Here is a 123797-nt window from a genome sequence, read left to right as displayed (position 1 = left end):
GAGAGGGGCATCTCCAACCAGCCAATGGCGAATTAGCAGGGCGGAGGGAACGAACCCTTGGGCATCGAGTCGCCCACCTGAATGGCAAGTGACGGGGCTGCTCTCCGTGGTGCTGAAAGAGAGAATCAGCGGCGGGGGCTGGAAGCGGTGGACCCCGGGGAGTGGGCGGGGGGGGGGGGACGACGGTGGGGCAGGATAAAATGGATTCGATGTCTCTCCCTCCTCCCCCACTTCTTCTTTCCTTTACAGGTGTGAGCTCACTGGTGAAGACAGGAAGCTTGCAACTCAATGGGACAACCCGCCTTGCTATTTCGATACCTGTAAGCCAGTCCTTGGTTGACTTCCCCGTGGAAGTCTTGAGTTCAAGAGCTCAACGATGACTGCAGTTGCTGAGCTTAGTAAGTAAGCTTTTGGGTGGCCCCCACTAGATGAAGGGAAGCCAGTTAGCTTATAAGTTCATTGGATTGTATGAGCCCCTACGAATGGATCCATCCAATAACCAACTGAAGCCTGTGATGCAAAGCTCACCACACCTGTTTGCAGGTGTGAAGGGCCACAATGGGCAAATGTTGCAGTTAGGACAAAGGTATCATTTAGGGACGCGGCGGCTCAGTGGCTAAGACGCTGAAGCTTGTTGATCAGAAAGGCCAGCAGTTCCATGGTTCGAATCCCTAGTGCTGCATAATGGAGTGAGCTCCCGTGACTTGTCCCAGCTTCTGCCAACCTAGCAGTTCGAAAGCACATAAAAATGCAAGTAGAAAAATAGGAACCACCTTTGGGAAGGTAACAGCATTCCGTGCACCTTCAGCATTGAGTCATGCCGGCCACATGACCATGGAGATGTCTTCGGACAGCACTGGCTCTTTGGCTTTGAATCGGAGATGAGCACTGCCCCCTAGAGTTGGGAATGAGTAGCACATATGTGCGAGGGGAACTTTTACCTTTATTTTAGATTTAGATTTGGATTTTATTGAGGATTTATATGCCGCCCTTTTCCCTGAGGGGACTCAGGGCGGCTTACAACAATGAGGGGAAGGGAGTGCAAGACAAGACTTAAAAAAAAAAAGAATCGTGAATAAAAGAAAATTATCCATAAAAACACAACATTCACTCAACATTCGGGCGGGGTGAGAGTAATCCTATCCCCAGGCCTGACGGGATAGCCAGGTCTTGAGGGCTGTGCGGAAGGCCTGGACTGTGGTGAGGGTACGGATCTCCACGGGGAGGTTGTTCCATAATGTCGGAGCTGCAACTGAGAAGGCTCTCCTCCGCGTAGTCGCCAGTCGGCACTGACTGGCGGATGGAATTCGGAGGAGGCCTACTCTGTGCGATCTGATGGGACGCAGGGAGGTAATTGGCAGGAGGCGGTCTCTCAAATAGTCAGATCCACTACCATGGAGCGCTTTATAGGTGGTAAGTAAGACCATTTATCATTTAGGATGATGGACTACTCACCCTGAAAAACCTGTCCAGGGACAATTCAACACCCCTTTGTCTATAATCATTTGGCTCAGCCATAAACAATTAGAAGGAGGGGATATCATAGGATATATTGAGACACAAGAAAACAGGTTGCAAGTATTGCTCAGTGTGAATCATTTTGCAGAGAACAAACAGCACACTTGATGTGGGGTTGGCAAGTTGGCATCCCAAAGATGTTTTAGGACCAGCTTTCATTCCAATGGGTGAAATTCCAGAATTGCATATCCAGCACATGTGGAGGGTACTAGGAAAGTTTCTCAAGAAGCTACCCCAAATTTTATTTAAAAACCTCAAAGCTGCTTTTTAAAAAATTATTATTCCAAAAAGCCTGGTTTATAGTTATCACTTTCGAGTTGGCCCTAAAAATGAGATTTTAAAACACCAAACAAACAAGCCCGTGTAACTTTTTCCTATGAGGATGGTCCACCAAAATAATACAGTACTTTCTTTCAAATTTATTTTAATCCACCCTAATATTGAATTGACACGGTGGCTCAGTGGCTAAGATGCTGAGCTTGTTGATCAGAAAGGTCGGCAATTTGGTGGTTCGGATCCCTAGTGCTGCGTAACAGAGTGAGCTCTGATTACTTGTCCCAGCTTCTGCCAACCTAGCAGTTCGAAAGCATTTAGAAATGCAAGTAGAAAAATAGGGACCACCTTTGGTGGGAAGGAAACAGTGTTCTGTGCTCCTTCAGCATTTAGTCATGCCGGCCACATGACCATGAAGATGGCTTCGGGCAATGCTGGCTCTTTGGCTTTGAAACAGAGATGAGCACCGTCTCCTAGAGTTGGGAACAAGTAGCACATGTGTGTGAGAGGAAACTTTACCTTTAATATTGAATTGGACAAATGCATAGTCAATTATAGGACAAGCACTGATATCTGAAGATGCCCATTGATTTCACTGGGTCAACATTAAACATGGCTGATCCACAATCTTGCTGTGATTTTACTTACCATTCACTCCTTTAAAATCTTATGATTCATCCTTTCTTATTTTCTCTCTTCATGCTCTCTCTCTCTCCCCCTCCCCCTCCCTCCCTCTCCTTTCTTCTTGTTTCTCTGGGTTTTTTATGCCCTTCTAATCTGTAATACTCATTTCCCCAGAGTCAATTTGCTAAAATTAGGATGATACTCCACATCACAGCCGTGATAATTTCAGCTCGCATCTTGGAAAATTGCTCTAATTATTGATGTTAAATTCAGGGAAATTAAAAGAAGGCACTTCTCCTTCATCTCCCAATTTTAAGCTCTAATTTGTCAAAATCGAGTTGTCATCACAATTCCAGTCAGGGGCTGTTAATAGTCAAAACGTTTTAATAGAGCCAGAATTCTCGCAACCCATGCTATTAGATAATTAGGAGAGATGTTAGAAAGACAAGTGGTAATCCTTGGGCACATGGACAGCAGCTCCATCTAATCCAGCAGGTAGAACAAATTAATTACCAGAATCAATTAGGATGAAATGTGCAGTTCTCCAGGAACTGTAAACCATGCCTTCCATATGCATGAGCTGGTAAATGGTAAATAAATGGCAAAACCCTGGAAATAATAGAAACGGCAATCATGATAGTTTAATGAACAGGAACTTGGAGAGCATGAGTTAATGTTACTCTAACTCCCTCATGCTCGTCTGTGGGATAATGGAAAAGGCTGCAGCCTGCTCACTGCAATCTTCCAGGCATCGCTTCATTGTTCTGCCTTATTGGATTATTAAAGCAGCTCATTGTCGTGAAACTATTGTTTAAACAAAACAGAACCAGACCATGAGCTTAGTGGAACTTACAGATGAGAGTCCTTTTGTGATAGCAGCCTGTGGTTCCTTTTGCAAAACTGATATTGGTTTAATTATCTCCTGGGTGCCCAACCTCTGGGGATGGCCATGAGCTGGTGAGGCCATCTTTCCATCATGGTGGCATTTGCACTGGAGTAAGTCTGATGATTGATGCATGGACCATGTTTGGTGGCGCAGTGGTTAGGGTGCAGTACTGCAGGCCACTTCAGCTGACTGTTATCTGCAGTTCAGCGGTTCTAATCTCACCGGCTCAAGGTTGACTCAGCCTTCCATCCTTCCGAGGTGGGTGAAATGAGGACCCAGACTGTGGGGACGATATGCAGACTCTGTAAACCGCTTAGAGAGGGCTGAAAGCCCTATGAAGCGGTATATAAGTCTAACTGCTATTGCTATTGTTTATGGTTTGTTTCTCTTAACAAACCAGTTAAGAGCCGAGGTAGTGCAGTGGTTAGAGTGCAGTAGTGCAGGCTATCTCAGATTATTTTTAGCTGCACTTCAGCAGTTCAAATATCACTGGCTCAAGGTTGACTCAGCTTCCTTCCTTCCTTCCTTCCTTCCTTCCTTCCTTCCTCCCTCCCTCCCTCCCTCCCTTCCCTCCCTCCCTCCCTCCCTCCCTTCACAGTGCTTAGAGTGCAGTACGGCAGGCTACTTCAGCTGACTGTTAGCTGCAGTTAAGCAGTTCAAATCTCACTAGCTCAAGGTTGACACATCCATCCATCCTTCCTTCTGCTGAACTTGGGTCTAACTGGAATCCATACCAGGAGGCAACAGCTGGTGGACCTTGACTGGGGTAAGAAAGGTTAAATTTGGCTAGGACTGGATTGGGAGACCTCTGGAGAACAGAGCCGAGGTGGCGCAGTGGTTAAATGCAGCACTGCAGGCTACTTCAGCTGACTGCTAGCTGCAGTTCGGCGGTTCAAATCTCACCGGCTCAGGGTTGTCTCAGCCTTCCATCCTTCCGAGGTGGGTAAAATGAGGACCCGGATTGTTGTTAGGGGCAATATGCTGACTTTGTAAAGCGCTTAGAGAGGGCTGAAAGCCCTATGAAGCGGTATATAAGTCTAACTGCTATTGCTATTGCTAACTTCAATGCTATGGCCTTAATGGATTTGTCTTCTAAGGAAGAGGAAGTAGAGGCAGGAGTTTCTAGGGATGATCATCCTGGAAGGGTTGGTGCCAACAGTGTTGAACCCATTCTCTTCAGTCTGCCTGAGGAAGATCCAGCAAGCACACAGAACTTCCTGCTGTGCCAGTTGAAATCTGTTAGGCTCTGAAGTTCACCCACCCACTACAACATTTGAGGGCTCAGCTCTACAGGTCAGATAGAAGCAGGCTGGTGAGAAAGTAGACTCCCACGAGTCACGTGCCTCAGTTGTGCATTTGGATGGAAGCTCAGATGGCTTCTTTCTTGGCTTCCCAACCCAACAGAAAATGGAGAGGACAACTTTGCAGACCACGGCTGGGTTGAGTTGACCACGCTTTGAACTCTGGAGGGCCACCTCACTGGGCCTCTTCCTTTCTTCCATGGCTTTGCCATTCGGTTATTGGATTCCTGGTCTTGACCCATTGCCAAGCCATGACCCCATTAGAGTCTCCATTATCTATGGATTAAAAAAAAGGACTCTGTTGCTAAAGATTCTGGCTGAATTTGCATATTTCTAGATTATGTATGGCAGGCATCCGGCTCACTATCTTGCCAGCTAAGACAATCCAGGTTTGTAGACTGGGAAGTGGAACAAAAATCCTAGAAGAAGACAATGTCGTTCAACTTCCGAAAACTCTGTGGCTACAGTCAGAACTAAGTCCTGATTGATTTGATGGTGTCTTTGGCTTCAGTTGAGCCGAGGTGACGCAATAGTTAAATGCAGCACTGCAGGCTACTTCAGCTGACTGCAGTTCTGCAGTTCGGATGTTCAAATCTCACCGGCTCAGGGTTGACTCAGCCTTCCATCCTTCCGAGGTGGGTAAAATGAGGAGCTGGATTGTTGTTGGGGGCAATATGCTGACTCTGTAAACCGCTTAGAGAGGGCTGAAAGCCCTATGAAGCGGTATATAAGTCTAACTGCTATTGCTATTGCTATTCAGTTACACTTTGAGAACTACATGATCCTGCTTACATCTCAATTCCTTGTATCCCTCTCTGGCTAGTTCCTTAGTTTTCCAGTGCTGAGTATCTAGCCAACATTGCTGTCCAATGAATTGGATTACAGATTAACAGAGTTGGAAGCAGTGGTAGGATTCAGCCAGTTCGCACCTATTCGGGAGAACCGGTTCTTAACTTTCTAAGAGGTTCAGAGAACCGATTGTTGGAAGAAATCTTCATTTGGTTTTTTTCCACTTTACAGGACTAATCCTGTAAGGAAGGCAGGAAGGAAACATTCTGGTGTTGTTTCTAGCTTAATCTTTATTGCCCTGCTTACAGAAACTGCCTTTCTGCTTAACCCTTATCACATTGTAACAGCTAAGGCAAAGTGCCCATCGACCTGAGTAATGCTGAGTTAGCCACGTCCACATGGTCACATGACCACCATGCCCTGCCTACCCACCTGGTCATTAGGATAGGGAACCGGTTGGTAAATTATTTGAATCCCATCACTGGTTGGAAGGGACCTTTTAGGTCATCTAGTCCAGGAGACCGGGTCCCTATACCATTTCGGACAGATGGCAGTCCAGTCCAGTGGTGAGATTCAAAAAATGTTACTACTGGTTCTGTGGATGTGGCAGGGGAAGGATACTGTAAAATCTCCATTTCCTCCCCACTCCAGGGGAAGGTTACTACAAAATAGCAATAGCAATAGCAGTTAGACATATACAGCTTGATAGGGCTTTCAGCCCTCTCTAAGCGGTTTACAGAGTCAGCATATCGCCCCCAACAACAATCCGGGTCCTCATTTTACCCACCTCGGAAGGATGGAATGCTGAGTCAACCCTAAGCCGGTGAGATTTGAACAGCCGAACTGCTGAACTGCAGTCAGCTGAAGTAGCCTGCAGTGCTGCACTCTAACCACTGCGCCACCTCGGCACCTCGGAAATCCCCATTTCCTTCCGATCAGCTGGGACTCGGGAGGCAGAGAATAGATGGGGGTGGAGCCAGTCAGAGGTGGTATTTACCGGTTCTCCGAACTACTCAAAATTTCCACTACTGGTTCTCCAGAACTGGTCAGAACCTGCTGAATACCACCTGTGGTCCAGTCTTTTCTTGAAAGCTTCCAGAAGTGAAGCTCCCATGACTTCCAAAGGCAACTTCTTTTCCATGGGTTGATTGTTCTCACTGTCAGAAAATTTCTCCTTATTTCTAGGTTGAATCTCTCCTTGGTCAGTTTCCATCCATTGTTCCTTGTCTGGCCTTTGGGTGCTTTGGAAAATAGCTTGACCCCCTAACTCCTCTCTGTGGCAGCCCCTCAAATATTGGAAGACTGCTATCATGTCTCCTCTGGTCCTTCTCTTCTCTAGACTAGCCATGCCCAGTTCCTGCAACCTCTAACCTAGTTTAGGTCATAAGGCATGCTTTTTTGTAGAACATGCATACTAAAGGAGAATATACACCATGCTGTTGAGATGTCAAAGCTTTCTCAGCATGGAATTTTTGGCTGCAATTAGCAAGCCATCGTCCATGATATGTGAGCCCTAAAACATATAATTTAGAAAATGTAGCTATAACAGGATGTCATTATCACTAATGGCTAGGCATCACGACTCATTCACCCCTCTTCTTATCTGCCTCTTTATCTGCCCCTGCTTTTATTCTATCATTCTTCCTCTGGTTTAGTAGTTGTTAGTTACACTAAATGATACGTAAGCATTTGAAGAGGAGAACAGCATTTTTCAAACCACAAGTGTAAAATAAATAAATGCATGGACTTCTTCCTTGCAAAGGTTTTCTTCAGGTCCTTACGTGCAAAAAAGGATTTAGACAGATATCTGGGGGAAAAAATATTTATTTATTCATAACTAGCTGATAATCCGGCATTGCCCAGGAATCTATTTACAAGAGGTAAATGTACGAACCAAATGTAATTTCTAATGTTGGATTTTCCCTCTTATCAGAGGGAGCCCCCTTGTGGAGTACTGTGAAGCCATTACCATGACAACTCCACCGCACTGTATAGTAGAAGCCATTTTACTGCAGTACAGCAGAAGCCATTTAAAGCACAACAAGCTGTATCTTAACAGAACACATACCCCAACACATATTAGAGGTGTCTTACCCCCAACAGTATTTTTTTTCAGAGAGTAAGTTATCTGTGTATCAAGTTTGGGTGAAATTGCTCCAGGTGTTCCAGAGTTATGCTGGTGTGCACACACGCATACACACACACACACACACACACACACACACACAGAGCCATTTAGATAGATAGATAGATATAAATAGATAGATAGAGATAGAGATAGATAGATAGATAGATAGATAGATAGATATAATAGATAGATAGATAGATAGATAGATAGATAGATAGATAGATAGATAGATAGATAGATAGATAGATAGATAGATAGATAGATAGATATAGAGATGATAGAGATAGAGATAGAGATAGAGATAGAGATAGAGATAGAGATAGAGATAGATTGTTCTTCTTTTCGTTTAGGCTTGTGACTCGATGCTTCAAAAAAGCCGAGGGGCTGAAAAGTTTTCTCCTTAAAGCAAATGGATTAATTGCGAGGAAACCTGCTTAAAAAAAACCCCACTTATTAATGCTGCTGGTTTAGGGAGTGAGCCGGAGAGCTAAGTGGATCACTTTACCATTGTATATCTCATGCAATTGTATATCTTTGGGCAGAAGGCAGCTTCTCTTTAGCCATCGGTGAGATTAAAGAAAAGGGACTTTAAGAAACCCTAGTGTGAGGAGGAGGAGTAGAGAGAGAGAGAGACTAAGAGAATGGGGGAGAGAGAAAGGGAGGGAGGGAGGGAGGGAAGGAGGGACAGAGAGAGGAAGAGAGAGAGAGAGACAGAAAGACACAGCAAAAACAGGATTAATGTTAAAAGAAGCAAGGAAAAAAGAGGAGGAGGAGGAAGAGAGAGGGTGGGAAGGAGAGAAAGAGATGGGGAGAGAAAGAGAGACAGAGCAAAAACAGGATGAATGTTAAAAGAAGCAAAAAAAATGAATGTTAAAAGAAGAGAGGGCAGGAAGGAGAGAAAGAGATGGGGAGAGAAAGAGAGACAGAGCAAAAACAGGATCAATGTTAAAAGAAGCAAAAAAAGAGGAGGAGAGAGAGAGAGAGAGGAAGAGAGGGTGGGATGGAGAGAAAGAGATGGGGAGAGAAAGAGAGACAGAGCAAAAACAGGATCAATGTTAAAAGAAGCAAAAAAAGAGGAGGAGAAAGAAGAGAGAGAGAGAGAGAGGAAGAGAGGGCAGGAAGGAGAGAAAGAGTTGGGGAGAGAAAGAGAGACAGAGCAAAAACAGGATCAATGTTAAAAGAAGCAAAAAAAGAGGAGGAGAAAGAAGGGAGAGAGAGAGAGGAAGAGAGGGCAGGAAGGAGAGAAAGAGATGGGGAGAGAAAGAGAGACAGAGCAAAAACAGGATCAATGTTAAAAGAAGCAAAAAAAGAGGAGGAGAAAGAAGAGAGAGAGAGGAAGAGAGGGCAGGAAGGAGAGAAAGAGATGGGGAGAGAAAGAGAGACAGAGCAAAAACAGGATGAATGTTAAAAGAAGCAAGGGAAAAGGCAGAAAGCTCACTTGTACCCCGAAAAAGGGAAGGGTAGAAAGGGAGGAAGGAAAAGGCTAAGCCTAGTGTTGAAGGAGAGCATAGCAATAGCACTTATACATCACTTCACAGTGATTTTACAGTCCTCTCAAATCAGTTTACAGAGTCAGCCTCTTGCCCCCAACAATTTCGGTCCTCCTTTCACCCACCTCGGAAGGATGGGAGGCTGAGTCAACCTTGAGCCTGGTGGGATTTGAACTGCCAAATTGCAGGCAGCCGGCAGTCAGCAGAAGTAGCCTGCAGTACTGCACTCTAACCCCTGCGCCATTGCAGCTCACCGCTTATCAACCCATCTGGAGGACATCACGTTGAGGACGGGTGTCTTGGCTCATATAAACCTTTCTTCTGTTAAACATGTGGATTCCTAGCTGATCTACCAACCTAAATACATGCCAGTTCCTAAGTGCCCAAAATTTTGATTGTGTGAATTTGGGAATATGCTGCAATGGTCATAGGTATGAGGACCGGTCATAAATCACTTTTTTCAGTGCTGTTGTAACTTCAAACAATAACAAAAGGACTTAGACTTATATAGCACTTCATAGTGCTTTCCAACCTGTCTAAGTGGTTTATAGAGTCAGCGTATTGCCCCCAACAATCTGGGTCCTTATTTTACTTCAGAAGGATAGAAGGTTGAGTCAACCTTGAGTTGATCAAGATCGAACTCCTGGCTGTGGACAGAGTTAGCCTGAAATACTTGATTCTAACCATTGTGTCATCATGGCCCTTCCTTCCTTCCTTCCTTCCTTCCTTCCTTCCTCCTTCCCTCCCTCCCTCCCTCCCTCCCTCCTCCCCCCCTCCATTCCTTCTTTAGCACCTAGCAATAGCACTTGGACTTATATACCACTTCATAATGCTTTCCAGCCCCCTCTAAGTGGTATACAGACTCAGCATATTTGCCCCCAACAATCTGGGTCATTTTACTCATCTTCAGAAGGATGGAAGTCAACCTTGAGTTGGTCAGGATCGAACTTCCTGGCTGTGGACAGAGTTAGCCTGCAATACTTGATTCTAACCATTGTGTCATCACAGCCCTTCCTTTCTTCCTTCTTCCCTCCCTCCCTCCCTCCCTCCCTCCCTCCCTTCGTAGTTAACAATAGCACTTAGACTTATATACCACTTCATAATTTATTTATTTATTTATTAGACTTATATACCGCTTCATAATTTATTTATTTATTTATTAGACTTATATACTGCTTCATAGGGCTTTCAACCTCTCTAAGTGGTTTACAGAGTCAGCCTCTTGCCCCCAACAATCTGCGTCCTCATTTTACCCACCTCGGAAAGATGGGTCAACCTTGAGCCGGTCAGGATCGAACTTCCTGGCAGCGAGCAGTGAGTTCAGCCTGCAATACCGCATTCTAACCACTGCGCCACCCCAGCCGTCACTAAACAAAAGGTTGTAAGTCGAGGGCGACTGTAACGTGGGAAGAATTTTGGAATTACCTTTAGGGTGTATTTAAGGATTCAGGTCCTCCCTCATTTCTGCATTTTCCTTCGGAGACGTTTGCACTTTAAGTATATGAAAACATCAAATGGCCTCCACAAAGAGGGAGCTGCAATAAATCAATGCACTCAAGATCTTCAAATGCTTTTTAAACGAGAGGGAGAAATTGAATTATCCTCCTTTCTCGCATGATGAAGGAAGTGTACGCACAGCGAGAGTTCAAGTGGTTTGACCGACTTCTCTGTTTGGCTTGTTGGTCAGCTCAAGTTTCAAGTGCCTGGTTATAACTCAGAGACGGGCCAATATTTCCTCTACCAAAAAGAGACCCCAATACTTTTTTAAACACACAGCCAGCTTCATAGGTCCCACGTGAATTCAGATTTGGAACCCGTGCCCAGGGTTGGCTTTTCCAGAATCCTAGCCAAAGGTCAAGTCTTCACATGTGGTGTAATGCACACATGAGAAATCCGGTATCCTTGTTGCTTTGCATGCACACTGAGAGCTTCTGCAATGGAGACAAATTCCTGGGGTGTCTAACCACACTTTGCACAATAGAATATTTCTTTTCTATCCTATTCTATTCTCTGTTTTTCATTCCAATAATTGTTCTGTTCTGTTCCGTTCCGTTCCGCTCCATTCTTCTACCCTACCCTACTCTATTCTACCCTACTCCACTCCTCTCCACTCTACTCTACTCTTCTACCATAACCTACCCTACCTACTCTATTCTACTCTATTACCTCCCATTTCCTCCCCACTCCAGGGGAAGGATACTGCAAAGTCTCCATTCCCTTCCCACTTCAGGGGAAGGATACTGCAAAATATCCATTCCCACCTCACTCCTGGGGGAAGGATACTGCAAAGTCTCCATTCCCTTCCCACTCCAGGGGAAGGATACTGCAAAATCTCCATTCCCTCCTCACTCCAGGGGAAGGATACTGCAAAATATCCATTCCCACCTCACTCCTGGGGGAAGGATACTGCAAAGTCTCCATTCCCTTCCCACTCCAGGGGAAGGATACTGCAAAATCTCCATTCCCTCCCCACTCCAGGGGAAGGATACTGCAAAATCCCCATTCCCTCCCCACTCCAGGAGAAGGATACTGCAAAATCCCCATTCCCTCCCCACTCCAGGGGAAGGATACTGCAAAATCCCCATTCCCTCCCCACTCCAGGGGAAGGATACTGCAAAATCCCCATTCCCTCCCCACTCCAGGAGAAGGATACTGCAAAATCCCCATTCCCTCCCCACTCCAGGGGAAGGATACTGCAAAATCCTCATTCCCTCCGCACTCCAGGGGAAGGATACTGCAAAATCTCCATTCCCATCCCACTCCAGGGGAAGGATACTGCAAAATCCCCATTCCCTCCCCACTCCAGGAGAAGGATACTGCAAAATCCCCATTCCCTCCCCACTCCAGGGGAAGGATAATGCAAAATCCCCATTCCCTCCCCACTCCAGGGGAAGGATACTGCAAAATCCCCATTCCCTCCCCACTCCAGGAGAAGGATACTGCAAAATCCCCATTACCTCCCCACTCCAGGAGAAGGATACTGCAAAATATCCATTCCCACCTCACTCCAGGGGAAGGATACTGCAAAATCCTCATTCCCTCCGCACTCCAGGGGAAGGATACTGCAAAATCTCCATTCCCATCCCACTCCAGGGGAAGGATACTGCAAAATCCCCATTCCTTCCCCACTCCAGGAGAAGGATACTGCAAAATCTCCATTTCCTCCCCACTCTAAGAGAAGGATACTGCAAAATCCCCATTCCCTCATCACTCCAGGAGAAGGATACTACAAAATCTCCATTCCCACCTCACTCTAGGGGAAGAATACTGCAAAATCCCCATTCCCTCCGCACTCCAGAGGAAGGATACTGCAAAATCCACATTTCTTCCCCACTTTGGGGCCAGCCGGAGCTGGTATTTTGCCGGTTCTCTGAACTACTCAAAATGTCCACTCCCGGTTCTCCACAACTGGTCAGAACCTGATGAATACCACCTCTGGATTCTAGATTAATGGCTTAATTAACTCTGCAAAATTAGTCGTAGAGTCACCCAATAATCTCAATCCAATGTCTGCCTGCTTTGATGTCAGTTAGCAATAGCAGTTAGACTTATATACCGCTTCATAGGGCTTTCAGTCCTCTCTAAGTGGTTTACAGAGTCAGCATATCGCCCCCAACAATCCGGGTCCTCGTTTCACCCACCTCGGAAGGATGGAAGGCTGAGTCAACCTTGAGCCGGTGAGATTAGAACCAGTCAGAGATCAGTTGATCCTTGCAGTGCTACAACTAAGCATCAAAATTCATCACTTGTCTTATGTCGTTTTCCCAAAATGCAATTAAGCTTTCTTCGAGGATAAAAAGGGAAAAAGTTTTTTTTTTAATCCTCTGAACTTTCGTATCCCTTGGGGATTCAGCGAGAAGGATGGGGCACGTTTTAGAAAGATCCGAGTAGCACACTTTTTTTTTTACACCCTGTATTTTTTTTATTAACTTTCAAATAAAGATAATAATAAAAAAATGTTTGTGGCTGTTCCCTTTAGATGGCTTCTTCACCGTTTCAGCTTGCTCCTATGTGGGCACTCAGTTCTAAGGCCTCCAGAAGTGGATGATATGTTTTAGAGGCAGGAAGAAGTATTTCCACATCAGGACAAAGGAAACCCAGCGACTGCTTTTAAACTGGAGATTACATTTGGCAAATGCTGCTTTTGTCCATTTCTCAAAAAAAAAGGGGGGGGGGCTTCACAGATGGAGGCTTATTTTCCTTGACATTTGAAAAGAAACGTCCTGTGATCTTCACTGACAGTGCTTCAAAATACTCCAGAAGTTAAATTGATATGTTGCTCGCTCAACAAATAATATGATTGCTGTATTATTCGGAGCCTTCCTTGTAATAGGGATGCTGTAGAAATTTCGGCTTTTCCTGAGATGTTTGTAAGGTGATGGGCAAGATAAATAGAATACCAGAAACCTGGAATAAAAGCTCTGGAACGGAGACGCTGTCAGAGTTTGTGGCATAAATTCAAATAGCAATAGCAATAGCAATAGCAGTTAGACTTATATACTGCTTCATAGGGCTTTCAGCCCTCTCTAAGCGGTTTACAGAGTCAGCATATTGCCCCCAACAATCCGGGTCCTCATTTTACCCACCTTGGAAGGATGGAAGGCTGAGTCAACCTTGAGCCAGTGAGATTTGAACAGCCGAACTGCAGTCAGCTGAAGTAGCCTGCAGTGCTGCACTCTAACCACTGCGCCACCTCGGCTCAAAGCACACACAGATAAGAGATGCAGCAGGATTCATTAACTTCCTCAAATGCATAAGAACAGATGAATAAATGTACAATACCAACAGGTGGTTCTTCCAAGTAAACACAAGGCAGGAGAGTTACAGGCAAACACAAGCAGTTGCCATATTTTTCAGAGGATAAGATGCACCTTTTTCACCCCCAAAAGAGGGTGAAAATCTGGGTGTTTCTTATATACTGAATACAGCATTTTTAGCCTCCCGAAATCCCGCCCTGCGAATCCTTCTTTTTGCACAAATGGCTGTCCAGAGGGTTTGGGATGCCTCTAGAGTGCTCCTGGGGGATGGGGAGGGCAAAAATGAGTGAAAACGGGCAGGGTTTTTTGCCCTCCCAAACCACCAGGAGCACACTACAGGCCTCCCAAACCCTCTGTATGCCCCGTTTTTGCAAAAATAAGGGCCTGTTTTTTGCCTCCCAAACACCCCACGCCCCATTTTTGCCCTCCCTGGCCCCCAGGAGCACTCTGCAGGCCTTCCAAACTCTCTGCATGCCCCATTTTTCACAAAAAATAGGGTATGCATAGAGTTAGGAAGGCCTGCAGAATGCTTATAGTCTGAAAAATACTATAAGTATTTTTCTAGGTAGTTTCATTTTCAGCAGACAAAATGCTTGTTTACTTCTCAGAGCAGGTTTCTTTCTTCTTAGGTTTCTGTTTCAGTTCTCTGCACAAACACAGATCTGTTTAAGCTCCCATTGGTTGACTTAGTTGCTATGCCTATTCCTTGGCTGACCTTATCCCCATGTCTCTCCCAGTCATGAATATTTTAACAGACACCACCAGCAAATTAAATCTGGAAATGTTAGCTCACATAATTTCTCCCATTTCCCACTCTAGGTTTCTTCTGCTGTTTGTTTTGGGGTCTTTTTTCAATTGATTTCTGTTTCAAACTTCTTGAACAGAATAAAAGCCATATCTATTTAAAGAAAAGAGAAAGAAAAAGAAGAGAAGAGGAGTGAATGAGAAAGGAAACAAAAAGAAAAGAAAAAGAAAATAGGATTCCAAACTTCTTTACAGCACTTGTACATTCATTTTGTCTCCCTCTCCCTCCCTCTCTCTCAGATTACATCATGGTTCCCTTCATTCCATAAGCCACTCTTTTTAATCATCAAATCATAAATCACAAGTTTATTTATTTTTTCCTTTTTAGCAAAAATTCCATAAAGGGTTTTCAGCCAATTTGCCTCTTAGGTTGACAGTGACAGTTAAAATATCAGTAGAAGTCAAGACGATTTAAACTCTTTTTAACATTAAACCCATAAATCACATTTATTTTTTTTCTTTTTAGCAAAAAGTGTATAAAAGGTTTCCAGACAATTTGTCTTGTTGGGTTGACAGTAATGGTTAAAACACCAATAGAAGTCAAGACAGTTTAAACTCTTTTTAATCATTAAAACCCATACGTCACAAGTTAATTTCCCCCCCCCCTCCTTTTTAGCAAAAAGTCCATAAACGGTTTCCAGCCAATCTGCCTCTTGGGTTGACAGTGATGGTTAAAGTATCCACAGAAGTCAAGATGGTTTAAACCAGCATGACTGGCTGAGGATTTCTGGGAATCGAAGTCCACACATCTTAAGAGTTACCAAGTTTGATAGTTACTAGTTTTAATTTGTGTAAAAAAAAAGTGAGCTTTTTCTGCCAAACAACAGGATTAAAGTACACTTTGAATACATTTTTAAATTTTTCACAATCTAAGGTAGGCTGGCATAACAGAGGTGGTATTCAGCCAGTTCTGACAGGTTCTGTGGAACCAGTAGCAGAAATTTTGAGTAATTCGGAGAACCGGCAAATAGGCTGGCCACGCCCCTGCTGCCTCCCAGCCGATCTTCTTTTGTTGCCCCGCACAGGACTGGAACAGAACTGGAAAGCAGGTTAGTGGGGTGGGGGTGGGGAATGGGGATTTTGCAGTATCCTTCCCATGCCACGCCCACAAAGCCACAGCACGCCCACAAAGCCACACCCACAGAACCGATCGTTAAAAATTTTGAATCCCACCACTGCGGCATAACCTTTGAGCTGCAGGCGAAATCAAGCCACCCTTGTTGTAAAATTACATCATCTTTTCTCAGTCTAATGATAATCACTTCTCTAAATAACTGTTTGGATTACAAACAAGGACCAAATATGTATACGGTCTTCATCCCTATCTTTTCAAATAATTGTTTATCCCGGCCAACGGCACACTGCATTTGTTTAGCCTGCCGTACATTAACAAACATTATTCCCCACTATAATGAGTTTGTTTTTTTTTTCTTTTTTGAAAGCGTTTTGCTGGACGGCATTCACAAAAGAATATTAAATGCTACAGAGGCTGGCCATCCCCATTTACTCTTAATCCAAGCACAACCGAGAAAGCGAGAGGCAAAACAACCTCGGCGAAGGGCCTAATTTTGGGCAACCACACAACATTAAGAATAAAAACCCTTCCACTTAAATACTTGAGCGCAAACATCGAGACACTAATTTATCATTTGCAACCTCATGATTTAAGTAGGCGCGTATTTAATTTCCTGCCCATTCTGTTCATATTGCATGGCAGCCCACATTAGATTTTCCTGCGGTTCCAATCACTTAAAGGCTGCTTCCATTTTCTTGCTGATGAAATAATTGAAATTCTTCTCACTGTACTGCACTTTCGGGCGGGCGCGCAAATTTTTGTGCAAGGGACAAAATGCCGTCTTCCACTCCCGACGCGCACGATGCACGCTTTCCACCACCCCCCTCCCCTCTTTCCATTTCCACCAAGTCCCCCCACTTTGGATAGGAGGTTTCTGTGGGGCTTAATCTTAAAAGCAGCTAAGCTTTCATTTATCGGTGGCCTATCAAACAGTTCCCTTCGCCACCCGCCTATTTGCTGGATAATATAGCGCTCATTAAGTGATTGTTTGGAGGAATTAAGAAAACCCGCCTCGCCTAATTTAGCCACCAGGATGGAGAAGTGGGTGGGTGGGTAGGTGGGTGGGTGGGGGCCGTGGCTATCTCCAGCTGTAGAAAAGGCAGAGAGAGAAAGAGAATGAGAGAGAGAGAGAGCAAATGTTTGGCTTATGTGCTGTTTGCTTCCACCTAATCTATCCATTAAGCCTTGATTGTTTTTATTTGTTTTGTATTTCAATATTTCTTCCAATTAGGTTAACAACTTTCTAATAACGCTTCCCGGGGACTGACTCCGGGCGAAACGCACAAATGCTTCAGAAGTCATTGAAAACCGAGCGTCAATATTAACTCCCTGCCCGTAATGGACAAACCACAAGGTTCGAGTGCATCTTTTGATGGCGTTTTTAATACGGCCTTTGGCATCTTCCCCCCAAGTTGTTTCTTCGGTTCACCTGCCCTCTCTTTCTCTTCTCTCTCTCCTCCCCATCTTCCCCTTTTTTATTTATTCATTCATTTTTATTTATTTACATCCAATTTGGGGCACTTTAGGATATGTTGTTTTTCTACCCTGCTGAACTGGATGGCTTTTGAACAATGGAAGAAGATGGAGATCTGAGGCAGCGGCCATCTTGGTGTCACAGGGTGACCCTTGGTGACTTGTGTTGAAGACTGTCTGTCCTTCAAGGTTGGACAGGGTGTAGCCTCCTCAGAAATTACTGGAACTCTGTTGAGATGGGCTATGTGAATTCCTCCCTCCCTCCCTCCCTTCTTTCTTCCCTTCACTCCCCTTCCTTCCTTCCCCTTCCTCCCTCCTTTCCTTCTTCCCTCCCTCCCTTCTTTTATTTATTTATTTGTCAACAAGTACAAGGAAACAAGTATCAGTATAGACATGGACACATGAAAAAGTGGCACAAATAAGTGGATATAAATAAGCGAAATATAGCCACAAACCAGAGGTGGGTTCCTACCAGTTCGCAAAGGTTCCACCAGTGGACCCAGAAAGCAGGCCACACCTACAGAAGAGGTTCCAAAAAATTTTGAAACCCACTACTGACAGACAGACAGACAGACAGACACACACAGAGACTCACACAGAGAGAGAAAGAGAAAGAGAAAGAAAGGAAGAACGGAAGAAAGAAAAAAAGAAAAAAAGAAAGAAGAAGTGAAAGATGAAAGAAAAAAAGGAAAAAGGCACAGAGAGACAAAAGGAAGGAAAGAGAGAGAGAGAGAAAGAAAGAAAGAAAGAAACACATGGCCAGCAAGCCACTCCCACAAAGGAGGCCACACCCACAGAGTAGGTTCGAAAAATTTTTGAAACCCACCACTGCCACAAACACATAAAAAGAGTACATATCAATGGGGACAGTAGGAGAGGGACGGTAGGCACGCTGGTGCGCTTATGCACGCCCCCTTTACGGACCTCTTAAGAAACACGTAAGGTCCACGGTAGACAGCTTAAGGTCAAAGGTATGGGGGTTAGAGGAACTAACAAGAGGATCGGGTAGCGTCTTCCACACATTTACTACTCTCTTGCTGACATAGTTTTTCCTGCACTCAAGATTAGAATGTATTTGTATCTGCTGATAGCCCTTGTGTTCTTGCAGTTGAAGTCAAAGTAGCCATTAACAGGGAGGATGTTATGGCAGATTATCTTGTGCAGCTAAGCTCAGGTCGGAAAGTAGATGGTGTAGTTCAAGGTTTTCCAGGCCTAAAATTTCAAGCCTGGTGGTATAAGGAATTTTGTTACAAGCAGAGTAATTGAGTCCTCTTTTTGTAAAATACCTCTGGGCCCTCTCTAAGGTTTGAATGTCCGAAATGCAGTGAGGGTTCCAGGCAGGTGAGCAGTATTCAAGGATAGGTCTGGCAAAGGTTTTGTAAGCCCTAGTTAGCAGCATAGCATTATCAGAGAAAAAACTACGTAAAATAAGTAGTTCAGAGAACCGCAAATACCAGCTCTGGCTGGCCCCAAAGTGGGGAAGAAATGGGGATTTTGCAGTATCCTTCTCCTGGAGTGGGGAGGGAATAGAGATTTTGCAGTATCCTTTCCCTGGAGTGGGGAGGGAATGGGGATTTTGCAGTATCCTTCCCCAGGAGTGGGGAGGGAATGGGGATTTTGCAGTATCCTTTCCCTGGGGAGGGAGGGAATGGGGATTTTGCAGTATCCTTTCCCTGGAGTGGGGAGGGAATAGGGATTTTGCAGTATCCTTCTCTTGGGGTGGGGAGGGAATGGGGATTTTGCAGTATCCTTTCCCTGGAGTGGGGAGGGAATCAGTGGTGGGTTCCTAACCAGTTTGCTACCAGTTTGCTTGTGCTTGCACGTGATGCTTTTGCGCATGGGCAGAAGTGTCCGAGCGGTTGGGCGGAGCCTCCCATCACTGCCAGGCTCATCACTGCTAGGCTCAGTGGTCATGTGATTGGGTGGGCGTGGCCAACTCAACGTCACTCAGGTCAATGGATGCTTCACTTTAGCTGTTACAATGTAACAAAGGCTAACCGGAGAGGCAGTTTCTGTAAGCAGGGCAATAAAGATGAGGCTAGAAACAACATCAGAATGTTTCCTTCCTGCCTTCCTAACAGGATTAGCCCTGTAAAGTGGAAAAAAACAAAATATTTCTTCCAACAACCGGTTTTCCAAACTCTCTCTCTCTCTCTCTCTCTCTCTCTCTCTCTCTCCCTCTCTCTCTCTCTCTCTCTCCCTCCCTCCCTCCCTCTCTCTATATATCTATCATCTATCTATCTATCTATCTATCTATCTATCTATCTATCTATCTATCTATCTATCATCTATCTATCTATCATCCATCTCTATCTATCTATCTATCTATCTATCTATCTATCTATCTATCTATCTATCTATCTATCTATCATCTATCTATCTATCTATCTATCTATCTATCATCTCTATCTATCTATCTATCTATCTATCTATCTATCTATCTATCTATCTATATCTATATCTATATCTATATCTATATCTATATCTATATCTATATCTATATCTATATCTATATCTATATCTATATCTATATCTATATCTATATCTATATATATATATATATATATATATATATATATATATATATATATAATCTATCTATCACCAAAGTCGCTCATGTTGAATTTACTTTCACCGGTCGCTCATAGTTCAGTGGAGGTTTGCAAGCATAATCAAAAGAGACCCGTCAAATCTTTTAAAAGCTTTCCTTCCCCCGCCCTTCTTTCCTTTCCACCCCTCCAGCCCCTCGAAAAATATCCATTGCTGACAGATTGCAAGCTATCAATAAGAAATTTTAAAAACTCAGTATGAAAAGGGGCAAGGGTAAGAGGTCTTGATCAACATCACAAATAGGATTTTACCCAGCAGGTAACTCCTAGTTTATATTGGTAATTGTAAAGGGCATTTTACATGGGAATCAATTAAATGAAAATCTTTTAAACCCTTTTTAAAAAGGGACTTTTTAAAGTTAACAGGTGATTTTAATTGGAACCAGAGGCGATGCATCCTTCTTTTTCTCTGTTCTTTCTGAAGCATTCAGAAGGGGAACAAAAATCAATACATTTCCATCAAGGGTTGATCTCCTAGTGTTTTTGTAAGCCAAATACTGAAACTTAACAAATACAATGTAGTTTGGTGTGTGTGTGTGTGTTAAATTACCCTCTTTGAGTGATAGACTGAGAACATACAGATAAGAGCTGTAGATTTTAGAAATGTTCATTAAGCAGTTTGAAAAAGAGAGAAGGAAGAATAAAGAAAAAATATATAAGTCAGCGCTAAGGAAAAATGTACCAACATTCTGGTTTAAACCATTTACTTCTGAAGCTATTGTTGTTATTTTTTATTCCTGCTACAAAGAGAGGGGTTTTTTCCCCTAATTGGTACTCCAGCTTTACTCCTACTTATTTTCCAGCCTAATGCAACAGATGTGAACATGTAAGTATGCAGTGGATAGTTACTGCCAGAAAGAAAATACTATTGAAAAAAAAGCACCTTTTAAGGCTTGGATTAAAGAATGATGGCAAAAGAAATGTATTTGGTATATCTAAATCGGCTTCTTCAAATAAGGAAGGGTTGAGAAACATTACATATGCACCAGTTCTTTTAAGAAGATACAATCGCATTTAAGTTGGGACTGACTGCATGGATAGTCATGCAAATTTCTTAGGAAAAAACATGACTGGTTTTCCCCTCTCTTTTTCCAATATATATCTGTCTTTGTCTCTGTCTCTACGTCTATCTCAAGGATATATACTGGTATATCCTTGTCTAGCTTACACCCTGTGTATATATGTAAGTCTGTCTGTCTGTCTGTCTGTCCGTCTGTCTATGTCTCTCTGTCTCTGTCTCTGTCTCTGTCTCTGTCTCTCTCTGTCTCTCTCTCTCTCTCTCTCTCTCTCTCTCTGTCTCTCTCTCTCTCTGTCTCTCTCTCTCTGTCTCTCTCTCTCTCTCTCTCTCTCTCTCTCTCTCTCTCTCTATATATATATATATATATATATATATATATATATATATATATGTCGGTAGGTAGGTAGATCGGTTGATAGACAGACAGACAGACAAACAGACAGAGACATCTGAGGAAGAAAGGGAAGAAGGAAGGAAAAAAGATAAGAAAGAGGTGATAAAAAGAGATGATAGATGTTAGAAATTTTTTTTTGTGTGTATACTTTTACCACATATACATATAAATCCGTGTGTGTATGTGTATGTATATATGTATAATCACACAATTTTTATCTATCTTATCTATCTATCCATCCATCCATCCATCCATCCATCCATCCATCCATCCATCCATCCTATCTAGTCTGTCTCTCTGTCCGTCCGTCCGTCCGTCCATCCATCCATCCATCCATCCATCCACATCCATTTATCCTATCCTATCCTATCCTATCTATTCTATCTATCCATCCATCCATTTATCTATCTATCATCTTTTTCAGAATTTATTTATTTATTTATTTATTAGACTTATATACCGCTTCATAGGGCTTTCAGCCCTCTCTAAGCGGTTTACAGAGTCAGCATATCGCCCCCACAGTCTGGGTCCTCATTTCACTCACCTCGGAAGGATGGAAGGCTGAGTCGACCTTGAGCCGGTGAGATTTGAACCGCTGAACTGCAGATAACAGTCAGCTGAAGTGGCCTGCAGTACTGCACCCTAACCACTGCGCCACCTCGGCTCAGCCGAGGTCAATCTCGTCCTCCTTCCCATCTAGAATTGATTCTATCCTTGCACTTGGTTAGCTTATAACTTACACTCAGCTTCCCACCCAAGTTCTCTTCTTGAATTGAGACTCATCTGTAGATAAGCAAACATGAGTGAATATTCAGATCTGCCAATGGCTGAGAAGGATGGGTGTTGTAGTCCGAAGTGCCTGCAAGGTGTGGGACTGTCCCAAAGTCACCAGCCGGCTTTCATGCTTAAGGCAGGACTAGAACTCACAGTCTCCCACTTTCTAGCCTGGTGCCTTAACCACTAGAGCAAGGGTCACCAACCTTTCGGAGCTCAGGGACCACTAAATTCATAATTTTAAATCTTGCGGAACACTAATATGATCTGCCTAATGACTGGCTGGGTGGGCGTGGCTCAGTGGTCATGTGACTGGGTGGATGTGGCCAACTTGATGTCACTTATGTCAAGGGGTGCCTCGTTGGCCCCTTCTTGCCCCAGCCACTCCTTGTCTGCCCGCCGGGGCTCCTTAGAGCCCCAACAGTTGCTGGAGCTAAGCAGCCACCATGAGAAAGAGCCGACAAAACAGTTCAGATTGGATGTGGCTGAGAAGGAGGCTCAGCAGAAGCACCTCAATGAGGACTAGGAGCATAGGCTTTCCAAGCAGAGGGAAGACCTGTGGGAGTGCAAGGCCAGGCGCCGGCACCTGGAGACTCAACGGGCTGAGATGGCCAGCCAGTTCCAGGCCGTGATGCCGTCCCACAAAAACGAGGCCTTCCAGCTCTTCGCCACCAGCGGTGCTTCCCTCCAGCCTTCGCCCAAAGCCCCCCACCAGGAGGCTGAAGCAGACCCCAAATCGGAATATCTGCCCCGCTCCGACCTGCAGAAAAAGACCCCGAAGGGGGAGACTCTCTGCAGCAACACAAACCTCCATTGCACGTATCCAGCCAAGGGGGCATAATTTGAGAACCTCTGATTTAGTGCAACATAAAAAAATGCAAATAATTTTCCTGCGGCCCACCAAAGTTTTCTCACGGACCACCAGCTGGTGACCGCTGATCTTCACCAAGCAGGCCTATAAGGCTTGAACCAGAGGTGGGTTCCTACCAGTTCGCACCTATTCGGTAGAACCGGTTCGTCAAATCTACTGAACCGGTTAGAAGAGGTTCCACCAGTGGACCCAGAAAGCGGGCCACACCTACAGAAGAGGTTCCAGAAATTTTTTGAAATCCACCACTGGCAAGGATGTTGTAACTTGACATCTTTAAGACTTGCATGCTTCAATGCCAGAGTTTCTGAATAGCTACTTGGACTGACTTAAGTACTAATTCATAATTTCATATCCGGTCACATGGGCAGCAAGCCACTCCCATCTGGCCACATGGGTGGCAAGCCACTCCCACAAAGGAGGCCACACCCACAGAGTAGGTTCCAACAATTTTTGAAACCCACCACTGATCTTCATATCCGGTCACATGGGCGGCAAGCCACTCCCATCCAGTCACATGGGCAGCAAGCCACTCCTACAAAGGAGACCACACCCACAGAGTAAGTTCCAACAATTTTTGAAACCTGTGCTTTTGATTCTTACATTTCCCACTCTTCTGGATCGATGCGAACTAAAAGTACGAGCCACTTTGATCCCATTGCACGGGAGGGGAAACTGAGGCAACGATTGCCTTCCTCTCCTCATTGCCTTATAGCGGGGAAAGCTACAGTGGGCCGCACCTAAGACAAAATGATAAGGACTTTTTTTGCCCATAAAAGTACGACGAGTAAAGCATTTGGCTTTTTGTTTACTTATTTATTCTGTTTTTTTCTCCTCCTCCTCCTCCTTTCCCGCCTCCTCACCTTCGTTCCGACAAATCCGAGAAAACCAGGCTTTTAAATTAGGAAGTGATTTGGCATGTAAGTGAGTGCATTTAAGCTGATAAGAGAGGGAATGGATCTTAATGGCTGAAATTTTTGTCGCCTCACAAATAAACGGGAGGGTATCGGGACCTGCTAATACAGCTAATTTTGACCAACTCCTTCCAGCTCAAGGCGGAGAAATGAGGTCAGCACAGGTTGAGGCGACAGAAAATGAGCGTCTGTCGGAAGACGGGCAGGAATACTGATAACAAAGTCTATTCGGCTGCATGAAGGCCCCGAAGACGAACAACGGACGGGGAAAAACCAGCGTGCTCAAATGAAAGCGATGCCTTTCCCAAGTGTCCAGGGTTTTTAAAAACATCAAGGTGAAAATGAAGCCGTTGGCTCTCAAGCAGAACCTGAATACAAATGCCTTTTCTATTTTATTTTGCTGCCATGGGGTGGGGTTGGGGGGAGGAAACAAGTAAGCCAGTGGCTCCATGAGGCCAAGAACTGGACAACAATTTGGCTGAGAAGAGGCCACCTCAAAGATCTGCAGAACAAGAGGTGGGGGAAGAAGCCTTCCCAACTGTTAGTGCAGGGTTTGCAACAGAGGTGGCACTCGGCAGGTTCTGGCCGGTTCTGGAGAACCGGTAGCGGAAATTTTGAGTAGTTCAGAGAACTGGTAAATGCCACCTCTGGCTGGCCCCGCCCCCATCTATTCTCTGCCTCCCGAGTCCCAGCTGATAGGGAGGGAATGGGGATTTTGCAGTATCCTTCCCCTCCCATGCCCACCAAGCCACAGAACCGGTAGTAAAAAAAATTGGATCCCACCACTGGTTTGCAGAGATGGTAGGCTGGGGAGGGGCGGGGGGGAGGCATTCGTTGCTTGATAATGTCGTGTCTTATGATTTATGATGAATGTATCTTTATGAGGACCCTCACTGATGGCACGCGAGTCATCGCCCAGTTCAGCGCCGATGCCTCCCGTGGGCCAGTTGACCTTCGGGACTCTGCTGTGTGGATAGGGTGGGGGCGCATAGTATGGGGGGGGGGTTCACACGTGCATGCACCAGAGACAGGGTGCATGCAAAGGGGTCGTGCGCATATGCGAGAGGATTGCATGCGCATGCATGGGGGAGGAACGTGCAGCACATGTGCATGCATGCGCAAGGATGGATAAAGACCCGAGGTGGCGCAGTGGTTAGAGTGCAGTACTGCAGCCACTTCAGCTGACTGCTAGTTCTGCAGTTCGGCGGTTCAAATCTCACCGGCTCAGGGTTGACTCAGCCTTCCATCCTTCCGAAGTGGGTAAAATGAGGATCCAGATTGTTGGGGGAAAATATGCCGACTCTGTAAACCGCTTAGAGAGGGCTGAAAGCCCTATGAAGCGGAATATAAGTCTAACTGCTATTGCTATTGCTATTGCACACATTCCATTTTGGGGGTTTGGCCATGCACACAGGCATTTGCACGCGTACACCTTTTGGGCACTCAGCCCGGAAAAGGTTAGCCATCCCTGATCTAAAGATACGTGCTCATCAACTCGCAGAATACCCCAGAATTGGTGGTTGGGGTATTCTGGGAGCTGTAGTCCACCCAGCTTCCCCCCCAAAAAAGACAACTCAGGTTGGGATCCACCATCCAGCAAAGCTCCAGTCTGCAGTGGTTCCCCCAACTTCAGCTGATTAGATGTCCTCAACAGAGCAATCCAAGGGCTCATATTTGATAACCATTAAGCAGGCTTAATGAAATAATTATAAGCCAGGCGCCCGAGTCCCAAGCAATCAATAGCCATGAGCTCGGAACCGGCCAGGCACTCCGGGTTTTGCCGTTTGCACTGCGGGCTACAAGGCCAGGCCCTCGGCCTCCAAATGCAATTGATGCTAAAGTTGCATTAAAACACTCCCATTGAGGGCCAGAGTAATTAATGGCGAGCAGGACACCAGAGTTTGCCAGTCGATATTCTTTATTGGCTCCATCAATCCTTCCTGGGCTGTCTCCCTCCCTCCCTCCCTCTTCCTTCCTTCCTTCCAGCTCCCTTCTCTCCTTTTGCACACTATTAGCACAAGTCAATTTACTGTCAATGGGCAACCCGAGTCAAAGTGACATTAATGCACGCTCACAAAAGGCGGGCACATGATCTGCTCACTTCACTCGCTTTCAAAATTACACGCCGCGGCCAACTCCGGAAGCTTTGTGACTTGTTAGCCCAAGCTGCGATTTTTTCCCCCCTCCCGAGCTTCATATTTCATGTTTAAAGATTTCATCGGATGGCTGATGACAGAAATAAACTGCCCGCCCGTAGGGAAATCACTCCGAATAATAGAATTAGCAATTGTTGGGAAATCAATCCAAAGCAAGTTGACACCAGAAAAACACGGAGTGGTTTTTTTAAAAAAAAATTATTATTATTTTCTCCCCATCCCCTTCGCAGGGCCTCTCTTTATGGGCGAATTAAAGGGCTGCTTTTTAATAAATCAAAGTAAATGGCAGGAATTAGAAATCACCTTTTTTTTGCTGCGATCTGAATAGAATAGAATAAGAATGAATAGAATAGAATAAGAATGAATGGAATAGAATAGAATAGGAATGAATAGAATAGAATAAGAATGAATAGAATAGAATAAGAATGAATAGAATAGAATAAGAATGAATGGAATGGGATAGGATAGGATAGAAATTGGAATATAAAATAGAATAGAATAGAAATTGGAATGTAGAAGAGAACAGAAGAGAATAGGATAGGATAGAAATTGGAATATAGAATAGAATAGAAATTGGAATGTAGAATAGGATAGGATAGGATAGGATAGAAATTGGAATGTAGAACAGAACAGAAGAGGATAGGATAGGATAGAAATTGGAACATAAAATAGAATAGAATAGAAATTGGAATGTAGAATAGGATAGGATAGAATAGAAATTGGAATGTAGAACAGAATAGGATAGGATAGGATAGAAATTGGAATATAAAATAGAATAGAATAGAAATTGGAATGTAGAACAGAACAGAAGAGGATAGGATAGAAATTGGAATATAAAATAGAATAGAATAGACATTAGAATGTAGAATAGGATAGGATAGGATAGGATAGAAATTGGAATGTAGAACAGAACAGAATAGGATAGGATAGGATAGACATTGGAATGTAGAATAGAATAGAATAGAAATTGGAATGTAGAACAGAACAGAAGAGAATAGGATAGGATAGACATTGGAATGTAGAATAGAATAGGATAGGATATTGGAATAGAGAATACAATAGAATAGGATAGGATAGGATAGGATAGAATTGGTTAGGTTAGGATAGGACAGGACAGGACAGAAATTGGAATGTAGAGTAGAATAGAATAGAATAGAAATTGGAAAGTAGAATAGAACATAACAGAACAGGAAGAGAATTTTTTATTGGCCAAGTCTGATTGGACACACAAGGAATTTGTCTTCAGTGCACGAGCTCTCATTGTACACAAAAGTTATGTGATCACAGTCATCATAAAAATACATTCGGCATAAATGATAAGGTACAACACTTAGTGATAGAATCAACATAAATCATACTAGGAAACTAAATAAAACAATATAAATCGTAAAGATACAAGCAACAAGGCTATAGTCATAAGTAGAAAGATGAAAGGTAATAGGAAAGATGAGAAGAATAATGGTAAGACACTCTTACTCAATAGTTAGAAGAAATGGTAGATTTTTTCCAGGCCTTTTTGCCTTTTTTTTTTTTTTTGCATGCAAAATCGTTGTAGGATGTAAGCTATTCCGAGTAAAGCTGCCTTTCGCAATTGACTGATAGGAAGTTTGTCAATGCCGATGGTGTTTGGGGTGCTCCAGTTGTTTTGGGATTGCACCCAGGGCACCTGTTACTATTAGCACTACCTTTGATGATGATGAATGGGCATCATTTCCCAGCCAGCCAGATGTTCAGGATCAATTTGGCATTTTTGTCCCTCTATCGAGTCCTTCCCGAGGCCCTGGCCCAGGCAGAGGTTGGAGTCTGATAATGGGGAGGATTTTGCTAATAGCACCTAATGTTGGGCAGAATTATTTACTTCCCAGTCAAGTCCTAATTTAAGACGGCAATTTTCTCGCAGCTTTCTTTTGTCCCCCAGCTGAGCTATGGCTTTGAGAGACTGTTTTGCCTGTAATCTAAAATTAATGGCTCTCGACCTAATGTGGCTGGGTTGGGTGGGGAGATTGAGTAACAGGGTGGAGGGGAATTCTGGCAGCTCAACCCCATCGGTTGTAGAACACAAAAGAGCCAAGAACGAAAATGCTCCCAGAATCATAACTCAGCCCACCCTGTGACGTCTTCATGAAAGAAATCTGGATGGCTAACCAGAGAGAAAGTCCATGCAATTTCCCCAATCAAGTCAAGAAACAGCTCCATTTCTTGGCTACTCCAATAACTAAAGGGCGATAGAAGAGAATATTTGTAGCTCAAGGTTGAACTATGGCATCTTCGATGTTTTCTGAGCATGGTGGTTTTCTTGCAGACTTTTCGTGACCCAACTAGGTAGCATCATCAGTGCCAGAAGGGAGAAGGGTTGGTGCGAAGTAACCATCCTCTGCTACCAAATGTGATGTACCCATGGGTCGTCCATGAGGCCAATGTTGAGAAAAGACACGGACACGTGTCTTTCTCGGGATGGAGCGACCAAGATTGGGGTCTGGAAGCCCCTTTTATTGAGATAGAACAAAGGCAGGAGGAGCAATAGCATGTGATTAAAGACAGCCTGTAAAAGTACAATTGCTAATCTACTGCTCAGGGAAGTTCTGTCTATATATGGTCATACCCTGGTCAGGATGTTTTGTTATGAACTATCAGGATGTTATGTTCTGCACTATCAGGATATTAGGATGTTATGGAGTTTGTTTCCTGTGGTTCAGCGTGGCTGCGCATGCCCTGTTATGCACTGGGCCATGGGTGACCCAGTGCATAACAGGGCATGCTGTTTCATTAGTTTAGTTGTTGGGAGGGGGGAATAGACAGGAGTAGGATTGCGGAATGTGTTGTTGTCATTCTTTTCCAGAAGACCAAGGTCATCTTTTGTCTCCGCACTTTTACACCTGACCAGAAGCAGCTGGGTGGAGATGACAGCGTGGAAGAAGTAGATTGGACCATGTGATGGATTTGTGGGTGTGGGGACAAGGTCATGAACTTTTAACTGAGTGGAATCCCAGGAAGCTCTTTAGAATTGGGATTTCACAGATGTGCTAAGATGTCTGATTTATTAAATTGGAACTTTAAGGATCGTTTTGCCTTGGACTCTGATTTAATTCTACATGATACTTGGAATGCTGACACTGGCCTTCTAAAGAGCCGTCAGGGTTGATCTCCTCTAGGACTGACTGGTTGGATGGCCTTGCAGTCCAAGGGACTCGCAGGAGTCTTCTCCAGCACCAGAGTTCAAAGGCCTCCATTCTTTGGCGCTCAGCCTTCCTTATGGTCCAACTTTCACAGCCACGCATTGCAACTGGGGAAACCATCGCCGTGACTAGACGCACTTTTGTTGACAGGGTGAAGTCTCTGCTTTTTAGCATGCTGTGTAGGTTTGCCTTAGCTTTCCTCCCCAGGAGCAAGTGTCTTGACAGTGGTAGAATCTACAATAGTTTAACTCAGAAAAGTAGGAGGCTGCAGAAAAAGCTAAAGAACTTTGTTGTGGATGAACGAAAAGGGGGGAAATTGCTTAATGCCTCTTCTGCTCCTGCCGATAGTCAGATTCTCCATAGCTAATCCCCCGCAGATTCATTTCCTTGGCATTTTATTTCTTTACAAAAAGGGAGGCAGGAAAAAGGTTTATTTATTTATTTAAAAAAATACTAGGAAAAGGCTTCCATAAATTAACAACGGCTGACCTCTGGTGGACGAAAGCAGCATTTTGGCCTGAACTGTTGCAACTGGATTAAACCAGCTGGACACCTTCATTTCTGAGCAATTTAAGTAGGCCTGTACAACACAGGGAATCCTCAATTTAGGACCACCCACAATTAGGGACAGAATTATCAGTCGTTAAGGAAGATAATTGAATCACAAAGATTGTACAATTTTTATTTTGTTTTCCCATCGATTGTGCTTGCTAGAAGCTGGCCGGGAGGGTTAGGGTTTGATGATGGGTCCGTGGGGGATGCTGTGATGGTCACAAGGGTGAGGACCAGTCGTTAAGTCATTTTTCCCCCAGTGTTGCTGCAACTTCCAAGCCGTTGCTAAATGAACGGTTGTAAGTTGAGGTCTGCATGTCCCAACATGGGACAGGACCTGGTTTGGGCTTAGAAGCTAGACTGGGAAAAAACAAAAATTCGGGACGAAGGAAATGGCTCAAAACTCAGAATAACGAAGAGTTGGAAGGGATCTTGGAGGTCTTCTAGTCCAACCCATATTTCAAACGGCTGTCCTATCTCTTCTTAAAAACTTCCAGTGTTGGAGCACTCACAACTTCTGAAGACAAGTTGCTCCACTGATTGGACATAAAATTTCTCATTTCTAGTTTGCTTCTCTCCTTGATTAGTTTCCACCCGTTGCTTCTTGTCCTGCCCTCAGGCGCTTTGGAGAATAGTTTGACTCCCCCTCTTCTTTGTGGCAGCTCTTCAAATATTGGAGTACTGCTATCCTGTCACCCCTTAGTCCTTCTTTTAATTAAACTAGACATAATTCCACCAACCGTTCTTACGTTTTAGCCTCCAGTTCACCCTAAATTACTGTATTTTATGGAGTATTTTTGAAGCTCCACAAAGTCATTCCCACTTGTGGCTACAGGGAATTCAGCAGCAAATTTCTAAAACCCCGTTTAGATTCTATTTAATCATCTTGCTTGTTCATGCATTTCAAGTTATGTATTGATCTAGCACCAAGACTTGAATTCTATCTAGGTAGGTAGAAATGATGCAGTTCCAAGCACAAGAAGAGATGTTGCAAAAATGGATGCAAACCATTTTCTATTTGTTCCCGCTTTGAACTTCCTTGGGACTCCCATTATGTGAAAAAACAATTCCATTCCAAACCAAAAGCAAGAGATAAATGTGGAATGCCTCTCGCCATGAAATTTGAATGTCACCAAAACAGAGGATTGATGTTTTCTAAGGGATGTAGGGGAGCTTATCTGTGACTCTGTATCTATTCTCTAATTTGGAGCATGCCATGAAACTCCCATTCATGTTTATCGCATCTTGGATAGATTTGGTATTCCAATTCCAGTTCTTATAATCCCATTCATTGGAAATGAAGCTTCATTGGAAATCCATCCCAAAACTGGTTAATTTACTTTACTATAGTCAATCAGCTTTTTTCAGACTAACACAAAGGGGAACAAGAAAGCTTTCTTTTCTCAACAAAATAATGTGCAAACTTGAAATTTATTCTCCCAACTGCAGCCCAGTGAAACCAAGCCACTTCCTGCTCAAAAAAATCAGGCAGGCTGATCCCTAGTGCCCAAATTTCAAGTGAACTTGACCCAGCATTGCACACATTTATGGCTTTACTACCACCTTATCTAGGTTTGGCAGTTCTACCCAAATCATGCACTATGGAGTTTTTATCTGCAGCCCGAGATCCTTAGTATTGTGGCCTTTTCTGATAAGGTGAACAGCAAAGCATCTCCTCCCATTTTGTTATCCCAATCTAGATCAGTTTGTCAAAGCTTCAACCTGTGCGGATTTCAATTCCCAGAATTCTTTTGACAGTATGGCTTTACAGCTGGCTAGGGGATTCTGAGTGAAGTTTTAAGCCAACTTTGAGAAACGTAGACCAAGATTTATGGAGGTTCTCAGTCATCCAGGTCATGGCTGTCCCAAAGGTGCTTTTTCAAGAGGCAAATGGACTTTCTGATTATTTTTTTTGAAGACGCTCCACTTCTCATCCAAGCAGCTTCTGAAGAGCTGAACAAGCTTCTTGGATGAGAAGTGAAGTCTTCAAAAAATATATATCAAGAAAGTCCGTTTCCCTCTTGAAAAAGCACCTTTGGGACAACCATGATCCACGGGTGGGGGGGGGAGGGGCTGCACAGCCCAACTGCCAGTACCATTCATTTAACGTCAGGGGGTAGAACTTTCCTTAACCCTTAACCACAGACCTGAGGTCATAAGGAACGCAAGAGTTTTCCAAAGTGTTTGGAACACCTATTTTTAAGAAATTGGACTGTTCTGGTGACAAATAGAATTTATGAAATTTGTTAGCTTGATCAATAAATGAAAATTGAAAAGAGCAACAAAGATGATTAGGGGACTGGAGACTAAAACATATGAAGAACGGTAACTGGGTATGTCTAGTTTAATGAAAAGAAGGACCAAGGGAGACATGACAGCAGTCTTCCAATATCTCAGGGGTTGCCACAAAGAAGATTTGGGAGTCAAACTATTCTCCAAGGCACCTGAGGGTAGAACAAGAAGCAGTGGGTGGAAACTCATCAAGGGGAGAAGCAACTTAGAACTGAGGAGAAATTTCCTGACATGTTAGAACAATGAATCAATGGAACAGAAGTTGCCTCCAGAAGTTGTGAATGCTCCAACACTGTAAAGTCTTTAAGATGATGTTGGATAGCCATTTGTCTGAAATGGTATAGGGTTTCCTGACTGAGCAGGGAGTTGGACTAGAAGACCTCCAAGGTCCCTTCCAACTCTTGTTATTGTATTGTAACTGTACAAAGTAAATTTAACAACATACCCCCACCTATCATTTTCATAGATTAAGAAAATTGTATGAGCAATCATTATGACCTCACATCTATAATAGCGTAGCCGAAACAATAAGTCTGTGGTTAAAGGTTAAAAGTGCCCAAAGCAAGGTTTAAAAAAAAAAGCAGACACGTTCCACATTGCCAATTAAATAAGTTTTATTGGGATTGGAGTTACATGTTCACTTGTTCCTCGTACAGTACTCATACTGGTAAAGTGCAATGTTTTCTCCCCTTTTCCCTGTGCACATAAAGTATCAAGAATGCCCTTGTCACTGTCTTCAGTCCTTCAAGTTCTGAAGGTGGCCCCCACCCGTGGGAGTGCCCACGTTATGGGACCTTCAGTCAACCTCCTCAATGGTTGGTCCAGATGATGCTCCTCCGGAGGGGGGTGCACCACCCCCAGGGAAGCTGCCCGGCATACCCCCGGGCATCCCTCCAGCACTCTGGTAGAGTTTGGTTACGATGGGATTGCAGACCTTCTCCAGTTCTTTCTGCTGGTGCTCAAATTCTTCCTTCTCAGCAGTCTATAAAGATAGAGGGAAGGAGAAATGGGTTAAAACCTCAAGAAGGCAGATAGGATTGGTATGAGGCTGCAATTTTGAGAAGGTATTTTAGAAACTACTAGCAAGTTAAAATATTCATGGCTGGGAGAGACATGGGAACAAAATCAGCCCAATGAATAGGCATAGCAACTGTCAGCCAATGGGAGCTTAAACAGATCCGAATTTTTGTGCAGAGAATTGAAACAGAAACGGTCTGCTGCTCTGATAAGTAAACTAGTACTCTGGGTTTGTCTACTGAAAATGAATCTAATTGTTTGCCTGTGGTTCTCCTGCCTTTTTACTTGGAAGAACCACCTGTTGGTATTGTACATTTATCCATCTATTCTTATGTTATATAAAGACATTAATGAATCCTGCTGCATTCAGTTATCTCGTGAGCTTCTGGATTTGAATTTATGCAACAAACCCTGACACAGGATACTATTGATCTCTTAATTAGTGTTGCTGGGTCTCAAAAGTAATGGCTCAGAAAAAGGTAAAACCTTGTAACTTTCTTGAGGGAGAGGGGCCGGGTCCAAAATTCAGCCGTTTTCAACGTAATTGGAAATAAATGTGATAATTAAGTACGAAAGGGTCGCTCAGACATCCAAGGAAGGAATTCTGGCCAACATAGGTCTTTCAAACCTTCTGGTGGAAACTACGAATGGTTTTGGAACCTTCATCCTTGCGACCCTTCGAAGTTATTCCCTTCTTTGACAACCGCATCATTGGCGAATGCCAATAAGCCTCAGCCAAGAATGTCGCCCCCGTTTTGCCACGAACCTGATTTTTATCCAGCCAGTTGATGATTTCGTTGCATTTGTCCAAGATCTTCTGCTTATCGTCATCATTGATCTTCCCTTGCAGCTTCTCATCCTCCACGGTGGCCTTCATGTTGAAAGCGTAGGACTCTAGGGAGTTCTTGGATGACACCTTGTCTCTCTGCTTCTCGTCCTCCGCCTTGTACCTCTCGGCTTCTTGGACCATACGCTCGATGTCTTCCTTGCTGAGGCGGCCTATGGAAAGAACAAGAATCATTAATAACTAGTTTCCTTCCATGTCAAGACACCTAAAGAGCCATGGTGGTGCAGTGGTTACAGCACAGTAGTGTGTTGTAATATAGTTCCTTGTGTAGGCATAGCAGTCACCCATGGCCCAGTTCATACCAGGGCAGGCAGAGCCACGCTGAACCACACAGGAGAAAACAAACTCCTAAAACGCCATAACATCCTGATAGTGCATAACATAACATCCTGAGATGTGCCCTACCAATGACGCCCAGGATTTGACCATATATAGACAGAACGTCCCTGAGCAGTAATTAGAAATTGTACTTTTACAGGTTGTTTTTAAGCACATGCTATTGCTCCTCCTGCCTTTGTCCTATCTCAATAAAAGGGGCTCTCAGACCCCCAATCTGGGTCGCTCCATCCCGAGAAAGATCGTGTCCTGTCTTTTCTCCACATTGGCCTCATGGACGAACCACGGGAACGTTACAGTAGTGCAGACTACTTCTGCAGATTCCTGGATGCCAGAAGTTTAGCAGTTTGAATCTCACTGGCTCGAAGTCTAAGTGCTATTGCTAATATAGTGAAGTCCAAATTGTGGTACTGTGCTCGAAGCAAAGCCGTTCCTGAGTATTTGAATACGACTGGTGGACCAAGAGCTAAACTTGTTAATCAAGTAGTTTTATTCATGCTGCCCAGTTTTGGCTGGGCTAAGGAGCAGCTTTCTAAGAACCGCTGAATATGTGAAGGCGAATAAAATCCAGGAAAGTCCTCGACTTACAACAGTTCATTGAGTGACTGTAAAAAGTTACGACTTATGGCCATTTTTCAATGGTGGTGAAAAATGGCGGACTTCCAAGTAATGAATGAGCTAGAAGGGACCTTTGAGGTCTTCTAGTCCAGCCCGCTGCTCAAGCAGAACCTATATCAGAGGTGAGCAACCCATGGCTCTGGAGCCACATGTGACTTGTGTTTTGGGGGTGGGGGGGGGAAGCAGGGCGCACCAGGAGACTCTATAGGCAAGAGGTGGGTTTTCCGGTCAGCTCCACAATTGATAGGGCTTTAGGCCACTAAAACCTGGCTGTTCCTGGGGCTGTTGACCCCAAAATATGGTCCAGCCCCACTTGGAATGGAGTGCATGGTGTGTTTTTAAATCTATCCTTTCCTTCCTTCTATTCTTTTTGATTTGTATTGTTAGCCGCCCGAAGTCCCACGGGATTGGGCTGTGTACAAATGCTATTAAACTTTGAAACTTTCGGTTAGGATAGATAAGAGGAAAAAGGACGTCATGTTAGGAGACTATGGTGGGGAAAACCGGGCTTCTGGTTGGCTCCAGAATTGAGGGGGAGGCTTCGGGTTAGGACCTTTGTGGCTCTTTTGAGCGTTTAAGGTTGCCAACCCCTGACCTATGCCATTATTAAAATAAGTGGCTGTAGGCTCTAAAGTGACAGAATATTCGGTCTACAACATCTGGAGGAAAATGCTCGGTCGTCTCTCTTTATGGAGCACTCACCTTTATCATTGGTGATGGTGATCTTGTTCTCCTTGCCAGTGCTCTTATCAACCGCCGAAACATTGAGGATGCCGTTGGCATCAATATCAAAGGTGACCTCAATCTGAGGGACACCCCTTGGAGCTGGAGGGATGCCAGTCAGTTCAAACTTGCCCAGCAAGTTGTTATCCTTGGTCATTGCTCTCTCCCCCTCATACACCTGAAAAGGCAAGCAGGGAAAAAAAAGGGGAGGTTTAGACAGGCCTGAGCTAAAGCTAAGCTGAATTCCAATTGTGGGCAATTTCCCCACTGATGAGAAATTCTAACTTTTAACGAATTAGAAATAAGTACAATGATAGAACATTATTTACTGTAAGCAATAGTATGGGGTAAGATGGCATAAAAGTATAAAATAAAATGTTTAGAACGATACAGTTGGAGTTTGGAGTTTATTCAATTTGTAGGCCGCCCTATTCCCCGAAGGGACTCAGGGCGGCTGAACATATATAGGATTTGTTAGAAATATGGAAACAATTGATATGAACAGGATACTGAATGAACAGTATCAACCTAAATGGAACTAGGAGGTATAATATGTGCATTGTAAAAAATTCTGGATACAACCACTTACAGCTGTTGCAGCAAAGTTGAAACTGTGATGTAAAATGAAAAAAAATAAAACCTGCACAACAAAAATACTTTAAAGAGAAAAGCCTTTGTCCCCATTTTTGAAGTCTAGCCAGACCGTTACAAGACGGAAGTTGTACGTCCAGCTACTAGAAATATCTATTAATAAGCTGACTCCAATTTCCCAGTTCTTAGTGTTTTAAAGAGATGCAGCCGTGATAGTTGGTCGCTCAGACATCCAAGGAAGGTAATTTAAGCCAACACTGTTTTTTTTCAACCTCTGGTGGAAACTACGAATGGTTTTGGAACCTTCATCATTGCAACCAAACCTTGGTCTGTGCAGAAACACACACCCCTCTTGAGGAAGCCCCAAGAGGAAATGAACCCCATTCACAAAGACGGCTGTGGGTTTCGCGTACCTGAATCAGCACCCCTGGCTGGTTATCAGAATACGTGGTGAAAGTTTGCGTCTGCTTGGTGGGGATGGTGGTGTTGCGTTTGATTAGGACTGTCATAACCCCACCAGCGGTCTCGATACCCAGCGAGAGAGGAGTCACGTCCAGCAACAGGAGATCTTGCACGTTTTCAGATTTGTCCCCAGAGAGAATTGCGGCTTGAACGGCTAAGGAAATAAAAGAGATATTAACATGAGCATCCATTTCAAAAATGTCCCTAAGTTTATCCCAAGAGACAAATTTTGCTTGCTCGCATAGGCTTCGCTCCTTATTAAATCCTGCTTGAAGGATTCCTTTGGATAAGCTAATAGAAATTACGCCCATAGATTGTTACAAGAGTTGCTGTGTTTTTCCATTTATAAGATGCCCCCATGTCTCATGTAGTTTTTTTGTAGTAAGCACACTAACAAACCACCATTGTGCAAAAACCAGCTTGTTAGGAGTAATAAAAGAACAGGAAACACATCACAGGAACAAGAGAGATGAAACTTAAGAGTGGCAATGTGATTACGGAAACAACTACAATAGAGGGGAAGGATAGAGCTGCATGTTAAGGTAAGAGACTCAACTGGCATATGCGGCCTTCTCTTCAGCCTGTGTATAAGGCGCGCACCTCAATTTTCAAATCAGTGTTTTAAAGAAAAAGTAGCATCTTATACACAGAAAAAAACGGTATTTAACATTAAGGGAGCTGTGTTAACGCAGCAGGCACCAACTCTGCAAAATGTTTTGACGGTTTGCCGAATGGAAAGATGGAATTGCATCCCCATTACCTGCACCGTAGGCTACGGCTTCATCGGGGTTGATGCTCTTGTTGAGTTCTTTGCCGTTGAAGAAATCCTGAAGGAGTTTCTGGATCTTGGGAATCCGGGTGGAGCCGCCAACCAGCACAATGTCGTGCACCTGAGATTTATCCAGCTTGGCGTCCCGCAGCGCCTTCTCCACGGGGTCCAGCGTGCCACGGAACAGGTCGGCGTTCAGCTCTTCGAAGCGAGCTCGGGTGATGGAGGTGTAGAAATCGATGCCCTCGTAGAGGGAGTCGATCTCGATGCTGGCCTGAGTGCTGGAGGACAGGGTGCGCTTGGCCCGCTCACAGGCGGTGCGCAGACGGCGGACGGCCCGCTTGTTTTCGCTGATGTCCTTCTTGTGCTTCCGCTTGAACTCGGTGATGAAATGGTTGACCATGCGGTTGTCGAAGTCTTCGCCCCCCAGGTGGGTGTCTCCCGCCGTCGACTTCACTTCAAAGATGCCGTCCTCGATCGTCAGGATGGAGACGTCGAAAGTGCCCCCGCCCAGATCGAAGATCAGCACATTCCTCTCAGCACCAACCTGGGGATAAGGAAAAGGGGTCAAACCCAGAAGTGAACTGGCTGAGGTCATCTTGGCCGATTCATGGTTACCAGAAGGCCGGGGGGGGGGGGGAGGGATTAAGATAGCTCAAGCTTGGCCCCGTTGAAACCTTGTGGGAACCAAGGACATTTCAAGAGGTGGCTGGAAAGGAGGAGTAGTAGAGTAACTAAGCAACCAGCCAGCCACCTCTATTAGACAATGTGACTGGTGACTTGAGGGGGAAGGGGAAAACTTTTCAATTAGGTAGAAAGTGTGGGAACTTTCAGAGTCGCTTTCAACCACTCACTTTTTTGTCCAAGCCGTAAGCAATCGCAGCTGCGGTTGGCTCATTAATAATTCGGAGCACGTTGAGACCAGCAATGGTTCCGGCATCTTTTGTAGCTTGGCGCTGGGAGTCATTGAAGTAAGCTGGGACTGTGACCACGGCATTTGTAACAGTCTAGAGGGGGGAAAAAAACAAGTTATAAGAGCAGGGAAACGGCTTTTTAAGAGGCGTAAACTTCCTGGCTGAGGAATTCTGGGAGTTGAAGTCTACACCCCCTTAAAAGTTGATAAAAACAGTGCCGCAACTTTGCGTTGTGACTCTGCTTTCCCCATTCCGCTCGAAGAGCTCACCTTTCCTAAATAGGCCTCTGCAATCTCCTTCATTTTTGTTAGCACCATTGAAGAAATTTCTTCGGGATAAAAGCTTTTGCATTCTGCTTTGTATTCCACTTGGACTTTAGGTCTGCCGGCATCGTTCACCACCGTGAAAGGCCAATGCTTCATGTCCGACTGAACTACGGCGTCATCAAATCGGCGGCCGATGAGACGCTTGGCATCTATTAGTGAAGATGTTATAGTTAAAACTTAAAACTGCTCCTTAAATCTCTTTATTTAAAATGTGCTAATTAAAACAAATGTTGCTCAAGGATAAACTGCACCTCTTAAAATCAAGCCAACGTTGCAAAATTTTGTGGTTTTATAATTGACAAAGGTGGGGAACCAACCAAACTCTTGAAATATTCAATTTTCAAAACCTATTATTACGTTCACAGAGGCCCTGAAGAATTATAAGAGTAGTTAAGAGTGCTACTTCTTCAGCAGGCTACTTCTGCTGACTGACAGCAGTTTGGCAGTTCAAGTCCCACCGGTTCCCAGATTGTTGGGGGGGGCAAGAGGCTGATTCTAAACCGCTTAGGCACTGGTAAAGCGGCATATAAGTCTAAGTGCTATAAATGAAGTTGCCACTGCTTCAGCAAACAGAAATCAGATTGCCACTTTTAGCAATCAAATGTTAGAATAGTGTGAACATTGGTTACTGCAATTATCTATATAAGGGTTCCCAACAGGGGGTGTGAAAACATGGGTTTAGAAGTTTCAAAAATTGTGTATATGCATGTGATTATTATTTATAATTATTTGTGGGGTATAGAAAAGGTTGGGAGCTCCCAAACTATATTGATTGTTGCAAACAGCGAAAAGCTGAAGGCCTTTTTTAGGCAGCCTATTTATATGTAGAAAGGCAGGCCTCCCTGTCCTTTTAAATGCTGGACTTTTCCTACACGGTAACCCTTTTTCTTGGGACATGTCTCCTTACCGAAGACTGTGTTTGTGGGATTCATTGCCACTTGGTTCTTTGCAGCATCACCAATCAACCTCTCGGTATCTGTGAACGCCACGTAGCTTGGCGTAGTCCTGTTGCCCTGGTCATTGGCGATGATTTCCACCTTGCCATGTTGGAAGACCCCAACGCAGGAATAGGTGGTGCCCAGATCAATCCCAACGGATGGTCCCTTAGACATGGTGAACTGCAAAGATTAAAAAAGACAAAATTAGTTCATTCGGAGAGAACCGTGCCTCGTGTCCCTCACCTGTAGGGCAGCGTGGGGCACCTAAGAAGGGGTCAGGGGCTTCAATTCCATAGAATTCCCAGGCAGCAATGCAACCTGTTAAATCAAACTTTGCACCTTTTTTAAAATGTCTGGACTTCAACTCCTAGTATTTCCCCAGTCAAGACGATTGGGGCTGGCTGGGAAATTCTGAGCGTTGCAGTCCAAGACCTCTTAAAAAAAGGACAAAGCTTGGTTGAAACAATCTTGACTAGAGTCCCTCTTTCAATGAAGTTTGAAGGAGAGCCTTCTCGGTGGCTGCTCCGACCCTCTGGAACGAACTCCCCGTGGAGATTCGGACCCTCACCACCCTCCAGACCTTCCGCGCCGCCCTTAAAATCTGGCTGTCCCGGGGTTAAAGACTCTATCCCCACTCGAATTGTATGACTGTTGTGTTCTTAAATGATGTAGTGTCTTTATGTTGTAAATTGTTTGTCCTCCCCCCCCCCTTTTGAACTGTGAGCCGCCCTGAGTCCCCCCAGGGAAAAGGGCGGCATACAAATAAAGTGACTATGACTATGAAGTTGAAAAATCTTTTTAAAATTATTTTTTTTAAATTTTATGTAATCTATCAGAATGCACAAAGCAACTATTGAATTCTACTGCATGGTGCAATATGAATGCAACATCAGGGGTTTTCAATTCAATTGCATGGAATGTGAATTTTTTATTTTATTTTTATAATTATAATGTACACCCAAGATGGCATTTAATTTGGTTATACCAGGTGCAGTGAACAATAAAAAGTAAAACTAAACTCACCTAAATCCCGCCCGGCCCACCTTTCCCATCTTGTAAAGTAGGCAAACCCCTTCATGGATTACTGGCTTGCGTAACTCAATGAAGCTATGAACTATGGCGCAAGACACACAGGTTCTAGCAGATAGCATTGACAAAACCTGCACCACTGGGGAAGGAAATGGCAACCCACTCCAGTATTTGTGCATTGAGGCTTTTGAACTCTGGTGCTGGAGAAAACTCCTGAGGGTCTCTTGGACTGCAAGGTGATCGAACCGGTCAGTCCTAGAGGAGATCAACCCTGACTGCTCTTTAGGCGGCCAGATCCTGAAGAGGAAACTCAAATACTTTGGCCACCTAATGAGAAGGGAAGGACTCACTGGAGAAGAGCTTCATGCTGGGAAAGATTGAGGGCAAAAGAAGAAGGGGACAACAGAGAATGAGGTGGCTGGATGGAGTTACTGAATCAGCCAGCGTGAGCTTAAATGGACTCCAGGAAGGCCTGGAGGAACGTTGTCCATGGGGTTGCAATGAGTTGGACGCAACTTTGCAACTAACAACTAGACAAAAAAAGAAAAATAAATATCCAACCCTCCCTGGAGCAGCCCATTAAAAACAGGGGAGCAAATTTCATAAACTCGGGAGAACAGGCAACAATTCCATTCCTTTTATCCCCTTCCCTTCCTTGAATGGAGTTTCATTCATTCATCAGTGGGAGCGACCACGTGGCAGCGCCCCTGGGAAGGAAGCCCCGTGGAAGGGAGGGGCGGGGCTTGGGCCGAACCACGTGCTGCGGCGGCGCGGGGACCGGAAGAGCGCGCTGCTGAGCACATGCCAGCGAGAGCAAGCAGCCGGCAGACCCAGGGCGCTTCTCCCGCCCCCGCGGGAGCTGCTGTTGCTGCTGCTTCTCTTCCCCCCCCCCCCGCCTCGAAAGCCGACGAGGACAGCAAAGGTCGTTCATAAAAGCCCTCTTCCCCTCCCCCGGGCCCCAAGTTCCTTCCCTTGTTCTAAACCTCGCCTGCTTTTCCCCTTTACAGCCTTACATCGCTTAATGCCCATTGAAAGCATTTAAATGGGGGGGGGAATATATATAACAAGGCTGCGTTTTCCTGCACCGATTAATGCCCATTGAAAGTATTAAAAGCGGAGGGGGGGGGGGAAAGAGATATAGCAAGGCTTCTTCCTGCATCGCTTAATGCCCACTGAAAGAATTAAAAGGGGGAAAGAAATATAGCAAGGCTGCGTTTTCCTGCAATCGCTTATCGACCATTGAAAGCATTAAAGTGGGGGGGGGGGAAAGAAATATAGCAAGGCTGCGTTTTCCTGCGTTCCTCGCTGGCTTTAAGCTTCCCCAATGGCGGGGGAAGAGCAGCAGCCTTCCTTCCCCGAGAGAAAAGGAGAGGATTTATAGCCCAGGATTCAACTTGGGGGGAAGGAAGAGAAAAGAAAAAGCAGCTTGGCGGGTTTTTTTTCTTGCAGACGTTGCGTTACCCAACTCGGTGACATCATCCGGGCAAGAGGGGGGGGGGAAGGAAGGTGGAGTTTGCGGAGAGAAAGGAGGGGGGAAGAATAAAGATCATGGGGTCCTTGGTGCTTCCTAAGCATGGGTTTTTTTTCTCGTTTCCTGAGTGCGAACTAGGTGGCCTCATCGGGGCTAGAAAGAACGAGCCTTGCGCTGCCTTATGTAGTGGATATTTCATAATTTAACCCCCCCCCCTTCTTAGCACGGATATTACCTAACCGGGTCACGAAACGTAAGCAAGAGGAGCACCAAGCAGCCAAAGATGCCCTTTCCTCCCCCACTAATATGGCTTGACTTCCCCCCTCCCCGAACCCAGGCGACAAAAGGAGAGGTTAATCGCCTTAACTGCCATGAGTTAAAGGGGGGGGGGGCGCGCAAAAGCAGCAATTTCCAACGCTTTGGCCAAATGATTTTCAAGTAGGGTGGGGGTTACAAAACCTTTTTTTGGAAAAAAAAGAGGGGGCGCTGAAAAGCAAGCCCTACAGCAATGTAATGCAATGCAACTTCCCAACTCAGGTTCTCCCCCCCTTCGCTTCTTTGCAGGCAACCCTTCCCCCAAGCATCTGCCTCCTTTTATTGCGAGGTTTCAGACAAAGGCTCGGCCAGGAAGGGAGGCAGGAAGAAAGGGGGGGGAGGAAGAGGATTCAGGCCGGGAAAATGCAGGTCACCTTGAGAAGCAGCGAAGGAAGGGGGGGGGAAGGTCACCTTCCCCAATGAATTGCATCCCTGCCTGCATTGCACCCCGTAGAAGCCAGATCGTTTCTCATTAACAAAAATAAAAGTAAATCCCAGCAAAAATTAAATTTTTTAAAAAAGATTTTCACTTTAAGAATTCAAAAGCGTTGCTGCTTCTTTCCTTCCAAGCCTGCAAGAAGAAGAAGAAGAAGAAAAAAGGGGGAAATAAGAATTACCTGTTTCGCCCGCGCGGACCAATCGAGACCAAAGGTGCCACGAGACCGGCCAGAATAGAAAGCGGCTTTCCCGGGCCGGCCCCGGACCTTATATACCTCTGGAGAACCTTCCAGAAGAGTTACGCCTCTTTCCGGCTACCCAGCCAATCCCCTAGGCCCGCAGGCCGGCCTTCCGCCAATGGCCGCCGCCGTCCGTGACGTAACAAAGACGGGAGGGAGGAAGAGGGCGGGTCAGGGAGGCGCGTGAGTCAAGGGGAGCCGGCCGGCTTTTTTTTCCCACCCCCTTCTTTCTTCCTCTTTCCTTTTTTCTAGAACGTTCATCCCTCCCAGAGCGCGAGGGACGGAGGAAAAAGAGGCGGTCTCGAACTCGATGACGTCTCCGGGAGCCAATGGCTTTCCCTCACGGCGCGCTTTATTTGCATAAACAAGCGAGACAAAGGGAACGAGAAAGAGAGGACGCTCGACGCCTCGGGTTGCTCTTCCCTTTGTGTTCCGAGCGGGAGCCAATCGCTTCCCAGAGTGGCGTTCCACGATTTGCATACTTTGCCCCAAGGGCGGGGGTGGGGGGTAATGAGAGCCCCCTTTGGTGAAGGGAAGGCGCGGGGGCGGGAGGGAAGAGAACGTTCCGTTTTAGAGACAAAGGAGCCAATTCGAACGCAGCGTGGGTGAAACCGAGAGGCCGGTCGGCCAATCAGGGCGCGGGGAACCGGCGCGCGGGAAGGCGGTGGGCGGGCGGGCCCAGTCAAGTCATCTCCTTGAAGGAATGCTGAGGAGAAAAACCGCCGGACAAAATGGCGGCCGAACGAGCTGCAGTTGCTGCAGGGCGTTGGCGAAAGGCCATGGCTGGGGTTAGCGGAGGACGCGAGCCAAGCGCCTCGACGAAAGAAACTCTTTGGGGAGCGAAGCCCGCGAACGCCTCTTTCCCGGTTCACCCCGTTTGAACCGCCCATCCCTGCTCGCCTGATATTGGACTACAGTCCCCATAGTCCCCGGCAGCCAAGGGGTAGAGGCAAGATGATGTGGGCGGGGGGGGGGGAACCCAGTTGCCTCTTGAAAAAGCACCTCTGGGGTTAAACTCGCTTGGATTGTCAAAACCCCCGTAGCTGTAAAGCAAGGAGAGGGCGACACTCTGCGAATGCTCAAGGACACTCTTGCCTCAGAGGCGTTTTAATGCAGGCCGCGGGCGCTGGACTGCAGGGAGTGAGGAGTTGCTGCGCAATCGATTTCCTTCAGTCAAATCTGGTGACAGGCGCCATGTGGCCTCTCTTGACCCTGAGAGGATTTTCTTCCTCCTCCTCCTTAATCCGGATAGGAGATGATTGGCCAAACTATTCCAAGAAGCAAAGGCAGATCTTCTCCTCCCCTTCTTCTCCTTCTCCCCTTCTTCTTCTTCTTCTTCTCCTCCTCCTCCTCCTCCCACTTTCCCCCTTGTCCTCCTCCCCCCTTCCCCTTCTTCTCCTCCTCCCCTTCTTCTTCTTCTCCTCCTCCTCCTCCTCCTCCCACTTTCCCCCTTGTCCTCCTCCCCCCTTCCCCTTCTTCTCCTCCTCCCCTTCTTCTTCTTCTTCTCCTCCTCCTCCTCCTCCTCCTCCCACTTTCCCCCTTGTCCTCCTCCCCCCTTCCCCTTCTTCTCCTCCTCCCCTTCTTCTTCTTCTTCTCCTCCTCCTCCTCCTCCTCCCACTTTCCCCCTTGTCCTCCTCCCCCCTTCCCCTTCTTCTCCTCCTCCCCTTCTTCTTCTTCTTCTCCTCCTCCTCCTCCTCCCACTTTCCCCCTTGTCCTCCTCCCCCCTTCCCCTTCTTCTCCTCCTCCCCTTCCCCCCTTTTCTCTTTCTCCAAGAATTTGCAGAGACATGGAAAAATTGGGAGGGGGCCATGCTTCTTTCAAACCCTCCCAAGTGGGCAATGAAAGACTGGTTTTCAACCCAAAAAGCAGATCAGATCATAGTTGGTCATTAAGAAATATTGTTCAGCCAGCCCCCCCCCCCCCCCATCCCGTGTCTGGATTTATCCAAGATGCTGATCCTTGCATTTTCATATTAACATTAAATATTGTTGAATTCACCTCACCCTGAAATTTAAAAAAACAACAAAAACTGGTCAGAGTAGTTTAATCTTTGGGTTTAGCCAAACTGCAGTTTGGCAGCCTTTATTTAAAAACAATGACGCCTTAAAATGGTGGAATCAGGACAGTTTAAAATAAATATTTACTCCCTTTTTTTGCTTTGCTTGTGCTGAGCACAAATCACGGATGGCGGCAGGCAAGAAGGTGTCCTCAGTTTTACCAGTTCAAAAATAAAAACAAAAGTAGGAATTTGTACAACAGTAATACATAGTACTACATAGTAAATTGCATACAAGGTAACAATGTTCAAAGGATATTTTACAAAATAACAATTGGCTGTTCAGAGTATAGTGTTTCCCTTGTGAGATACTATTTAAGGTCATGAATTGGAAGCCATTGTGCTTAAATATTCCCTTTTACAGTGAAATCCCAGTGAAATGTGACATACTGTTATTTTCTTGCACCATAATTTCTTCCCTGCTTAATATCTGAGAAATTCCCTTGCATTTATTCTTTTCAGTGGTAGAATTCAGATTGTTTGCAGAGTTTGGCTAGTGAATATAAACAGGAGGTTCAGAACATCTGTGTATATAATAAATCATTTTACTATCATGTTTTAGAGTTTAGAAGGACTGCCAATGTAGTCATTGTCCAAGTATGCCCTAAAACAGGCCCCTCTTTATGCCTATCATGGATTGCTCTTTTTGAAATGGAAAATATTTTAAAGACTTGTAAAACAACAAAATCAGCACTTGGGCATTTGGGAGGCCTAACTCCATTTTCTTTCAACGTACTTCTGTATCCCCATGTATAAGGTACAGCTTCAGGAAATAAAAGATTGGATAGGTGATGGCCACAGATTTATCAGGAAAAGGGAAACAGGATGTTGCAGGGTAAGCTTTCAAAACTCTGTGACCTAAGAGGAAGGGAGTGGGTTAGGAAAGTAAATGAAATGTGGATGATTTAAACTAAAGTAGCTATAAGAAGGGTAGAGTAGATGGTTTTAGAAGAAAGAACCCAAACCAGGCAGTTGAAAAAAAATAAGCATACAGCTGTAATTGATTGATATATTAAGAAATGTTGTACCCGTCCTAAACTAAAACTAAAAAACATTTAATAAAAAAAAAAAATAAGCATAAAGAACACTGATGAGGTGAAGATGTGCTTAATTGGTGAATGGGGTGCGTGCATATTTTTTCACTGATTTAACTGGCAGGACTTTCAGAATTTTTTTAAGAATAGTTTTTGCTTGTATGAATTTATAGAATGGGTTGTTTGAGTTTTGTTGCATTTTACTATTGTTGAGCATAGTTTTTGTGCTAATAGTTGAGGTGGCGTTGGGAGTAATTCATTCTTGTATTTGAGATATATATATATATATATATATATATATATATATATATATGCATGTGATTTAGGGAAACATTTTTCACTTCCTGTGCGGTGGATGTTTATTAAAGTAGAAAACTAATAGAGTGTGTATTGCCAATTTATCTTTCAAGGAGCTTGTTGTTTCCGTATACTAAATTTTATGATTCCCTATTCTTTCCAATGGGGATTTTGACATGGTGCCAGCCACTTTTTCAAAACTAACAGTGCCTATAGCTCCCTCCCCCCCAAAGAGTTAAGGCAGGTGTGTTCTATTTTGTAGCAAATTGTCCTAACTAATTGATTTCTATACCTTGTTCATTAAGCATCAATTTTAAAATAAGATTTAAATAGCTTTTTAATTTAAAAGGTGGTGAAAACAACTTGGGATAACTATCATGATTTGATAACCTGCAATATTCTGAGTTTTGGTATAAATAAAATGATGGAATAGTTCATCTGCCTTGGATTTTACTTTATGTTGTGTTCTGCGTTATGGGACTTGATGATGGTTTGTAAGCTGAATTGCTTTTTTTAATATTCAGTTAAGGTCGATGAAGGGATAAACTAGCTTGGTTGAGAGAGATGAAATAATCCTAACATTCTAAACAAGCAGACAGGAAACCTGCCATGCCTGGTTCTTAACTTCTGAGTGAGCATATATAAGACTCAGCTGAGGAATTCATGCAATGCTGACTTTAATCATAGTTGAATGTGCTTCAAGATGCTCCAGAAATTTTGTTATGGAGACTTCTAAATTAAGTGTGTCTGCTGTATAGCTGGAAACCTGCTTCTTATTTCTTGTGAAAATAGCTTTCTGTCGCAGTCTTATAAGATCAGTAATACTGACTGTCCTGTATTAGCAATGCACATCCTACTTTTGAATCCTAAGTCACCATTTATAAATTACTCTTATAATATATGAGTCTAGTGGGTTCTCTTATTTCCTTCTTCCTGACTGTGTTTAAGAATGTGATGTGAAATAATCCCCCTGGAATAATATCAGTTTAAAACTCATCATCTTTGCAATCTAGTTGGCACTTGAAGTCAAACAACTTGCATTTTCTTATCGTTAAAGCTGGGTGATACTAGTTCTGTCCATAGATGAGACATTCCACTTTGGAGAGATGAAAGCATTCTTAACACCATAGCTGAAATCTACATTTCCAGCTCATTTCCATTCTTTATATCTCCTTTAAATTTTGCAGTTAGTTGCACAAGTTTGAGTATGCTGTATCCATCCAAATGATCACATTTCCTAGATTATTACCTCAAAATGTTTACTAATCATGACATTGTATTCCCACCAAAAATGCTCCCCCCCCAAAAAAAAAACCCTTTGGCACTACTCATCCTAAAATGAATGTCACTATGTCCAGCATAGAGAACAGTATTTTAAAAACACCATTTTTAAAAACTTGTAAATGGAATTCAGGATTTGATGCTGATCTCACATTCTAATGATCCATTAGGATATAATTCCCTTTAGTGGAATTGCTTATTATTTATGAATATATACATACATACATACAAATACATTAGCTTGGTCACAGTGGGCTAATGTCTATATTCTTTAGCCGTATTCAGTCGTACGTACCTTCTTAAATTAATGCACTTCCATGTTCACAGAAAGTCCCTCCAGTAAAGAAGACCAATTAAAGTTTAATATTGCTTCTCGCTTTTCCCCAAAGTTACTGTTTTCTGCTTCATTGGTGGTGATGTGTCCAAATATTGATAATTCAAGAAAAGGACACATGCAACGTCCTGTTAGTTTTCTCTTGAAGCTGATCAGACTCAACATTAGCCGTGAAAAGCAGAGGTCACAACTGAAGACAATTGTATATGTATGCATTTCATTTTCCCTTAAGAATTCTGCTGGAGCATCTCTATTCCACAGTATTCTTTTTTTTTTTAAAAAAAAAAGCTAATTGGCACAAAACTGCAAAACTGCTATTCCTGTTGGGTCAGCATTCCCTTTTCTCCTTCCAAGCGTTACTCGCAAAAATTTTAAAAAAAAAATCTTAAAAAAATAGAAATAATTGTTTTTACGAGTTCTCTTTTCCAAGTCTGCTTGTACCTCAAAACAGAAAGATTAAAAAAAATACTGAGGGTTTTTGTTCTTTGTGTGTACGTGCATGACTATAGAAAACCAATATTGCATTGGAAAATAAAATAATTGCATAATGCTGGCAGCGCATGTAATTTATGGATATAGGTGGAGGCCAAATAGACGGAACAGTAATCAAACGGTTTGGAAAGCTCGACTTTGAGCAGGCATCATTGTAGGGGTTCCTTCCGTTTTGATCAAACTGGTGTAGTTACTTCTCTTTGGCTCAATTTTCCTGCCATTCATCTCAAGGTGGCTGCGCTGCGTCGGTGTTAGGTGTGGGGTAGCTTCTGTTGACAGTGTTTGCTGGCTGCGAGAGGCACTGTTTTCTGTGGATCTTGTTGAGGAAGAACCAGAATGTGAGCTTCTGGAGCCCAAAGAGGAAGAGCCAGGCTTGACTAACCGGGCCTTGGGTGCCTCTGCATCTTCCCTGGGATTAAAAGAAAGCAAAAATGATTAAAAATCTGAGTAATAAAGGACCAGTAACACAACAGTGTGTTTGAGATTTAGCAAATCTCTTGGGCTGCCTGCCAGCAGTCTAGCCATATAAGCTATTTGTAGATAGCTTTTCTAAGCCAAGACCGGTGAAAATTACTACATTATCTCAGCTGCTCCTGTTGACAAAGTACTTTTCACCCATCATGGTTAAAAGAAGTAACATTTTTAAAAAAATTCTCTGCAGTGCTGTTACATTATTTTTGTTGGTTGCACTTGCACAAGCCAATGTCAGGGTTCCAGGTAACACCCCCAATGAACAAAGACGCCGAGGCCTGAGTTTCCTCAAAGTTCCATTTTATTAGAGATGTCATATTGGCACATCTGGGAAAACCCGAATCTGAAAGTTTCCAGGTTTTTCCCACCCAAATGAAAGTTCATATCCCTGCCCAGCACCCACATGGTCCAATCAGGCACCATCCAGAACAGGAGTTGCCTTCCAGTCACACCATCACAGCTGCAGGTCAAGGTGTCCTTGACTCTCTGAGAAAAGAATGTTGTTTTGAATATATATATATGTATTCCATCTTAGGCAAACTAAGACGTTTGCCTAAGATGCAATACAGCCCAGGTTCGAATCCCAGTAAGGGTATGGCTAGCTGATGAGAGCTAAATAGCTTGAAATAGATCTATACTAGTCTCCCTTTATTTATTTATCAGCACAAATAAAAAACACAAATATAACAAAGGCAACAGTAAAAATATTGGGTTTCTGTCGTGATGGACTCTTGTGACGAGCCAATTGACAGATGATGGAAGCAGTTAGCTTCCTCCCATAATTGGGGCTTACCAGTGGTTGTGACACTAAATATATACCTTCTTCCCTGGCTTCAGCTGATAAGGAGGAGACCTGTGGCATAATGGCTAAGACGTTTGCCTAAGATGCAATACAGCCCAGGTTCGAATCCCAGTAAGGGTATGGCTAGCTGATGAGAGCTAAATAGCTTGAAATAGATCTATACTAGTCTCCCTTTATTTATTTATCAGCACAAATAAAACACACACACACACACACACACACACACACACATATATATATAACCCGTACACCATATAATCCCCCCTCCTATTTTCCCACAGCAGAAAATGTGGCAGGCCTGAAGCCCCCATGTAAAAGATGGCTTCCAGGTCTGACAGCCAGATTTTTGGACTCAGATTAGCATTGTTTTTTATTATTGTTACTATTAAACTGTTGAACCAGAACTATTTTATGTATGGTAAAAGAAACTTGTAAGAAAAGAAATGATGTTATTTTGAAAGCTTCAGGGAGGCAAAGCATTTGAACCTCTTTTTTTATTCATGACCAAGGGACAAGAAAGTTCTAGACTCTAGACTAGAAAATAAAGCATTCTCTGGCAAGTAACCTAATTGTTGCTAATTTTGTGTTAATTTTAATGTGTGCACACCTCCCTTAAAAATCAGACACCAAAATGAACGGAAATGAACAATGAAAACAGTACAATGAAACTTTGGACAGGTGGATTAATTATAGCAATGTAACTGAAAGGTTATTCATTCCACCCCTGGACTTTGTGTCACCCAAGGGAGTCTACCTCACAGGTAGATTGGAGAGATCTCTTCCTGACCATTCCTGAATCATAGTATTTTTTATGTATTATATAATATCATGATTAATTATCTGGTAAAGGAACATTAGACTCAGAAGTAGAAATCCTGTGAATAAATCATACTTAGATATGAGCTTCTGCATTTGAATAGGAGTGTTCCTGACCTTTAGTCAGAGCTCCAGGAGTCCTAAAAGACCTTTATTTCAATTTCTTGATTGTTTCCAGGAATGCCTTTTCTGTAGTCCTGGTTCTTCCCTCATGATTGATCACTGGGCTTAGTTTGATTTTCCCAGACATGCTAGACTAAGATCATTTGACTAATGTATAGATTAATTTAGAGTGTTAGGAGCCTAGACACTGTCTGAAGTTACTTTATGATTGCTTTGTATGAATCTGGCATTTGGGTTAATTTAGCAAGCCATAGTCAGTCTTGGGCCAATGTACAAATGGAACCTTTGACTCTCAGATTTTAAGCCCTGCCTTTAGAAATGGATTCTCCTTCTAGACCAGGGGTGAAATTCAGCAGCTTCTGACAGGTTCTGGAGAACCAATAGCGGAAATTTCGAGTAGTTCAGAGAACTGGCAAATACCACCTCTGGCTGGCCCCAGAGTGAGGTGGAAATGGAGATTTTGCAATATCCTTTTCCTTCCTCGGCCACCAAGCCACACCCACAGGATCAGTAATAAAAATATTCAAATTTCGCCACTGTTCTAGACGTTGTCTGAATTCTGGGAGTGAATTTAAGACTGCTATATGGGACCTACATAATTGCTCTGTTTCTGACTCAACTGAGATTCACACCTACACAGAATATCATTTTATGATAAAAGGTATTTATGAATACCTTTTATGCAGTATTCATCCTTCCAAGACAGTGGGTTGTTGGATCAGACTAGAAAGGTCTAAGTATTGTTTAGAATTTTATTTCCATAAAGAAAAGAGCTGCAAGTTGACCTAAAATTGGTGCCAGCAGAAGTGCCCAGGATGTCTGCTACTGAAAAGTTGTGTAGATACTTCTATCTTCAATGAATTTATCTAATTTTTAAAAAGTTGTCCAAGATCCATCTACTTCAGGATGCAGTTCTTGGCTTCCCTCAAGTGTGATAGTTCCCCCTCCCTCCCCCCGCCACCCCCGCCGGATTTTCCTTTGTTAAACATGAAGAAATCAATTGTGCTGTTTTGTGGCATCCTCTGCTTCCTGTGCCAATTAATTTATAACCCTTTTATGTGGCTTTCAGGAACTGGCAGTGAAATAGAACAAAATCCAGATATTGAAGGCACTCAAAGGATGAGCAAAAAAAAAAGGAGAAGAGACAGGGACAGGGAAGTTTCATGCAATTAAAAAAAACCCTCTGGAGTTGTTGATTTTAGGAAAATCAATTTAGGTAAATCAAGGATTTACTGAGGATCTTTAATGATTGCTCAAAAACTGCAGAGGGCAGAGTGACCTGATTGCAACATGTAAAGGAATATAAAGGTGGGAAATGAAATTCAAATAGGATTAACCAGCAGGATTCTTTTGAGTCATAAGGGTGTTACCAGTTGAGTCATACTGTTGAAAACTTCCCGTAAATGCCCCACAAAGAAAGTTCAAGAAACATCTAGTAAAAAGTGATGTGCTATGATAGAGTAGATTCAACACAAGAGAGTATATTGTCATCTTACAGAAAACAAGTTATGAAAAGTGGGTGCACCCTCCCATATATGCTGATGACTAAACAATTCAAAACATGAAATCCTCATTCCATCTTTGAAAATGTAAATTTGCTTTAAATAGAAGATCAAGAGCCTTATTTTCTCCAAAGGGCATTGCAGTTGTAATCCAGGAAAAGAAATGACATAGTAAATGTATTAAATCTTTAAAAAGATCACAAAACATATATTTTTGGCTGTTAGTTCATAGAGCACACTAGGAAGTTCCTCACAACTCAGATTCGCTTGACGTGGTTTCAGAAAGAGATGATTTGGAACCCTACTACATGATCTCCTTTAAAACTGAACGTTGGTGATTGATTTTGGAATCGCACATAAAACATTCCCTTTATTGCTGACTTATATTCTCCCCTCCAGTTCTGAGGCTGTTCTGTAATAAAATTAAGAGGCTTTGCGACTTTTGAATGCTTAAAAGAGTGGTTTTTACAGAAGCAATTACCTGATTTCATTTGGAGTCTCTTCTTCGTATTTATTTTTTTCTTTCTTTTTGATAGTTCGCCACACAGCCAAGACAACGAGCAAGGATACTCCCATCACTCCACAGATTGCTCCGGCAACGATGCCAACATTCGGGGGATCTGTTGATTTAGAAACAAATGCTAGGTTTTATTTGTTCTACCTACAGCCAAATACCGTCCTTGTAATTCTGGCATCTGTGGCATAGACATTTTCAATTCCTTTCTTTTATCTCAAAACGTAGCCCTGGTCAACTTTGGGTGACCTTGAAAAAAATAAAAACAAATTGGACCTGATTTTGTGATTGAGGCAGAGATCGGCAGGAAGTCCCCGGGTTTCTACAGTACTTTGGAAAGTTGCAAAATTACTCTGGTAGAAGTTGAAAACAAACCACTTCTGTAGAGTTAGCAAGAAAACAACATGGACATGTTTGTGTCGTCCCCAGGAAACGAGCTCGGTTCAAGGGAGACTTCATTTTCCATGGCTAAACGGTGAATAAAATTACAACACAGGTTAAACTGAATTAACTCTACCCTGGAGCAGTGGGCTGGTTGTTTTCTTCTCTGTTTTTCCTCATCCAACGCATATCGGATTATGCAAACGGTAGTAGTTTATCGCTTCAAATATTCAACAGTGGTGCAATCCGCCCTGTTGTGTACAGACCATTAATTGCTCTAAATGTACTCCGAGTTGCCTCCGCTTTCTTTTGCATTGCATATTTCACATACCTGACTCCCCAAAGCTTAGATTTAAAATGTTAAAATGTTTTGGCCTCCGCATATATTGCACATTAGACTTTTCATTTGTTTAAAACTTAAGTTCCGGTGTTGAATATAAAAGGAAGTTCCGGGTGAAGGAAGAAGCACACCCTTCCCACCCAGTCCTTCCTAGATACCTGGCAAACATGGAACCCTTCTGGGAGTCAGTGTAGGAGGCTGTTTTTAAGATTGTCTTGTTCTTTTTTTAAACGAGCAGCTCCAGTTGGTACTCATGGGAAAAAGCTCTTTTAAGTCCCACAGGGCCAGCTACCATCTCTGTGTTATTTAACATCTATGTGAAATTTTCTCGGAGAGATTTTAGAATAAGGTGGGGTGATGAACTTTGATTCTGAGGATGCTCAGGTATAAGATGCCTCCACAGGTCTCAATCCAGCATTTTCTGGATGGGATAAAAGAGGCTCAAATTGTATCCTTGGCGAGGCAGTATTATCCATGGTCCAGGAATGTTTTGCCTCAATTTGATTGTCATAATTGCTTTCCATGAGGTCACTTTCCCTTCAAAATAACTTCTAAGAGTTCTTTTCAGCTCACAGCGCTGATAAATGCTGAGGTTGGACTTGCCTTTTCCCAACTTAAACTGTTGGGAAAAGTTGCTGCCCTTTCCAGAACAAGGAGCCAATGACTCATGTTACATCACTACCCATTTTGATTATTCAATCATGTTCTACTGAGAACTGGGACAGCCCTACAAGAAAAGGAAACCAATGTATGTTGTGTTTTTTAAACTGTTTTCATTTCTCCCCTATTTGTTATTTTATCTCGTATTTGTAAGCCGCCCAGAGTCCTACGGGATTGGGCGGCATGTAAGCTTATTAAATTACGAATTGCGAATTAAGACAAAACAAATGTGGAAAGAAAGTAATAAAACGGGGCAAAAGACAATGTCTCGCTTAACAGAAATTTTGGGCTCAATTATGGTTGTAAGTCAAGGAGTATACTAACAGAATCTTACAAGTCTGATTATGCCTTTCCCTCCCTCCCTCCTCATACCCCAGGGAGTCTTTCCTGAATACATTAAGGAATGCTTTCATCCTTTTGATTTCTGTAATGGTTCCTGAGCCCCTTCCTTGCCTCTCTGCAGGCTGCTGCAGAAGCCAATTGGCTACCAGGGGAAGCTACCATTGTAGCAGAATACTTCTATTCTGATTCCTGCACTGATTCAGATTAACAGAGCTGGAAGGGATCTTGTGGGTCTTCTAATCCAGTGTTTTTCAACCACTGTGCCGCTAGTGTGCCGTGACATAGTGTAAGGTGTGCCGTGGGAAAATTACTTTATATATAGTCAATTATAGGCACAGAGTTAATTTTTTTTAACATTTTCTAATGGTGGTGTGCCTTGTGATTTTTTTCATGAAAAAAGTGTGCCTTTGCACAAAAAAGGTTGAAAAACACTGTTCTAATCCAACCCCCGCTGAAGCAGGAGACCCTGCACCATTTCTGACAAATGGCAGTCCAGTCTCTTGTTGAAAGCCTCCAGTGATGAAGCTCCCACAACTTTTGAAGGCAACTTCTGTTCCCTTAGTTGATTGTTCTCACTGTCAGAAAAAGTTCTCCTTATTTCTAGGTTGAATCTCTCCTTGTTCAGTTTCCATCCATTATTCCTTGTCTGGCCTTCAGGGGCTTTGATTATCAGTAGTTCTCCAAGCTCCATTCAAATGTTCCTAGATATCTCACATACTTACGTTGCACTGTCACTTGTATGGCACAGCTGTCCTCTCCTGCTTCGTTGGAGGCAGTGCACTGGTATGATCCTGTGAACATCCATGTGAGATTCTTCATAATAATTTGGGCAGGATTAGACAGATCTAAAATAAATGAAGAGGCAGGATTCAGTGACGTTTACAGCAGAACGGTATCATTAAATTGTAGAATTAATTTGCCAGTGTAATATACAGTGGTGGTTTTAAATAAGAAATGGGATAATTGGGCAAAGAAAAAAAGGGTGGCTAGAAGAGATGACAACACAACAAATAGATGTAAAACCAGAACTATTCTTATTGGGTATACTGCCAGGGAAACACAATAAAAGAATCATATACTTAATGCTACATGTAAGAACAGCAGCTAGGATTAAGGTAAAGATTCCCCTCGCACATATATGCTAGTTATTCCTGACTCTAGGGGGCGGTGCACATCTCCATTTCAAAGCCAAAGAGCCAGCGCTGTCCAAAGACGTCTCCGTGGTCATGTGGCCAGCTTGACTCAACACTGAAGGCGCACGGAACGCTGTTCCCTTTCCACCAAAGGTGGTCCCTATTTTTCTACTTGCATTTTTACATGCTTTCGAACTGCTAGGTTGGCAGAAGCTGGGACAAGTAACGGAAGCTCACTCCGTTACGCGGCACTAGGGATTCGAACTGCCCAACTGCCGACTTTTTTGATCGACAAGCTCAGCGTCTTAGCCACTGAGCCATTGCGTCCCAATCAGCTAGGATTATATATGCACAAAACGGGAAAAAACGGAAGTATACCTACAGTTGAAATGGTAAAAAAGAAAACATTAGAATTTGCCGAACTGGACAGGTTAACTTTAGACTTTAAAAGACAAGGGGGAAACAGAGAATTATTCAACATGGGACTTATTGTATAAATGGCTAGATAACAGATGCAGAGATTAGAAACTTAATAATGAAAGTTCAACAAACTAGAAATAAACACACACACACACACACACACAAAATGAGCATTGCTTACAGTATATTATATACTGTAAGCAATGTTCATATCAGACTATTTGACTATTTATTAAAATTAATAGGATGTGAAATATACAAAGCGTTATTGTAAAACTATGAAAAGAAGGGATATAACCACGACGTACAATATTACAATATTATTTAAAAGAGATTATGCTGTATGACCATGAGAATGATGGTTATGATCAGGGTGAATAATACTACGTATATTTAAAAAGGATTTGATACAGCCCATACACTGTTCTTGCAAAACTGCGAATGTGATGTAGAATAAAGGAAAATGCATTTAAAAAGAACAACAGAAATAGGATCATTTACGAGGGAGCGGAGGGACGGTTTGAACCGGCAAAACTCACTGAGACGTGTTGAGGGTGGCAGAGACTCAAATTTTCCCTTTGAATCTACGCGCTGCCATGTGTACATGATAGGGGCTGTGCCAGAGACGGAGTTACATTGTAAAGTGATTTCTTTTCCTTCAGATGCCACCCCTTCTTTCCAGCATTTGGGTTTTGAAGGTTTCTCTGGAAAGGAAGGGGAGAAAAAAAAAAGATCAGCGAGATTCTGTAGAGATTCTCAGACATCCAGGTGTCCCAAAGGTGCTTTTATTTCAGGAGGCAACTGGACTATCTTGTTTTTGCTTTTGAAGACATTTCGCTTCTCATCCACGAAACTTCTTCCGTTCTGACAGGACGGTGGGGGAATGGAAGGATTTATAGTCCTTGCAGACAGCTGGGCATTTGCAGTCTTTTAGGCAGTCATTGAGGCCACTTGGAGGTTTATCTCTGTCCTCAGGGTTACTTCTGTAGCAGAGGTGGGATTCAGCAGGTTCTGACCAGTTCTGGAGAACCGGTAGCAGAAATATTGAGTAGTTCGGAGAACCGGTAAATACCACTCTTGACTGACCCTGCCCCCATCTATTCTCTGCCTCCCGAGTCTCAGCTGATCGGGAGGAAATGGGGATTTTGCAGTAACTTTCCCCTGCCATGCCCACCAAGCCACACCCACAGAACAGGTAGTAAAAAAAATTTGAATCCCACCACTGTTCCACACCATTCAAAGCAGTGATGGGATTCAGCCGGTTCGCACCTATTCGGGAGAACCGCTTGCCAACTTTCTCAGCAGTTCGGAAAACCAGTTGTTGGAATAAATCTCTCCCCCCCCCCTTTACAGGGCTAATCCTGTAAGGAAGGCTGGAAGGAAGGAACATTCTGATGGTGTTTCCAGCCTAACCTTTATTGTCCTGCTTACAGAAACTGCCTCTCCGGTTAACCCTTATCACATTGTCACAGTTATGGCAAAGCTCCCATCAACCTGAGTGACGTTGAGTTGGCCACACCCACCCAGTCACATGACCACCAAGCCCCGCCTACCCAGTTGGTCATCAGAGAACCGGTTGTTAAATTATTTGAATCCCACCACTGTTTCAAAGGGGGTTCATCCCAAATTTTATACTTTGTTTATAAATAAACTTAAATGAGATGCAAATTGTATAGCTAAAAGATCTGTAGAGATTTTCGGTCATCCAGGTCATGGTTGTCCCAAAGGTGCTTTTTTTCAAGAGGCAACTGGACTTCCTGTTTTTTCTTTGGAAGCTTCTTTGGCTCTAGCCATTCAAGAAGCTTCTTGGGTGAGAAGTGAAAAGTCTTCAAAAGAAAAATAACAAGAAAGTCCAGTTGCCCTCCTGAAAAAGAACCTTTGGGACAATCAGTGAGATTCTCCCTGTGGGTGAAGGGAAAAACCCCCACTCCCGGGACATTCAACAGAAAAGCTAAATACTTACAATACAATACAATACAATACAATACAATACAATACAATACAATACAATACAATACAATACAATACAATAGCAGAGTTGGAAGGGACCTTGGAGGTCTTCTAGTCCAATCCCCTGCCTAGGCAAGAAACACTATACCATGTCAGACAAATGGCTATCCAACATCTTCTTAAAGACTTCCAGTGTTGGGGCATTCACAGCTTCTGGAGGAAAGCACTTCCACTGATTAATTGTTCTAACTGTCAGGAAATTTCTCCTCAGTTCTAAGTTGCTTCTTTCCTTGATTAGTTTCCACCCATTGCTTCTTGTCCTGCCCTCATGTGCTTTGGAGAACAGCTTAGCTCCCTCTTCTTTGTGGCAACCCCTGAGATATTGGAACACTGCTATCATGTCTCCCCCGGTCCTTCTTTTCATTAAACTAGACATACCCAGTTCCTGCAACCGTTCTTCATAGGTTTTAGCCTCCAGTCCCATAATCTTCTTTGTCGTTCTACTCTGCCCTCTTTCTAGAGTCTCCACATCTTTTCTACATCGTGGCGACCAAAACTGAATGCAAATATTTCAAGTGTGGCCTTACCAAGGCATTATAAAGTGGAATGAACACTTCCCGTGATCTTGATTCCGTCCCTCTGTTGATGTAGCCTAGAACTGTGTTGGTGTCTAGACTTGTTTTGAAAATCTTACCTAGAACCTTCAAAGTGATATGGCTCCATTCATATTGTCCAGCATTTTTAACTTTGCACGTATATTGCCCAGAGTCGCTTGGCTGCAGAAGAGAAATCTCCAGAGAAGCATCTCCACCCAGGAAATTGGAAGCGAATGAAACACGGCCCTTTTGCTCTTCGATCATGTCATGATAGATGTTGCCACCTGCATAAGTGATCACCTGGGAGACAAGGTTACTCATCAGCTTTGCAAACTTAGTTTGGCCAAAGATGATATCAAACTTATGCCAGCATTTATTTGTTTACCAGCTAACCTCCCCAGCTATGATTACTCATGTCACACAACCAATAACAAAACAAGCTTCCAAAATGGCTAATAAAGAGTGTGCACCAATTCAGTTTCATAATTACCATATGCCTTAATGGTTCTCGTGGCCATACATTTGTGGGAAGCTGCTCCCCTCCTAGAAAAATGAAACATCTTAGGAAATATTAGGACCTTAGGACCGACCCCGCATGCATTTAAATATTTTAGGGCAGGGCTTATTTGGGGGAGGGGCTTATTTTAGCACATGCGCTCAAAAGTTTATTATCGGCTTATTATCCAGGGAGGTCTTATTTTCAGGGAAACAGGGTTGTAACGTTCCCGTGGTTCGCCCATGAGGCCAATGTTGAGAAAAGACAGGGGACAACCTTTCTCGGGATGGAGCGACCCAGATTTGGGGTCTGAGAGCCCCTTTTATTGAGATAGGACAAAGGCAGGAGGAGCAATAGCATGTGAATAAAAACAGCCTGTAAAAGTACAATTTCTAATCTACTGCTCAGTCTATATATAGTCAAATCCTGGACGTCAATGGTAGGGCACATCTCAGAATGTTATGTTATGCACTATCAGGATGTTATGGCGTTTTAGGAGTTTGTTTTCTCCTGTGTGATTCAGCGTGGCTCTGCATGCCCTAGTATGAACTAGGCCATGGGGGACACACACCTACACAAGGAACTATATTACAACACAGGGTAGCACCTTAAGCCTCCAAGATGTAATCTGGAACTGATCAAAATCTGATAATGGTTTTTGTTTCTTTGTTTAAAGGATTATCTCACACTTCACTTCATCAGCAAAGCTGCATGTTTGGGAGGAAAGTTAAGTTTAACTGCTGCTTTTGCAAAGCAATTGAGAAAGGGAAAAACACTTGGCAGATCAGTTCTAATTCCTTTGAAACCTCAGCATGCATCCATGTATCTTCTGCTATCTTTGCACTGTATGAAAAAAAAAAGATATCCAGTCCTCTTTATTGAGAAGATTGGAAAAAAGGTGAATTTTAAGATGGCCGTTGGGTCCTGGAATTTCTGCTGTAACCACTAATTGGTATATTTGATGGCTTGTCATGACTCATAATTTTGACTGTCTATCTGCCAGTCCTGAGCCACAGTTGAAAAAACAAATATGTTTTCAACGCTCAGATGATTGCTGTGAAATTTTGGTAAGCCTTGTAGGAAAACCAGTGTGTGATTCACATTTGTATAAGCGCTTTCTTTCCTTTTGAGCTAAAATCACAATGAAGGCAAATCACAATTATCCAGCACTGTGCCAAAGAGAGATTTGTAGTAAATGGGGGGCATAACAAGACTAACGTGGTTTAAAGAGTTATAGACAATGTTTAAACACCTTTTTTTGCTTTCTGCTTGGTCTTGTGTTAACTACTCCTGATACAACAGCATGTATAAAGAAGTATTTGCAAGATGCATCTGCAAGAAAGCCTGTTCTTAATTGTTGGAAGAAATACCCATCTAGTTCAGTTCCAAGTGGGGGTGAAAGACACTGGAAACATGCGGGCTGATTGGAAAGATGGTTTATTGATGGATAGGGCCACACGGGTTTGAAATCCCGGGCAGCTGACCACATGGAGTGGAGAGTGAGAGGTATTTATACCCTCTCCTGAGCTTTGAACTTGAGCTTCCTGTTCCTGTGCAAGAATATGTATTCTATTGGCTGTCGTCAGACTCCCATGTGGAGTCATGTTTGAATCAAGTTTGGTTGAACCTTGGGCTGATGTAATGTCCCCAGGAGATTTTGCAATGCAGTGAGCTCGACTGCTAGATAATGTCCTGGAAGGTCATATTTTAATCCCATCACCCTGGAACTGGTAGATAGGCTGGCCCAGTCCTGCTGGGGCTACATTTACCATTGTAATAAATGGTGAGGAGGTGGAGAGGGTTGGTAGCTTTAAATTCCTGGGCATTTATATCTCAGAGGATCTCTCATGGACCATGGATGCTAACATGCTTGTGAAGAAGGCCCAGAAGAGGCTGCACTTCCTGAGAATGCCCAGGAAAAGAAAATCTATCTCAGCGTCTACTTCTGTCCTACTATCACAGCACTATTGAGAGTGTCCTGACCAGTGGTGGGATTCAAATAATTTAACAACCAGTTCTCTGCCCTAATGACCGGCTGGGTAGGTGGAGCTCAGTGGCCATGTGATCATGTGGGCGTGGCCAACTCAATGTCACTCAGGTCAATGGGCGCTTCACCTTAACTGTGACAATGTGATAAGGGTTAACCGGAGAGGCAGTTTCTATAATCAGGGCAACAAAGATGAGGCTAGAAACAACACCAGAATGTTTCCTTCCTGCCTTCCTTACAGGATTAGCCTTGTAAAGTGGGAAAAAACAAAAGATTTCTTCCAACAACCGGTTCTCCGAACTGCTTAGAAAGTTACCAACCGGTTCTCCCGAATAGGTGCGAACTGGCTGAATCCCACCACTGGTCCTGACATACGGCATTCTTGCATGGTATGGGATCAGCTCTGCAGCGGACAAAAAAGCTCTACAGAGAATCATTAAAACTGCCCAGAATATCACCGGGCTCCAGCTACCAGCCCTGAATGACATCTTTGCATCTCGCTGTTTGAGGAAGTTGCATAACATTCTCAGAGACTCTTCCCATCCTGCTTACAATCTTTTTAGACTGTTGACTTCTGGCAAAAGATACAGAACAATTAAAACTAGGACCAGACTTCTTCCAAATAGCTTTTATCCCAGAACTATAATTGCACTCAACAATGAACTAAAGGGCCACCATCACTGAGCTATTTTTGGTGGATAGGAGTGTGTTTTGGGATTGTCATGTGTGTTGGGCCTGGTCTCTGGGTGATATGTGAATTTCGTTGTATGTGTCTACTGTGTATATATGTACAATGACAATAAAGTAAAGTATTAAAGTATGCTTTCTGTCTTTAAAAACAGGTCTCTCCTTTAGGGAAATATAACATTCTGCTTTTTTAATATTTCTCAAGATATTCCATTCTTCTAGGAGGGGTGGCTGCTACCTTTCTACATTCTCAGACCTGTAAATATTCATTCTATAAATATTGACAAGCCTAGAAAACGAGCCACGCAACAATGATCTAGAGGCAATGCGTTTTAGCGGTTAGAGGAGTGTCCCTCAACCTTTGCAACTTTAAAACGTGTGGACTTCAATCCCCAGAATTCCTCAGCCAGCATGTGGAATTCTGGGAGTCGAAGTCCTCGTGTCTTCAAGTTGGAAGACCAGGTTAGAACTTACCACTTTGGGTTTAGCTTCAGAGTTCTTTAGCAGCCATTCTATATCCAGACTCCCTGGCTCCAGAAGATGGAGGCGATGGTGGCAGGGCAAAGTCACGTTTCCTTCCGCCACCCTTTTAAATTCGGTCTGTGCTTGTGACATCCAAGGGCAACAGGAGGCTGAAAAAGAAGAATTAAGTCAGTTCACTGATTTCTGATCTCATCAATATTGGGTTTTTTTTAGTTTCCTTTCTGGTCGCAGTATGGGCCAATATACCAAGAACTTTGCTTTGGCAGTGGGAGGGTGGGGGAAAGTAGTCTTTTTTTTAAAAAAGACCAGTTTTAAGGTAAAGGTAAAGGTTCCCCCGCATATGTGTATTACTCATTCCTGACTCTAGAGGGTGCTGCTCATGTATGTTTCAAAGCCGAAGAGCCAGCGCTGTCCGAAGACGTCTCCGTGGTCATGTGGCCGGCATGACTAACACTGAAGGCGTACGGAATGCTGTTATCTTCCCACCAAAGGTGGTTCCTATTTTTCTACTTGCATTTTTAGGTGCTTTCGAACTGCTAGGTTGGCAGAAGTTGGGACAAGTAACAGGCACTCCGTTATGGGGCACTAGGGATTCGACCCGCTGAACTGCCAACCTTCTAATCGACAAGCTCAGTGTCTTAGCCACTGAGCCACTACGTTCCCCAGTTTGTGTATAGTTGCTGTTGTAGGCAGTCCCCTTTCACAGATTAAAATATTCTTTACTCCTAATATTAAGAGAGGCAGGATAGAATATTTCCCAAAAGGAGAAATGGAGAAATATGTTCTTAAAGGCAGAAAGTACCCCTGGCCTTTCTTAACAGCCTCAAGTAGAAGCCTCAAGTCTTTAGAGATGAAGATTTTGTATCCATTCAGGAAGACTGGGCCAATCTATTCATAAACAAAACTCACAGAAGGTTGGAGCTGATAGGATTAAAATCTACATCCCCCCCCACCCAAATTCTAAGGACAGGACATGACTTGTAGGACATAATAGAATTAAACTACCATCCTTGAAATAAGACACAAGGCTGACTACATTCTACAACCCCCTGGAGCATCTCAAACCCCAAAAGCCCAGAAACTGATAAACATCCATTCAATCACTTGGCCATTTTGTGAGCCACCCCAGAAACATTGCTACTGTCACAGAAGTTTCTAGAAACCGAATGAACCTTCTTTCCTTGCAGTCGGCCTCCATTTCATTTCCAGCGCCTTTCTTCCGGCTTCAAAACGGAACAGATTTTTCTTCCAACAGTGTGAATGGGATTTAATTGTTTGTAATTATCTATCTATCTATCTATCTATCTATCTATCTATCTATCTATCTATCTATCTATCTACCTACCTACCTACCTACCTACCTACCTACCTACCTACCTACCTATCATCTATCTATCTATCTATCTATCTATCTATCTATCTATCTATCTATCTATCTATCTATCTAAATCTATCTATCTATATCTATCTATATCTATCTATCTATCTATCTATCTATCTATCTATCTATCTATCTATCATCTATCTATCTATCATCTATCTACCTACCTACCTACCTACCTACCTACCTATCTATCTATCTTAATGGATGATTTCACTCCTGGTTCTTTTCTTTTGAAAACACGAAGTGGGGAAGAGGGACTAAAATCGTAACTTAGAAGGCATGCTGAAAATCTTTCTTTTGGGAGGTGCAATTAACAAAAACAACAGTGTATATTCTGCTTTACTTGATGCTCAATGATTAATAATGCATATATATTTTGTTTACCCAAACAAACAGTACATCTTTGGAGTGCATTTTCACGTAATTACGTGTTAGTAGATTAGTATTCAGATATACAACATTTAGGGTGCAGCTCTCTGTCTCGAGTTTGTTTGCATTTCCAAAGACATAAAAGGATTGCTTGTTTAAAAAAAGAAAAAAAAATCAGTACACACTTGACATCAATGGGGAAGATCCAGAGGTGGCATTCAGCCGGTTTAGACTGGTTCAGGTGAAATGGTAATGGTGACCTGTGGGTGGGGTGGGGTGAGGTGGGCCCCCCCCGCCCCGTCCCTCAGCTCCATGATGTCCTATGTACAGTGGTGGGTTGCTCCTGGTTCAGCTGAACTGGTAGTAGCAGTGGCAGGAGCCCTGTTTGGACGCTTCTGCGCATGCGCAGAAGCATTACATGCGTGCCCCCGAACCGGTAGTAAAAATATTTGCAACCCACCGCTGCCTATATGTAGCCTTGTTTTAGACGCCCTGCACATGAGGAAAGTGCATGCGTGGAAGGCTGTGTCAATGCGTAGGAGGCGCGCATGTGAGGCACAGAAGGCGCGCAAGAGACGTAGAAAGCACACACGGGCCAACATTTGCAAACTGGTGGTAACCTGTGAATCCCACCTCTGGGAGGATCACCATTTTAGTCTTTAGAGTCAAGTATTCTGGCAGAATGAGAAAACACACACACACACTTGTACTTGGAATTATCTATGAATATTGAGTTCCTTTTGAATATTTCTGTTTTAATCCCAGCAATATTTATCTCCCTTTTCTTTCTTTCCTCTCCAGCAGCCCCTGCTGGAGAAGAGTTAAATAACTTCTCAAGTCCTGAGTATATATATCAAGCTTCAAAATACTTCTTGCTCTTGGTTCTATTATCAGCTTGCCAACGAACTATTTTTTTTTGGGGGGGGGAGGGAGTGGGAGATAGAACATGGGCCAGACATCTAGATGTCAGTGTGAGAACCAAGGACCTTTTGGCAGGTGTTTACGTAGAGCCGAAAAGACTTGCCCATAACAATATTTGGAGTTTGTATTGGACGAGACCTGAGCTAATTGGGAGGTGGAAGAATTGGGACATTTAACTCTAGGTGTTAGTGCGGGAAAGATCTCAATCTAATTTTGCCTTCAAAGGTGCCGAAATGATGTACTCCACAAGGTTTTGCATAAAGAGATTGGATCATCTCGATTGTCCTTGCTTTGGTTGAGTACATCAGTCAGAACCTTGACAGGATTACATATTATCAGAATTGGAAGGGATCTTGTGGGTCTTCTAATCCAACCCCCTGCTGAAGGAGGAGACCCTGCACCATTTCTGACAGATGGCAGTCCAGTCCCTTCTTGAAAGTCTCCAGTGATGAAGCTCCCACAACCTCCAAAGGCAACTTCTGTTCCTTTGGTTGCTTGTTCTCACTGTCAGAAAAAATTCCCCCTTATTTCCAGGTTGAATCTCTCCTTGTTCAGTTTCCATCCATTATTCCTTGTCTGGCCTTCAGGTGCTTTGGAAAATAGGTTGACCCCTTCCTCTCTGTGGCAATATTGGAAGGCTGCTATCATGTCTCCCCTGGTCCTTTTCTTCCCTAGACTAGCCATGCCCAGTTCCTGCAACCGTTCTTCATATGTTTTAGCCTCCAGTCCGCTAATCCTCTCGGTTGCTCTTCTCTGTACTCTTTCCAGAGTCTCAATATCGTTTTTATAGTGTGGTGACCAAAACTGGATGCAGTTCTCTAGGTCTGTTCTTACTAAGGCTTTATAGAGTGGTATTAATACCTCCCTTGATCTTTATCTCATCAAAATACACTACTTGAAGGAAACATGGCTGCTCTTAATCCCTACTCACCAAAAGAGAAACTTCTTTAAAAATGAATAGTATCAAAGAACTAGTCCCTACCCACTATACACATTTTTTTGCTCTATAGTTTAGATTTTTTAATGTGCTAAGTGTTAGTAGCTAAGCAATGCAGTCTATATTCTCCACTGATTTAAGCCTTACTTTTCCCAGTGGGATTTCTTGCCTTTGAAAACAAAGCACTGTTGACACACTGTAGTTACCTCCCTCTATGAAAATGGAAATCAATAACAGCATATTTTTTTTAAAAAAAGAAATGAACACAATTGGTGAGTTGCACCGCAAGAGGGCAGGATTTACTCAAAGAACAATTGTCACTCCAAGCGTTTGAACTGACAACTTTTGAAATTATTTTGGAGTTAGTTGTACTTGGCTGGAAATCCTTAAATCTAAGAAGCAGACAAAAGTGTGACTTCTCCTTTTTTTTAAGGGAAAAAACATTCCCCCCCCCCCGTGTCTATATGAAAAAAAAGTTTAAAATTTAAAAATGAGCAAAGCTTCATATTTATTGGATTTAGCTACAGAGCTGCAAATCATTATCAGCAAAGAGGAAGCATACAGAAGAGGACCAGAAGAGGAAAAGACACTGGAGACATGGAGGCTGCTTGGAAAGATGGTTTATTGTTGGACAGAACAGAACAGAACAGAATAGAATAGAATATGGAATAAGTAGAGAATAGAGTAGAGTGGAGTGGAGTAGAGTAGAGTGGGATGAGTTGGGAAGGATAGGATAGAATAGGATAGAATAGAATAACAGAGTTGGAAGGGACCTTGGAGATCTTCTAGTCCAACTCCCTACTTAGGCAGGAAAATACCATTTCATAGACACGGTTGTCCAACCTCCAGTGTTGGAGCAAACGCAGAACCTCTGGACTTCTCATTGTCCCAACTGTCCTCTGCGGCTTCCTAAATGGAGCCCGTAGGACACGGGGTTGAAATTTGCACTCCATTTGCACCGAAAGAATCGGCTAGACCGTTCTGTCATCCCTTCTATCCATCCTGCCCGGTTCTGCACATCTGCTTTGTGTTTTCTTTGGCTCGGAGCGGGAGAGAGGCTAGAGGTCACCTCGTCTCAAGGGCTGCCTCGAGGGCCGCCGATGTTTTGAACTGGGGAGGCCCGGTCCCATAAGCGCGACGACGCCTGCAAGCCATTCGCTCTGAGCCGCTCTTCCGTTTCAGGAATGCGGTGGGGAGGCAGAAGTGTCTGGCCTGAAAAGTAGTTGAAGCCTGTCAGATCCCAGGGGGGGGGACCAGCTAACTGGTCTCATCATAGCAAAGAGGTTGGCCAAGAAATCTAGGGATTTGGAGGCCCAGCTTGATTTGACTCTTATGCGTTTGCGATGAAGCTTTTAGGAGGCTCTCTTAGATTTGTGTGTGCGTGTTTGTTTGTGTGTGTGTGTGTCTGGGAGGGGGTGGTGGTGCATTTCCCCCCCACCCCTTGTTTTCCTCTTTCAGAGGATAAGAAGCAGCTGGAATCCGTAGGACGAAAGCGTGTATAAAGGGCCAGCCAAACTGCAGAAGGCAAAAATAAAGCTGAATGGAGGATTTACACAGAAGTGCCACATCATCACAACACCAAGTCAGCCCTTTAAGGACCTGATAATTGCTGAGCTGTGCCCGAAATGTAGACAGATCGTTAGAAGGTGTGTAGGTGGGGGGGAAAAATTGTGAACTATATCCTGGATACTTGCTATAGAAAGCCCAGAAAATGTAAGAAAACGTGTCTCTTGCATTCATTTTTTAAAAAACATTTGGTATTATCGTCCCATGCATAATTTATTGCATCCTGATATCTGGTGGCTGAAATGTCGTGGCAAATTTTCCATTTTGTTTTAAAAAATTTAAAAGCTCTGGAAGATAAAGTACATGAATTGTTACCCTTATCTCCCTCTGAAAAGTTGCTAAAATGCAGCCATTTTAACAGCAAGAAATTGGCTGCATCTCTATATGTAAAAGTGAAATACCACTCACGCATCATCACAAAATCTCCAGAACCATAAAGCCTGCAAACTTGAAATTTGGCACGTATGTTCCTCTTGGCTTCTAGGAGCTCGATAAGAAATCATTTTTTGAAATGACTATCAGATCATTAGTATTTCTTATAGTATTATTAACACGCTCTGATGCTAAGGAGTTAGACATTCTACTCCCCCTCCCCAACTGAAAAGAACTCTGTTCCAACTGCCACTTGGCGCTAAGGTTAGGGAAAATGCTCTGATGCTAAGGAGTTAGGGGGTAAGATAGAAGAGGCCTCTGTGGGCCACGCCTGAGGGAGAGAAAGGGGAGAGGAGAGGCCAATCATAACTACTCATTAATTTTCAAGCTGTAAATGTCGATTTATCAAGCCCAATCACATAGTTTTGTAGTGGGGCATGGGTATCCAGATAGTACATAGTAGATAGTAGGTAGTAGGTAGTAGATAGTTGATAGGATGGGATGGGATAAGAAGGTAAGGTAAGGTAAGGTAGGTTAAGATGTTAAGTTTAAGTTAAAGTTAAGTTGTTAAATTAAGATGTGATAACTTTATTGTCATTTTTTTTACTGTGAGCGGAAAGAAGAAACTTGAGAGTTCAAAAGGTTGATACTTTCTGGAACAAAACTATGAATTTAGATGTTCTACTTCAGATACATATGTCTTTAATCATTTCTGAAGGGTTTTTACAATAGGAACAGAAATGGCTTTCTTCCCTGAAATTCCATACAAACTCTTCCAAATGTTTGAAATGTGAAAGTCGGTTTCTTCTGATGAAAAAAAAAAAAGATCATAACTTCCTATGATTTTCAGGAACTGAAGAGACAATTATGATCCTCAAGCATTTACATAATGCTATCCCCCTCCTGCAGATGGAAAGTAATTGTTCTGACCGAGGCTTCCCGAGAGCATAAAGCAAACTCCTTGTCCTGACGAAAACCCCTTTTATTAATTTCCTGCTCATTCTGCTCATTCACATCCAGCAAAGTCTTTGAAAGGAGGATTTACAGTCACAGACCTGATCTGGCTTGGAGAGCTGCCAGGCCGGTATCTGCAAAACCTGGCAAGTAATCTCAGAGAGTCACGAACCAATTAAGCGAATTAATTGACTCCTGCAAACTCCACTCCCCTTTCGCTCCTCTTTTATTTCCTCTGGGAGGGGACATTCATTGTTTGGCCTTACACCCAAGTCGACCCCTGTTCTTTAGCTGCTCCCTTCGTCTGGCAACTCTGCGCATGCGCACACTGGGAACAGGCTCCAGCTGTTCTTCTCCCTCACTGATATCTGACTCCGAAGGCAGCTGATAACTGGCATACGGCTCTAGCCCCCTTTCTGCCTCGGACACAGAGCTCTCATCAGAGCCTTCCCCAGACTCCAGGACTGGCCCATGTTCCCCCCGCAACCTCCTCACTGTCCGAATCTGTTGCCAGCTCCGCTGACCGCTGGCGGGCCGCCACAACAGTAATGTTTCATGTAGGTGGAGTCTTAGAGAAGGAACTTTTATCTCCAGTTGCGGTCAATAAGCATCATAATTCAAGCCCTTTTTTGGACTGAAACGGTGGAGAACATTCGTTGAGGTATAGATGAAGGGAAAATTGAAGAATTTTTTTACAGAGTCCATGACCGCAAAGTGGGAGTGAGAGCAGTGTCTGCTGATCAGTTAGGTCAGGATGTATTGCTAGTGAAAGATGGCAGATGGGAGGAATCTGGAGACTAAAAGGAAGATGATAACTTCCCAGCCTCCTCTGTCTTCGCCTTTTAACGGTTGATTGAATGTTCATCTTTCAAACGTTGTCATGTCCTCTTTTCCTGTGTCGCCCGGCAGGAAAATCTCTCCGGTGTTGTTGTAACATGCTGAATAATTCAGTTGGCAATTAAGGCCTCCGCTCTTCAAATCGACACAAGGAATTTTGGTACTGCAGGAAAAAAAACTAAACGAAAAATGCCAACTCAACCACCACCCAAGAAACAAAGCTCAGTGTTCTGACCGAGGCTTCCCAAGAGCATGAAGCAAACTCCTGGTCCCGACCAAAAAAAACCCCTTTTATTAATTGACTGAGAATTCTGCTCATTCACATCCAGCAAAGTCTTTCGAGGGAGGATTTTCAATCACAGACCTTATCTGGCTTGGAGAGCTGCCAGGCTGAGATCTGCAAAACTTGGCCAGGAGTCTCGGAGAGTCGGGAACCAATGAAGTGAACTAATGGTCTCCTGCAAACGCCACTCCCCTTTCGCTCCTCTTTTATTCCCTCTCCATTCGTCGTCCCCCTGTGGCCTTACTCCCAAGTTGACCCCTATTCTTTAACTGTTCCCTTCGCCTGGCAACTCTGTGCATGCATACACTGGGAACTGTGTGCACAGCTGGGAACACAGCTGTTTTTCTGCCCCACTGATGTCTGACTCCGAAGGCAGCTGATAACTGGCATACGACTCTGGCCCCCTCTCTGCCTCCGACACAGAGCCCTCATCAGAGCCTTCCCTGGATTCCAAGACTGTCCCATCTTCCTCCCCAACCCTCCTCACTGTCTGAATCTGCTGCCAGCTCCACTGGCCACTGGAGCCACAACACTCAACTCTACTATTCTGGGAACTTTGGTGGAACAACAGCTGTCTGAGGAAGTTGGTCTTTGTACTTGGCTCATCTTCCACAGAACTGATGTCTTTGAATGCCATCAAAAAAAGAGTGTAAGATATGCTAAACCCAACTATAGGATCAGATGAAAGCTTCCAAGAGAGAAAGAAGAGGAAGGAATGGACCAGCGAAAGCTTTCAGTGGAAGTAGAAAACAACAAAGAAGATCTCCCTTCTTGACCACATCACAAATGACACAATTCGACAGCATTTTGGTGTAGCATCCAATTACAGAGAAGATGAGAGAAGGCTGACTCTGCTGGCATGGACATGTCCAGAGAGCAGCACCTTCCACCGTGGCAAAGACTACCTACCATCTAGAAGTCAACGGCTGGTGATCTTGTGGGCATCCAAAACAGAGATGGCAAGACACCATCAATAAAGATATGAAAGCTATGGGCTTGCACCATGCAAAGTGGTGCTCAATGATCTGAAAAGTGGACCCTGCAAAAGGGGAATATACACCATTTCTGACAGATGGCAGTCCAGTCTCTTCTTAAAAGCCTCCAGAGATGAAGCTCCTACAACTTTTGAAGGCAACTTCTGTTCCCTTAGTTGATTGTTCTCCCTGTCAGGAAATTTCTTCTTATTTCCAGGTTGAATCTCTCCTTGATCAGTTTCCATCCATTATTCCTTGTCCGGCCTTCAAGTGCTTTGGAAAACAGGTTGACCCTTCCTCTCTGTGGCAATATTGGAAGGCTGCTATCATATCTCCCCTGGTCTTCATCTTCAGTAGACTAGCCATGCCCAGTTCCTGCAACCGTTCATCGTATATTTGAGCCCCCAGTCCTCTAATCATCTTGGTTGCTCTTCTCTGCACTCTTTCTAGAGTCTCAACATCTTTTTTATAGTGTGGTGACCAAAACTGGATGCAGTACTCTAGGTGTGGTCTTACTAAGGCTTTATAGAGAGGTATTAGTACCTCCCTTGATCTTGACTGTATCCCTCTGTTAGTTCTTTTCTGTTAAAAAGTAGAACTTCTCCTGTTCCATAACTATGGTGGGAAGTCAAGTAGTTGTAGCAAGTGGTAGGCATCTTTTCCTGCACATCGAAGGGTGCTTGGACTCTCATTTACCGTGGCTTAAGACTACCTAGGAAGAGCCGAGGTGGCGCGGTGGGTAGAGTGCAGTACTGCAGGCCACTTCAGCTGACTGCTAGTTCGGCAGTTCGGCGGTTCAAATCTCACCGGCTCAGGGTTGACTCAGCCTTCCATCCTTCCGAGGTGGGTAAAATGAGGACCCAGATTGTTGTTGGGGGCAATATGCTGACTCTGTAAACCGCTTAGAGAGGGCTGAAAGCCCTATGAAGCGGTATATAAATCTAATTGCTATTGCTATTGCTATTGCTACCTGCTATTGCAGAGAGACCTTTGACACCATCTTGAGATCAATAAACAACTTGAGATCAATAGACAACTGGAACGAAAAGCTGCCCTGGCTGAGATCCATGAAGAAATCTGAGAAATGAACACCATGTTTCAAACATGCTCAGTCAAAATGAATGTTGTTGCATGTGGCCTAATAAATATCATCAGCCGCTAATTAGAAGTGAAAAGGCCGTCTATTTTCTAAAGGGGCACTGACCATAAAGACTGGAGGGAGTGTGCATGAGAGTTAGCCTAGGAGGAAGCTTTTATTGCGCCTAAAAAAAACAACAAAAAACTGAATTGCTCCTTGTGAGTCTTGGAAACTGAACATGCAGAGTAGAAGTCATCGCTATCATAATTTTGTTTTTGATGGCTTTGAGTCTGGATAAGAATCTCTCTTTGTTTTGGTCCAACAGATGAAATCTATATGTGTAACAACATAACTCAGTGTGACAAGCGGGCTCTGAATTATTTCCAAGATAAACCAGTACTACAACCCAAGAAAGAAATTGGTTGAAATCTTGACTGTTATCATTTGTTAAACGGACAGGGGCAAAGGGAAGGACCAGGCACAGATTAAAGGAGTTGGAAGGGACCTTGTAGGCCATCTAGTCCAACCCCCTGCCCAAGCAGGAGATCCCACATCATTTCTGACAGATGGCAGACCAGTCTCTTCTTGAAAGCCTCCAGTGATGAAGCTCCCACAACCTCTAAAGGCAACTTCTGTTCTATGGGTTGATTGTTCTCGCCGTCAGAAAAATTCTCCTTATTTCCAAGTTGAATCTCTCCTTGATCAGTTTCCATCCATTGTTTCAGACAAAATAACAAAGTTGGAAGGGACCATGTAGGTCATCTAGTCCAACCCAAGCAGGAGACCCTGCCTACACCATTTCTAACAAATGGCAGTCCAGTCTCTTCTTGAAAGCTACCAGGGATGAAGCTCCCATAACTTCTCAAGGCAACTTTTGGTCCCTTGGATGTTTCTGGCCATTCAAAAACTTTTGTGACAGGTTGACAAACTCCCAAACAGTTTCGTGCTAAAATGGTCAATCTTGTTTTTGTTTTTTTACTGGGGTGTTTTACTAATACCACTTTATAAGGCCTTGGGTAAGGCCACACTTGGAATACTACATTCAATTTTGCTCGCCATGATGTAGAAAAGATGCAGAGACTCTAGAAAGAGTGCAGAGGAGAGCAACAAAGATGATTAGGGGACTGGAGGCTAAAACAAAAGAAGAACGGTTGCAGGAACTGGGTATGTCTAATTTAATGAAAAGGAGGACTAGGGGAGACATGATAGCAATGTTCTGATATCTCAGGGGTTGCCACAAAGAAGAGGGAGTCAAGCTATTCTCCAAAGCACCCAAGGGCAGGACAAGAAGCAATGGGTGGAAACTAATCAAGGAGAGAAGCAACTTAGAACTGAGGAGAAATTTCCTGACAGTGAGAACAATTAATCAGTGGAACAGAAGTTGCCTCCAGAAGTTGTGAATGCTCCAACACTGGAAGTCTTTAAGAAGATGTTGGATAGCCATTTGTCTCTAGTGGTGTAGAGTTTCCTGCCTACACAGGGGGTTGGACTAGAAGACCTCCAAGGTCCCTTCCAACTCTGCTATTGTATTGTATAGTGAAGAAAGGGCATGCCTGTCCAATCTGAATTCATGTCATTGGACAAAATTACAGAGTTTGAGATAGCCTTTGCAGTAAAACTTAGATTTAAAGAACAACTCGGCTTAACGGAAGGCCCTTTGTTTAGTAGTATCTATCAAATGGATACTGGAATAGGTTGCAATTTCCTTCTCACGTGGATCATGTTTTGTCAGAGCTCTCTGCTATGACCTGTCTGTCTTCATTGAGCTACGCAAGCACCTTTGCCATGACAAAGCATTAATCCATGAAGAGGACAGCATTTAAAAAGCAGAGACAGGTGTCCTAATTTTTTGAGTTAAACTACTGTGGATTCCGCATCTCCAGTTACTGGCTGTGAAGACACTTGCTCCTGGGGAGGAAAGCTATGGCAAATCTAGACAGCATGCTAAAAAGCAGAGACATCACCCTGCCAACAAAAGTGCCTCTAGTCAATGCTATGGTTTTCCCAGTTGCAATGGATGGCTGTGAAGGTTGGACCATAAGGAAGGCTGAGCGCCAAAGAATGGAGGCCTTTGAACTCTGGTGCTGGAGAAGATTCCTGCGAGTCTCTTGGACTGCAAGGCGATCAAACTGGTCAGTCCTAGAGGAGATCAATCCTGACTGCTCTTTAGAAGGCCAGATCCTGAAGAGGAAACTCAAAGACTTTGGCCACCTAATGAGAAGGAAGGACTCCCTGGAGAAGAGCCTCATGCTGGGAAAGATGGAGAATAAAAGAAGAAGGGGAAGACAGAGAAGGAGGTGGCTGGATGGAGTCACCGAAGCAGTAGGCATGAGCTTAAATGGACTCCAGAGGATGGTAGAGGACTGGAAGGCCTGGAGGAACGCTGTCCATGGGGTCACGATGGGTCGGACACGACTTTGCAACTAACACCAACAATTAAAGGGGAGTGAAGGTCAAAAGAAAAAGTTGTTCCTTTGGGTCCAAAGTCCTTTAAACCGATGTCTGTTAAACATAAGGGCTTACTATCCTGTAAACCAATGCTCTGCCTAGCAGTTCTATGTAAACATTTTCCATGGTGCTGTTGAGTTGACCTAACATAAATCTAGGACTGTTTTGAAAAGGGTGTATTTGGTGCCAGACTAACACTTGGGAAGGGTGTGTTATGTATTTCTGCTCTTTTCTCTCTTGGGAGTGTGTCTTTTTCCTCTTACTGCCTGTATCTCTATTCCTACCCTTTCTGGTTCTTATTGTAATGATGCTGCTCATTTGTCTTCCCCTCTCTTGAATGATTTTAATCTCACTGTTGACAAATCTTTGGGCTAAAAGGACAAACTTTGTGAATCATTTATCTTTGTTCATTGTAAAAAGCCCTTTGCTTTGACTAATGACTTTCCACAAATTTTGTCCCAGCCGGATTTTCCTGATGAACCTTCCTGCTTTCCTTCAATTTTTTCCCCTCTCTCTCCCTGTGTATGGCTTGGAGTCAGGTTTGTCTTCTGGTGAGTAACTGGCCAGCAGTCTTCTTGGAAAAGTTTTCAGAAGAGGCTTTCCTTGCCTTCCTTTTCCTAGAGGAGAGAGAGAGAGAGAGAGAGAGAGAGGGAGGGAGGGAGGGAGGGAGAGATGGAGAGAGAGGGGAGAGTGAGAATGAGAGAGAGAAAGAGAGAGAGAGTAAAAGAGAGAGAGGGGGGGAGAGAGAGTAAAAGAGGCAGAGAGATGGGGAAGAGAGGGAGAGAGGGTGAAAGAGAGAGAGGGAGAGAGAGAGTGAAAGAGGGAGAGAGGGGAGAGTGAGTGAGAGAGGGGGGAGGGAGGGAGAGAGTGAGAGAGTGAAAGAGGGAGAGAGATGGAGAAGAGAGGGAGAGAGAGTGAAAGAGAGAGAGGGAGAGGGGAGAGTGAGTGAGAGAGAGGGAGAGAGAGGGGAGAGTGAGTGAGAGAGGGAGGGAGGGAGAGAGTGAGAGAGAGAGTGAAAGAGGGACAGAGATGGGGAAGAGAGGGAGAGAGAGTGAAAGAAAGAGAGGGAGAGAGAGAGGGAGAGAGAGAGAGAGAGGGAGAGACTGGCCCAGAGACTGCCTTTGTGCCCAAAGCAGGAAGAGAACTAGCACTCACCGTCTCCTGATGATTGGCCAAAAGTCACCCACACGGCTTTCCTGCCTAAGGTGGAACTAGAACTCACGGTCTCCTTGTGATTGGCCCAAAGTTACCCAGCTGACTTTCATGCCTAAGGCAGGACTAGAACTAGCAATAACTGTTAGAGGGATCTTGGAGTCTCAGTGTGCAATCAAGTAAATAGGAGCTAACAGTCTGCAGCAGCAGCCAAGGTCCCCTGTTTGGGTGGGGAGGGGGGGTTGGACTAGATGACCTTCAAGGTCCCTTCCAACTCTGTTAATCTGTAATGGGAATTCACTGTCTCCCAGTTTCTACCTGGTGCCCTTACCAGTACAACAAACTGGCTGTCCCAGGAGCTTAGCTGTTTAGAAACCTCCGTGTGTGGAATGTCTTGGATTTATATACCAAATATATCTTGATTACATTTTCCTTTCATAATGAGAACAAACTGAAGTTTTGGGCAGACTTCCCTCCAAAAACAGGGCTAGAATGAGTGAAAGAGAATACTACAAAATAAAATTAGTTGCTGGTTTAAAACATATTCAGAGGAAAACAATTCTTGAGGTTTTAGGCAGTTTTTTTGTTTTTTTTAAAAAAAATGTGGCTTTAAAACTACCCAGAAAGTCGAACCACTTCAGACCAAAGTGTGTAGGTGGCTCTAAATTTTTATCAAATGCATCATTTCCCTTCACCAAATCCACACATCCCTCAGACAGTCAAAACAGCTCAGAATAAACTTTAAGAGTTGGCTGAGTCAGGTATATTCACTCACCATCTTATACACAACTTTGCATTTACAGTTGCTAAATATTTGTCAAATGGGGTAGCTCTGCTTTGGTTAATTCATCCTGCTTTTCATCAACATCTACTTAAATTTCTCCACCTCCCATCTTGACTCAAGAGGGAAAATAACTTGTGGGCAAGATTTGCTAGACCAATCCTCGAATACAGCTCGTCTGCCTGGAATCCACCCTGTATATCAGACATTAATACAATTGAGCGTGTCCAGAGGTATTTCACGAGAAGAGTCCTCCACTCCTCTGCTCACAACAGAATCCCTTATGCCACCAGGCTCGAAATTTGGGGCTTGGACAACCTAGAACTATGCCGCCTTCAATCTGATCTAAGCGTAGTACATAAAATTGTCTGCTACAATGTCCTACCTGTCAATGACTACCTACTTCAGCTTCAACCACAACAATACACGAGCACGCATTAGAGACAAACTCAAGGTAAACCGCTCCAAACTCGATTGCAGAAAATACGACGTCAGCAACAGAGTGGTCAACGCCTGGAATGCACTTCCTGATTCTGTGGCTTCTTCCCCAAACCCCCAAAACTTTAACCTTAGACTGTCTACTGTCGACCTCACCCCATTCCTAAGAGGCCTTTAAGGGGCATGCATAAGTGCACCAACATGTCTACTGTCCCTGTCCTAATGTTCCCTTTTATTCGTATCCATTTCCTGTATTCGTGTCTATGTTTATACTTATACCTGTTATCTCGTACATGTTTGACAAAATGAATGAATGAATGAATAAATAAATAAATAAGATTCTTGATGAATGTATTTTTTATGTACACTGAGAGCATATGCACCAAAGACAAATTCCTTCTGTGTTCAAACACACTTGGTCAATAAATTATTCTATTCTATTCTATTACATTACATTACATTACTTTTTTATATTCTATTTTATTCTATTCTATTCTTTCTCATTCTATTCTATTCTATTCTTTCTCATTCTATTCCATTCCATTCCATTACTTTTCTCTATTCTATTCTATTCTATTCTTTCTCATTCTATTCTGTTCTATTCTATTCTTTCTCATTCTTTTCTATTCCATTCCATTCCATTCATTACTTTTCTCTATTCTATTCTATTCTTTCTCATTTTATTCTATTCTTTCTCATTCTATTCTATTCCATCCCATTACTTTTCTATATTCTATTCTATTCTTTCTCATTCTATTCTATTCTTTCTCATTCTATTCTAATCTATTCTATTCTTTTCTTAGGAAAGTGTACACTCTTGAACAGGGATGGGCAACTATAGCAATTTTACGACCCGTGGGCTTCAATTCCCAGAATTCCTAAGCCAGCCACGCTCGGAAAGTCGCCGTAGCTGCTCCTCCCTGCTCCTGAATCTGGTGCCTCTTTAGCTTCCTCTCAGAAATACTCATACAATAAACGTCAAAGTCATCTTAATGTCAATTATGTTTAATCATGTTCTCTGATGGTTTCTCTGAGCCTTGCGTTTAATTAAGTTCCCAGGCATGCTGGCAATTAAGGCCAGGATCAGACAGCCAATTGACTTCAGCTGACGACGTAAAATGATTCTCAGATACATGATCATCCAGCCTCCATTAGAAAAGTATTCACACTTTGTGGACCAATTCTGTTCCACTGGCTCTCAACTTATCCCATCCTGATGTCCAGCCTGCATCTCCTTTCTTGAAGTCTGAACCCATTGGTTTTGCTTCTGCTTTGTGGAGCAATGGACAATAGGATAGGATAGGATATTGGAATGAAGAAAATAGAATAGAATAGAATGTAATAGAATAGAATAGAATAAAGTAGAATAGAGAAAAAGAATAGAATAGGGAATAAATGTAGAGTAGAGTAGAGTGGGATGGGTTGGGAAGAGAAGAGAAGGGAAGGTTAGGAAATGATAGGGTAGCATAGGATAGGATGGAAGAAAATGTAATGTAATGTAATAGAATAGAATAGAGAAAAAGAATAGAATAGGGAATAAATAGAGAGTAGAGTAGAGTAGAGTGGGATGGGTTGGGAAGAGAATGGAAGGGAAGGTTAGGAAATGATAGGGTAGCATAGGATAGAATAGAAGAAAATAGAATGTAATGGAATAGAATAGAGAAAAAGAATAGAATAATGAATAAATAGAGAGTAGAGTAGAGTAGAGTGGGATGGGTTGGGGAGAGAAGGGAAGGGAAGGATAGGAAACGATAGGGTAGCATAGGATAGGATAGAAGAAAATAGAATAGAGGAGAGGAGAGAATGAATAGAATAGAATAGAGAAAAAGAATAGAATAGTGAATAAATAGAGAGTAGAGTGGGATGGGTTGGGAAGAGAAGGGAAGGGAAGGATAGGAAATGATAGGGTAGCATAGGATAGGCTAGAAGAAAGAATAGGATAGAATAGAGGAGAGGAGAGAATGAATAGAAAAGAATAGAATAGCAGAGTTGGAAGGAACCTTGTAGAATAGAATAGAATAACAGAGTTGGAAAGGGACCTTGTAGAATGGAATGGAATAGAATAGAATAGAATAACAGAGTTGGAAGGGACTTGGGAGGTCTTCTAGTCCAGTGGTCCCCAACCCCCGGTCCGCGGACCGGTGCCGGGCCGTGGAGTACCTGGCACCGGGCCGCGCAGCGGCTGGGGGCCATGATCAGTCATCTCCGAGTTGCCCAGGGAGAGGCGGCGCGCCCGGGACGGAGACGGCGCTTCCCCGCCCGGCCTTGGCTTGTGAGAAGGAACGGCGGGAGAGGTAGAGAGAGAGAGAGAGGGAGAACGTCGGGCAGCCGAGGGCGGGGGGGGGGTCTTTTGAGGGGAGATGGGGGGTGCGCGATTTTGGCGCGCGTGCGCCCTCCGCGGGCGTGGGTGGGGGGCTGAGAGGAGTCTAACGGTAGCGCAGGAAAGGGGAGGGTATGAGCGCCGCCTGAGGGGGGGGGCTCGGTGCCTGAAGTCTCTTGCCTCTCTTCCAAAATTTCGCCAACGGGCATCGGTGAAGCGCGCTCTTTCTCTTCCTCACAAAACATATTTCCTTTCCCCCCACGCGTAGTTATTGGCGATATGGACTCTTGGAGGCTGCGCTCCCGGGTCGCGTTTCCTTTTTGCAGCCCACGAGAATGCCTGGTTCTGAGCCTCAAAAAACGAGAGTTCTCTTAAGGCTGCAAAAAAGGAATGTACTTTGGTCCTTGAAGCGCTTTTCCTGTTATTTGGACATTATATATATACGTACGTACATACGTACGGTATGTATATATGCATGTATGTGTATATATATATATGTCTGTAGTCCATAATATAGTGATGATTTAAAAAAAAATTAGTTGAGCACATGGAATCTTTTTTCTTTTAGTATATTTTGGAGGTGGGGGCCCACTTTGTTATTTAAGATAGTATCTCCTTTTATATATGATAGTGAAGATACCTAATACTCCCACCCCCTATTTCCCCCACGACAACCTTGTGAGGTGGGGGGGCTTAGATAGAGTGAATGGGCTAAAGTTACCCAGCCAGATCAGTATCAAACATTTCCCTGACCTCATACAATCTGATATATAAACAATCAGTGTCATCGCGAACAACGCCCCCCCACCCCTGCGCGCGCTCAGCGGGCCACGGTAAAATTATCAAAGGCTGACTGGTCCGCGGCGATAAAAAGGTTGGGGACCACTGTTCTAGTCCAACCCCCTGCTTAAACTGGGACAATCCTGCACCACAGATAAAATTAACAACTCCTGTCCCTTTCTTTAAAGCAGACTTTTGAGCTCTCCCTGCTGTTGGCAGGCCATATCTAGAGGTTGGGCTCCTGCGGAAGGGAGCAGGCCACGCCTCACACGGAGCCTCTCCTTTTTGCAGCTGTCGGGATCTCTCGGGCTCACTCAAGACTGTGCGCATCAGAGAGGCCCCTTTCCTGCTTAATTAGCTGGTTTGACGCTCTGTGGAGTCGGAATCCTGTCCAACCACTTCCAAGCCCATCTCCCTTCTCGCCAACACAGCTCCACAAGTTCAGGCACATCAGCCCATTCACGCGAAACGCACTTGGCGTCAATAGTAAAGGGGTAAAAAAAAATACGCACAACTGCTGAAAGAAACAAAAAGGGTCTTTTTTTAAAATTTAAGCTATTGTTACACACCGTCCACACCGCCCACCTCTCCAAATTCACAGCAGGGCTGTTTCAACAAAACAAGAAAAAAGAAATCCAAGCTCAGGATTTTAACTCAGGAATCTGTGCACAATCCCATCCGAAGCCTTCTCACTCCTCTTGTTTATGCATTTTTCTCCGATGAGACACACAAAAGAACACCCTTAAATCAGCCGCATTTCAGCTGCATCGGTGTGCAATCTAGAGATCATATGAAGAGGAAAACAGGCCAAGGGCCTGCGTGTCCTTCGCATTCCACTTACCCTGCGGGCAATAAAAAATTTATATTTCAAAACATTCCAGCCACACTGTGGATGTGAGCATGCAGCTTGTTTAATGTTCGAGGGAGGAAAAAAAAACAAAACTGTTCTGAGCACTAGGTGTAAGCATAATGTTTTTATGTATTTAATGAGATCGAGTATAGGATGGGGAAAAAAATCTGGTTTGGGCAGAAATGGGCAGGAAAGGATCTGGGCGATCCCAAGAGGAAGATGAGGCAGCAACGTGAAGCATTTGCAAAAAAAATTGCCAATTTCTGCCTTGGGGTGCATTAATAGAAGTACAGAGTTAGCTGACGGGAAATAAATCTACTTTAATCTGCCCTGGTGAGACTCCATTTGAAAAAATGGTGACCTTCTACCGCTGCACCATAGAGGGTATTTCAACTTACTGCACCTGTGTCTGGTTTGCCAATTGCCCTGTGGCAGATAGGACAGCGCTCCAGAGGGTCAATGTCATTGCCCAGAGGATCATGGGTTGCCCTCTCCCCTCCTTGGAAGAGCTTTAGAGCTCCCGCTGCCTTAAGAAAGTTCAAAACATTCTCAAAGATCCATCTCATCCTGGTACCCTTTTTTTTTTTAACTATTACCATCCGGCAGCCGGTATAGGATGATAAAAACAAATAGGCTGAAAAACAGCTTCTATCCCAGAGCAGTAACTCTACTGAACTCTACTGTATAGTGCAATATTAATGCAACATCAGGGGGTTTTCAGTACAATTCGATAGAATGTGAACGATGCGTGTTCTTGTTTTGTTTTTTATTGTTATAATGTACACTGAAGATAGCATTTAATTCCACTGTGTGAGGCACAATAACAATAAAGTAAACTGAACTAAACAAGGGGATGGAAGCTAAACCCAAAGAGGAACCATTGATAGATCTGCTTAACTTAAAGAATGGATGGAAGGGAGAGGGGACCGTGGCACGCCAAAACCACGGTAGACTACAGCGCGCCCGACGAAAGCGCGTACGTGACGTCATCAGCAGCGCGACAAATAAAATTAAAAATAAATTAAATTAAAATTAAAATAAAATTAAAGCAAGCCGATTCACATAAAGGTAAGGGTTAGGTTTAGGGTTAGGGTTAGGTTTAGGGTTATGTTAAGCGTTAGGGTTAGGTTTAGGGTTAGGTTAAGGGTTAGCGTTAGGTTTAGCGTTAGGTTAAGGGTTAGGTTTAGGGTTAGGCTTAGGGTTAGGCTTAGGGTTAGGTTTGGGGGTTTAGGTTTAGATTTACGCATTAATTTTAAGTTTACCGATCACAGCGTGCTGTTTTCATCGCGCTGTGATGTCGAGCGCGCTTTAGTCTACCGCGGTTTTGTGGTGGAACCGAGGGGACAGCAGTCTTAAAGTGTCGGAACGATCATCACACAGAAGAGAGAACAGACTTACAGAAAGACTTACCACCACAATTGGGACATGAACTTTGGCCACTAAGTGATGCAGTTAAGGGAGTCATCATCACATGACTGGATCTGATTTTATGACTTTTTTTTTTTTTTTACCACTGATAACAGATTTAATCATTCCACTGTAGAACAGAATCAGCGGCTCTTCGGGCATTTTGAGTTTCCTGAGTTGGCCCAGAAAGAACATTCTTTGTTGTGTTTTTGTGATGACCTTTTTGATGTTAGGTGTCCATTTTAAGTCTTGAGGTATGATAGAACTTAGAAACTTGAAGGCCTCTACTGTTGATACTGCGTTGTCTAGTGTTGTAAGAGGTGGTAGCATGGGAGGGTTTCTCCTAAAACCCACCACCATTTCTACGGTTATGAGTATATTATTGTCTTCTTGAGATAGACAAGATAGATTGCAGATAGACAAGATCTGATGGTTTAAGAGCTTTGCGCTGTACGAGATGTGTTTGTTTTCTGAAGGCACAGATCTTACATAGTTCTATAGACTTGACTCAGTGCCAGGACAATAAAACCAACATATTTACCCCCAGATGGAAACATCTGGATTCTGTTTCTTGAGAATTTGAAAACAGATCGTCAAAAAGGAAGGGATGGATAAATAGCTCCAGCGAAGCAAATGAAAATATTATTTAGGCAAGAATGGAGGGATAATTCAGTTCGAGAAAAGTATTTTGCTACTTCAAATTGAGGTTTTTGCAACTGTTTTATCTTTTTTTTAATTGAATTGTTGATTCACTTAGATATTTTATCTGCATCGCCACAAAAGACAAGGAAATGCAGCAGTGCATGTGGTAGAGCACACAATACTTAATTTGTATAATCAGCAAGAGATATTTAATAACGTATTAAAAATAACATTGATTCTCATATTACTGGGCCGTTAGCTTTTCAATGCAACAAATATGCAAATTATAAATAGACAAGGGATATTCTGCATGTATAACAGTTACCTGTTCGATGATAACGCGTGGCAGGATTGAAATTATTACTCTTTTTGGAAAGAGAAGGTGTGTCAGGATTTGATTTTACTTTTTGAATACTTCTCTTCCCTAAATAAGAGTTTATACCCACTAAAGTCACCAATATGTTCGGGTGGGTTTTAAGATTTGAGAATTTTTAAAATCAAAATTTTTCCAGAACTCTTTAGAAACCTGTAAGTGTGTTAAGCTGTTTGAAATAAGGAGCCAATATTATTGAAATTAAAACTTGCCATCATTAGTATGTCTTCTTTGGTGGAATTAGAGGCATGATACAAGATTTACAATCCTGGCCCACGGATTACCCATCTTCTCCTCTTCCTTGTTATTATTGCATTTATGTTCTGTCTCTATTTAATCCTTATGATAATCCTACTGTTGGAAGAAATATCCATCTGGTTTAATTCCAAGCTGGGATAAAGATCGGAAACATGGAGGCTGATTGGAAAGGTGGCGAAAGATGCTGATTGGAAAGGTGGTTTTAATGCAGAGATGGGTTCTGGCAGCCACTACTGCTGATTGGCTTGATGTGTGCTGCGCGCACATGCACAGTGCCATAAAAATGGCTCTGCGCATGCGCAGAAGCGAAAAACAAGATGGCAGTGTTTATGCCGCCGGCGGAAGAAACTGTTTGGGGGCGTGGCGGGCCTGGATCGCTGCCAGTTCCAGTGACCCATGCCGCCAAACCAATACCAGTTCAGCTGAACTGGTATTGAGGACCCACCTCTGTTTTAATGGTGAAGTAGAAGCACATGGGTGGTTCTGGGCAGCTGACTACATGGAGTTGGGAGAGGGTGGCTTTTATACCTTTTCTTGAGCTTCCTGTTCCTGTGCAAGAACATGCATTCTGTTAGCTCTTGTCTGACTCCCATGGGGCCATGTGAGGTCATGTTTGGCTGAGATACGTTTGGTTGAAGCTTGGATTCTGATGCACTGTCTTTAGGAGATTGGGCAATGTAGTGAACTAATCCTATTACGTCCTGGTGGGTCATGTCTTAATCCCATCATAAAAGTCTTTTGTTTTGTAGATAGGCTGGCCCAGTCTTTCTTAATGGGCACAAAATATCTGCTGGGGGGAGGGACCTGGGGCTCTGAATTTCTGTCTCCCTTAAGATTTTTATTTCTTTTTTTTAGGGTGTGGGAAGTTATCATCCAGCCCTCTCCCAGAAAAATGAAATATCCTAGGAAATATTGAAAAGGCAGAATATTTCTCTGGATGTGAAAAGAATCATGTTTTAAAAGACAGAATAGTTGCCTATAGCTTTCTGCCCATCCCCAGCTAATGGGCCATTAAGATGGCCAGGCCAGCCCACTTTACATAATAAAGACTTCTCCTCACTGCAGCTGTAGGGGGAAGAGATATTACTCAACTGACCACAAGGCAACTGAGAACTCATCACAGCCTAGAGAGTAGCCCCCTGCATGGCACCATGGGAGTCTGACAACCAGTCAGAATACATTTCTTACACAGGAACAGGAAACAGAGAGGTGGGACTGAACAGGTTATAAAAAGCCTAGCAAGCCCCTCCCTCAGCCCTTCTCTTCTTCTCCACCAACATTGAAGCATGTGATCCCCTTTTCTGCTCAGGGCTCAAGCCATGTGTCCCTGTCCAAAAATAAACCATCTTTCCAAGCAGCCTCCATGTCTCCAGTGTCTTTTCCCCCACTTGGAGCCGAACCCAGAAGGACATTTCTTTCAACAAGGGGAAATATTTTATCCTGCCTTTTAAAAAAATATCCCTCAAAGTATTTCATTCTTTTAGGAGAGGGAGGATGTGCTAACTTTCTACACTACCGAGTGAAAATATTTCTGGCCCTGGAACCTAAACGGCTGCATGATGGGAAACAGATTAACAGCATTGGGAGGGACCTTGCAGGTCATCTAGTCCAACCCCCTGCCCAAGCAGGAGACCCTACATCTGCCTCTACCTAAGACTGAAGATTGTATCTGTGTGGCAGATGCGCTAACGTCTGTCTCTCTGTGAGCATCTTATTTTCAGATTCTCTCTTCCTCCTCCATATATATATTCCCCTCCCCTTCAGTTCAATATGCGATCTGGGTTTATGGATTGCAGCAAACTTGGTTTGTTGAATAAGCGACTACCTGCTTTGCAGCTCATGTTAAAGCGGGCGTCAGCATCCTTTTACAGAAAATATATGTGTATTTATTTTCAAGTTCATGTAACGGTTGGTGGTACCTATAGCTTGTAGAACAATGTGACCTCTCTGGATTGATGCTTACCGCTACTGGCAGTGACAGCACAGAAAAATAAAAAGGACAATTTAAAGCAACAAGGACAATTTTTTCATGCAATTTGGTACATTTTCAGAAAACAGATGCATTGCTTCTACGAAGGGTGAAAACGGGGAACGAGAGTAGAGGAAAAATAGGAATATAGGAAAAATTTAAACAACGAAATGCAACGCCCAAACTCCTCAACGATATCTATCAAGGGCACTTATTAGGGATGTATCTTTATTATAGACCCTTTCTAATACGTCCTCTCCAAAATAATTGTGTCATCTGAATTCCTCCATGTGACACCACTATAACAATGTTGAGTTGGGTGGCTGAGTGTTAATTTCTTTACCTTCAAAGCTCATATGCATAAAATGTGTTAATTTGAGGAGATAATTTAGCAGCCCTTGGAGGTGTAACCTTGTTGCATTGCGGTAATTTGTAATGTGTTCCTTATATGATTTATAACGAATATGGAACAATATAAGTCATTCTAGACCTTGTAAATGGAATATCATGCAAAAGGAATTAGGTAGTGCAGGGTTTTTTCCCCCCTGTTACAAAAATAGATAGAAAAATAGAATAGAATAGTAGAGTAGAATAGGAGTAGAATAGAATAGAATAGTAGAGTAGAATAGAATAGGAGTAGAGTAGAATAGAGTAGAGTAGAATAGAATAGGAGTAGAGTAGAGTAGAGTAGAATAGAATAGAATAGAGTAGAAGAGTTGGAAGGGATCTCCTGTTTATACTTAAACTGGGACAATCCTGGACCGCAGATAAAATTAACAACTTCTGTTCCTTTCCTGCTCAGGCATGAAACCCTACACCACTTCAGACAAATGGTTGTCCAATCTCTTTAAGAAGAGATTGAACAACCATTTGTCTTGAATGGTATTGGGTTTCCTGCCTGAGCAGGGGGTTGGACTAGAACAGTGGTCCCCAACCCCCGGTCCGCGGACCGGTGCCGGGCCGTGGAGTACCTGGCACCGGGCCGCGCAGCAGCTGGGGGCCATGATCGCTGCAGCGGCCGGGGGCCATGATCGCTGCAGCGGCCGGGGGACATGATCGCTGCAGCGCAAAGGCTCCTGGGCCGTGCGCAAAAGCTCCTGGGCCGTGCGCAAAGGCTCCAGGGAAGAGAGCCCCGCGCAGGTACGCAATCAATGTGTCGTCGCGAACAACGCCCCCCACCCCTGCGCGCGCTCAGCGGGCCACGGTAAAATTATCAAAGGCTGACTGGTCCGCGGCGATAAAAAGGTTGGGGACCACTGGACTAGAAGACCTCCAAGGTCCCTTCCAAGTGTGAATCTTTTGCAGCTTTGTCCTGGGCTGTCATACTTAAAACGGTGTTTTATAATTGGGTTATTTAGTTAGGAAACTTACATAGCTGCCCATCTTTTATGCCGTAACTCTGGACTGTTCATAGCAGTAGCAACAATCATAAAAATAAAAAAAAACAGTATTAAAAAACCCCACAACAGCCAACCAAACAAAGACACAGCATCCTACGTCCTAAAGCCACATTCTCCAAAATAACAACCATCACTGATGTGTAGCCCTACCCAATTCCAGTGTCTTGGGGGAAGAGTCCACTTTTAAACTCCTCTTCAGAAGCTAGAAGAGTGAAGGTCTGCTAGATCTCTCTCTCTCTCTCTCTCTCTCTTTCATCTCTCTCTCTTTTTCTCATCTCTTTCTATCTCTGAGTCGCTCTTTCTCTCACCTCCCTCCCTCTCTTTCATATCTCTCTCTCTCCCCCCCCCTCTCTTTTTTTGCATTTCCAAGCATACCTTTGGGCTATACATGCAAATATCCGGGAAAGAGACTTGCTAACGTTTCAATCCACCCTATGGCCAGGTTGCAACATCCCAGTGACAGTACAGTAGTACTCTGGGGAAACGACATGTTCCCAAAATAGAGAAGGTCTCTTCTCTTAGGGCCAGGATGCCACCGGAGTCTAAAAATACTTTGCCCATAAGATCGGCTGAGGCTGAAGGCCACACACAAAAAAAATGAAAATATGTAGCCAAGGAACAAAGGTCGTGATCCAGTCTTCTCGTCAATGCAGAATTTTGCAGGAGTGGGGCAGATGGAAATCTTGCATGTACATATGAGTTAATTCCTCCTACGGTAAAGGTAAAGGTTCCCCTCGCACATATGTGCTGGTCGTTCCCGACTCTAGGGGGCGGTGCTCATCTCCATTTCAAAGCTAAAGAGCCAGCGCTGTCTGAAGACATCTCCGTGGTCATGTGGCCGGCACCGAAGGCGCACGGAATTCTGTTACCTTCCCACCAAAAGTGGTCCTTATTTTACTACTTGCATTTTTACATGCTTTCAAACTGCTAGGTTGGCAGAAGCTGAGACAAGGAACGGGAGCTCACTCCTTTAGGCGGCATTATGGATTCAAACTACTGAACTGCTGATCTTTCTGATCGACAAACTCAGCGTCTTAACCACTGAGCCAATTTTATTGTGAGTAGAGGAGTGGAGTACTCTTCTCATGAAAAGACTCTTTTGCTCTTCTCGTAAAAGTTTTAACCCTATATCTTGAGTTCAAGGTGAAATACAAGTTTCTTCCACAACCCATTTATTTTTTCCTAACCATCCAGTGAAATTTAAGCTAAGAAATGTTGATTTGGCCAAAAAGTATCAATGAGCAACATCTCTCTTCAACGCTTTACGCCACCAGGCTCAAAATTTTGAGCTTGGACAATCTTGGAACTGTGCCATCTGCGATCGGACGCAAGCATAGTACACAAAATTGTCAGCTACAACGTCCTACCTGTCAACAACTACTTCAGCTTCAACCTCAATAACACACGGGCAAACAATAGATACAAACTCAAGGTAAACCGCTCCAAACTCAATTGCAGAAAATACGACTTCAGCAACAGAGTGGTCAACGCCTGGAATGCTCTACCTGACTCCGTTGTTACATCCTCAAACCCCCCACAGCTTCAACCTCAAACTGTCTACTGTGGACCTCACCCCATTCCTAAGAAGTTCGTAAAGGGGGCGTGCATAAGCACACCAGCATGCCTTCCGTCCCTGTAATACTGTCCCCGTTTATTTGTTATTCATTTCCTTTGATCATGTCCATGTTTTTACTCATACCTGTTATCTTGTATATATTTGACAAACAAATAAAAAAAAATTAAAAAAATGATAAAGGCAGGAAACGGGCGAGAGGAAATCTGCTAATTTTCCTATCTTCAGTTTTGACTTGTTTTGACATCCAGCATTACAATATTCATCTGAAATCTGATGCGTTAAACGTGCACACCCTATTTCTTCCGAAAAAGGTTCCTCTGCTTATCATAGGCAAGTTGAATGGTTTTGACAAATTGTGGCCTGTCTTAGTTCCTTTACACTAGAGATACTCTTATTTGTCTTCTAGCAGAGCTTTTCCATTGGAAAGCTTCTCCGGAGAGAGAGAGAGAAGGCAGCTTCGGTTAACATAATAATCACAATTTGGAAGGGGAAAAAAAAATATTTTTGCAGATGTAAACCCGAGAGAGGGAAGCAGCTCCGGGAAATTGGAAGAACGAATAAATCAAAAATGGTTTTGCCTTGGTAAATTTAGACTTGCACAAGAATCAGAGATATTTGTGCAACACCATGGCAGATCCCCCAAAGAGTTGAGAGTTCACATGATGCAGATGAGGTTATTTTCTTGAACGTTGACATGATTGTCTGTTGATTATTGTCTTTTTAGTCTCAAGGTCACTGCTGCAGTTCCTGATGGACAATTCAGATAGCTTCCAAAGAGATTTTTCTTTTCCTGATTTCACTATATTCCATTTGAATCTCTTCTCCACAGACACTCCAAAGCCCTTGCAAAATATTGGGGGAATAAATGGATTAAACTTTAAATCATCCCTGGATTTTTCATTCAATACTTGGGTTTTGCTGCTGCCATCCTAAGTTCAGAGATGTTTAGGTCACTTGTTGTTGTTGTTAGTTGCGAAGTCATGTACGACCCATCGCGACCCCATGGACAACGTTCCTCCAGGCCTTCCTGTCCTCTACCAGCCCCCAGTGTCCATTTAAGCTCACACCGACTGCTTCAGTGACTCCATCCAGGTAACTCATTGTCTGTCGTTCCCTTCTTCTTTTGCCCTCAATCTTTCCCAGCATGAGGCTCTTCTCGAGAGAGTCCTTCCTTCTCATTAGGTGGCCAAAGTCTTTGCGTTTCCGCTTCAGGATCTGGCCTTCTAAAGAGCAGTCAGGGTGGATCTCCTCTAGGACTGACTGGTTGGATCATCTTGCAGTCCAAGGGACTCACAGGAGTCTTCTCCAGCACCAGAGTTCAAAGGCCTCCATTCTTTGGCTCTCAGCCTTCCTTATGGTCCAACCTTCACAGCCATCCATTGCAACTGGGAAAACCACAGCCTTGACTATACACACTTTTGTTGGCAGGGTGATGTCTCTGCTTTTTAGTACGCTGTCTGGATTTGCCATAGCTTTCCTCCCCAGGAGCAAGCCTCTTTTCATTTCTTGGCTGCAGTCCCCATAAAATCTGTCACTACCTCCATTTCTTCCCCATCTATTAGCCAGGAATTGAGAGTTTTCTTAATGTTGAGTTTCAAGCCAACTTTTGCACTCTCCAACTGCATCAAGATGTTCTTTATCTCTCAAGTGTTTTCTTTTTTAGGTCACTAGTGGGGGGAAAATGTGGATTCCCTAGGCTGAAAATTATTTCCTTTATCTCAAACCATGCTTATGCTAAATGCAAGAAGGATGTTGACATTGGGTGGAGTTTTTGACCATGTTTCTACCAATCGAACGTCCAGTCAGGTGGTAAAAAATCAAGCGAAAGTCATTTTAGCTGAACGAGTCAAGCAAATTTGCAATCAGTTCTAATGATTGATTCAGCGCAAAAGTCCATTCAGTCCAGTCCAGTCTGGGTCTGCATAGCAACATGCTGATAAAGATTAGCTAGATTAAGATAAATTAAGACTGTTTTTTTTTTAAAAGTGAGCTTGCCGAAGTCCAGCTGTGCCCATCGAAAGGAGTCCGACCTTTGGAATCAACTGAAAAGCTCTTGGCTTGATGGACGCATCAAATTGACTCAACAATTCTATTCAAAACATTCATTTGATTAAACTAATCTTCTGCACAGCCTGGATATTTAAGACTGCAGGAATGGAAACAGATTTTTTTTTAAAGTTTTTAATCGCTTTCCATATTTCATTAGCAACATCGGAGGTGATGTATAATAGGTGAAAATGTATTCTTTCTGTCACATTTGAAAAGACCTGTATGTATTTAGATGAGCGGGTTTTTTTTGCCTTGGGCTCTCTGGAAAGACAGTGGAAAGTCACAAGACCAGGGCCTTAACTGGACTTGGTGTTACTTAGTTTAGACAGTTAATAGAATCGTAAGACTGTAAAACGAGAAGGGACCACAAGGATCAGCCGGCCCGGTGTTTCTAAACCTTGGAGGCTTGAAGATGTAGGGACTTCAACTCCCAGAATTCCCCAGCCATCATTAAACCATAGACAAAATGTGGTTCTCCAGCACCTTCTTAAAAATCTCCAGAATTTGCTGCTCCAGAATAACAGAGTTGGAAGGGACAGCGGAGGTCTTCTAGTCCAATGCCCTGCCCAAGCAGGAGATCCTACACCATTCTGGACAAATGGCTGTCCAATCTCTTCTTTAAAATCTCCAGTGACAACATCTGGAGGCAAGCTGTGCCACTGGTTGATTGTCCTCACAGTCAGGAAATTCCTCCTTAGTTCTAGGTTGCTTCTCTCCTTGATAAATTTCCATAGGTAGACTGGGCTGCTATTATACAGATCTTATGGTGCAGTGGTTAGAGTGCAGTACTGCAGGCTACTTCTGCTGCCTGCCGGCTGCCTGCAATTTGGTAGTTTGAGTCTCACCAGGCTCAAGGTTGACTCAGCCTTCCTTCCTTCCGAGGTCGGTAAAAAGAAGGACCCAGATTGGTGGGGGCAAATATGCTGACTCCGTAAACTGCTTAGAGAGGGCTGAAAGCCCTATGAAGCGGTATATAAGTCTAACTGCTATTGCTATTGCTTTATTGGCTCACCACAGGAGAGAACAAGCAGAGAAAGTGGTTTCCAAATGACCCTTTGGGGACGAAACGGCTAAACTTGGCAGTTCCGTTTGTGGAATTTGTGGCCTAGGGGGTTTATGAAGCAGGCAGTGGTGGCAGACAAGCGGGAAATTAAATAGAAATGTTCCCGAGCAGAAAACAAGAATGAACTTAACTTAACCTGCCAGTCATCATGCCTGCTATGGAGCTATTCCACCCCAAAGATAAACACCCAGACAAAAACTGAGAAAGTGATACATGCAGTACAATGCAGTGAAACATGTGCAGATCTGTACATTGGGGAAACCAAACAGCCACTTCATAAGCACATGGCACAACATAGGAGAACAAACCCATCAGGATTAGATTCAGCGGTCCATCTGCATTTTAAAGACAAAGGCCCCCCCTTTTGAAGACACCAAAGTCCACATTTTGGACAGACAGAATCGCTGGTTTGAAAGCGTGGTCCAAGAGACCATCAACGTCAAAATTGCGTGACCCGTCAAAACCGCGGTCGACAAAACCGCGCTCGACGAAAGCGCGTACCTGACGTCATCAGCAGCGCGACAAAAAAAAATTAAAAAATAAATAAAATTAAAATTAAAATAAAATTAAAGCAAGCCGATTCACATAAAGGTAAGGGTTAGGTTTAGGGTTAGGGTTAGGGTTAGGTTAAGGGTTAGGGTTAGGGTTACGTTAAGCGTTAGGGTTAGGTTTAGCGTTAGGTTAAGGGTTACCGTTAGGTTTAGCGTTAGGTTAAGGGTTACCGTTAGGTTTAGCGTTAGGTTAAGGGTTACGTTTAGGGTTAGGTTTAGGGTTAGGTTAAGGGTTAGGCTTAGGGTTAGGTTTAGGGTTAGGTTTGGGGGGGTTAGGGTAAGATTTTCGCTTTAATTTTAAATTTACCGCTCACAGCGCGATGTTTTCGTCGCGCTGTGATGACGTCACATACGCGCTTTTGTCGAGCGCGCAATTGTCTACCGCGGTTTTGTGGTGGAACCCAAAATTGAACAGCCCTCTCTCAACAAAGGGGGAAGGATGCGACATCATCTATCTCCAGTCTACAACACAGTCCTTTCAACGGCTCCAAGAAGGCCCACCACATCCATTTGCATCGCTCAGGTGACCCTGAGGACAGAGATAAACCTCCAGGTGACCTTAACGACCCTCTAAAAGGATGCAAATGACCAGCTGTCTGCAAGGAGTGTGAATCCTTCCATTCCCCACCATCCATTCAGAGCTGAAGAAGCTTCTTGGATGAGAAGCGAGACGCCTTCAAAGAAAAAACAACAACAGAAAGTCTAGTTGGGACTGTCAGTCATCATCCAATCAGCAGTCCTTATGGGCTTGTTTGCACATCACATCACCAAATAAAAGAATTTATTTTGTATCTTTATCCCAAAAAAAAAAAGACCCATCAGAGGATGCAGACTCAGGCTTAAAATGCTGGAAAGATAGCAATAGCAATAGCAATAGTTAGACTTATATACCGCTTCACAGGGCTTTCAGCCCACTCTAAGCGGTTTACAGAATCAGCATATCGCCCCAACAATCTGGGTCCTCATTTCACCCACCTCGGAAGGATGGAAGGCTGAGTCAACCTTGAGCCGGTGAGATTAGAACCGCTGAACTGCAGATAACAGTCAGCTGAAGTGGCCTGCAGTACTGCACCCTAACCACTGCACCACCTCGGCTCTTCAGAGTGTGATGAGAAACATTTCCCAATTTTCCGTCCGTTGTACCAAGCTTCCATAGCTGTACTGGGCAGAGTGATGATGAAACTCGTTCTCAGGAAAGGCAATTTTATACATGCTAATGCGTGTCCATTCAAATGCACCTCTTTCTTGCTTTTCCCCCAGCAGCTGTTCCTTCTGAGAATCTCTCTTCTTCTTAATAACCCGATTTCAAAATGTGAAGTTCCTGCTTTGATCTGGCAATAAAAAACACTTGAGAAAAGATCCCTGAGATAAAAGATTTTGTCCCTTATTTCTATTAGGGTTATCTTTATGCTCTCTCTAGTACCCGACTTATCAGCAAGTTGATGAAGGATATCAGGGAGAGGTGGATAATAATATCTAAACAGATGCTCCAAAATAGGTTGTGAATCTAGTTTTAGAGAAACAAGAAGGGTTTCAAGCCAATCAGAATAGAGCTGGAAGGGACCTTGGAGGTCTTCTAGTCCAACCCCCTGCTCAAGCAGGAGACCTTATACCGTTTCAGATAAGTGGATGTCCAATCTCTTCTTTAAAACCTCCAGTGTTGGAGCGGCCGCAACATCTGGAGGCAAGCTCTTCTACTGGTTGACTATTCTCCCTGTCAGGAAATTTCTCCTTATTTCTAGGACCTTCCCTGACATTCTTTCTAAAACCATGAAGTGATGGTTTTGCCAGCAGGCCAGAGACCCCGGGGCACTATGGAGCCCACCAAATGGTTGGCCCAATTATGGTCATCAGGGTGTCATCATGATGCTTTCAACCATGAAAGGCAGAGAAGGGCTTTGGACTATACAGGTAATCTCCACTTAGTGATTTCTTGTTCAGCAACTGTTCAAAGTTACAACAGTGCTCAACAAGATGACTTATGGCCGGTCCTTGAAGTTGTGGCTGTCACAGCGTCCCCACAGTCGCAGGATCATGATTGGGGCACTTGGCAACTGGCACACAGTTGCAATGGTCACAGCTTTTTAGTCACATCTGTCAGGCCTGCAATTATATTCCTTTTAGAATTTTGGCCTGCCACACTTTCTCTTATTTCATTATGCTGTTTCTTTAGTATAGTTGATGGGAGGGGGGAATAGACAGGAGTGAGATTGTATTGTTTTCATTCTTTACTAGAAGCCAAGGTCATCCTTTGTCTCCGCACCAGTACACCTGACTGGAAGCAGCTGGGTGTGGATGCCAGCCTGGGAGAAGAAGATTAGACCATGTGATGGATTGTGGGTGTGGGGGCAAGATCATGAACTTTTAACTGGGTGGGATTCTGATGTCATTTCCCGAATTGGGATTCCATAGCAATGTGCTAAGATGTCTGCTTTATTAAATTGGAACTTTAAGGATCGTTTTGCCTTGGACTCTGATTTAATTCTACATGAGACTTGGAACGCTGACAACATCATTGTCACTTGTGATCTTCACTGCCAGCTTCCAGTAAGCCAAGTCAATGAGAAAACCAGCCACCCCCTGATGTTGTGCTTAATGACTGCACATCATTCCTTAACAACCACAACCTGAACTGTCATTGTACACCCAAGATTCGCATTTAATTTCGTTGTACAAGGTGCAATGACAACGAAGTAAAGCAGGTTGCTTCTCTCCTTAACTGATTTCCATCCTTTGCTTCTTGTCCTGTCTTCAGGTGCTTTGGACAATAGGTTGACCCTTTCTCCTTTGTGTCAGCCCCTCAAACACTGGAAGGCTACTATCATGTCACCCCCTAGTCCTTCTTTTTCTCTGAAGGGATGTCAAAACTAACTTCTGGCCTTCTTCATCCAGATTGATTTCCCCCATTGTAATCAGTCCCAATTCTGGCAGAGTTCAGCTGGTCTTGAAAAGCTCTGATAAACCATAACATCCCAGAATTTTGAGAGCCAAGCTAGTCTCACCCTCCTCTGTACATTTGCCCAGATTCAAGAAGTTGTGTAAGCAGAAGCTGTGATTTATTCCTCAAGTTAGTTTGGCTGAAAGAGTTATGTGGTTTAGAATGACAAGAAATCACCCCAAAATTTGCTATGTGCAAGTTTTGGGAAATTAAAGTGCAAGTTGTGCAAGATAGTTGTGCAAGAAAGAACATCTGAAAACGGCTGTTATCTTCAAAGCCTCATTAGGCTCACTTTTTTCCAGAGTTTGATGTATAAGGATTTGACTCTTCCAAGGAAGGGAGGGATGGCTTTGGTCTGTTCTCAAGTTTAAACTGTACTTCGTTTCTGCGTATTAATCATCTCCCTGTGTTATGGAAGTTTTAATTAATGTAATAAGGTATGAACCCATGATTAAAGGAAGAGGGTGAGGCTGTCGTTTCTTACAGCCTAAATTGCAAGATTTATAAACGTATAAAAAAACTTTTAAATTATTATATATATTATATAATTTATATATATATATATATATATATATATATATATGTATGTATGTATGTATGTATGTATGTGTGTGTGTGTGTGTGTGTTATATTTGTGCTGATAAATAAATAAAGGGAGACTAGTATAGATCTATTTCAAGCTATTTAGCTCTCATCAGCTAGCCATACCCTTACTGGGATTCGAACGGCTAGCTGATGATAGCCATAACGGCTTTGGCTAGCTGATGAGAGCTAAATAGTTTGAAATAGATCTATACTAGTCTCCCTTTATTTATTTATCAGCACAAATATAACACAAATATAACAAAGGCAACAGTAAAATATAATATAGCAAAGGCAACAGTAAAAATATTGGGTTTCTGTCGTGATGGACTCTTGTGACGAGCCGATTGACAGATAATGGAAGCTGTTAGCTTCCTCCCATAATTGGGGCTTACCAGGGGTTGTGACACACACACACACACACACACACACACACACATATATATATATACACACATACATACATACATACATACACACACACACACACACATACCCACACACACACACATTATGATGACTATGATCTTGATTTATCATTTATAGCTTTTATGTACAATGAGAGCTTATGCACCGAAGACAAATTCCTTGTGTGTTCAATCACACTTGGCCAATAAAGACTTCTATTCTATTCTATTCTATTCTATTCTATTCTATTCTACTCTGTTTCCCATCCTGTTCTATTCTGTTCTATTCTAATCTGAATTGCAATATAGAATTCTATGCTCTGCTCTTCTGTTTTCTATTCTATTCTGTTCTGTTTCCTACTCTGTTCTGTTCTGTTCTGTTCTGATCTGATCTAATCTAATCTAATCTAATCTGAATTGCAAAATTGAGGGTTGCTAAAGCTAAAGATTTTACTACGAGGGATGGCTTCACACAACAGTCCAGGCCCAGCCCTTGGATCATTATATCCTTCTAGTTTACTCTCCCTTGATCGACCTTGCTTGGAGTCATCCTAGATACAGTCAATGACAAGATTTACTTCTGATTATCCCCCTTCAGTTTTTGCTCCAGGGGGAAAATGCCCCGACAACTACAGCCTCACGTTGGAGAAGTTCTGAGCCTCTTCCCTTCTTGTCTCTGGAACAGCGATAGGAAAATAATTGGTAAGGCACTGGGAGTCATTCAGGATGACAGCCCCCAGGATTTGCAGCTTTAGCATGCAGTTTAATTAACATTTCCCTCTCTCCGAGCCCCCATCCCACCCCTCACTCCCCGTTCCCCACCCTCTAGATTTAAACCAGTCACAAAGCGATTTGCCTCCAAGGCTGAAAGCATATCTTTTTTTTTTTAAAAAAAGAAAGCTTTTGGGTCAGAAAGGGGTGGGGAGAAGGAATATTTGACTATACATTTCAACTCCCTTGCCAATATTTTCCTTGGTGGGACAAAGACCGTTTCAGGGCTCGGCTTCCTTGCTTTAGCGTAGAATTTTGTTCTGCGTGAAACTTTTCTCTAGCCGTTAACATTCTTTCAAAAATAAAAAAAGAGACACCCTGGGCAGGGTGGGTTATATTACAGCAGCAGAATATGTCTCATACATCTGGCTTGGATGAAAGAATAGCCTCCCCCACCCATGGAGTCCATCCCGACTAAGAAGCAGCAGCCAAGGAATGAAATCTCTGTTTACTTTTCCTCAAGTTGGGCTTCGTTTATGTGCCAACTGTGGAAATCCAATTGCGATACCTTTCCACAGAGCATTAGTAGTGCGATATAGCCTATTAAGAGCAGGAGAGAGGGTAAGAAGGAGGAGAAGAGAGGTGGGGAAAGAGAGGGGAAGAAGAAAGGAGGAAGGAGAGGAGGAAAGAAGAAGGCAGAGAAGGGAGGTTGAGAAGATGGAAGGAGCAAGGTTGTTGCAAAATAAGATGGAGGCACGGGATGGCGAGAAAGTGACCCACACTGTATTCTATATATTTGTAAGAAAACAACGCTGAAGATTAATGATGAATAGATAAATGTTAATAGCAATTATAAGAATGTATATTTGTGAATGAATGTGAAAAGGGAAAATAAAAAAACCTTTTTATTAAAAAAGGTAGTGAAATATACCCTGTTGCCCTGAAAATCAGACCTCTCTGGATAATAAGCCCAATTGGGCTTTTGGGAGTCTTCTAGTCCAGCCCCCAACTCAGAAAGGAAACCCTACACCATTTCAGACAAATGGAAATCCAACATCTTCTTTAAAATGTCCAGTGTTGGAGCATTCACAACTTCTGGAGGCAAGTTGTTCCACTGATTCATTGTTCTCATTGTCAGGAAATTCCTCCTTAGTTCTAAGTTGCTTCTCTCCTTGATTAGTTTCCACCCATTGCTTTTTGTCCTGCCCTCAGGTGCTTTGGAGAATAGCTTGACTCCCTCTTCTTTGGGGCAGCCCCTGAGATATTGGAAGACAGATATCATGTCTCCCCTATCATGTCCTTCTTTTCATCAAACTAGACCTACCCAGTTCCTGCAACCCTTCTTTACATGTTTTAGCTTCCAGCTTAATTCTCTGTTGCTATCCTTTCTGCTTCCCATCTATTTCATCCTTTGTAGAGTATCAAACTTTTGCAATCATTTCTTTCCCCCGTGCATATCAAAAAAAGCTCCAAGGACTTTAATTGTACGTGCTCTTTCCCTTAGCTTTCCTCCTAAGGGAGATGGTGAGTCTTTCATCCAGTCAATTCCAATGGGTCTGAGGTGGAAAAGAGCAGGACTTGGCAACCCTTCTGAGGCCCGAATCTATGGATTTTTGTGTGTTTGTGTCTGTGTGTGTGTGTGTGTGTGTGTGTGTAGAGCTGCCTGCTTGTCAGCCTGATGTAGTAAGAAGGACAGAAGGGAAAGCTCATTCTCCACATAACATACCTCAGGAGAACATATCTTAGAAAGGGGGATGAAAGCCACAGCAGCTAATTGCCTCACACAAGCAGTGAGCAGTTGACTTTTAATCCAGTCTACCTTCCTTAATCATTGTCTCCATCTTCCCCACCCCCCCACCTCCTCTCTCCTCCATTTTGTATAACCTTCTTTGGTGGATAACTGGTGGACGCAATGCTTTTTTATCAGAACTGCACCAGAAGGAGCCGTCTTATTTATTGCTGGCGGTGTTAAATGATGCTTCGTCTTGCATTATTTGGCAGAAGTTGCTCCCCGCAAGGCAGATCTGCTTCTTATTTTGTGCTCACAACCTTCAAACTATCACATAGTGAGTCCCCTTCGGGGAAAGGGCGGCATATAAATGTAATAATAAATCCAAATCCACATAGTCTGATCTATCAAATTTGGCTGCTTCCTATCTGGCCATCCTTCTCTCTTTCACTTCTTGATGAACCACGGTGACCCTATCTAGCTAAAGTGGCACCCTTCAAAGCCCCATGAATCTTATCTTCCATAAAATAAAAGTTCAGTACTTATTAGGGTTGATTAAGGGTGGTCTAGATGACCCCACTGTGCCTCGAATGGAAAGCGAAGCAGCCACACTTTCATAACTGAATGGATTTTACATATCAAGGAGCCATTTCCTCCCCTTCCCCTGGATTCTACAGCAACCTTTGTTTTCCTGTCCGTGGAACCATTTTTTAAAAATAATAATAATATATCACTCTCTTTATCTTCCATCTCTCCTCTGAACCATCCTCTCTTCCTTTTCGATTGACTTTTTGGGTTTTCAGTTTCCCTCTTTTGCCTCTCATCGCCTTTCCTTCAATCACCCTCTCTCCCCTCCCTCCCCAGGACCTCTTTCCAACTGGTACGTTGACACATCTGTTTCTCATTTAGATTTCTTTTTTTTTCTTCTTTTTCACAGTATCACTTGGAAACAATGCACCCCTTTAAAACAGGCAAAAAACTCCTGTACAAACAAAAAAATCGCCCTTCTCCAAAAAAGTTAAATAAATTGGCCTCCAGCCCTAAACCAAGAAATTCTTTGTTTCAGGTTTGTAAAAAAATTATTATTATTATTATTATTAAAAGTAAAAAAAAGACAAATAAGTTCAATGTGTTGATTTTTAACCCCCCCCCAAAAAAAACACACACCCTTTCCGTGTTATACGTGCAGAGAAAGGCAAGGAAAGACCCTTTACAAAATAGTTAACCTGGTTAACAGATTCTGTTGTAAAAACAAGGACCACAACAATGCCAAAACCTATCCACAAATCTTTTGGAGAAGAGAGCTTTATGCCTGGAATGGCTGGAATAAGAAAAGTGGGGCTTAAACTTTTTAATGCTAGCATTATGAGGATCGTAAAAAGAACAAGCAATTGAAAGCAGATGAGCTTCTTGCAAACTTTAATGCCAACAGTTTCCCCTCCCAGAGTGCCCCTCCCTTGCGCCTTATGGTTACATTGGGTAACTTTAGGGTGCCTTTCCGAATTAATTTAAGGACAAAAAATCAAATTCTCTAACTTACCTAGGAAAAGGATGAAAAGCACAGACATTCCGCCTCTGTGTGTGTGTGACAGTCCTTTCTTTCCTTCCTTCCTTCCTTCCTTCCTTCCTTCCTTCCTTCCTTTCTTCTTCTTCTTCTTCTTCTTCTTCTTCTTCTTCTTCTTCTTCTTCTTCTTCTTCTTCTTCTTCTCCTCCTCCTCCTCCTCCTCTTCTTCTTTTTCTTCTTCTTCTTTTTCTTCTTCTTCCTCTTCCTCCTCCTCCTCCTCCTCCTCTTCTTCTTTTTCTTCTTCTTCTTTTTCTTCTTCTTCTTCTTCTTCTTCTTCTTCTTCTTCTTCTTCTTCTTCTTCTTCTTCTTCTTCTCCTCCTCCTCCTCCCTCTCCTCCTCCTCCTCCTCCTCCTCCTCTTTCTTCTCCTTCTCCTCCTTCTCCTTCTCTTTCTTCTCCTTCTCCTCCTTCTTTCCTCCTCACTTCTCCCCACTCAGGGAAACTGACAAGCAGACCTGCTCAAAATTCAAAGCAGCGCCTCTGGAATGCGCTCTGGGTAACTGCCTCCGGTGCGCCGGAAAAATATCCAACTTGGCTTTTGTTGTGTGTTTCTTCTGCCCTCCTGCCGTTCATCCCCCCACCTTCCGTTCCCATGCAGAGCGGAGCAGAAGAAGAGCCGCCGTGCCTCTCGAGCCGCCGATTCCGTTTGGAGCCTGTCAACATCTGGAAGGGGAAAGTCAGAGGCGGCAGCGCAGCCGAGAGACACGTCTAAAACTGCCAGAGTAATTTGGCATGTCTAGAAAGAAGAGGAGGCAAGAGAAGGGGTGGCGGTGTGGGGAGAAGCAGAGAGAGAGAGAGAGAGAAATCTCAGCCTGCAAGTTTCACCACGTGGCTGTGTGTGCAAGTGGTGGGGGGAGGACCCTCCCTACCCACCACCAGGATTAAGGGGAAAGTGAGGGGGGAAGAAGGTTGGGCATGCAATGAGCAGCTCCTTACTCCTGGCCATTCGACAGCCCAACCTTCTGGGGGAGTGTGGAAGAGGGGAGGGGGGGGGACACACAAGTAAATAGGCTTTCCTCGTGTCAAAAGCGGTTAAAGAGATTAAACGGGGAGAAGCATCCCCATTCCGCTTGCAAAGGAGAAACGAAGCTTCCGCTTTTTTTAAATAAAATAAAATAAAATAGAGAAACATGGCCTTCGAGATTAAAAAAATGTTGACTGCAGGGATGACTCACGATAGCAAATTCAAGCTCCCTGCGAAAAACCCCCTCTCCTCCCCTCTTTCCCCGCAGCCCCTGGAGCAGTTGGAGTGAACCGTTGAATTGTGATGGCACAGTTGCCAAAAAATGAAGGGCGGCATGGTTTTCCTTTCATTTGGAAGGACTTAAAGCCTGCCCCGGGTGGTTTTCTTGGTAGCAGTACAGGAGATTTATGGTTGCCTCCTCCTACTATATTTTTTCAGCTTCCCCCATTCTAGCCCATCACCTGGTGGTCTCCCATCCTTATATTTATATTTATAGAGTCCCAACCTCTATAGGTTTTAAGATCAGCCAAACTGCTCAATGCTGCCATCTAGCTGGGGCAAATATATCGACCTCACTAACTAAAGGATGCCAGTTGCATCTATTGCCTGTAATGGATGGAGCTGGCTCTCTTTGTAGCTGGCAGGCAGGTGATCAGGGCCGCTCAGTTGGACTGCAGGCACCGCGTGGGAGGGCAGGCAAGCCGCAGAGACCGTGTGGTCAATGCAACAAGGAGCCACACGGGGTGCTATGCCGGGAAAGGGAGATGAGGAGTGACTAGGCGGCAGTGGTGGGTTTCAAAAATTTTTCGAACCTACTCTGTGGGTGTGGCCTCCTTTATGGGAGTGGCTTGCTGGCCATGTGACCTGGTAGGAGTGGCTTGCCGGCCATGTGTTTTCTTTCTTTCTTTCTTTCTTTCTTTCTCTCTCTCATTCTCTCTCTCTCCTTCCTTTTGTCTCTCTGTCCCTTTTTCCTTTTTTTCTTTCTCTCCCACTTTTTCTTTCTTTCTTTTTCTTTCTTTCTTTTTCTTTCTTTCTTTCTTCCTTTCTTTCTCTTTCTCTTTCTCTCTCTGTGTGAGTCTCTCTCTCTCTCTCTCTCTCTCTCTGTCACTCACTCACTCTCTCTCTCTCTCTCTCTCTGTGGTGGGTTTCAAAAAATTTTGGAACCTCTTCTGTAGGTGTGGCCTGCTTTCCGGGTCCACTGGTGGAACCTCTTCTAACCGGTTCGGTAGATTTGACGAACCGGTTCTACCGAATTGGTGCGAACTGGCAGGAGCCCACCTCTGCTGGGCGGGGTGAGTGGGCAGGCGGGGTGGGGCAAGCTGAGTCTTCATCTTGAATTGATGGCCGACCTCTCTGCCCCTCTTACTGATGGATTTCCTGATTGTTGATAAGAACTGCCAAACTCAATCGATGAGAAGAACGAAGGCCAGGAGATGAGGATTTTTTTGTGGAAAGAAAAGTACGGCTCATCTCATTCCTATTTTTTTTCTTCTGGTGTTGAGAAACAGAGCATGTTCAATGCACGAGAGGGCCAAACCCGTGTGAAATTGCACACATTTCATTCTGTTTTCATAAGGGGTCCTCCAGTTTAGCCTTCCTTCCAGAACTACTATACTTCAGATCTCGAAAACATCATTGGTTTCTACAAAGAGGGAGCAGAAGATGAGTTGTTTCTTTTAAAGCCACATTATTTTAGAATAGAATAGAATAGAATAGAATAACAGAGTTGGAAGGGACCTTGAGGGTCTTCGAGTCTAGCCTTCTGCCAAGGCAGGAAACCCTACACCACTTCAGATGAATGGTTATCCAACCTCTTCTTAAAAACGTCCAGTGTTGGAGCATTCACAACTTCTGGAGGCAACTTCTGTTCCACTGATTAATTGTTCTCACTGCCAGGAAATTTCTTCTCCGTACTAAGTTGCTTCTCTCCTTAATTAGTGCTTTTAATTTAATTTTTAAAAATACGTTCTACAAAAGAAGATGAAATGTGCCTGTTTTTCTTTCAGGTTTGATTAACGGATGCTTTTTAATCTTGGAAATATTAGCATTTTTAGAGTTAATAAACTTGGGAGAGTAGGTCTACTTTAACTTCACCGTTTCAAAAGCAATTCTTTTTCCCTTTCCAAAATCTGTGTGTAATATGTCACACAGCTGTACTCACTTTGTGGTACTGTATTGCTCCATCATCCATCCATCCACTCATCCATCCATCCGTCCGTCCGTCCGTCCATCCATCCACCCATCCATTCATCCATTCATCCATTCATCCATTCATCCATCCATTAGTCAGCCAGTCCGATGGTGTATCAATCAATCAATCAATCAATCAATCAATCAATCCATTCATTTATATGGTTACCCACTTGCCAGAGCAATTATAGCACCCAAAAAGGCAAGAATAAATCTTATTTTCCTAAATGCAAACTAAAACCAAAAGGTTATAGGATATTTATGGTACACAAAATTGTCTGCTACAATATCCTATCTGTCAATGATTACTTCAGCTTCAACCTCAATAATACTCGTGCAAACAATAGAGCCGAGGTGGTGCAGTGGTTAGGGTGCAGTACTGCAGGCCACTTCAGCTGACTGTTATCTGCAGTTCGGCGGTTCAAATCTCACCGGCTCAAGGTTGACTCAGCCTTCCATCCTTCCGAGGTGGGTGAAATGAGGACCCAGACTGTGGGGGCGATATGCTGACTCTGTAAACCGCTTAGAGAGGGCTGAAAGCCCTATGAAGCGGTATATAAGTCTAACTGCTATTGCTATTGCTATTGCTAATAGATACAAACTTAAGATAAACCGTTCCGAACTCAATTGCAGAAAATACGACTTCAGCAACAGTGGTCAACGCATGGAATGCTCTACCTGACTCCGTTGTTATAGCCTCAAACCCTCACAGCTTCAATCTCAAACTGTCTACTGTGGACCTCACCCCATTCCTAAGATGTCCGTAAAGGGGGCGTGCATAAGCGCACCAGTGTGCCTTCCATCCCTGTCCTACTGTCCCCATTTATTTGTACTCATTCCCTTTGATCGTGTCCATGTTTATACTGATGCCTGTTCTCTTGTACATGTTTGACAAACCAAATAAAATAAACAAATGAATAAAACATTCCTTTTGTATAGGACTGGAAAAAAACAACTTCCTGGAGAAACCTCCTAGCAGGAGAATCCATTTTGCCTGATCGTATGAAGTCTTTAACATTTCTCTAAGGCTGGGGGCAGGGTGGGTTAGCACCCCATAAATAAATCAATAGGAATGGGTTCTTATTAGATGGACTTGTTGGACTGTGAATCAAAATGGTCTTTTAAGGCAAAAGAGAAGCATGCTTTTATCTCTCTCTCTCTCTTCCCCAGCCCCTTTTGGAAAAAGAGAATTTTGATTTCCAGAGCTGTCAGGCTTGTCAGTTTGGCACCCCTGAAAGATTTGTTTTAATTATCTCTTTGGATAAGCAGAAGGAAAAATGGACTGGGGTGAAAGCAAGAAAAAAAAAATAGAAGCCAATATAGTAAATGTTTCAGCTTTAAGCGTTAAGCAGGTCACCGCCAGTTAAGGGTAAGTATTTCCTTAGCAAATGTCAAACCTCAGCATTTCCTTCAACTTTAACTTTGGCATAAGTAGATGTGAACCAGAATTAACAGGAAAAAACAGAGTTGAAAGGGACCTTGGAGGTCTTCTAGTCCAACCCCCTGCTCAAGCAGGAAACCCTATATCATTTCAGACAAGTGGTTGTCCAAATTCTTCTTTAAAATCTCCAGTGTTGAAGCGCCCACAATTTCTGGAAGCAAGCAGTTCCACTGATTAATTGTTCTCACTGTCAGGAAATTCCTCCTTACTTTTAGGTTGCTTCTCTCTTTGATTAGTTTCCACCCATTGCTTCTTGTCCTGCCTTCAGGTGCTTTGGAGAATAGATTGACTCCCTCTTCTTTGTGGCAGCCCCTGAGATATTGGGACACTGCAATCATGTCAATGGAGAATGGAGAACTACAAAGGCTAAATATGAATGCCAATACAGAAGTCTGTATAACTGTTTTATATTGTTATGTTTCTCTTGTCTTTTCTTTTTGTGTGTGTGTTTTCTTTCTGTTTTTTAAAGATAAAAATGTTCAATTCAAACTATTTTTTTAAAAAGAGGAATCCACCCAAATTCAGCAGGCTCTAGTAGGAAATCTTTAACTCTTCCTAAAAAAAAAATTAAAAAAATCTTGGCCTTTTAATTTAACAAATGAATTTTGCTTTCATTTGCAACATTTACTCTCGCTAAGTGGAAGAGTTCAAACGTGCAAAAGAACTGTGGCTGGATTTTTCCAGGTATGTGACAAATCCATGGAGGGAAAAAAATATGTGTTGCATCCCTCCCCCTCCCTCGGATTCTAGAAACACCAAGCGTGTCGTGCCGCATTAGGGCTCCGACGGATGAAACTTCAAGCTCTGTCATCAATGCTCCCCAAATGCTTCATGGCTTTAATAGAATCGATGTGTCAGGAGCCGAAGGAAGCCATGCTCCCTCCAGTGTCCCTTGAAATCCCGAGAGGTTCATGTAAGGCAGAAATTCGACTCCCTGTTTGTTGGCCTGGGCTTGCTTTAGCCTTGCTGAACTTAATGAAGCTTATTTTTCAATGGATGCGGAGAGACGTTAGAGCTGTGTAACTGGAAAGTCAATGGGATTCTCTGCATTCCGCCTGCAGTTCGATCCTGACCGGCTTAAAGTTAGCTTAGCCTTCCATCCTGCTGAGCCGGGGTGCCACGGTGGTTAGAATGCGGTACTGCAGGCTACTTCTGCTGACTGCTGGCGGCCAGCAATTTGGCATCTCACCAGGCTCAAGTTTGACTCAGCCTTCTATCCTGAGATGAGAAAATGAGGACCCAGATTGTCGGGGGCAATAGGCTGACTTTATAAACCGCTTAGAGAGGGCTGTAAAGCACTGTGAAGTGGTATATAAGTCTATATCCGTGGTGGATTCCTAGCAGTTCAGACTGGTTCGGCTGAAACTGTAGTGGTCTGGTGGCTTGGAATTGGCAACGACCCAGGCCCGCCATGCCCCCAAACCAGTTCTGCATCTTGTTTTTCGGTTCTGCGCATGCACAGAACAAGTTTAATTGTACTAGGCATCTGGTGCACGCATGAGAGGACCAGCAGTAGTGCTTGCCGGAACCCATCCCTGGTCTAAGTGCTATTGCAAAGTGGGAAGGAAGGAAGGAAGGAAGGAAAATGAGAGGAAGGAAGGAAAATGAGAGGAAGGAAAAATGAGAGGAAGGAGGGAAGGAAGGAAGGAGAGGAAGGAAAAATGAGAGGAAGGAAGGAAAGAAGGAAGGAGGAAAATTGAGAGGAGGAAAAATGAGAGGAAGGAAGGAAAAAGGAGAGGAAGGAGGGAAGGAAGGAAGGAGAGGAAGGAAAAATGAGAGGAAAGAAGGAAGGAAGGAAGGAAGGAAGGAAGGAGGAAAATTGAGAGGAAGGAAGGAAAAATGAGAGGAAGGAAGGAAAAATGAGAGGAAGGAGGGAAGGAAGGAAGGAGAGGAAGGAAAAATGAGAGGAAGGAAGGAAAGAAGGAAGGAAGGAAGGAAAGATACTTCTGCTGACTGACAGCTGACAGCAGTTTGACAGTTCAATTCTCACCAGAACAGGGTTGATGCAGCCTTCCATCCTTCAATAACTTGTGTTGTGATCAGAGAGCTGGAGATAATAGAGCAGTAGATAGTAGGCAGAGAGTTGAAGAAGATTAGAAAATATTAAGATGTGGAATTTAAGTGTGGCCTGCCACACCTAATGCTCTGGGAAAACAAGTGGGGGGATTATATAGAATATGGGAGATATATAATCAAAATAACATTCCTTTCTCAGAGAGTCAAGGACGCTTTGCCCTGCACCTGGAGTGGTGTGACTGGGAAGCATCACCAGTTGGGACGATGCTTGATTGGACTGTGTGATGGACATGTGGGTGCTGGGCTGGGACTTGAACTTTCATTTGGGTGGGGAAAACCTGGAAGCTTTCAGATTCGGGTTTTCCCAGATGTGCCAATAGGACATCTCTAATAAAATGGAGCTTTGAGGAACCTCGAGCCTCGGAGTCTTCTTTCGTTGGGGGTGTTCCTTGGAACCCTGACACATTGCATCATCCACATTTCTTGGGGAGAACCCAATGCTAACCCCGGCTACAAAACTTCACACAGTTGCAAACAGACAACAATAGTAACGCGTGGCTGCTCATATCCTTGAGCACCGTCACAAACCTTCTGTTCCAAATCTACCCATTTCTTGACCATTTCTTCTTTCTTCCAAAGGCATTCACATACAATCGAACACCCAGAGATGTCAGCTTTGGCTATCTACCAGCTGCCCTCGTTTCCCCCGCCTTTTTCCAGAACGCTCCCGTTGTAGGCAATTTCTGTCATGGCACAGAAGAAGAAAGAAAAAAATGTTTTGCTATTTTTTTTGCAGTAACCCCCAAAGGAAGTGAGCTTCCGGTCTGATGAAATTAACACTGGCAGCGTTATCCCTTCCCCTGTGCCGAATGATTGATGTAACGGGAGAGATCTGGTGCTTTAAAAGGTTGCGCCTCGCTTTCAGCTAAGTGCCACTTTGGGAAGCATTGGAGGACCCTCCAAGAAGAGAGATGGAGGAGGGGTGTGTGAATGGGTAGGGAATTCCTTTAAATATCTGCATCCACCAAGAACTTCAGGATGGGAGATGAAATATGTATCAATGCTTGGCAGCTGCAGAAGCATTAAAGTTCATGATATGTTTCAGCTTCCAGTCCCCTAATCATCCTGGTTGCTCTTCTCTGCACTCTTTCTAGAGTGTCATCATCTTTTTTATAATGTATACATTGCAATATAACATCCATTTCTTTGGTCAAGATAACTAATGCCCCCCTCAGCTGAACATGATGTGTGTGCAATTTTGTGCGTGCGTGCTTGCGTTCACAATTCTGTGCATGCACACTCACAATTTTGCACGTGCATGCTTGCAATTTTGCATGTGGTCTCTCAATGTTGCGCACGCTTGCAATTTTCCACTCGCTCGCTATTTTGCGCCCATTTGCACATAAACAGGCCTGCGCATGCCCAAAATGTTAAAAAAACGAAAAACGAAATTAAATTTGTGCAATGAAAAATTTTCTGCACATGGGCAGAACCCAAAAACAAGATGGCGCCCCCGTAGGAGGACGGTTCGGGGGCGTGGCAGGCCTGGGTTGCTGCTGGTTCCAGTAGCCCAGGCCGCCAAACCACTATTGGTTCTGCCAAACCAGTCTGGACCAGTAGGAACCCACCACTGGTGTGCCGGGAAGGGACACAGATTATATAAAGCGCTTCAAAGAAAGGAACACAAGGAAAAGTTCTGAGAATTGGATGTTCCTGCTCTGAAAAATGTCTTGCTCTGAAGAGTTTCTCTTCCCCTGCTCCTTTTTAAGCTTCCTGTTCACTTTAAGAAAGAAGGGAACGAAAGACGAAAGAAGAGGCTTGAATGAGTTTCACTTCAGCTATCATCTTTACACCTCATGTTAATTCCTTCGCTCTCAACAGCATCGTCTATTCTTAGCTGAGGTGAAACAATCCCTTCCCTCCAATTGACAGAAGAAGAAAAAACTCCCTCAAAAAAACTGTATTGGGAACGAAAAAGGTTTTGTAAAGAAAATCTTGAGGTTGCTTTGTGTGAGGAGTAACTATAATGTTATTTGCGTGCAAGAGATACTCATGATTTCTTCGTCCTCCCCGCAGTGAAGTCCAAATGGGACAGCATCATCCTTGTAGGTGAATACCTAGAATACTTAGGACCTGGGGTGCAAAAATACTCTCTTTTTTTTCTGGGGTGTATGGTTTACACAGGCCAGGGACCTGTTCAGAACTGGGCCGTGGAAACAGTGGGCAAGAGCATGCTTACACCCAGCTTCATTTGTGCAAGCGCTGTTTCTGCCACACCAATGGAACTGTGTTTTCTAGTCTATTCCATTTCATTCACTTTCTCTAATTTGTTCTGTTCTATTCTATTCTATTCTATTCCATTCCATTCCTTTCATTTTCTCTCTTCCCTTCCCTTCCCTTCTCTTTTATTCTATTCCATTCCATTCATTTTCTCTAATTTGTTCTGTTCTGTTCTATTCTATTCCATTCCATCCATTTTTCTATTCTATTCCATTCTATTCCATTCATTTTCTCTCTTCTTTTCTCTCCTCTTCTCTTTTATTCCATTCCATTCATTTTCTCTAATTTGTTCTGTTTTGTTCTATTCTATTCCATTCCATTCCATTCATTTTTTCCATTCTATTCCATTCTATTCCATTCTATTCCATTCCATTCATTTTCTCTCTTCTTTTCTCTCCTCTTCTCTTTTATTCCATTCCATTCATTTTCTCTAATTTGTTCTGTTCTGTTCTGTCCTATTCTATTCCATTCCATTCATTTTCTCTATTCTATTCCATTCCATTCCATTCCATTCCAATGCTCGAATACAAGACATCCTGGCTGAATAATGGTTCTAGCAACAGGCCAGAAAATTTAATGAAAGTGTTTGAGAAGCGAGAAAATTTTGCAGTGAGGTAGGAAAGTGGCGTCTCTTGAGTTTTAGCTCCGGGCCACGACACAGAGAGCTTTTTATTCTTTAAAAGAGGTAAGCACTGCCGTGGGAAGACAGATTAGTTTGAAGCGCCGCCTTTGTGACAGCAGCCAAATGCGAAGCTTCTCCATTAATGAGCTGCTCTGAATTATATCACTCACGGTGCAAACCTGCCGAACAAGAGGAAAAGAAGAAGAAGGGACTTTGAAGGATTGTGAAATCGAGTGCCTTCCTGAGCATCTCCATTCAACATTAGTCAGGCTGCCTGAAGCGGATGCCAGCTGTAGCTGAGCAACAGCTGGAGGCTTACAACTTTTCCATTACAGCTTGGAAACTTTCCCTTCCCGAGATTTTGAATCAATCTCCTGTTTTAAGAGAGAAATGAGATTTTTCAGCCCAGCCATCTCTTTTTTTTTATATATTGAATGTGGGCTGAAACCGGGAAAGGAGAAGGACCTGCGGAAAATCCTGTTTCTGTTTATTACGATTACTTTTCCCGACCTTCTCAGTCATGCGATGTGATATAGTCTCATTTATTTTCTTTGAAATATGTCTGTTCTCTCTCTCTCTCTCTCTCTCTCTGTGTGTGTGTGTGTGTGTGTGTAGAGAGAGAGGGGGGAGATAAAAAGAGAGCTAGAGAGATAAAGAAAGGGAGAGAGAGGGAGAAAGAGAGAGAGAGAGACACAAAGAGATAAAAAAGAGAGAGAGATTAACAGAGTTGGAAGGGACCTTGTAGGTCATCTAGTCCTACCCGCCACCCAAGCAGGAGACCCTACACCATTTCTGAAAGATGGCAGTCCAGTCTCTTCTTGAGGGATGAGGCTCCCACAACTTCTGAAGGCAACTTCTGTTCCATCAGTTGATGCTTCAACTGGAGAGAGATATATGGGGAAAAAAATTGTCTAAATGTAATCCTGAAAGACAAAAAAAATAAAATGCACAATTGCATATCTATTACATCAAATCTATTTTACACGTAATTATTTCGTTATTAAATGTTAACCCCATGTTTACTTTGGGCCAATTCAAGATGGACTTCAGTTATTGACAAATGCCATAATCTATGGATAGAATGGTATGCTATTATGCTAATTTTTCTATCTGGTATATGCCAAATATTATTGGGAGTGCCATATGATAAGTCAAGAACATGAAGAGCTGTGGAAGGTACATCCTGCAAAGCGAGAGGATATGGTGGCTGGTTGCACCAAATATATCTTGACTTTGTATTATCAGTTGGTATATAGAATGGAAAGAACCTTGTCCAACAGGAGCTGAAATTAATATTTGGCCTATTAGAAACAGAATGTCAGACCAAAAACTCAAAAATAACATAGTTGAGTTCCAATCAAATTCAGTTCTTTACTTGTTTATACCTGACAGAATCTTGCCAGACTAAAGCTATAAACGTCTAACCTAAGAGATATACCATGAAAGATCTTAGGGTGGTGCTGTCCAACCTTGGCCATTTTAAATCCAACATGGTTGGCTGGGGAATTCTGAGAGTTAAAGTCCACAGGTCTTAAAAGTGGCCAAGGATGGACACCTCTGCTCTTGAATGTGGCTACCATGAATCTTGTCCCTCTCCTCCTCCCTCTAAAATCAGAATACATCTGGAAGGGACCTTGGAGGTCTTCTAGTCTAGCTCCTTGCTGAATCAGCAGATCCATTTCAGACAAGTGACTGTCCAGTCTCTTCTTAAAAACCTACAATAATGAAGCTCCTACAAGATCTGAAGGCCAGCCGTTCCTCTGATTTACTGTTCTCACTGTCAGGAAATTCCTCCTTATTTCTCCTTGCTTAGTTCTATCCATTGTTTCTTGCCTTGCTCATTGGTGCTTTGGAAAATAAATTAACCACCTCTTCTTTGTGGCATCCTCTCAAATATTGGAATACTGCTATCCTGTCCCCCACCCAGACCTCCCTTTCTCTAGACGAGCCAAACCCAAATCCTGCAACCTTCTTCGTATGTTTTAGTCTCCACCCCTTTAATCATCTTAGTTGCTCTTCTTTGCACTTTTTCTAAAGTTTCAACATCTTCTTTGTAATGTGGTGACCAAAACTAGATGCCGTATTCCAAGTGTGGCCTTACTAAGGCTTTATAAAGCAGTAGTAATTGTTCTGACCAAGGCTTCCCAAGAGCATAAAACAAACTTCTTGTCCCGGCAAAAACCCCTTTTATTAATTTATTGTGAATTCTGCTCATTCACAGTCGTTTCAAAGACTTTCAAAGGAGGATTTACAGTCACAGACCTTATCTGGCTTGGAGAGCTGCCAGGCTGATATCTGCAAAACTTGGCAAGGAGTCTCAGAGAGTCATGAACCAATGAAGCGAACAAATTGTCTACTGTAAACTCCACTCCCCTTTCGCTCCTCTTTTATCTCCTCTGGGAGGGGCCATTCATCGTCCACCTGTGGCCTTACCCCCAAGTCGATCCCTGTTCTTTAGCTGCTCCCTTTGTCTGGCAACTCTGTACATGTGCACACTGGGAACAGGCTCCAGCTGTTCTTCTGCCTCACTGATGTCTGACTCTGAAGGCAGCTGATAACTGCCAGGCGGCATCAGCCCCCCCCTCTGCCTCTGACACAGAGCCCTCATCAGAGCCTTCCCAAGACTCCAGGACTGGCCCATATTCCTCCCAACCTACTCACTGTCCGAATCTGCTGGCTGCTGGAAGGCCACAGCACAAATATACTTCAGGACTGCACAGTCTCTTGTCTTGGGGGGTCTCCGTTGCAATGTGCCGCCTCTTCCTTGGGAAGCTATGGTGGTCCTGCCACCATAGCTTCCATTTGCCGCCGCTCCTTCAGCTGCGTCTTCCATCACTCAGTGCGACTGGACGGTGTGTCCATTTATCTATTGTAAGGACTATTCTTTGTTTTCACCTGGCAAGGAAGACAGAGCCTTTGTGAGTTCTACTTCCAAATGACTTGACTTAACGCTGATCTCTTCCACTAGCTTGACTCTGAGATTAAAAATGAAAGACGCCGGGGACATTCTGCATCCCCAGCAGAATCCGAGTGGCGAGAGTCAAGACTTTTGCAACTTTTGTAAATGCTTCTCTAAACTTTGGCTGACAGGGACATGAAGCCTTCTACTCAAAAGGAAGCCAAGCCGCATTGCCACAACTGAGAAAGTCACATCATTCCAAAAAGGGCAGATGTGATAGACAATGAAAGCTTAATTTTGAATCTGTCAGACGAAGAGATATGGTTCGTTATATTTTTTTTTATTACGCTGCCATTGTGACACCTGAAGCTTGTCCCAAAACTTAATTCCTCTTCTCAAAACAAATATTAATTAACCCTTTACATTGCTTGATACGAAATAGGAGTAGAGATATCTATATCTATTAGATTTTTACAACCCCTGGTAAGCCCCAATTATGGGAGGAAGCTAACGGCTTCCATCATCTGTCAATCGGCTCGTCGCAAGAGTCCATCATGACAGAAACCCAATATTTTTACTGTTGCCTTTGTTATATTTGTGTTTTTTTCATTTGTGCTGATAAATAAATAAAGGGAGGCTAGTATAGATCTATTTCAAGCTATTTAGCTCTCATCAGCTAGCCATACCCCAGTCAAATCCCAGTAAGGGTATGGCTAGCTGATGAGAGCTAAATAGCTTGAAACAGATCTATACTAGTCTCCCTTTATTTATTTATTTATCAGCACAAATTAAAAAAACACATCTATATCTATATCTAAACTTGTGTCCGTGTGTGTGCATTTGTGTCCCCCAGCATAACTCTGGAATGCCTCAAGCAACTTCAACCAAACTTGATACACAGATGACTTACTCTCTGGAAACAAATACTGTGGGGGTAAGGCACCTCTAAAACCCTTCAGGATGTGTGTCCTGTTAAGATATAGCCTGTTGTGCCTTAAAATGGATTCTACTGTACTGCCATAAAAAGGCTTCTACTGTGCAGCGCAGTGCAGTTGCCATGGTAACAGCTTCACAGTACTCCACAAGGGGCTCCCTCTGGTAAGGGGGAAAACCCAACATTAGAATTTATATTTGGTCCAGACATTCCCCCCTATAAATAAATACCCGGCCAACACCAGTTTATCGGCTAGTTATAAATACTTCTTGATGGAAAAACATTAAGAATATTCGCTTTGCGGCTACTCATGTAGGAAATGATATTCTTACAGAAGAGTAACTTCTACACCTCCCATCATTACATCAAACCATTGACAGGTTGCCCACATCCAAGAAAATAATTTTTAAAAATCTACTTAGGAGGAGAAATCACATATATTTTAAAAGAGGTTCTTTGTTCTTGGACCTGAAAGATATAAACAGATATAAACAACCTATCAAATGGTTATTCAAGTAGTCCTTGTTTAGTGACTACTTCATACATCAACCATTTGCAGTTATGATGGGAATGAAAAAAACAGCTTTTTCAACAGTCCTCGCATTTATGACCCTAGCAGATTTGTAAAGCGAAGGAAAACTGAAGTCAAATGGTAAGCACAGTAGCAGTTTCACTTAGCTGCCGCTTCACTTAATAAACAAGTTGCCAGTTCCCATTGCAGTTGTTGAATGAGAACTAATTGGACTTAATTCTTGGAATAAATGGTCAAGTCAGTGATGGTTCTCCAACTATGATCATTAGTTTTTGAGCTAGTTTTCAGGGAAATAGTATTAATAATAAAGATCAGCTGCGGTGATACAGTGCTGAGAATGCAGTACTGCAGGCTACTTCTGTTGACTGCCTGCAATTTGGCAGTTCGAATCCCACCAGGCTCAAGATTGACTCAGCCTTCCATCCTTCTGAGGTGGGTAAAACGAGGAGCCAGATTGTTGGGGGAAAGATGCTAACTCTGTAAATTGCTTAGAGAAGGCTATAAAAGCACTGTGAAGCGGTATACAAGTCTAAGTGCTATTGCTATTTTCCTTCCTCCCTCCCTCCCTTCCTTCCTTCCTTCCTTCCTTCCTTCCTTCCTTCCCTCCCTCCCTTCTCAGTGGTTAGAATGCAGTTTTGCAGGCTAAATCTGCCCACTGCCAGCAGTTCGATCCTGACCAGCTGAAGGTTGACTCAGCCTTCCATCCTTCTGAGGTGGGTAAAATGAGGACCCCAATTATTGGGAGCAAATATGCTGATTCTGTAAACCGCTTAGAGAGGGCTATTGCTAATAATAACAAACAATAGTCCCTATTTTGGAATTAATATTGCTGAGCTATGTGGAGTATCACAGTAGCTCCATCTTGGATTGTATCTGGAGAGAAACTGACAATTTTATGTGTCCACTCAGAGCAAATGAATGTATTTAAAATAAATCATGGCTCCTGGCTTCCATGTTCGTTTCCTTTCTTCGGAAAAAAAAACCCCAAGCGTATTGAAAAGAAACATTCTGAATCAGATCATTTTTGTTCATCTCAATATGTTTGAATGAAAGTTCGTGAGTTTTAATAAAGTTCATTCAGTTTGAAAGCCTTTCATAAAATCAGCATGCTGGAAAGTCAGGAAGGATCTTGAGAATTTATATCAGATCATCACGCCGAAGGAGGCAAAACACTTGCACTTCTGTTATGGAAAGAATAAAATCAGTGCTTTCTCTTTAGGGAAGCGTGGAGTCAATTTATTATGCAGGAGACCCCCTAAATGCATGCTTGGGGGCTAAGAATAATCTAGAGGCATGGAATGTACTTTCCTTTCGCTTGCATAAAATATAAATGCCGCTAAGGCAGGATCTGCTGGTACCCTGATGTTCAGAACCAGTGAGGAGGCAGAAAGGTTTTAACTGAGCTGAAATAACAATATTTGAACTGTGTTTATTCCCAGCGTATTTTCCACGTTTGGACTTGAAAATGTAGATTCCTTTTCCTTCCTTCCTTCCTTCCTTCCTTCCTTCCTTCCTTCCTTCCTTCCTTCCTTCCTTCCTTCCTTCCTTCCTTCCTTCCCCCTTTGCTCCAGTCTACCCCATCCCTGCCTAGTTAAATGTTTCCCTTCTTCCCCTTTTCCTTTTAAATCTTTCAGTGATCTTTAAACAGGTCGTCACAACGTGTTACTGTGAGAATTCACAAGACTCCCCAGGAACAGATTGCAGAGTGATAACCATATGAGTCTTGTCTGCTACGCTTGTAACCTCTCAGCATAAAATGACTTTTAATTACCCCCGCCTTCAGCCATGGCTGAAGGGCACAGCTGCTGGCCCTGCTTTTAGAGAGGTGGTCTCCGGAGGTCCCCTTTTAAAGAATATTTTGCAAAAAGAAATGAGAAGCTGGATGAAGCCAAAGGCTATGAGGTTCACCATGCTCTTCCCACCGAGGCCAAACAGAAGCTGAAATGAAGTTTGCACATGAGTGGGAGGAGGAGGAGGAGAAGGATTAGAATTAGAAGAAAAAAAGAAGAAATAGGAAGAAGAGGAGGGGAAGAACATGAGGAGGAGGAAGGAAGGAGGAGGATTAGAATTAGAAGAAAAAGAAAAAGAGAAGGAAGAGGAGGAAGAGGAGAAAAGAGAAGATGAGGAGGAGGAAGGAAGGAATGAAGGAAGGAGGAGAAGAAGAGGAAGAGGAAGGAGGAGGATTAGAATTAGAAGAAAAAGAGAAGAAATAGGAAGAAGAGGAAGGGAAGGAAGAAGAAGAGGAGGAGGAGGAAGGAAGGAGGAGGAGAATGAGAAGAGGAGGAGGAAGGAGGAGGAGAAGGGGAAGAAGAACAAGAAGAAGAAGAGGAGGAAAAGGAAGGAGGAGGAGAAGGGGAAGAGGAAGAAGGAGGGGGAGGAGGAAGGAGGAGGGGGAGGAGTCAGACAGCAGTGGGGCAGAAGAACAGCTGGAGCCTATTCCCAGTGTGTGCATGTGCAGAGCTGTCAGGAGTAGGGAACAGCTAAGGAACAAGGGCCGACTTGGGAGTAAAGCCACAGGTGGATGGTGAATGGCCCCTCCCATAGGGAATGAAGAGGAGTGAAAGGGGAGTGGAGTTTGCAGGAGGCAATTAGTTCAATTCATTAGAGTGAACATCTGTTCCTGACTTCTTGCCAAGTAATTTCTGCTACAGAGTGGCGTTTGGAAGATATTGGCCTGGCAACTCTCCAAGCCTGATAAAGGTTTGGAGTTGCAAAATCGAACGTCCTTGACTCCCAGAGAAAGGAATGTTGTTATGGTTAGATATCTCCAACCAACGCCGCATAACCCTCCCCGCTCCCAATTTCCCCACACTCTAAATGTGGCAGCCCTGAAGACCGAAGCTAAAGGTGGATTCCAGGGCTGACATGCTGCCCCCCTCAGCCGATGATTGTATCCTGGAAGGAGAGGAACATAGCAGGTTAATCCTCAAGAAAGCCTCCATTTGACAGCTTTTGCAGTCCTCCCTTTTTCAAAAGAGGCCAATGCATCTAGGGCTGTGCACCAACACATAAGCTTTGCTTATTTCTGCTGGTGTGTAACTCATTGCTGTTTCTCCTTCAGTGAATAATATCACCACTTCTTTTGAATTATTCACTGCTGACCTTTATGGGGGCAGAGAGAGAGAGAGAAAAAGAAGCAAAACAACCCAGATTTTTTTTTTGAAAAAAGAAAGAAAGATGCAAATATGCAACTTGGGCCCACGGCACCATTGTGTTTGGGGTTAAAATTAAACAACTTGCTGAAAAATGTGAGTGCGAAGCTTTCCATTCCCCAGCAAGCCTCCAGCAAATGTGGTCTGCGCAAGGGAAGAGTATTCGCTGCTCTATTAATGTTCAGAAAAATCACTTTATCGAGCGCAAACTAATGACGGTATTTCATTTTCTGCTGGCTTATGCTGCCCCTTTCCCGCCAATTATTCCATTAAGGCAATAGGATCTGAATTGATCAGAGTATCTGAAATGTTTTGAATGAACTTGAAAAGAACTGGTGTTGTTTTTGTTACAAGAGTTCGTCTTTAGTTAGATGCTTCTGTTTTCATGATGGTTTAGAGAAGGGCATTCAATCACTTGATTTTTCCTTTGTAATCTAGCCCTGAATCTAAGATAACTTTATTGCTATTTTACACTGACCCCATTAAAATGAAATTCTGTTGCCTGTTGGCAAGAGAAAGTGTATATCCCTATCCCTATCCATCTATCCATCATCTATCCATCTATCCATCTATCCATCTATCCATCTATCCATCTATCCATCTATCCATCTATCCATCTATCCATCTATCCATCTATCCATCTATCCATCTATCCATCTATCCATCTATCCATCTATCCATCTATCCATCTATCCATCTATCCATCTATCCATCTATCCATCTATCCATCTATCCATCTATCCATCTATCCATTGATCCATCGATCCATCGATTAATCTATCCATCAATTTTGAATACGTACTGGAAAGAGGAAACTTGAGAGTTTCCAAGGTTGATACTATATGAATCAAAACTGTGACTGAATCTAGATGTTCTGCTTTGGACACCACGAAGCGTTCTCCAAGAAGGTAACAAGGAAAACAGGTTGTGAAGAGGATGTGTAGTGTCCCAGACAATCATCCGGACTCTGCTTAAGCATCGCTTATATGCCACGTCTGGATAGAAGGAAGTGAACTACCAATAGTCTTTTTTGCTGTCCTCACCACTCTCTGCTCCATCTTCCTGTATGAAGCAGGAATGCTTCCAAGACAGAGAGTAATGCCATATGGCAGGATGCTCTCAATCAGTGGTGGGATTCAGCCAGTTCGCACCTATTCAGGAGAACCGGTTGGTAACTTTCTAAGTAGTTCAGAGAACTGATTGTTGGAAGAAATCTCCTTTTGTTTTTTCCCACTTTACAGGGCTAATCCTGTAAGGAAAGGCAGGAAGGAAACATTCTGGTGTTGTTTCTAGCCTAATCTTTATTGACCTGCTTACAGAAACTGCCTCTCCCGTTGACCCTTATTACATTGTCACAGCTAAGGCGAAGCGCCCATCAACCTGAGTGACCTTGAGTTGGCCAAGCCCACCCAGTCCCATGACTACTGAGCCCCACCTACCCAGATGGTCATTAGGGCAGAGAACCGGTTGTTAAATTATTTGAATCCCACCACTGCTCTCGATCGTCCCTCTAGAAAGTGGTAAGGACACGAGAAGGAAAATGAAGTTTGAAGAAATAGGTGTAAAGAGGCCATTGATCAAAGCCCTATTTCTTTTCACTTAAAAAGGGGTGGGGTGTTGATTGCATGATGCTGACACTCATATTTGCTTCTCTTTGACCCCACCCTCCACAGATGTCCCTACCCATGATTCACAAAAACTATCCTGCCATCTGGTTATTGTAGTTGCTTGAGTCATGGCTTGTTTATACAGAGCCAGGATTTTGACTCCGGTGTTTCTTCATTCGTTTCTTCTCTTAAAGACTCAATGAAGCTTCATATTGCATGATTTAGATACAAATACAGATTAACAGACTTGTAGGTCATCTAGTCCAACCCCATCTTCCGCCTAAGCAGGAGACCCTACACCAGGGGTCAGCAATCTTAAATACTCAAAGAGCCACAAAGGCCCTAACCGGAAGCCCCCTGTTCAATTCTGGAGCCGACCAGAAGTCTGGTTTCCCCACCATAGAGTTTCCTCCTAGTGCAGTGTCCTTTTTCCTCTACCTGTCCTAACGGAAAGCCCTATCAATTGTGAAGCTGACCAGAAAACCTGCCCCTTGCCATAGAGTCTCCTGCTGATGCACCCTACTTCCCCCCTCCAAACCGGAAGCTCCTCTAAAAATTGTGGTGCCGACTGGCAACAGGGAGCCACAGCAGAGGGATGAAAGAGCCACATGCGGCTCCAGAGCTGCAGTTTGCTGACCCCTGCCCTACACCATTTCTGACAAATGGCAGTCCAGTCTCTTCTTCTTGAAAGCCGCCAGTGATGAAGCTCCCACAACTTCTGAAGGGAACTTCTGTTCCATGGGTTGATTGTCCTGTCAGAAAGTTCCTCCTTATTTCCAGGTTGAATCTCTCCTTGTTCAGTTTCCACCCATTATTCCTTGTCTGGCCTTCTGGTGCTTTGGAAAATAGCTTGACCCCCTAACTCCTCTCTGTGGCAGCCCCTCCAAATATTGGAAGACTGCTCTCCTGTCTCCCCTGATCCGTCTCTTCACTAGACTAGCCATGCCCAGTTCCTGCAACCGTTCATCGTATGTTTTAGCCTCCAGTCCCCTAAAATCATCTTGGATGCTCTTCTCTGCACTCTTTCTAGAGTCTCAACTTCTTTTTTATAGTGTGGTGACCAAAACTGGATGCAGTACTCTAGGTGTGGTCTTACTAAAGCTTTATAGAGTGGTGTTAGCACCTCCCTTGATCTTGACCGTATCCCTCTGTTAATGCAGTTTAGGATTGCATTGGCTTTTTTGGCTGCTGCCTCACACTGCTGACTCATAGTTAAGTGGTTGCCCAATAAGACTCCAAAATCCCTCTCACAGTTACTGCTATTAAGCCTGGTTTCACCCAGCTTATAATTTACGTGGTACTTAAGGGCCATGGAATGTTGGTTTGTCCACAGGGAGAAGAAAAAAAAAATCCATTCGCATCACAGAGATTTTAGGTTGCACAAAATTATTTCAGGTTGCTAGCAGATAACGAAGCAGACAGTTGCGATTTTTCCGAGTCAGCCACAAAAGGAATGAAGGGGGGGAAACCCCCTCCCCCCAAACATGCTAGCATATGAATAATTTACATCTCCTCTCTCCACCCACGCCTCTAAGCTGGGCCTCTCTAGGTGTTAGAAGTTCATAATTCCCATACATTATGCGCGTGAAGGAGGGTGTGTTTTGGTGAAGATGTGACTCTCACTGGGGTGGGGGTGGTGGAAGAGGGAGGATTGGTGCGAAATTAAGGTTGTCTGTCACCTGCCTTACAGATGGAAAAAATGGAGGTGTAGGAATCAGGGAACAATGGAGCCGCTGAGATTTTCGTGAGAAGTGGCCGAGACTTGATTTTGTGGGTTAGGCAGAAAGGAGATAAGAGAAGCCGTTTTGCTTTTCCCGCTAAGCTATTAATTCCCATTGTGTCTTAAGCTTCATTTTTTTTATCAAGAATTCTGGGAATTATAGTTTGCGACGGCTTAAACCCTGTTCAGGGTTCTTAGTTTCCAGCTGGCAATGCTACCCCTTCTCTCTGGGAGAGATAATGACAATTAAGTTCGCCTAAGACGGCAAGCGGAATTATTCCGAAGTATATCTCTAGTTCAAGATGCCCAGAATGAATGCCTGTAAATATAACCTCATGCCTGAAAGCGAACACGTGCATTTTATGCTTCTGTTTATTCAGCAGTTGAGATGCCTTTCAAGATAAAACACTGGGGAGATGTGATATTCAGTTTATTTGTTTGACATCCCTTGATTGTACACCGAATTGTACACTTGTTCTCACTGCTATTAGCTCATTTTTTATAAATAGCAACATTAATTGCAATACTTTCCTTCCTTCCTTCTTCCTCCCTCCCTCTCTCTCCCTCCCTTCCATTTTCCCTCCCTTCCATTTTTCCTTCCTTTCTTCCTTCCTTCTTCCTCCCTCCCTCCCTCTCTCCCTCCCTTCATTTCCCTCCCTCCCTTCCATTTTCCTTCCTCCCTCCCTCCCTTCCTTCTCCCTCCCTCTCTCCCTTCCATTTTCTCTCCCTTCCATTTTTCCTTCCTTTCTTCCTTCCTTCCTTCTTCCTCCCTTCCATTTCCCTTCCTCTCTTCCATTTTCCTTCCTTCCTCCCTCCCTCCCTTCTCCCTCCCTCTCTCCCTCCCTTCCATTTTCCCTCCCTTCCATTTTTCCTTCCTTTCTTCCTTCCTTCTTCCTCCCTCCCTCCCTCTCTTCCTCTCTTCCATTTCTCTCCCTCCCTTCCATTTTCCTTCCTTCCTCCCTCTCTCCCTCCCTTCCATTTTCCCTTCCTCCCTTCCATTTTTCCTTCCTTTTTTCCTTTCTTCCTCCCTTCCTCTCTCCCTTCCTTTTTCCCTCCCTCCCATTTTTCCTTCCTTCCTTTCATTTTCCCTCCCTCCTTCCCGATAATTTCAGAGAAAATTGGCTGAAATGGATGATAAGAGACCTAGCATTCAGCAATCCTAATTGGGACCGGCAACTTGGCCATTAAGCAAAGCAGTCTCTAAACAGAACATCACCATTTTACGACCCGACTTCAGTTTTCCTTTGCTTGACAGACCTGCGAATGCCATACATGCCAGAACTGGTTGCAAAGCCAGCTTTTTTTCATCACCACTGTGACTGCAAATGGATGCTAAATGAGGCAGTCGCTAAACAAGGACCGCCGGTATACATTCCACTCCTCAGTCGCCCACCCTTGCAACATATTGACATCCAGAAAACTCCAATTTGCTATGGGACTCCAACAGAGGTGGCTTCCGGCTTCTTCTACTGATGGTTGACTCCGGGACGTGCTTCAGGTGTGCATGCACAATGCATGCTATGCACACATGCGCAGTAGGTTAAAAATGCTTCTGTGCATATATATGTATACTTTTTGTTCTGTTTTGTTTTTTTAAGAAAGGATGTCAAAATTAAATATGTATATCGAAAAGGAACTACGTATAAATACCATCAATATAAAACGGAGCTTGCTCAGAAGCTGAAATACACCAAGTAAATGAGATGAAGAGTGAGAAATAGAGGAGAGAGAGAGGGAAGAAGAGAGGGATAGGAGAGAGGGCAAGGAGGGGGAGAAGAGGAGGAGAGAAAGGAGGAGTGGAAAGGAGGGAGAGGAGAAGGAGAGAGGAAGAGGAAGGAGAGAAGGGAAGGACGACAGAGGGAAGAAAGGAGGTAGGGAGGAGGAGAGAGAGGGAGAAGAAAGTGATGGATAAGGTACAAATATGGTGTATGGAGAGCAGAAGAGCTAATAATTGTGTTTTATGGTAAGCTGAATTGATTTAAACATTTAATAATACAAAATGATGTTGGCTTTGTAATAGCATACATGTGATTATATGTTATGAAAATGAAAAAATAAAATAAAAAATAACCAAAAAAATGCTTCTGTGTTTTTTGCAGAAGCAAAAAACAAGATGGTGCCAGCTACAGCACTGCCGATACAACCAGTTCGAGGGCATGGCCAGCTGAGTTACTACCTACTCGTCCGAACTGGGCTGAACTGGTAGGAATCCACCTCTGGACTCCAAGCCATGCAAAGGTGGGGGGATTAGAATCTTTCCAGGCCCAGACACCCCTATTTAAAATGGGGCACTCTCCTTCCTTGTTTAACATAGCAGTTGGCACAAGGACAATCCCCAGCAGAGAATGGCGGCGGGGGGTGGGTGGGTGTTTGACACTTTCTGGGCCATCCGTGTCTGACCTTCAAAAGCACCTCCTCTGTGCTTTTGTCTCTAATGACCGCGACAATTTTCTCCCTCTCCCCCTCCCTCCCCCCTCCCTCCCCCGTCCCTCCCTCTGCATTTGGAAACCCACAAGCAAAACAGACTGGAATGATTTCTCTGGATCAATAAGCTGCAAAGCATTCCAGGGCAAGGGGAAATTTTTCTTCTTCTTCTTTTTAACCAGGCCACCCCCTGGCTGAAAGGTCCACGTGCATTAGAGCGCCCTCTGGTGGTTTTCTTTTGACAAAGGAGACGTTAGAATGTTCAGCTCCTCGGTGGGGAAAAACCAGTTCGCTTCAGTTGTGTGAAAGTGTTTTTTGTAAGTGCAAGTCTGGCTAGGCTAAAGAAAAGAAGAATTAGGGGTGACTGGATAGCAGTGTTCCAGTACTTGAGGCGCTGCCACAAAGGAGAAGAGGGGGAGTGAAATGATTCTCCAAAGCACCTGAAGGAAGGACAAGAAACAATGGTTGGAAACTGATCAAGGAGAGAAGCAACTTGGAATTAAGGAGAAACTTCCTAACAGTGAGGACAATGAACCAGTGGAACAACTTATCTTCAGAAGTTGTAGCTCCATCACTGGAGGTTTTTAGGAAGAGACTGGACACACACCTGTCTGAAATAGTATGTGCTTGAGCAGGGGGCTGGACTAGAAGACCACCAAAGTTCCTTCCAACTTCTATTCTATTCTATTCTATTCTATTCTATTCTATTCTATTCTATTCTATTCTATTCTATTCTATTCCATTCTTTCTCATTCTATTCTCATTCTATTCTATTCTATTCTATTCTATTCCATTCCATTTTTTCTCATTCTATTCTATTCCATTCCTTCTCATTCTAATCTATTTTATTCTATTATTCTATTCTATTCTATTCATTCCATACCATTCTTTCTAATTCTATTCTATTCTATTCATTCCATTCTTTCTAATTCTATTCTATTCTATTCTTTCTCATTCTATTCTATTTTATCCTATTCCATTCCATTCCACTCCACTCCACTTCATTCCATTCCATTCCACTCCTATCCTGCCTTTCGTTTATTTTATTTTTCACAAATAAACTCAACGCAGCAAACATGTCCATCAAGCCTTTCTCCTATTTTCCCCCCACAACAACAACTCTGGAAGAAATATGGGAAATACGAAGGGAGTATTGCTTAGGCTGAAAAATAGGGCTGGCTTTGGAGCTGAAAGGAGTTTCACAGACTGGAGATTTATAACACAAAATCGGACCCGATTCAGCTTGGAATCATG

The 123797-nt window shown here is 43.5% G+C and overlaps 2 protein-coding genes and 2 non-coding genes across 4 annotated transcripts; all 4 read right to left on the bottom strand.

Annotated features, from left to right (window-relative positions):
- Window positions 1-32463: 32463 nt before the first annotated feature.
- HSPA8 (heat shock protein family A (Hsp70) member 8) lies at window positions 32464-42938 on the bottom strand. The gene is made up of 9 exons (XM_032229246.1): window positions 42845-42938; window positions 39382-39592; window positions 38418-38623; window positions 38089-38241; window positions 37226-37781; window positions 36417-36619; window positions 35392-35590; window positions 33655-33887; window positions 32464-32853 (listed from the first exon to the last, which is right to left on the bottom strand). The coding sequence occupies exons 2-9, from the start codon at window positions 39584-39586 to the stop codon at window positions 32668-32670; spliced, it is 1941 nt and encodes a 646-aa protein (XP_032085137.1). The 5' UTR covers window positions 39587-39592; window positions 42845-42938; the 3' UTR covers window positions 32464-32667.
- Window positions 33467-33562, bottom strand: LOC116517258. The gene has a single exon (XR_004256433.1). It is a non-coding gene; the product is annotated as a small nucleolar RNA SNORD14 (small nucleolar RNA).
- LOC116517257 lies at window positions 36224-36320 on the bottom strand. The gene has a single exon (XR_004256432.1). It is a non-coding gene; the product is annotated as a small nucleolar RNA SNORD14 (small nucleolar RNA).
- A 3381-nt stretch (window positions 42939-46319) lies between the features above and the next one.
- CLMP (CXADR like membrane protein) lies at window positions 46320-99804 on the bottom strand. Its single transcript, XM_032228926.1, has 7 exons — window positions 99741-99804; window positions 62093-62250; window positions 58547-58748; window positions 56442-56606; window positions 55072-55194; window positions 52594-52732; window positions 46320-48807 (listed from the first exon to the last, which is right to left on the bottom strand). The coding sequence occupies exons 1-7, from the start codon at window positions 99766-99768 to the stop codon at window positions 48513-48515; spliced, it is 1110 nt and encodes a 369-aa protein (XP_032084817.1). The 5' UTR covers window positions 99769-99804; the 3' UTR covers window positions 46320-48512.
- Between the last annotated feature and the right edge of the window lie 23993 nt (window positions 99805-123797).

The sequence above is a fragment of the Thamnophis elegans genome, chromosome 13 (genome assembly GCF_009769535.1).
Source record: "Thamnophis elegans isolate rThaEle1 chromosome 13, rThaEle1.pri, whole genome shotgun sequence".
In the NCBI taxonomy this organism is placed as follows: Eukaryota; Metazoa; Chordata; class Lepidosauria; order Squamata; family Colubridae; genus Thamnophis; species Thamnophis elegans.
The sequence above is the reverse complement of the archived record's forward strand: the minus strand, read 5'-3'. Positions and strand labels throughout refer to the sequence as shown.

Coding starts and splice junctions, on each gene's coding strand:
- HSPA8 (XM_032229246.1), bottom strand. CDS start 39,586: ATGTCTAAGGGACCATCCGTTGGGATTGATCTGGGCACCACCTATTCC. Junction 38,242..38,417: donor CAGAGGCCTATTTAGGAAAG/GTGAGCTCTTCG, acceptor TCCCCCCTCTAG/ACTGTTACAAATGCCGTGGT. Junction 35,591..36,416: donor AGCCAGGGGTGCTGATTCAG/GTACGCGAAACC, acceptor TTGCCTTTTCAG/GTGTATGAGGGGGAGAGAGC.
- CLMP (XM_032228926.1), bottom strand. CDS start 99,768: ATGTCTGTGCTTTTCATCCTTTTCCTAG. Junction 62,251..99,740: donor GCTTTTCATCCTTTTCCTAG/GTAAGTTAGAGA, acceptor CTTCTTTTTCAG/CCTCCTGTTGCCCTTGGATG. Junction 52,733..55,071: donor CATACAAGTGACAGTGCAAC/GTAAGTATGTGA, acceptor CTAAATCAACAG/ATCCCCCGAATGTTGGCATC.